Genomic DNA, 144,179 nt, shown 5'->3' with positions numbered 1-144,179 from the left:
TCAGAAAAGGACTTGACCATCCAGATAAGAGACCTAAACGCCAATATCGGAATGGACAACATTAGGTATGAAAATACCATGAGACGACATGGACTGGGAGAATGGTAAGGGATTTGCAGATTTATATGCATTCAACAAGATGTTTGTTCGACACTATGTTCCTCCACGAACAGATGCACAAAGCTACATGTTTCTCATCGGGTCACGCTACAGAGAAACAGATCGATCATATTCGAATTTAAAATTCAGGTCACTTGGAAGATATGAGAACCAAGAGAGGGGCTGACATGGCTTAAGATCACCATCTGATTGTGGCCAAAATGAAACTGAAGCTAATGAGACACTAGACAACTGGAGAAACATTGCAAATGTTTAATACAGCTTTCCTTCAGAATACTGACAAACTCAATAAATTCAAGATAGCTCTCAGCAACAGGTTCCAAGCCTTACAGGATAAACTTAAAAAGAAGAAACTACCATGAAGAACAACTGGGAAGGGATCAAACAAGCACTAACTTCAACATGTCAGAAGGTTCTGGGCCGTAAGAAGTATTATCATAAGGAATGAATCTCGATCGAAACCCTTGATAGGATTCAAGAAAGAAAAAACAAAAAGGCAGCGCTTAACAACAGTCGAACAAAAGCAGAACAAGTCAAGGCACAGGCTGAACATACAGAAGCAAACAAAAGAGTGAAGAGGAAAATTGGAGCTGACGAGCGAAAATACATAAAAAATCTAACAACGCCAACGGAAAAAGCTAAAAGAGGAGGAAATATGATACAATGACGAAACTAGCAGGCGAATATTGTAAACCATAGAGAACAGTCAAGGACAAAGAGGGTAAGTCAATCACTGAGATTCAAGAACAATGGAACAAGTAGGTAGAGGACTTTGAAGGACTCTTGAATAGAGTAGCCCCACTGGTTTCAGCGGAAATCGAAGCAGCACACACAGACTATGGATTTCGCTCCACCAACGATCGAGGAAATTAGGAAGGCCACCAGACAAATAAAGAGTGGGGAAGCAGAACGACCTGACAACATGCCAGATGAAACACTGCAGTCAGACATAGAAGTAACTGCAAGCATGCTCCACGTTCTATTCAGGAAGTTTCAGTGGAGAGAACAATTGCCACCGGCAGACTGGAAAGAAAGATACCTCATAAAGATACCAAAGAAAGGAAATCTAAGCAAGTGTACCATGAAAAGTTTCAAACACAGTGTTGCTTAACCGGATGAAAGATCCAGTAAACGCCAAACTTCGAGATGAACAGGTTGGATTACGCAACGACCAGTTGTGCACAGATCAAATGGCGACACTACAGATCGTTATTGAGAAGTCGGTTGGATGAAATTCGTCACTACACATAAACTTCTTCGACTATGCGAAATTGTGTGACAGTGTGGATAGTATAATCTTATGGAGCCTTCTTCTACACTATGATATGCCTGGGAAAATCATCAACATCAAACGGAATTTACACGACGGACTACACTGAAAAGCCGTGCATGTAAGACAGCTGACAGACGCATTCCAAGTGTGGACTGGAATCAGACAAGGCTGCTTAATCTCCCTCTTTCTCTTATGGTGGTCGACTGGATTATGCAGACCTCTACATCTGAGGGGAAGAACGGAATAAAATGGACAACTCGTATGCGACCAGACGATTTGGACTTTGCAGATGACCTAGCTCTTCTATCTCATACACACGAAAAAATGCAGATGAAGACAACCAGTGTAGCAGAAGCCTCAACATACACAAGGGAAAAAGCAAGATCCTTAAATAGAACACAGAGAACACCAACCAAATCACATTTGCTGGAGAAGCTGTAGAAGAGGTGGAAACTTACACATACCTGGACAGCATCATTGATAAACAAGAAAGACCTGATACAAATGTAAAGACAAGGATTGACAATGCAAGGGTGGCATTCCTACAACTGAAGAACACATGGAACTCAAAACAACTGTCAGCCAACACCAAAGTCAGAATCCTTGATACGAACGTCAAGACAGTTCTACTGTACGGAGCCGAAACTTCGAGAACTACCACAACCACCAACAAAAATGTACAAGTAAATATAAACAATTGTCTACGCAAGGTAATCAATGTCTGTTGACCGAATACCACCAGCAACAGTCTACTGTAGGAGCAAACAAACCAGCTTCGGGGTAAAGAGAAGATTAAGAAAAGACGTTTCTGGTGAACAGGACATACATTACGAAAATCACCAAATGCATCTCGAAGCGAGTGCTAACTTGGAATCCTGAAGGGAAGAGGAAGACTAAGAAACACACTGCTCCGAGAATCGGAAGCAGACATCGAAAGAATCAATATCAATTGGAAACAACTGGAAAGGATTTTCCATGATAGATTTCGATAGAGAACTGCTGTTCGTATGATATTCCATACCTCAGTTTGTTCAGAGACATGTCGAAATAAGAATTTCATTCTTTTATCGTTGAAAATTTCTTTGCAAATGTAAAGGATGTAGAAGGAAGAATTCGGATTCGATAACACTGGTTAATAAGGTGCAGAATAAATGTCACTGCAAAACATCGAATTCGTAGAAGCTACGTAAGTATCTTTTTAACTAAGATAATTAGTACAGTCTGTTTTAAATGTTAAAGGATATTAGAAATGTGATTGTATTTAGTGGTCACTGTTTGTGTTGTCTGGAGTACACATTTCTTTATTGAGAACTATGAGGCTCGATGACTGTTTTTTAATGTTATAACGGATTAAGGTTCAAATTAGACTTAAGTAGTATATCCGATGCTCAGTGTCTTGTCAATTTTTAAGTCATCCTATATAGTATTTCTGAACGTCAAATCACTTTGGTTTACTGCACATGTAAATTATTATACTACAGTTTCAGTGTCAATTATAACTTCTAAAATCTTATTTTACATCACTTATAGGTTTCGTCATGGTGAATTCTTAAAAACTATACCAACGTCATTTGAAAAACTCCAGGAGTTGTATTTTCTTGAAGATAACATGTGGTTTCATTCCATTGATATTCCTTTACAACATCCTGAAATGTTAGAATTTTCTCAATTTGTCACGCGTACAAAACTCATTCCATGGATACCAGAGTCATACGACTGCAATCCAATTTTGTCGAGTTATTTAAAGTATCTTTTTTCTGAAGAGTTACATTCCGTTAACAGTAAACCTGTTAATATCCATGATCAGAGTATTAATGGACTTAATTTACGTGCAGATTATCGACGCAAAAAAATATCAATGATTATGGAAACAGTATATCGGGCATTTTTATCTGTTAGAACAGAATCACTAGTTAACGAGTTATCCACACAAATTGATGAACGTGCTACCATAGAAATATTTTTAAAACGACTAGTCGATCACGAAGTGTTTGAAAACTCCGAGAATGTAAATGAAGATGTTTATGAACCCGTAAACGAGACAATTGTTGACGTCGAACGTTGTGTACATTATCGTATTCGGTCTGAGTTAGCTTGGCAGTTGCGGGGACCATTTCCTTTAAAGCCTGTAAGTAAGCATAATTTCACATGAAACTACTGTTAAAGTGTATTTTGCATGCACTTTAAATAATAAATCTCAATATTTACATACCTAGGAAGTTCGTGGTAAATGTTACAGTAATAATTAAAAACACGAATACAAGCCGACAGTGGGCTCGGTATAAAAATATTATATATATATATATATATATATATATATATATATATATATATATATATATAACTTACGGTAATACAAGAATAGATTTATGTAGATAAATTATCGTGTTCCTGCATAGGTCTAAAACTATCCCTATCTCGCTCTATACTGTTGTGTATGATCAGCCATTATTTTATTTAACAAATTGCCAAATATATCTTACAATATAGAATTCAACTTATGGACTGCATAGTAATTTTTATACGTATAGCCATTTAATTGTGCGATGGTTAGTCAGTTAGATTAAGCATGAATTCGTCACTGAAAATTTAGACTTTTGATCCCTATTTATATTATGTAGTAGGACGGATAATGAGAAAAAAAGATTATATAATTACGGGTAATCTTAGAGCACTTATTATTCTTAGTTATAATAATTTGATGTGTTAACATACGTTTGTGTAATGTGACAGCTAATTTTTATTACCACGGAATGATATTTCAACTGAACTGATCATCTCTGATTATAACAAATATTAGTTAGTGTTTGTGTAGATCTTCATATTTTTAAATTGTATAACACAGATTTTCATACAATTCGGTTATTTCCGTCTTTTTTTTTTAAACAATTAGCATTTTAATTTAGACGATCCAATTTGCTTTCTAGAAAACCCTATTGTATGCAATTATCGCCCAGAAGCATTTGATTTGCAACATATTGAGTGTTATAATTTCAATTGTTTACCATTTGCAAGAACGATCGATTTTTCCGAATTTGCTCGATCTATTGCAGGTGACTCGTGACAATAGATACTATTATTATTGTCACTTTTTTAATTATGATTAGTACTTTGGTATTTCATATTTTCATTTCTTCATTTTAAACTGTCATTGAAGTGAACTTATATTAATCATTACCGTAAGGAGTTGTAAGGATTGTTGATTTTCATAGTTTGCATCACAAACTGACTTTAATTCGACGTCCATTGAGAACCTGAAAGCAGTGGACTGCTATTTTATTCCACTATGAAACTAAGCAGCCCACATCTATGATTACCCCGAGAATCAAACCCAGAACTTCAAGGACTGGCTTCGAGCGCTTATACTACTGAGTCAGCATTCATTGGTTGATAATTTTAATTTCAACCAAGCTGTCATATTGCGTTACTATCCTTCAACTGCCTTACACTTAACATGGTTGGACTTTATTGGTCACATTTCACTAACTAGTTGAAATGTAAAGCATTGCACGCTGATGGCTGAACTCGATTTTTCATAGGATTGGTTTGATCATATAAATTAGTTATCACATCTAGTAATCACTTTGAGATGGTAGAGAAGATTTGTAGCTCAGGTAGATAATTGTGGTGGAATTTCGTTCTATGAGCTGGATGGTAGTAATCACGTTGTTTGTCTTTAAGATTATTGTTCCCATACCTAATTGTATCTAATCATTTCTAATTTGTGTTATGAAAAATACAGGTTATTGGTCTCGCACACCATTCTGGGAAGGAGATCCTTGTGAATTTGGTTTACTTGGAGTTCTTGATTTAAATCGTTCCGAATGTGTACGAAATGAAATTAGTTGTTCTGGTCTTCCAGATAATGTAAAAAATAATATTTTAATACGACATGGAATCGCTGAGGGTGTTCTTACAGCATTTGCATGGGCGTCAGCCCAAGCTTACAATCAAGGTTAGTGTAAACAATTAATTGCGTTTGTTTTCATTTCACTTTCGTTTACACACTCACCTAATCAAAATATAGACAAAATAAATTCACTTGGTATTGTTTACTTGAATCTTTTCATTGATGTTTAGGACTGCAATTGATCAGTCTCATATTGGCATATGTGCATACTGTGCGTATTGCCTCGATAGTGCCTTACTTCACGAGCATTATAAGCAAAGATGGATAGTGGCTAGCAGTAGAATCCAGTTTGGCACGCGTTTCGTCCTACTTGGGTGTACCTGCATCTCAGAGTCGATGTTCACTCAGCGACTCGAATGCATTACCGTTCGCTTCAAACACAATCAACTTTGAGATGCAGGTACATCCGTCTATCAATTAAGGGACGAGTATACTACGCGATAGCTCGTTCTGTTTTACTTTAAGGCTGCGAAACGTGGCCGTTAAGAGTAGAAGATATTCGTAAGCTACTAGTATTTAACCACAGATGCCTTAGAAATATTGCTCTCATCTGCTGGGATCACCGGATAAGTAATAGTGAGGTTGAACTCAGGGTATTACGGCATGATGGTAAATTATTTGATTAGGTTGTGAATCTTCATCGATTGAGATGGTTGGGCCACGTGGTACATATGTATGAAGACCGATCACCACGACGCACAATGCTGACTAGTGTAGGGGATGGTTGGAAGAAAGTTAGGGGCGGCCAAACCAAAACGTGGCATCAGTGCTTAAAGTCACTAACTTCTAGTCTGAGCCATGTTGGCAGATGCAGACTACCTGGTTGGGGTCCACATGACTATTGTGACCAGTGGTTGGAGACTCTGGGTGACATGGTTCAGAATCGATCGCAATAGCGTCAGTGTATACACTCTCTATCTTCCCTTAAACTATGAGATTAAAATTGCTTTATATATTTGTTTCTACGAACTAATTCTTTCTTCCTGTACTATATCCTTATATTCAATCTTTCTTTTATATATTACCACCATTGAAGTGACTACGTCTATGAATTCGGTGTTGTGCTAATGAGGTATGGCAACTTGGACTGATGCACAGATGTGTCTGGTCCTACGTTGTAGCTGACTGACTGACTGAAGTACATCCAGTTGACGAGTCGCAAATGCGACGAAATGCGCGCCAAACTGGACTCCACTGCCAGCCACTATCCATCTTTGCTTAGAATGTAGAAAAAATAGTTTTCAAAAGTATTTTTCATGAGCTGTTAAATATCAGCTGTCTGATTCCATTGTAAAACATTTTAACTGTACTTATCCGTGATCTATAACTTGAACTGAACTCTCAAGCATTTTTCTATCACAGTCAGTTCAGTGTTACTTGTTGTCCTCATCACGGATCCTTTAACTAACTTTGGAATTTATAGCATCGTTTCATTTTATGGTGCCATTTCTTAAACCAGCAACTGATTTGTATTGAAAATTCGTCTAGCATTGTATAAATTTCATAGCGTTTAATTTAGTCGCTTCTTGTAATCCTATTCTGTTTACATTTTTTAAGGTTTTACTTTATATAATGAGTTAACTTATCCACTTTGCGTCCAACTAATTCTAATGGATGGTAACTATATTCAGTTGTTACGCTTTCAATTGAATTCAATAACATCGTTATGGAAAGCTGAGGATTCAATGTTACCATATAATTTAGCTTGGTATTCTCCACGAGTAGAATTGTGTAAATTACAATCTGATTTAGAGTACGTTTTAATTGTTATTGTGTCTTATTGTTGTTACCGTTATTTTATACAATGAAATAATCATTGTTTGTTGGTAACATACTAACAGATATTTGATCAACAGAATTATTTTCACTGGTTTTTATCGACAACTTTAAACCTCAACTGGTTAAGTAGTAATAGTTTGCAAAGTAGATTATCTATACTAACAGCTTAATTTGATTGTTTATAAATGACATGGTTGGAATGTGGTTGCTGCGATAGGTGCAGCCCAGGTGTTATAATATCTCTTTCCTAAAAACGACGAAGTTCTTCGTCAACTGTAGACAGCGGCGCGTAAGATAGTAGTCTTTCCAGACGGGAAAATGATTTAGCTCCATAGTTTTTATGGCTTAGAAGTGACCCAAACCAGGTTAAAAATGATTGCGTTCATTAGGTTCTTTCTCTAGGTTGCATGCAGTATTTAAGATGATATTGGACTACTGTAACCCGCTGAATCAATCAAGTTCGAGTAAGTTTAGATCAGCTTGTGTTAAATAGTACAACCCTGGGAACGTGACTTCTTGGAAGGGCATGGTGCATTGCTGTTACCCCAACAGACATAAATGACTTACACAACATCCGGGAGCTGTCTGAATTGTTTTCTGGATATGGAAGTCATTCGTCATCCTCCAAAACCTCCACGACATCATCATAATATCTGAAGCGCATCTATCTGGGTACGCATTAATATGTACAGTGGGAAACATCATCCCCCCTGAGGTTATAATTTTACACTTTGCTAACCGACTAAAGGAGCTTTTGATAGGTTTGAAATGAGTCCGCTTTCACCTCTAGATCGGGTTGTACTGGGTCGATGACAGTCGAGATGATCGTCTTGATGGCCAAAAGATTTTCACTGACAACCACAATGTTGTTTTAGAGTCCAAGTACGGCGCTTATTGATGGGCTTGGGTGTGGTAGATCAAGTACTATGTAGTTCTAAGGATACCAGATTATGAATGAAAACCTTAGGATGAACAGATAGTGAAGACAAGACCGCCGGATAGAAGAATAGGTTCTTTTAGTGAAATAACATATTTCTGTACAACATAGCACACAGAAATAAACCTGATTAGATGTCATTTAACAAATAAACCAATGGAGAATATGAATTTCTCAATTCTGTCATTCGCTAATGAAATTAGTATCTGGCTGTCATCTCTGATTCTTGGTCGTCAAATCACAGTTCCAATAAGTGCTCTTTAGAGCAGCAGCACTGTGAAGTTATACAAAACTTCAGAATGCCATTCACTTTTAGTATGTCATGTGTAAGTAGAGTGGGTGTAACATTTCTTCAGTGTAGTTACGATGTAAAGGGATATCCGTCCATAACCTTTATCCCAACGAACTATGATCTGCTATTATACTCGTCAGCTTTTTTTGTAAATATTGAAAGAGTAAAAATTAATACTGACATATTTTTATTACTTCACCAGACATAACGAAACATTCACTGTAAATAATGAAGCTATCTCACTTTTAACATCTGCTATGTTACATCCTGTGGATAAAATTACTTCTAGTGAGTCACTTCGTCCTTATCTTGCTGACGGAATGGCACCAAGAAACTATCTTATAGATAAATCATCAGCTAAACATTTAATTCCATCTTCTGAAGAAGATAAATATTATCATGAGAAATTTGGTGATATGACCAAATTGCAACTTAGTGAAACAGAAATGAATGCTTTAAGATCTAGTGGCGAATCAAATAAATCAAAGAAATCAACGCGTTTGTATACTTCAAAACGTCCACATCCAAATGATATATTCTACTTTAAAGTATGTTTCCCTTTTATAGAAAACTATCTTTGTAGTCTACTTATTATACATACTATCCATGTTTATTGGAATCGTGTCTTTCCTAGGCGTTTTAATGCAATGTGAATAGTATTACTCTTCGCAATTAACTAAATGTAATGACCAATTAGACGATTTGGACTTCGCAGATGACCTAGCCCTCCTATCACGCACACACGAACAGATGCAGATAAAGACAGCCAGTGTAGCAGCAGTCTCTGCATCAGTAGGCCTCAGCATACACAAAGGGAAAACTAAGGTCCTCAAATTCAAAGCGGAAAACAGCATTCCAATCACACTTGATGGCGAAACTCTGGAAGATGTAGAGTCCTTCACATACCTGGGAAGCATCATCGATGAACAAGGAGGATCCGATGCAGACGTAAAGGCGAGGATCGGCAAAGCAAGGGTCGCATTCCTACAATTGAAGAACATATGGAACTCAAAACAACTTTCAACCAATATCAAAGTGAGAATCTTCAATACGAACGTCAAGGCAGTTCTACTGTATGGAGCTGAAACTTGGAGAACTACAACAACCACAATCAAGAAAGTACAAGTATTTATAAATAGCTGTCTTCTCAAGATACTCAACATCCATTGGCCGGATACCATCAGCAACAGCCTTCTGTGGGAGAGAACAAACCAGCTTCCAGCTGAAGAAGAAATTAGGAAAAGACGATGGAAATGGATAGGACATACATTACGCAAATCGTCAAACTGCATCACGAAGCAAGCCCTAACTTGGAATCCTGAAGGGAAGCGAAAAAGAGGAAGGCCAAAGAACACATTGCGTCGGATAATAGAAGCAGATATGAAAAGGATGAATTACAACTGGACGGAGCTAGAAAGGATTGCCCAGGACAGGGTTGGATGGAGAATGCTGGTGAGCGACCTATGCTCCTTCACGAGGAGTAACAGGCGTAAGTAAGTAAGTAAGTAAATGTAATGATCAAACTAACTTAAAGATTTAAGTATAAATAGCACAGAAATGGACGACATATATACTGAAGTGTTTCTTAAAATAGAAATTAGTTCTTCAGTGCCGTTCTTTTAACTTAGTCAATCATATTTTTACAAAAGAAACAACCATTTTCCTGTGTTTTTAGTGAATTTATTAAACCGAACAGTCGTATTCATTTGAACTTTCATTTTCCCATTATTAATGTACATTTGCTTCTGATGGTAATCACTATCGTAATGTATCCAAAAGACCATTAGTCATTATATTATTTCGAAGGTGTTTGCTTAATTTTGTGATCCGATTGTTCATTTATTTACAAAATAGAAAAGATTTTGTAAAATAGGGCACTATGTAATTCGTCACTCACTGTGAAGTTACAGTGGTGTGAAAGTTGTTAACGGCGAAATCGTTCCATAAACAAATAAATATGATATTAATTTGGTATGTATCAAACAATATGGTTCAACTCAGCCAAGATAGATTCCTCTCATTTCAAACTACATCATTCTTTTTACAAGAAATGTAGCAGTGAGCTATAACCAGTTGACCCTTGGGTTCTATTCGTATCCACAACTAATTTCCGTAATCTTCAGAATCTAATCATGATTCTAACGGAACATTATTGTTCTTCATTATACCATTCTATATAATAAACTGACCACCTGTTAGATTTATAGATGGGCTATTTAAAGGCTGTGTAGCCAAGTCACACAACCCGATATCCCACTTATTGAATTACCGTCTTCCCAATTTATGCTTTCACTGGATGAGAGGGGTTAGTCCTCCCGAGACAACAATTACTGGACATAACGAGTCGCTAAACATTGTAACACAAATGGTGTATGCTTGACAGTTTTCAACCAGCCGAACATCGTTGTTTTAGACAGTATCGCACTCCAAATACAAATATTTTGTGTGGCGCATACAGTTTTTGGTGTATAGTGGTAACAAACTTTATATGAATTAAACAAATAAACAACCAAGTATTAGAACAAAACTACATCTGGATTGGACATCAATAAACTTTTGATTTATTGTTTTGCCGTTATCTATCATGTTTACTTCACAGAACTATGAAGTGAATGATCATTTCGTACAATTTCTCAATAAATGTTTATAAAGGTAGTATTTCAACAAAACCATTTAAATGGTAGTTAGTTTCAATTTATCATTATTTGCGAAACACTTGATTATAATAACATTCTTCTTAAGCTTATAATTGTTAGCAACCTTATACGTTGCTCCCAAATCATTAAATACAATTTAAGAACTCTAATGAAGTTCGTAAGCTAAATGGTCTGACAAACCTAGAGATTAGACGTCTCAACTCTATGTTTACTCAAAAACTCTTGTCTTGCAAAAACTCTCCAAGTATGTGGAAACTCTTTAAAGAACATATAGGTGACAGACAGTTTAGGAGCGATAACCAGCTGAATGTTTGTGACTTAAATAAGTCTTTTGTACGTCAGTCATCTGATGTGATGCTCCCTTTATCCACAAGTTTAAATAATAGCTGTGTTCCTACTTTCACTGAAACTGATGTACGAAGATGTCTCCAGTCACTTAATTCATCTCGATGTTTGGGACCTGATGGTATTCCAAACATCCTTTTTAAAAAGTGTGCTGACGTCCTATGTTATCCGTTCACAACTATCATTAACAGATCCTTCTCATCCAATCTCATACCGAAAATGTGGAGAAAGATGAAGATAATCCCTGTACCCAAGAAAGCATCTGGTGATAAGCATGTAAAATTTAGACCTATTGCAATAACTTCACTCTTCCTCAAAACAATGGAAAAATGATTAATACTTCCACTTCAGCCTGCGATAAAAGAGCATATTGATCCATATAAGTTTGCTTACAGATGGAAACGAAGCACCTTAGATGCTGTTGCTGTTCTGCATCACAACATAGTGTTCAACTTAGAAAAGGGAAAGAAGTATGTTCTATGTGCTTTTCTGGACTATACTTCAGCTTTTGATTCTATACCAAGACAACGTTTACTTAACAAATTAATCAGCGTCAACACTGACAGCTGGATAATCAACTGGCTATGTTCCTACCTTTCTGGAAGGGAACAGTATACTGTAGTTGGAGGAAAGTGTTCAGAGTCTCTATTGTCTCATGAAGGTGTACCACAAGGAGCTGTTCTTTCACCTCTTCTTTTCTCTTTTTTTTTCTGCATGATCTGCCATCTTCCACAGAAAACACTTGTGAAATATGCGGATGATCTCACTGTATGTATGCCTATCTCTTCTTCTTTACATCCCATAGAAATGAATGAGTTTTTGTCTCGTATTGATTGTTGGTCTGTTGGTAATGGTCTCATACTTAATCCGTCTAAATGTCAAGCTGTTAACTTTAGCATGAGACATGAATGGAATCTAAACAGCATTTTGAGATCCCATAATGCTTGTACCATTGGAGAATGTTTGATAAACACAGTGTCGAAGGTCAATTATCTTGGTGTCACCTTTTCCTCTGATCTCTCTTGGTCTTCCCACGTTTTATTGTTATCGAAGAAGGTTTTCCGTCTGACTTACTACATAAAGAGATTGCATGCTCTTGGGATTACTCGTCATTTACTCTTACAATTTGTCAATTCTTGCATATTACCTATTATTCTTTACTGTTCTCCATTATTCTTTCCCGGGCTTTTGAGAAAAGACTTTGCTGTATTACGGAGAGTGCTGAATGTAGTTAGCAAGGTGTATGGTGAATCTTTCGAGGCCATAATTAATATGGTTGTTGATAGACATCTAAAGTCATGCAAACTCCTGGCAGGTGTTATCTTATCAGATACTAACTTTCCCTTTCACTCTTATCTTTCTCCTTGTATATCTTCTGGTAGGACGAGACGTAATTACATTAAAATCCATTCACGTAAGCAAAAGTATAAAAGTTCTATAATACCTTACCTGGCAAAATATGCTCTGTGATGAACAGGTTGTTAGAGTGAACCTAGTCAATAACCTGCATTCTTAACATGTCCTTAATTTTAAAAGTTGTACAGTTTTTCGGGTTTTCTCTTTTTAAACCATTTTTTTGTATTTTTTTATTGTTTTTTGTTGTTGCGTAACTTGTTGAAATACCCTGTGCTGAGAATTCTATATTGTACCAAAATATAATATTGAATAAAGCCATTAATAATAATAATAATAATAATAATAATAATATGACTCATTCACTAAGTACTTGGATATGAGTCACATTCACTTCGAGGAGTAATGATACTACCTCCAGTTACCCAATCCGAGGTACGTGGAGCGGCGTTCGAATCTACAGTCATTCATCTTATGTTGGTAGCTCATATCGCTACTTGTATTGGTCACTAGTGATCTGAGAAATTTAACAAGGAATATAGACTAAGCATAAAGCTAAACAATTTGCTGGTAAATTCGATGTTGATTTATTTGAGAGGGTAATCAGTATATGTTAAATTTACTGAAGTAACTCACTGGAGGTCGGTTAAATTCAAAACTTTCTTGACCTCTCGGAAATGCCCTGGTACGACCGAGAGTGGGGACAGTCAGCTCTTCCTCTCGAAATGCTCTCAAATGGCCACGTGCATACAACCACTGCCAGGACTTGTTTTCGAAATTGAGAGGACAAAAAGCGAGTGTCCGGCACTTTAATCGGGTTTGTGGATATAGAGGATCCTCCTAGGGGAGTTAGAAAACCATGATTCCAAACCAATAATGCACATGGGCTCTAGAATCCTGAGGGAACAAATGGAGTATGAACTTATTGTTGGTTACCTGCTACCATGGGACTGCATGTCCTAACGCTGCTCCACTGCCTTGTGGATTAGACCTTCAGGTTAAAGGCTCGGGGTGTGGCCTCCTAGGAAGACTACCTGCTTCAGTCTGGGCACCTGGGTGGTATCACAGCCCTCACATAAATCGAATGGATTATGTGGCGCATATCTATTTAGTGCCTCCTTGTACCAATGTTCATATGTTTAAATAAGGAATAGCATAAATAATGAATGGTTCTGCAATAAATAATGATTCGCTCAACTTAAATCTCATTTTCAAATGGATAAACATAACACTCAATCCTCAACACTGATAAGCACAAAAATAACCGATTCAGTATGGTTGCCTTAATAGAACATATGTTAATTGATCAGAGAACAGTTAGCTTAACAATAATTACTTTGACCCGTAAAATAAAAAGGAGTGATTTCTAATTACTCATAAGTAGTATAGTTAGAGTACGCGAATTTCACTCGGTGTCTCTTTTACTGGTTTTTGGTTTAATCAGTGTAAAACTGAGTCTGTCTGTTATCCAAGTATGGTTTTTGCTTGTTTTATGACTGAATTTCTATTTCATTACTAATGAATTACTTTAGTTTAAGGCATATCTTAACAACAAGTTCCATTTAGCCCTGCCTGTTGTGTCCAGAACACCATTATCAGCCTCCAAAATATGAATCATGTATCTCAAACATACTGGGTTTATATACAAGCCAAACAGACCACATTGTATGATAAAATAGAAAACAACATTTGTACAAGATTTAGCCAAAAGTGGTTGTGAATGTGTGAGACTGGACATAACTCAAGGATCGTAAATCATGTAATAATAGTTTCTAAGTCAAAGTAGAGCTTATAATAAGAGAAACATGAATATGCATAGTTTAGCTACTTAATAATTATACAGTAAAAAAATATATATATTGTATTGATCCATAAATATTTCTCAAGAGTTACCATTCATAATTCTCGTCGAGATACAACAAGTGTATTATTGTGTATTTTTCTAAAATAAATTATTTTATTTATCATGTTTTTATCTTGAACACAGTTAACAGACAAAAGTACTCTTATCAATGAAATCAAAGAAAAAATGCCTGATTTCGGTGGACCATTTGGAAAACTTCCAGAGCCTTATAACAGTAAATTAAAAGAATATCAAGTGTTCAAACGTAATTCACAACCACGATTACGTGTTCAGCCTCCTCCACGTCGTTGGCGTTGAATAACTTCAGGCACTTCAACTCAATAATTACTTGTAATAGTTTTTTTGGGATTTGTTCTAAAACAGAATACAACTGTATAGAAATATAAGTTTTATTTACATTTAAATGTTTTTTATATGTTGGTCAGTGTAATAGTTATGAACGGACTAATTGTATTGATTGTCATTTTTTTGAATTCCCTTAGATGAAATTCAACATTTTGCTTTTTATTAGAAAGAAGGGTAACTTTATTGCACCAATTAGTTTGTTCTACTGAACATCATTTCAGTTTTTATTTTACATAATCTTGTTGTGTATAGACTGTTAGCGATAACGTCACGTTTCTAATTCATTTCAAGTAGGGTTTTTATAGATTTCGCTGATTATGTTAATTGTTGTCGCTATTCTGAAGTCACTGATATCATTTAAATTTTCAATATTATGTTCAATAAGAAAGAGTTTATCCTTGAACAGTGAGTAAACTGACTTCTCATATCTGTTGCATCTCAGTGACTCATATTCATAATATCGGATCGACTAATGTGTATGTTTCCCCTTTTATTTCGGAAATATGTTAAGTTTTCGTTTAGTCTTGGTGATACAGTCAGTGCGTCAATCACTTGGATTCCTGTTAATCACTCTATGTTATAAAAGTGAAAAGGTTATGGTTACACTTCTGGTTCTATGTCTAACCTACAACCCAACTGATTGGAGCTGGATAAACTCACAGCCAAGTATGATAATCTAACAGTATGACTCAGACAAACACACTGTAGTGTAAACCTGTGTTTTGTATTTATATGCACAACTTAACAATCACTTGATGCAAGTATTTACAATTTTTCAATAATTCATTCAAGGTCAACAGCAATTAACACAAGCTAAGGACATTTTTGTTCCACTCAAATAACAATAAGTAATACTTCAGTATCCCTGTCTGGTAATCATCAATTCTGTTGAAAAAAGGAGAGAAACTAGTAGCATATTTAGTAATTAATTAAACTAGTCTTCGCATCTCACTTTTACATTGATTTTTGCTTCTTGTAATCAACAAGATTTAACGACTGATGGTTATATTAAAGCAATCATAAAATAAGTGTTTATATTTGAATTTGCGTGTGTAATTGTGTATGAATGTCTTTCTTGTGTTTACGATTTTCTTAGTCTGTCCAATTGATAATTATGGATAACCTTTTTTATTACGTCATGGTTAACTGTGTTCACATTTCCTCACGGAATTAGTACTTTTACAAAAACAAAATTTTCATATATATATGATTGTACAGCTTGATAATAAATTCGTTGAAAAGAGATCCCTTCGCTGAACTTCGTTTTTTAATTATGGATTTGTATGGTCATTTCCGTGTGATTTTAAATATTTTTTAATGGAAAAATAAATGTTAATTTAGCCATAATTATCATCATTTAATCCATCAATTACGTCATAGCAGAGTGATAACTTGTTTGGATATATTATATTCTGAATCAATAATCAAAGTGTTGGGGAGACCCAGAATATTCATTAAAAAAACCTGTGAAAACTCTTGGAAACATTTTGTCCAATCAACATTCAGTAGAAGCTTCTCAGAAACATCTAGAAAGTGGGGAGTCACGTGTCACATTTCTGATTGAAGGATTACTTATCCTGTTACTACGTCTAGTAAGATTTCAAGAACGCAAGGCCATGTGAAACGCTATAGATACCCTAGATTTTCTGTATATATACGAACTTTGGAGTAAAGCGTTCTTTCCATCTTTCGCTCCTTTTCTCTCGTGCTCAAGTTGTCGTGTAGAGTTAGCCTGGGGTTATTAAAATAGCTTAGAAAACCGATTCAAGCGTTCCGTCAGATGATTTATCACGAAGTATTAGTATAATAGTGACATCTACTGGATCGTAAATTATTTTAACTTGAAATCTATCACTAAGTAACCGATACTCACTTGCTTCAACTAGGTTCAAATCTGAAGCGTTTTTAACCATATGAAACCAATACTTTGACTGATTGTACTATTCCCACATGACCTTATCGCATATTTTTGTCTGGTAATGACTGAAATTTGATTTGTTTTATAAGACAGTCTATTCTAGTGAGTTGCATATCCATATACGCATTACATATGATTAATAGAAACAATAAAAATCCGCGCCTTCAACCATATATGTGATAGTTAATAAAGACATATTTAAGGTGAAATATTTATCTGTCATAAATACTCAAACCTACCACTTTGTTCTCATTTAGCAATTGAGAATTACTCGCTTTTCATGGAGTAATACATGAGTTGAATTGAGACCTCCGAGGCAACATTGAATAGTATTTAAAAATTCCATATAGTCAAACTTCCTCAGGTTTTACATTTATCTGGCAGCGCAATGTCTGACTCTGTGTAGTGGGGAATTCTCTGTTCAACATATGTAAAACGGATAACTACATACTTGATATTTAGATCAAATTAAAATTGGATTCGCAATTCTGAATGATAATTGTAAGCATCTTGAAATTGATACTCGATAGGGATTTTTAACTATCCTCATAAAAGCTTACAGTCCTATCGGTAGTTTACGTCAAATGTCATTGTCGTATCTCGTTATTGAGGTTCAGTACAGATCTAAAATACTTCAGAAACTAGAAAAACGATTCGGGTACTTTAATAAGATTAGTTCTTTTTGTAATCTATAACTGAAACTAACATAAAACGCATCAACACTTGATAGCTAACATAAGAAGAAGGTGAATTTGATAGAAAAACTTGGTATTCGAGGTAGTACGAACAATACAGAAAGACTCGAACCCAGGGCCTTCGGTCTCGCGCGCGAACGCTTAACCAACTGGACCACTGAGCCGGCATCCAATGGTGATAGTATCTAGCATCAACCAATCCACGAAATTGCGCGACACAATCACCACTGGATGCCGGCTCAGTGGTCCAGTTGGTTAGGCGTTCGCGCGCGAGACCGAAGGTCCTGGGTTCGAATCCCGCGAGCGGGATCGTGCATGCGCACTACTGAGGAGTCCCACGATAGGAAGGACGAAAAGGCCGTCCAGTACTTCCAGGTTTCCAAAGGTGGTGGTCTAACATCGATCGGTTCATAATCTCAATCAAAAACTTAATAATCTCCACAACCCCCATACTGGTAATACAGAAAGAATTGGTACAAATCCGTAAATACATTGTAACAAAAAACAATAATCATTAAACATACAGAAACTTAGTGAACTAGAAGCAATGACAACTAATCAGAAAAAGACACTTATAGTAAGATTTCAAGATTGTTAAAAAAATTGTGATCACCTTAGGAAAAAAATTACATTACGACCTTAAGTTGAGTAGTTTAATTTTTATAATGAGAAATATAGTCTTTAGAATTCAGTTAATACTACATGGTAGTTACTGGAAAAAATTTTATAGACTAATTCAGTATAAGTACCAATATCATTTACGAGATTATTCAAATTTATGTAAAACAATTTAAGATTTATTTTATTCAAGACATATCTATCATCATTATTTTCTCACTAATATCTCATGGCATTTCTTCCTAAATAAATACAAGGTAATTATTTAGTAATTAATATATAATTATGAATATCTTAATTCAATGCCTTATCTCGTTTCATTCATTTAAGTATCAAGTAGTTTACTGTATTACATTCACTAACTATCATTGTATAATCAAGTTAAATATAAAGAACTATTTACCTTTAAATCATTCGTTTTCCTTTTATCATGAGACTGATAAGTGATATGATAGTGTTTACACAATAATAAATTATTTGATTTTATAAAAAATATAGTTTCTTCTTGTTAATCTCGTTTACAATGTTTCTTTTAGTTGATTATTATGACAAACTAACTTACCTGCTGATTAATATTGAAAAGGGAATAATCCCTAATTTCTTAAAACTGTTGTTAAATTGTTAGGGGCGGCCAAACCAAAACGTGGCATCAGTTCTTGAAGTCACTAACTTCTAGTCTGAGCCATGTTGGCAGATGCAGACTACCTGGTTGGGGTCCACATGACTATTGTGACCAGTGGTTGGAGACTCTGGGTGACATGGTTCAGAATCGATCGCAATAGCGTCAGTGTATACACTCTCTATCTTCCCTTAAACTATGAGATTAAAATTGCTTTATATATTTGTTTCTACGAACTAATTCTTTCTTCCTGTACTATATCCTTATATTCAATCTTTTATATATTACCACCATTGAAGTGACTACGTCTATGAATTCGGTGTTGTGCTAATGAGGTATGGCAACTTGGACTGATGCACAGATGTGTCTGGTCCTACGTTGTAGCTGACTGATTGACTTATTGCTAATTGTTGAGTGAATACATGATTGTATCATAGAAAGCTGTTTGACTTCACCGTATGAGTTTGTATAAACGAAACATAGTTGTTCGATACTATGATCACAAATTTCCTAGGAATAACTGAATTTAACTATAATAATTTGTAGTTCTGACAAATAAGCAAGTTGACAGAGCCAACGTTTCACTATTATTACTCTGATTTGTACTATTATCTGATTAGTTCTGGGCTCTTTTATTTAGCTATTTAGTTGTTCTTTTCATAAGATTAGAATTGTCATCATTATAGGCAAAATTAGTGCATCACATTTATGAATTCTAATGTCAACGAAGGGTCTCGCCAAGAACCACCTTCTATTCACTTTTATAGTGACGTTGGAGAAACTATGGTTAAAATGTTATTCCGCAGCGAAAGAAGCTAGTAGGTGAGAATAAAAGGAGGGAAATTCCTTGCTGATATTAAATTCATGATAGCTGGAATTCAATGAATATCGAAAAGCAGTGATTCTTTTAAACGATATCAAAATAATCGTTCAATATGTCCTTGTGCACATATTTTGTTTTCTGAAAGTATTGCTTAATTAATTTGTTACCATTTCTAGATGAGATCTGTTTAGTTGAATTCACAATGATAAGCATCAAAGAAGTGTAAATTTAAAACCAATAATATTGTACTGTACCTTAAACTAATCACAAATTGAAACAAACAGTAATAAAGTATTTAAAGTGTACTACAATTAAAATATTCATCATTATTACTTATAATTTCCAGTGTTGTTACCAAATAGCTACAAATAAATTACTAAATACTTTAAAAAGTTTGATCTTTGTCAAATCACATTGATTATTTATTTAGGTGAATATGATAGGATCAAACGTTTTAATGATGTAATTCCACAGGTTTATTTCGTAGATGAGAGAGAGAGAGAAAGACGAGTCCTTTCATCTATGATGCATATTCTCTATTAATTACTTTTTATTATTCTATACAATAAAGACTGATAATCAGTGAATAACTTTTAGTTATGTCATACATAATATATGAAATAAATGAGGGCACGCAACTAGAATGAAAAATTGTAAAGGTTTTGCACATAATTTTCCTCTTTTTCATATATCATTACTTAAAAGTAATAACTGTAACAATAATGATATCATTAGTTATGATCGAAGTCATAGTATCACTAATACTACTACTAACGGATATTAATAATGGTAGCGTCAACTGATATATTATCACATAACTTCAACATACGAAATTGATTCCTTCAAAACTGTAACATTTAATATTAATATCTTGGAAGCCTACTAACAGTAAAGTTTTTTTTCATATTTAGCTTGTAATATCCTGTGAATTATTTTAATTACGATTAACTTCCGCATCTATCTATATATAACGCCATTTTCAGACATTTTTACTGTCTTGAAATAAGACACACGGATACTATTTAAACAAATGAAAGCTTATATTGTCCTTTAATTTTTATAGATATATAAAGTGCAAAATTGACGACAACTTTGTTTAGTATATCTTGACTAAAGTTGCTTAATTCCAACATATTATGTTATTGAAATGAAAGAAACTACATTGTACAAAAAAATCATAGAATAAGACTTAGTGGGTTACTGTCAGATCTATAGGCCTTATACCGTGACCCAATGTCAGATGTTGGATACACTCTGCTGAGAAATTCTAAACTTACCTGAATAGGCTACTTAGTGCGTTTTTTTCTTTCTTTGGTTTCGGAGTAGATGCCAGTTTGTGATTAATAATCTCATCGAAATTAATACATTTTCAACTTAACGATATGGAATTCAACTTATAAATATCTTTTTATAGAGAAATATATTAAAAAGAAATATAGGATTCTCATTTTACTGTACTGTTTTCGTCTGAGAAATAACATGAAAGGTTATACTACGTCCTTTGTCAATCAATCGATAAGTAACCACATTTGCCTGATAACATTAATAAGCATTTAAAGATGATTGAATAAAAGATCTTTATTGAAAGAATAGTCTTTGTCAGTAGGACAGATTAGTCACGCTAAGAAAAATGAAATTTATGACGTTAGATTTCAATTTTTAAAAAAGAAATCTTGAAAATAACTACTTACTTTCTTGATTAACTAGATTAGTATAGTTTCTGTACTATACACATTTTATCTTCTATTGACATAGTAAATTATCTTCTCCAATTATTCGAACAACTTTTATAATTTAATGTGGTCTATATTATATAAGAATTTTGAAAATGAAATAAATTCATTTTATTACGCAATTCTTCTACTTTTTATTAAAAATTATCAAGGGGATTCAATGTATGACGACTTGAAAGTTTGTTTGTTTCTTGAATGAATTTTTATTTTATAATTGTTCAACTTTTGTTGTTTTGTTAGCCTAGGAGACAAAAAAAATATATTTTAGTGGTTAAAATTTGTTCAATTATAAACAAAGGCGGTAAAATTTTGGATTTAAATATTTGATATTTTTTAATTAAATAGAACATTAGAATAGAAATGTGTATGTGTTTTTTAAATGACAGTGATTAGAAAAATGAAAGTTATCAGTGTTTACAGACCCTTTTGAATCCATAATATTTACATACTCACTAGTGCCTATTTTCTTTAGATGATTTACGTAGTTCTAGTGAGAAGTTATGACCAATGGAGTCCACCAGCCTTAGGTGTTATTCGCGAAAAAATTTGAAAGACGTTTGCATAATATCTCAAATAGATTAAGTCTGAGAATCCAAACTATTGGATACAAACTTAGTGTTCTAAAGTTTAAGCACTCGTCGCGAGATCTGATAATTCTAGACTCAATCTTCGAAAGGGTCATGGATGCACACCTCTAAGGACAGCCAATACTAGGATAGAACGGCTACCAATGGTTCTAGGCCCCCAGTATTTGGCCAACTAAGGTTATTTTATAGTATAAACTATATATTCTAAAATTTTCACTAACATTTATACTGGTTAAATAATATTAATTTTAAAGCTATTTCCTTACAAAATTACATCAACCAGAGAACCAACTGAAACCAAAAAAACACTATACAACCTTTTTGGGCTAAATTTCTATCCCTATGAATTCCTTACCTAATATTGAACATCGGATAATACTTGAATCAAACGTACCTCTAACTAGATTACAACCTGTACCGTAAATTCATTCAAGAGTGTAGCACTGTTTCACTAACGAAATTGAGTATTGAACTGTATCATAAGTTGACTCAGGTTGTGTGCAGAAATCACAGAATCCCAACTTAAAGACGTCAAGATTACTGTATAATATAATGGTTTGTTTGTTGTATATGATGTGGACTGCTAAGGAGTAGTGGTTGATGTCAGTTAGTGATGAAAATTATCTTTAAATTTTATCCAGACTATATTCAACCATGTAAGTAGTTATCCTGAAGTTACACTTTACATATTTCGAATGTCGGAAAATGCCATTCAGGGAATAGTACTATTATATTAGTCCAGTTGTTAGTACGTGCATAGTAAGTAATAAATGAAGTTTGAAATCAATTGTTAAAGTCTATGGCTACAATAGTCACTATTCCGACTAATGATGCCCTAAAAACTACATTCTTTCGAACCGCTTGATTATATATCCGTTAAAGAGTTTTCTTCCACAAATGTAAAGTTCGACAGCTCATCATTTAAGATAACAATAATGGTGATGTTAAGCGCGTATGCACCTTTATTGTCGTATTAATAGAAATGAATGTGTTAAGATAATCATGTATATGTAACTGTGTAATTGTGTTACAATTCGCTTTAGATCGAACTAGATCAAATAAGTGTTACTTTGTTCCATTGTATCTAATTGTCGCACGTTATTCTGGGAATTGGATTTTAAAACTTCATTTTCAGGGAATTAATTCTCATACTAAGGAAAATTCTAACTCTGATTCCGGTTGACAGAATTCGTCAGGACAAATAGATTATTGTTGGTAAGGGGTTGTGTAGATTGTTGAATTTCATCAAAATCATGAACCAATCTAAGTTAAACCAGTATTTCCAGGTAAACTTAGGTCGATCTGTAATTCCAATGAGATAAATTACTATCACATAAAGCTTATGAGGTCACCTAATTTTTGATATTGAGTATCTACTTGTCATATATAGCAGTGTTATCTGGCTTCATTCATTGAGCAAGACATATCCAATACTTTATATAAATTACCCGTTAACATATTTTATAAGATGAATAATGAAAGTTTGTTTGGATGAAATTTGTTTTGCATTCTCATACTGTGTCTGAAATATTTCAGTATTTGGTAAATTTATTCCACTTGATTGGTATGGAAATATAGATCACCGATTACTGTAGAGCTTTTACCCGATTATTTTAAACAACGTGGAAATACACGTCCAAAAGTTTCTTCTAAATAACTTTTACCAAATTAAACTCATGTTTGCCGTTAATTAATTTTGTTAACAATAGGAATGCTGAAATTTCATTTTCTTTGTCACGGGACATGTATTCAAGTTACTTATTTTCACTAAGTAGTACGATTGATAAATGGTAATTATATGCCAAATTTTAGGTGTATGTTGAATTATACTTTTCAATGTCCAACAAATTAATTAGACTTGTCAAAATCTCACAAATTACTTGTAGCCGTGTGTTAGATCTGAAAAAACTCATGATCACGTTTTATTTCAGTTAGATTCGTTTAGCATAACAGGCGGAACATGGCTAATATTAATTCATTGTTAAATCCTTTCTTATGTTTTCTCTATATCGGTTACCTGATATTCGGTAAAGAATCGTAGAATGACGGTATTCGGTTAAGGTGATCATGCTTACTCTGAAAGGTTTTCAATCAGATTCATGTCTTCTTCCATACACTCTGCCTGTATTTCTGGCCTCTGGTATCAGTTTTCGCGTTTATGACGCCCTTTAAAACCTATGATACATTGACGACTGTGATGATCTGAAGACAAGCATGTATTATGATTATGGTATGTAAAAAGTATTTTTGTACAACCCCTGGATTACTTAACTGAAGTCAAAAGTATACTGTAAAAAATCGGTTTATTGTTTGGAAGTTGATTCCACAACGAAACGTAATTCAGTGCTGAACACAAACTGATCAGTCAGATAACTGTCATCTGTTAACATTGAATTTTATGGTGTAAAGGTAATTAAGAAAACTAAGAAACAATGCTAATGCAGTGTAAAAATCTGATATTTTAAACGACCAACATCAATGTTCCTTTGCTTTTACCATAGGCAAAATGTCGGTCACAAATTTAATTTTTTATACCACTATTAGTAAAAGTCTAAGTTATTCTCTTGTTGATATTCTTGACTGAATTTTGATAAGAACGTTTTTGAGTATATCCATCCTGTGCAAATTGTCTCAATATAGCTATTATATCACATGTTAGAATGAATTAATTGTAGCTAGTAGTTTTATTCAAAACTCATATTGTCACTTATTTTGGACTCTTCAAATTGATTTACATGAACATCAGTGTTGATGTTCATATTGGAAAGTTTTACACGTCATGAAACGCATGTCCTGAATTTCGCTGATAAGCACGTTCCATCTGTTCTACGTATTTGTTCTTTAACTCACACCAATAAGGACTGATTTCTCCCATCCCTTAATTAAATAACTGTTTGAAGAATTATTATTCTACTTATTTATTTATTTACTTACGTCTGTCACTCCTCGTGGAGGAGCATAGGCCGCCCACCAGCATTCTCCATCCAACTCTGTCCTGGGAAATCCTTTCCAGCTCTTTCAAGTTGTTATTTATCCTTTTCATATCTACTTCTATTTCTCGACGTAATGTGTTCTTTGGCTTTCCACTTTTCCGCTTCCCTTCAGGAGTCCAGGTTAGGGCTTGGTGATTTCCGTAATGTACATCCTATCCACTTCCATTGTCTTTTCCTAATTTCCTCTTCATCTGGAACCTGATTTGTTCTCTCCCACAGAAAGCCGTTGCTGATTGTATCCTACCAATGGATGTTTGGTATCTTGCGTAAACCAGTGCTTATAAATACTTAAACCTTTTTGATGATGGTTATATTAGTTCTCCAAGTTTCAGCTCCGTACCGTAGAACTGTCTTGACGTTCGTATTGAAGAGTGTGACTTTGATATTGGCTGAAAGTTGTTTTGAGTTCCATATGTTCTTCAGTTGTAGGAATGCTGTTCTTGCTTTGCCAATCCTCTCTTTTACGTCTGTATCGGATCCTTCTTGTTAATCGATGATGCTTCCTATTATTCTACACTTTGAACTAAAATCTGTTGAAAAGTTGAATTATTAGTATACTTAAAATAAATTAAAGAAGGATTGTGTTTTTTAATTTATCAATAATGGTGTTTTGTAATTTTATTTTCTCGACTTGTTCTATTCTATTTATGAGATAATAATATTATAGCTATTGGTATTGTTTGTCAGTGTTTATTTGTCTGTTTCTAATTAATACGTCTATTTAGGTAGTCAAAATAAATTTATGATGATTACATTCACTTTCTGAGAAAAAATCTAATAGGTTCTTTCATTCGAAAATTAGAAGAAAAAGAACATATACTTGGTACACATAAAATAATAAGACAGTGTTAAAAACTCTACTTGGGAAGTTGGAGGTTTACAAAATCTCTTTAATATCGACTGAGTTTTTTACTGTTACTCATTAGCATTGTATGTGGTGTGTGCTACTTATATCGACACACAATATTCAGAGTTAGAATGTCTGGAAGCAGAAGTTCGAGAAAGAAAGAAGGGGAACAGAAGGCGATTGGTATGAAAATGCAGGAGCAATGAAATCTGAAACGATTGACTGATATTTGCGAAAGGAACAGTCAAGTTTGAGACAATTGATTGATATTTTTCAAATGAAGTATTTCCTGTATAGTTCTTAGATTTTACTAAGAATTTCTGTAATTTTTTATTCGAATACGTTCGCTTTTCCCCACTTATGTTCTCGTTCACTGCAAGTGTATCTGGAATCTTGAAGGAACTGACAGTCTTAATGAGATTCTGATTTATGTCATCCATGGGAGAAATAAATTACAAGTTTGAAATAATACTGTTGGAGAATGAGGAAAAGAGTGAATTTTGGTGTTAAAAGCATCCTAAAAATCAAAGTTTTATGTGATATCAAGTCATTTTAATTAAGGGGCGATTTGAATCATAGGAACTAAGTATCATATTAACTCTACCTTTTAGGTCCCGATAAGCATAATGAATGGTAATTTTTGGGATCCATTTGTGAACCAATAATATGCGTATATTTTTATCGTATAATTGTTAAATAACTAAACTGTTCATATTGATGTCCCTCTTATTATGAGCTTTGTTTTGACTTATGAACTATCATTAAACGATCTACCATTCTTGAGTTATGGCCTGTCTATTAATTACTATCTCCCCCATTCACAGTCACATTTAGCTAATTCTTGTACAAATGTTGTTTCATATTTTATGGTACGATGTGGTCTGTCTGGTTGATATATAAACCCAGTATGCTTGAAATAAATGACTCATGTTGCAGAGGCTGAGATTGGTGTTCTGGACTTAACTGGCTGGGCTAGGCGGAAAGCACGACTAATCAGGACTCCAGACTGTTCGTACGGGTTTTATACGTCATTGGTCCGATCGATAATTCACTACTCTCTAATTGGCGGTATCGTTACGTTATACATTAGCAGGGCGCACAGGCCACAAGTTATAACACTACCTCATGTATGAAAATTCTCAAATTTTAATTATTATTGTTTAAAGGTATTTGGATAAACACGGCTTGTTTTTATCACAATATGTGATATTAGTTAACTCAAATTTACTCATTCTTTTTATGGAATGTACTCATTGATACTGTTTATTTTTTAAAAAAATTTGTTTGGAATTACATGCGAATTGAATTTCCCATAAGACTAAATACCTTTATTCCATGTACTACGATAAGCCTAAAATTAATCAGATATGTAATAATTACCATTTGTGTAATCGGTCTAATTAGGACAGGAATTTTTCCTTTCGATAATGTTGATTGTTATTTTTTTTTACATATTTCTAATTTCCAGAAATGAGGATAGGATTTAGCGATGAGAACCATACACAAATTAAAGAGAAGACAGAAATTTCAAAAGACTTTTTATCTCATAAAAGGACGGTCAGATAAGTAAACATCATGGTATATATGATGTTGCAAAAACCAAAGTAACTAATAGAAATAAGTGTGGAATATGTGGTACTGTTACATTGTAGGGATCACGATAGTGATTGATGTTATGGAAACTCCAACAGCTCATAAAAATTCTGATTTGCATCAACGCCAATATCTCTTTTTCATCATAAAGAACTCGACCAACTACTGGGACATGTGAAATGGAACGGTTTGGTTTTTTCTTGTGCACAGTACGGACTAGAATGAGTCTGGAGGCGTGTTTACTGCGCAGCAGTTCGTCCCGTCCTACTTTACGGCAGTGAAACATGGCGGGTAAGAGTAGAGGATATTCGTGGGTTACTAGTATTCGATCATAGGTGTCTTCGAAACATTGCTCGTATATCATGGGACCATCGAATAAGTAACACAGTTGTTAGGAAACGGGTACTAGGTAAGGATGGCAAATCAATTGATGAAGTAGTGAAACTTCATCAGTTGAGATGGCTGGGACACGTGTTACGTATGCCCAACGACCGACCACCTCGACGTGCTATGTTCAGTGGTATAGGAGTAGGTTGGAAGAAAGCTAGAGGCGGCCAAACCAAAACATGGCACAAGTCTATGGAGTCACTGACAAGTGGACTGAGTCATGTTGGTAGGTGTAGACTACCTGGTTGGGGACCGCGAGATGATAGCAACCGATGGTTAGAGACCCTGAATGACATGGCTCAAAATCGTTTGCAATGGCGCAGGTGCATCCACTCTCTGTGTTCTCCCAAATTCTAATCTTCTGAATTCTTCATGTCCCTTTTTTCCTCTTTCCAAATTTATTTCACTGGATTATACTCTTTAAATAACATCTCCAAACCCTAATCTTCCCGATTACTGCTTATACTCTTATTACCTCTACCACTACGGGATTTGAATCGACAACTGCATCTCTGTGCTAATGTGGTGTGGCCACTCGAACTGATGTACGTACGTACGAAGTTCTACGTTGTTACTGACTGACTGACTGGAGGCAAATTGTTCAAGAATTGGTGATTAAAACACGTATATATCTCCTTTTGTGTGTAGAAAGCCATGTTTAGTTCAATTTGAGCCCCAAACTCACGTTTGCACCTGTATAGCAGTTAAACGACAGCTTATAGGCTAACTGACATCCTGGGATGTGTTTAGCCTTAGAGGGAAAGTGTGGCTACTAACATCAACGTGATCTATTTGCAGGCCTTTGGGTGATAGTAAACCATATGACTTCATTGGTTTCAGTCATCCCAAAAATGGTCAAAATGCAAAATTAAAATGCCACTGTAAGAAGATAAATTGACCTAGGTTTATGGAGTCAGTTGGACTTCTAGTCTACAATATTGCCTTATTTTAGTCAGAAAACCACCAAAAATCAAGTATCATTGAAAATTAGTTTTGTGGTAGGATAGGACTTTTCGGTAGTGTTCACTCACAGTGGTTACAGCGATAAAAATGTTGTGGAGATGAATGTTATCAGAGAGGACTTAGTAGGAATTTATGCTTCATAAAACAAATATACCTAATGAATAAAATCATTTTTACTACTTATTATGAAACGAATTTTGGCGAGATTATAATTTATGAACAACCTTTAATCGACGCTAAAGTGACTTTGGGAGTATCCACCTAATAACCATGACCAAATGAGGGTTATAAGCCGATGTAATGAATTAGAATTATGATTTACAGTTGATGATTTAGGTTAGGAATTAGATTTAAGGTTTTCATCACGAACTGGCATCAGCTGTAATGTTGTAACTCTATTTAGCCAAATGGATGAGTGAATTTTGCGCCGAAAATCCGAGACCTGTTATACCTGTTTAGTTTGTCCATAAATTATAGTCTCACCCATTAAACATTATAAATACAGCTATATCACTTGTATATTAGCTACAATTAATTTAAATATGACAGTGATTATAAATGAATCCCTATCCAGGTTATCATGGATATAGATGTACGATTTTGAATCAAATTTTCAAACTAATTCATAATTTAGTGTCGGCGATAAAAAAATTATTGACTGATGATTTACTGAATGTGATGTGAATTATACCGTCAAACATCATCATCATATCCACTGAAATATATCTTATCTTGATAAATCAATATTTATCAGAGTACAACTGTCTGGATAAAAATACTTTAATCTCAGAATATAATGTAAAGTATGTGATTCTAGTTAATTATTTTAATAGAATGTAAAGAAAATCGAAATTCAAATGGATCAGTTTACTTAACTGCCTCCAAATGCCCTGATACAGCCGAGAGTGGGGAAAGTCCGCTCTACCTCTCGAAATGCTCTAACATGGCTACGCGTATATAGCCTTGGCCAGGGAAGTCCTATTCATTGCCTTCTCGTGGCAGGGGTGTTGTTTACAAAATTGAGATGGCGAAAAGCGAATTTCCTGCGCTTTAACGGTGTTAGTGGACACGGAGAGTCCATCTAGGGGAGTTAAAAACACTGATTCCAAACCAATGTGTCACATGGGCTCCAGCACCCTGAGGGAACAAATGGTGTATGAACCAAATACTGGTCCCCGGGACCATGGGACTGCATCTCCTTACGATGCTCCACTGTCTTGTGGATCAGACCTTTAGGTCGAAGGCTCCGGGTGTGGCCCCCTAAGAAAACCACCCACTTCGGTTTGGGCACCCGTGCAGTATCACAGCCCTCACACAAATCAAATGAGATTTGTGTGGCCCATATGTATTTGATGCTCCCTTGTACCAGTATCTTTGTGTTAAAATAAATAAATAATATAAATAGTCTACTTAATTTGAAATTACTTCATCTTTCAAATGTTTTCTACTTTAAATTTTACTTATGCTATATCAAATTAGTTTATTTTGTCAGTTATGTAATCAATTAGTCAACAGTTCCGGTCATATGTTAAAACTGAATATAACTGGATTATGGGAAATATTTGGCGAAAGAATCTCTAAAATAACTATGATTTCCTATTAGTATTATGGTCTTTATATTTAATAAGTGTTTAGTTTTATTGAAGCAAACAATCATTTATATTATGATGATAAATAGTGTATAAAATGTTAGTATATTTCATGATCTTTTCGTATTCAGTATTATTCCTAAAGAATAATGATAAATCTAAATAGTCGTGAAAAATGTTTATTCTGGATTGTGGTTAGCAGTGAAACCTAAGATGGTATTGTATTCTATTTAAAACTTTTTAGCTTTATGTACTTACATCCTACACTACACTGATAATCACTATGAAAAATATAATTAGCTTATACCTATCAATAATTTATAGATATCAGTTAAAGGAGCCTATATGTCAATAAATGAGTGACTGAAATTACAAACTTGCAAATTATAAAAAGACTAAAAGTCATCTGCAAAATATAAGGTTTTCAATTTTTTATGATAATTAATATAATAGCAATAACCCTTCTGTGTTGTGTTATCATCTGCTTGATCGATTAAAACAATTGTTTTGCTTTAATTAATTGGGGTGTGGCCTTATATCTGACTCCAATTAGATTGTATGAATGACTGTTTTCAAAATATACATCCTGGCTATTCTCGTATATAATCATAGACTTAACTCGCGTTTGTGAATAACGGAATTAAAATAAGTCAAATATGAGGAAGGATTTCGAATACGTGTATTTTGTTCAATCTTTGATCCAGGCAGACGATCAAAGCAACGAAGCAAAACGAAACGATACTCAGTGGAGAAGTCATGTAATCCAACTCGATTTAATCAAGCGTTCATCAATATTTGTAGTCACAAAAAAATAAGCTGCAGACATGTGATGAGTAGGATAAAAAGTGTATATACACATTCACTCAAATAAAAACAGCCAGGGATGATAGTGAATAATTAACAAGGTCAAAACGTGACTCAAGAAGAATGGATAAATTGGCTTATCGAGAAGCTAGAATAAATTATGTAGGCTTATCATAGTAACCGACACTACAGGGGCCTGGACTCATGCAATAATATTAATCTATTATATTACCAACTGGGTAGTTTTACCATCAATCAATAATTCTCAGTTAATTTATTATTTTTTACCAATAATGGTTTTATTATTATATTTTTGGTACAATATAGAATTCTCAGCACAAAGTATTTCAAAAAGTTTCTGCTCCTTATTTCTTGATCGATCCTGACGACAATCATTGAATGGTCGACAGTCAAATGTTAGCAGTTCAAGAATCGACATTGGAATAGTGTTAATTCTTTTCAATACATTTCAAAAAATTTCATAAACGCGCCTGAATAGGTTATGAAACTAATAGGCATAATAATGTGTTAAAACAAATAGAAAACAGATAAGTTGTTGAAATATCTAGATGGCAGGAACAGGAAGCCCAGATATTATTTTATCAGGCCGCCTCAGTCGAAGATGATTGATATGAAGACAAAATGCCCTCACATTCAGAACATTAAGTAAACATTTGTATTTCTGTCCAGTGTAGATCATAATATACTACCATATATTATGAATGGAAATGGAATAAAGAAATTACGCAAAGAGTTGTTCATTCTTTTTAGTTTCTCTCTAATTTTGTTTTTATTTCCTCTTCTTACATTTGAAAGATTAAAAATCTATCAATCATTGCTATATCTGGATGGTTTTTATATTAGCAAAATTACAATTACCTACTTTCAATTTTTTTTCTGTTTTCCAAGTTTCATACGGAAAATTTATAATATTTTTATCTATCAATCTCATTTAAAAGATCAATGGAAAGTTGTCGTCTATTTAAGTAAATGAAAAGTCTATATGATTGATTATAATTTGTAAACGTAACTAGTTTTGGTTTTTTGTTTTTGTTTTTAATATTATGATTATTTTATCTTAAAATCTAACTTTAAACGTAACTCCTGATCATTGTAAATTAGGTGTGTCCTTTTCATCGTTCTTGTTGTTGTTGTCGTTGATGGTGATGATGATGATGTGATGATTTTCAAGTTTAATTTCATCTAGAATATAGAAATCAATTATGTTTGTTTCATAATTTTTAATGTTAAACTAGAATAGTGAAGAGTAATTTTATGATTGTATTTAGAACATTCACTTAACTATTTATCTTTATTTTCTACAATTTGATTTGACATTACATGAATCAATAATATCGCACAGATATACTTTCGAAGATTACATTATTTGTAATAATCTGTTTAAAGAAGGTAATATCAGTGAATGGTTTTTCATCTTAAATTAGGTGCATTTCAATATGTTGTTTTGTTGAATTCTTCTTTCTTGAGACAGTGATGAAATGTCGACTTCTAAATAATCCTTTTACAAGAGAATTTAAATACAATTTATTTTCTTAAACTTTGTCGGTTTTATGACTTTGTTATATAATTAACAATCTTTACCTATTCATCTGATTCCATAGAATTGTAATTGACTGTGTAACATACATAATCTATAGATTTCTTGATATTTATGCAGAAACATAATCAATAAAGATTTTAATGGTTGAATTTATGAGTCGATTTAAGCCAGACCATCATTGTAAACCTGGATGCACTGGACGGCTGTTTCGTTCTAGTATGGGACTCCATAGTAGTGCGCATCCATGATCCCGCATATACGACTCAGACTCAAGACCTTCGTCCTCACCAGCAAATGCTTAACCTCTAGATCACTAAGTCGATATCCAATGGTGTTAATGTCTAACCTCAACCAATTCATGAAATTGCGCCACCGTCCACCATTGATTTATCATTTTTGTCTCTTTTGTATTATTACTTTTGAATAAAATTATTTTCAATCCGCTTTCTATTATACATTATTTGACATCATTTTAGTATAGTCAAATAGTATAAAAAAGTAGACAGATTGAGAAAAAAAGTTCTCTATGAAATGAATTTTTCTTACATGAAAAGAGTATAAAACAAATAATAATAATAATGATAATCTATTATTAACCTGCGTGACTAACTGATGTTCTATTCTTCCACTCTTACCATCATTATTATCATTAAATAAAATAATCATAGTGAAATAAAGTTGAACAGATTTCATTTTATTTGAGGAATTTTCCATTTATTTTAGGAATGTATAAAAATTTTAATAGTTAAGAGAATGGTTAAGGATTTTAATATTTTGTATTTAAGTAGTTACGATCAGTATGCATTTATTATTCTATGTCAATATGATAGGATATATAAAAGTTGCAGAACATCATCTCATTGGGTTTCACTTATTCCTAGAACCATCAGGTTCTATGTTCTGATTTCTGAAGCTATTTAACCGATACTCACAATCTCTCAGTGTCTAGAAATTCCATGTGCTTTGGTTGTTAAAAGGGACATTGACCTTATGATTTCCGAAGAATATCGACTTTCACAATGAAGCATCATAATTCTTCTAAATAAAGAACCTTCAACTTCCAGGTGAGAATTTGAATGGTTTTGTTATAACTTGTGGCCTTTTGTCATATTAATATATGACGCCACTTAGAGAACAGTGATTTTATCGACCGGACCAATGACGCGTAAAACCCGTGCGAGCAGTCTAGAGTCTTTGTCGGTCCTTATTCCTGCCTAGCCCTGCCTCTTGAGTCCAAAACAACATTATCAGCCTCCAAAATATAAATCGTGTATCTCAAACATACTGGGTTTATATACAAGCCAAACAGACCACATTGTATGATAAAATAGAAAACAACATTTGTACAAGATTTAGCCAAAAGTGGTTGTGAATGTGCGAGATTGGACATAACTCAAGAATGGTAAATCATGTAATAATAGTTTCTAAGTCAAAGTAGAGCTTATAATAAGAGAAACATGAATATGCATAGTTTAGCTACTTAATAATTATACAGTAAAAAAATATATATATTGTATTGATCCATAAATATTTCTCAAGAGTTACCATTCATAATTCTCGTCGGGATATAACAGTTTAAATGACTATTTCTAGATGACACGTTTTTAGTAATGTTGTTTTCTATCGGATGGGGTTTCTAATCCCATGCTAAGCCCTTCTTTTTATCCGGGCTCAAGACCGGTAGTAACAAAAGAAGAGCCCTAGGCGGGGTAACAAGTGTAAGTAAATGGGCAATGTCAATCTTCAAAGTATTTTGCGCTATCTTCTCAACAGAGTTAACGTCATTAGTTGGAATGTGACCAACGTTCTATAAGGTCCCTTGGATAAGTTATTTGGCACACACAACCAGTAAAATAACGTTCTGTTGTTTAAATTGTCGTTTAAAAACTTTTAAGTCCCCTACTGTTCATAAGCAAAATATATTTTCTTAAAAATTTCTCAATAAAATAATGACTTACTGAGAAAGCTTAATTTCTTTAAAATTTTGCTTATCTTAGTGTCTTTAGGGAGAGAACTGTTGCTGAACTGTTGAAAAATGTGAACTGCACAGTCAGTATTTCTTTACTATAAAATCGCCATTAGTACCGCATTCACTGTTCCGAAATTTCCTGTTAAATTTCTGACTTAAACTCATTGTCTAATGAAATACTATACTATTACGTTTTTATTTATAAATATTTCTAGTTATATTGAACTTAAGAATGTTGTTTTAATCCATCATTTTATTAAAACGGAATTTGAATTTTTATCATAACTTTTTTTCGCATTATTTCTAATAGACAAGACATTTAATAAATGAGTATCCCTTATATCGTCTGAAATAACAAACCATGTTTGGGAATGAAATAACGGTTGTAATTTTATTCGAATAATTTATCATCATTCTTATTCTAACAAACCAGTAAATAAACGTTGTATATTAACCATATAAATTAAGGAACTTCGTAATAATAATAATTATTACATTTATTAGACTATGGTTTATTTTCAGAAGGGGATTTTGTGGATATTATAATAATTTTAATAGTTGAAACCATTAGTCTTTTGAAGCTAGACCACCATGGAAAGCCTGAAAACAGTGGACGGCCGTTTCGTCCTACTATGGGGCTCCTCAGCAGTGTGCACTCACTATCCCGCCTTGCTAGATTCAAACACAGGACCTATCGGTCTTGCACGCAAACGCCTAACCTCTAGACAATATCAATTAATTAACTGGTAATTTAAACTCAGCATTGTTACAAATGAAAACAAGTTTAACCATTCAAAATTATTATTATTATTATTATTGAAATTATTTGAAAACATTTTTATACTAGATTGTTTTGACTGATAAAATAATAGTGAATGAAGGGTTAAAGTTAAATAATAAATATTTGAATGAAATATTCTCTCAGAGTGTTTATGATACTACATTGTCTTTCAAATACTTTCATTGTATTATTATTATTCTCATTTACATTACACTTCATTTTGTAACTGTAATTATAGAGCTTAATAACAGTTAATTACTGGTTGATGTGATAACTGAATTATTTTATGGTTGGGACTTTTTTGAAAATTCCCTGGATTATGTAGTCATCAGTAGTAAAACATTCACTTTTGTCTAAGAACAACTTGTACTGAACATTTATTACCGAAATGTCATTTGTCGAGTTCCTTAAACCAAACCCGAAAAGTAATAAATTTTTTATCCAAATATGAGTTTTTGTCATTGGCTATATTGTACGAGTAAATATATTAATAACATTTGAAACGTAATGGAATTTTCCTATGGTTTAGTATGATAAACTGTTAAAACAAACTGAATCTGCATAGTTATGAAACAAATGTGTGCTACTAAACATAGTTATTCCATGTAACATGAAAAAAATTTAAGGGAACTTTAGCCTACTGTTTATTTTATTCTGTAATAGATTGATTAATCATATTCAGAGATACTAAATGCTTAATATTTAAAAAAAATGTTGATCCAAAGTACCATAGTTAGTGTACTAAGAATTTAGAATTCAATACTCATTATAATGTGAAGTCATTGAAGTTAGTTATATTGATAAATGATGCTCTAGTGATTTCATGCTATGGCAGTACAGTTCATGGATTTTTGTAGTTCATAGATAAATTTCAAATATTTAATTACAGCTGATGAGAACCTAACGAAATAAAATGAATTCATATTATTCTGCACCAATCTTTGTTCTTGCTTTATTTAAAATTACAGATAATGAGCTTAAGTGATATAAAAATAAAACAGAGAAACATTTGGTACAATTCTCTTATGAATGCATAGTTCCATTCAACAAAAAAATCCAGTTGCATTTGAAAAGAACATTCTTCGGTGAAATTATAATTTATGGGTGACCTTTGAGCAACACTAAAGTGATCTTAAAAGTGTCCACTTAATAACTAGAACCAAACGAAGATTATAAATCTGTATGAGGAATTAGAATCATCATTTACAGTTGATGATTAAGGTTAGATTTATGGGTTTTTTTTTATCATGAACTAACATCAGCTATAATGTTAAAACTCTATTTTTAACCAACTAGATGAATGAATTTCGTATCAATTATCTAAGACCTATTACGTTTTACCTAGTTGTTTCATTTATAAATTATAATCTCGCTATATCCTTCTTTTTAAGATAGAGGAAACCCCTCCCCCTTTTTTCAAATAACTGTTAAAAGTAGATATGTGTCTTTAAGAAAAAAGAAAGAAAAGAAAACTGAAATAAATTTGCACGGTTTTTATATGCATTAAAATTTTTTTTAGTTTTAAAATCATTTTTAAATAAAGATAAACATCTGTTTGTAATCACGAATTTTCCTAAGCTTTTTCTTTTTCTTAAGAAGGGGCGAGGGTTGTTTCTCGTTTCCTTAAAAAAAACTTGTTCTTTTCAAATTCTCCTGTAAATATTCTCTATTTTTTTTCTCTTCCCCAACATTTACACATTTTCATAATATAAACAGTAACTATATAATATATATTAATGTAGAAAAAAAGTGTAGACAGACATTAGAAACTCATAACAATAGCTATAAGAGGAAAAAAATGGTTCACTGTAGTCTTTCTTTTTTCTTTTGAATTGTTAACATAACATTGAATAAAAGAAAAGAAAAGGAAAAATAAACTTTGACTGTAATAAATACCTACGTAAATGAATGTATATAGTTAGTTGATTGGATACATAAAGATTATTTTCTAATTGTGTATGTTTTTCTATGTATACAAAGATATTACAGGATATTTAAATATTTGATGGATTTCATTGAATTATCTTACCTGTCATTTATCATTCTGAATGAAAAGTATATTATTATAGAAGAATAAAGTTATTCTGATTATAAGACAATCATAATAATTTCTATATTGGCAAGTTTATTTGATAGATATTTCATTCTTTAGTCTGGATTATTTTATTATTACGCAATAATACTATCAAATTGTATATGATTAAATCATTCAATGAACAGAATTTAACATTTGTAAAAATCTTCCTTCTATGCTCGATATAATTCTTATAACCTTAATAACTCTGTAGATCTAAATGAATCATTGATAATAATCTATATATGATAGTATAGAGTTATGAAAAGAAAGGGTTATTATTTTTGTCTCATTAATCTAATTTGAACTACTTATATTTTGCTAGTTGACTTTACAAAATCAATAACACTACAAAATTCTCTAGTTCAGATTTGTTATTATTTTAAAACGTTTCAGTAATTAAGTCTTAGATTGAAGAAGAATTAAGTGTAATTTAACAAAGATACTTTTTTTCAACAATGTCATTTATTTAGTACAATTATATTTATAATTTACTCGGTATTTCTTGCTTGTATCTTCCGATTGTTGTTTATGACTACAATTGATCGGTCTCGTGTTGGCATATGTGCATCCTGGGCTGAATAACTCGATATAGCCTTAAGTCACAAACGTTTTTATCAAAGACGGATAGTGGCTAGAAGTGAAATCCAGTTTGACGCGTATTCCGTCATATTTGGGACTCGCCAGCTGTATATATCTGCATCGCAGAGTCGATGCTCACTCCGAGACTGGAGCCCAATATTGTTCGCTTCAAACGCCATCACTTTATTTACTTAGCTACTGAGTCCTGATAGCCACTTGCTTGTGCAATGTGGTGAAGTTTGAATCCACTTGATGTTGTTTTACTTGTCTCTTTAAATTGTTGTTTAAAACTACAATTGATCAGTCTTATTTTGTCATATGTGTATCCTGTGCGAACTGCCTCCATCATGCCTTAAGTCACAAGCTTTATAATAATAGGATGAAACGTGAGTCCTGGATTCCACTGCTAGCCACTATCCATTTTTGCTTATAAATTGTATTTATAGGTAAATTTTACAAATATTAGTCTGAGATATACTAAAACGGCGTTCGCGCGCGAGGCGGATTCGTGGATACACAATGCTGAGGAGTCCCACAATAAAGCGAAACTCAATTATAAAACTTGTGTTAAATCAAAATTATTTTATTTCTAATACATTTTCTTTTTATATATAACAAAAGAAACATGATCTGTTTATATTTTAATTATCTATTCATAAAATGTAGATTGATTTAATGATGATTAGTTAACTAAAACATATTTGTGTAGTATAAACGAAAAATGAAAGAAAAAAGAAAAAAAGAAGAAAGAAACGGAAAAACAAAATATGATAACATTGAAATATCATGTTCAATGATGTTTTCTATACTGCTTATCGATTTCTAAATGAAAACATGTTTTCTTCATGTTCCATTGAAGATAAGACGATTACATTTATGTGTTGTTGTTATTTAGAGTAATCTTGCTGAAATAATAAAGCAGTATTGTTTTTTCTTCCTCATAGCATTCATTTATGTATTTTTATTTTAATAAAGATTGTTCAATCTTAGCCGACAAAATTTGTTTACATAATTGATGACAAAACTATCTTAGTACATAATAAGTGACATGGAAAGAAAATGTGGGAATTTCAATGTTTTGTCATATAATTCTTTTTTTTAAAATAGTTAAAACGTCAAAACTATAGATGAATGTAATTTTTGTCTATTTGTTGGTTTGTTTTGATAACTAACTAACATTACCTATAAAAACATTCAATATGAAGTAGCCTAGAATAGAAAATTATTTCTGGCATAAAAATTCAACATAAGGGTTGTGGAGATTAGTAAGTTTTTTTATTTAGATCATGAACCGATTGATGTTAGATCACCGTTGGAAACCTGGATGCACTGGATGGCCGTTGTTTTTCTATTGTGGGACTCCTTAGCAGTGCGCATCCACGATCCCGCTCACGGGATTCGGACACAGGAGCTATCAGTCTCGCGCGCGAACGCCTAACCAACTGGACCACTGGAAATCCTTCTAAAGACTACGCTTAGTACCTAGATAATACTCGTTGGATACTTTATCTTTAGACTATTGATTTAGATCACATTTTCAAATATTGTTCGTTAAAACAAAGAGTATTTTTTCACTGAAATCAAGGTTTAGCTCTAACGAATACAGATTTTACTACTGATGTGAATTTAATACTAAAGACGTAATGAGCATCAATTTGGTTTATTCCTAATAGAATAAATTTTAAAATTCAGAAAATAATAAGCTCATTACAATCGCGTGTAATAATGACTATATTGTACGTCTTTTTTTCCTCAGTAATTTCAAAAGAACTAATTGACAGAAGGCATGTTTCCAATAAACGTTCATAATGTAGTTTGTTCAAGCGTTTTAAGGTAACTCATTAAGTGTTTTATGAAAAAAGTCATATTATGCAGTTTTTGGAAGGATTTACGATTTCATGATAACGCTTTGTGCTGTCGTTTTATCACCAGGATATTTGAAGTTAACATAAATGTAAGCAATTTTTTTTACGGTCTCATGTTGATTATAACAAGTTTTGTGTATTATTAATTAGTAACTTTCCTAGAATAAAACTCTAAGGAATTAGCAATTCCTGTTTGATTTCCACACGTATATATAAAAATCGGTAACTTATTCTCCAGCAATAGAACGTTATGAAATTTTATGTCAAAATACTGAGTAGTTTTAGCTTTTGTCATTTGGTTACTCAGTGAATGATAAGAATTTTCGTAAGTATTTCGAAAGTTACTTCACATTGAAGAAAAAATCTAACATATGCCTAGTTACATGCATAATTAATCAATAATATTTTTTTCACATATATATATAGAAGCTATCTATTTACAGATACCATTCAATCAACTTAATTCTTATTGTTTACAATAAATTAGACTAATAAATAATATACAATAACATATGCTCAGTATTACGCATGAATGAAAACCTGTTACATTTACATGAATTTTTTTCTCGCATAAAAACAAAACAATAAACCCTTAAACCATATAGAAGATATCAATGGAGTGTAAAATGTTTATATATTGTATATATATATAATATAAAATAACAATAACCATAATAGTCAATAGTAAGAAAACTAATCTCAAATAAATGTAAATAAACGTGTCATTGTAACTATATAAAGATATGGATTGTTGTTTGAATGTATGTACATTTTGATTGAAAGATAATTTAGATAAACAAAGCAATGAAAAAAACAATGGGCAAACGTTAATTTTTTTCTTTTTTTTGCCTTTTTAGGAATATTCTGTTTTGACTTAATTATCTTTACTACATATTATACTGATGATTTTAATATAAAAATAAGAGCACCATAATGATGAACTCCAGTAATAAGTAAGTGCTTATAACATTCTGCGGTCAACTTTTACTTAATAATAATAATAATAATATTCTTATAAAACATAGTTACTAACAAAGATGGGCAAACTACTTAACATAAGCCATGATCGAATAGGATTTTATTCTGATTAAGAGGTCATTCTTACTTATTCAAAGGGCAGTCAGAAGTAAAATAATTTGAATCCGTTTTAGGAAAACATGTCATCTTATATTAAAATCACTGTCAAGTTTTCAATAAATATGTTGTATAGTGTTTTGAAGTAATACTTAATGGCTGGATTATATTTTGTTTAGTTGAATAGCTGCATTTTTAATGCTCTTGTAATGTGGTAATGGAAAACTCAAATCCCAGTTAATAATCGCTCATCTACAGTTAGTAATATACATTGATATAAGTTAATTGATTTCTGTTGTTTGCACAACAGTCCAGAGATATTTCGAATTCCACTCATTTCAGTGATAAAGTTTTACTATCATTGTTGTTGACTATATAAATGAATAATATTCTTAATCATAAGTAATACATATCTATATTTCAGAAACCATATGATTATTAAACTACCTGCATACAAACTCAACTGTTAGCAAATATCTTCCACTTTAATCTCAATTGTCTGAAGTGATAATGTTTTCCTGACAGTTTATCTGTAAATATATCATTTTGGTTAATACAGAAATATAAATAGTTCGACTTTAAATGTTTTATCATTCAGGTAGATAAAAACAGCCATTAATGACTTCTTTTACATTGAATAATTAAAGTTGATCGTCTATTCTGACATTATTTAAAACGTGAGGTATGAAGGCAAACTCATACGTTGATTGGTTTAATAATTTCGTATATGCATATAAATATTACTGTATATTAGAGTACACACATAATTTTGTGGTGTGTACTACTGATGTCGACATATATAAGTAGTATATATCACCACTAGAAAGTGGAATGACCGGCGGCAGAAGGTTGGGGAAATCAGATTTTACCAAAATATTCTGTAGAATTGCATTGACGTTCGTATTGAAGATTCTGACTATGATATTGGTTGACAGTTATTTTGAGTTCCATATGTTCTTCATTTGAAAGAAAGTCGGACTTGCTTCGCCAATTCTCTGTTTTACGTCTGCATCGGATCCTTCTTGTCCATAGATGATGCTTCCCAGATCCGTGGAAGATTTCACTTCATACGCAGCTTCTCCATCAAGTGTGATTGGGTTGGTGTTCTCTGTGTTGTATTTGAAGATCTTGCTTTTTCGCTTGTGTATGTTGAGGCTTCTGCTACACTGGTTGTCTTCATCTTCATTTTTTCATGTATATGAGATAGAAGAGTTAGGTAATCTGCAAAGTCCAAATCGTCTGGTCGCATACGAGTTGTCCATTTTATTCCGTTGTTCCCCTCAGATGTGGATGATAAAATAAATAAAATTCAAAAGAAATTATTTAGGCAAAACTATAATTTATGGATGAATCGATCAGATATAAGAAATAAAGTCTCGGATTTTGGCGCAAAATTCACTAATCCATTTGGCTAAATGGAGTTTTGTCACTAAAGCTGACGCCAGTTCGTGATGAAAATCCTAAATCTAATTTCCTTACCTTGACCATCAACTGTAAATTATAATTACAATTCCTCATAAATTATAGTTTCACCATTCTTTAAATCTAAATGATTCATTTCATATAATGGGATTTCTTTCATCAGACATTTTACAAAGATAGTGAGTATGAAATATAACAATATTATCTATATACAATAAATAGGTTTTTTCAATTTTTAAATTTAAATGTTACTACTAATAATAAAACAGGTCTCGGGTGAATTAATTATGAAATTAAATTAGGTTTCGATAATGCTATTTATTAAGGCGAAGAGAGAGAGATGAGGGTGTTACAAATTACTTACTAGCACAAAGACTTGGATTGTCGGATCGAATTTCTGTAGCTTCTGCTGTGTGTGAGAGACGAGATTGAACTGTGTAAGGAAAACTGGTAGGAATGAAATAAATAACTTTGAATGACTTTTTTCTGTCTACTACATGACCGCTACTGATCAAGTATGATAGAACAGAGCTGTGTATTGTTTTGACGATGCCATTTTCTAACCAGGAGTGGAGGTGTTTACCAACTCTTTTATACGATTATTTGGTTGTACGCATAATATAACTTTGTCCACAGGAGCAGCTGAATTCGTATTTACACATAGAAGTGACATAAACAGGTAACTTATAATTATTGAGGAATCACTGTAGACCGGGTCGAGTTTGATAGACGGAGGTTGGCTGCATTAAACGTTCTTTTCACTGCTCTAGTCAGTCTTTCAAGTAGCACGTCACCGCCTTTATCATCCTTGAATCGCAGCTTCAGGAAGAGAGGTTTCTTACTAGCCGTTGATGTCGCTATTTTCTTGTTTGTTACACGCAAGTGTTTATTTAGGAAACCTTGTGAATAACCCCTTTCAATCAACATACTGTGTATGAGCTCTAATTTCTTGGTAATTGTATCGACTGAGCTTATCTTCGTAGCTCTATTTGCAATACATTTGGCTAGGTTTCTCCTATAATTGAAAGCAATATTGTTCGCTTTTATATGTTGTGCTAAATCACAATATGGGAATTTTTTAAGGACATTTCGAACATTCTGATCACACAAATATTTGTTAAGATATTTTTATGTGAAAAACAAATAGTCAACTAGACAAGTTAAAGGTAAGCCGTAACAAAGAAAAATAAAATGTACAAAAACAATACGATAACCACTTTGGATAATAAATCAGTATTACCGGGGTAGGTTAAGAGTAAGAACAAATTGTTTTAGAACACATAAAGGAAGTTTCAGTTTCCGAATAGTCAAGGCTTCAATAAACCTTAGTATACGTCCTTGAAAGCTTTTGTATAACATTACAAGTGCTAACTTGTTATTAATTTTATAACCAATCTCAACCAAATGTTTCGCAATGAAGGAAGATATCTGTCTATCGTGTGATCTTATTAAATTCAGTGCCTGAATGAACTATCAGATGTTTAATGAAAAATAATTAATAAATCAAACTCAAGAAATTTATGACTGATTATTCAATGAAACTTTTCAATATAGTTTTACATCCTGATCGTTTTTGTAATGTAATCGAAATTTTGTTTAAACGAATGGTAATTGAACATTTCTTTTTCCTTACGAACAATGTATTTGTGTTTATCATTACTTTATTATTCCAAGTTTGTAATGAATTGGGTAGTAACTATGGAAATTTACTTTATTCCTATATTATTGTGTTATGTATCATTCGATAAGTACTAATAGAAAGTAAAAACCATTCACTTTGTAAGAAACAATTATCAGTCTATGATTATCATATAATGGTTTGTTTGAAACCAACTCATTTTTTTATTGTTCAATTATTTTAAACGTACATAATTAGTAATCATTATTTAAAAATTTGTATTGTTTGTCATTTCACCAAAAGGCAGTGTGCTTGAATATCTGGACTAACTGTTCCTGTCTTCTGAATATTTCAACTAGTTATCTTTTTGCTTGCTTGTTTTAACACATCATTATGCCTGTTACTCTCATAACCTATTCAGGTGCGTTGACAACATTTTGCTGTACAATTTACAAAAGAGCCCAATCGGAGGCACCGTGGTTGTAGGTGTCATTGGTCGAAAAGAATATACATTATTCAGATATTGATTCCTGAACTGCTAACAACTAACTGGTGATCACCCAATATTTATCCCAAGGATCGATCAAGAAATAAGAAAAGGAAACTTGTTGAAATACTTTGTGCTGGTATTGTACCATAAATATAATACTGAATAAAGCCAATAATAACAATAATAATAGTAATAATAGAAATAATAACCTTCAACTTGTTTATATATAATATCATGCTTTTGTCTATACAGTTCTTAGTTTCTGATAGCTTTGATTACTAATTCTTTCATTTGCGTAAATACACTGTTCAAACTTAATTGAGAACATAAACAAACAAACGAGGATAATTGAGATTCAATAAATTCTTTAGTATGGCATTTTCTAATTCCGGCTAATATTTTATTTAAAAGTAACAATTACAATGAACAGGCCTAAAAAAATATACAATTTCAAAAATAAGTAATTAAAGAAACCCATTATGTTTTATTCAGCGGGTAGTAATCTTGGATAGTTATAGGTAGTCGTCAGGATGTCCTGCATCCAGTGTTTCCAAACTGGTTTCCACTCATCAGAAAGGGACACCTGTAAGTTCATGAGGATTCGTGTTTCATGTAGAATTCGAATCATTATCACTTAGTTTCATAGTCCAACACACTATCATTGTGTTATCGAGGTAGCGGTGAAGGAGAATCTCCAAGATACAACGGAATTCAGATATTTTACTTGAGTCTTAGTGTTTTCATTTATTTAGATATTTGAATATACTTGATTTCTCCCTGTCACCAATTATTACAATTATAATTCGAAGCGCGTGTTATTTACATACTTACATTTATTACCCCACCTTGAAGAGCATAAGCCGCCCACTACTGTTCTCCACCGAATTCTGTCCTGGACAATCCTTTCCAGTTGTCTCCAGTTGCTATTCATTATTTTGATGTCTGCTTCCAATTTCCTACGCAATGTGTTCTTTGGTCTTCCTATTCTCCGTTTCCCTTCAGGATTTCATGTTAGCGCTTGCATCGTGATGTATTTTGATGATTTCCACAATGTATGTCCTATCCACCACCAGGGTCTTTTCATAATTTCCTCTTCAACTGGAAATTGGTAGATTCTGTAGGCTTAGAATTTGTTATTGAGAGCTATCTTGAATTCATCGAGTTTGTGATCGTCTAGAAGGAAGGCTGTATTAAACAATTGCAAAGTTTCTCCAATTGTCAATTGCTTCTTTAGCTTCAGTTTTGTCTTGACCACAACCATATGGCGATCTGAAGTTATGTCAGCTTCTCTCTTGATTCTCATGACTTTCATTTAGAGGCATCATAATTCTTCAAAACGAGTAACCTTCAACTCCCAAGGGAATCGTTTAAATGATTATTTCTGGATGACGATTTTTAGTAATGTTGTTTTCTATGTGATAGTGTTGCCCAATTCATATTCAACACTCCTCCTTTATCTGAGATCAGGACCGGCAGTCACATAAGAAGTGCTACAGGCGGAGTTCAGAATTCGTATCATTGGTCGTCTAGGAAAATATTCTCTTAAAAAAATTATTTTCACGTAATGTATTGACGATAATGTTTTTAAAAACTTACCATCATATATATTTGATGCTATATTGTTATTGTTTACAAAATTAATGGTTTAATGAATGGAATATTTTTGATAATCATTTTGTTTATTCTTTCACTGAAGCGTGTTGAAATAACGAAATCAGAAAAAATACCAATTCTGAAAGAAGATGGTTTATCAACAGATTACTTGATTAGATAAACCAAAAAGAAGACACTGTTAAACTTATGCACATATATGCAAGTGAATTAATTAAAGACTAATAAAGGTATAAAAAACCTATCCATAAATTCACTGTGTATTGTTTACTTGAATCTTCCCATTGATGTTTAGGACTGCAGTTGATCAGTCTCTTATTGGCATATGGGCACACTGTGCGTATCGCATTGATATTGCCTTAATTCACAAACACTCTAAGCGAAAATAGATAATGACTAGCAGTGGAGTCCAGGATGGAAGTGGCCTTCAGGACTCAGTAGGTAATTGGATAACGCGATGGCGTTTGTGGCGAACGGTATCGGGTTCGAGTCCTAGGGTGAACATCAACTCAGCTGACGAGTCCCGAATAGAATGAAACGCACAGTAGATTGTTGCTGATAATGTCTGGCTAACGGATCGGAAGTATTTTGCGTAGACAGCTGTTAATAAACACATATCTTCTGGATGATGGCTTCAGTAGTTCTCCAAGTTTCTGCCCCGTTCAGTAGAACTGTCTTGACATTTGTATTAAGAATTCTGACTTTGGTGTTGGCTAACAGACAGTTGTTTCGAGTTCCAGATGTTCTTCAATTGTAGATATGTTGCTCTTGCTTTGGATTAGTAAAATATTTTATTTTAACTAAACTATTTAATCAAATTAGATTTAAATAACAGTTAAATCTATTTTATTTATTCAAGTATCTGAAATGAAAACTATTTATGCTAATGAAAACAAAAATCAGCTTAAAATGTACTTAACAATTTTCTAACTTTTCGGTAAGACTATAAGTTATACACGACCTTTGAGTGACGCCAAAGTGACCTTGAGAGTGTTCACTTAATAACCATCACCAAATGAGAGTTGTGAATCTGTGTGCGGAATCAGAATTATAATTTACAGTTGATGATTAAGGTTAGTAATTAGATTTCGGGTCTTCATTACGAACTGACATCAGCTTCAATGCAAAAACTCTATTTAGCCAAATGGATGAGTGAATTTCGCGCCAAAATCCATGACCTGTTATATTTTACCTGTTTGGTTCGTTCATAAAATGTAGTCTCGCCCAATTTTCATATCAGTAAATTCTATTAGAATTAGGTGCAGAGCAGGATTTCACCACTATTCACTTTATAATAGATAAGTTCTTTTTTCTATGAATAATAGGAAGGATAAACAAGAGCCTTATAGTCATTCAACATTAGTTAGGAATATACACATCTCTTAGTATATCATATTTTCTAGTATATCAAGATCACATTTCTAATTATGACTTAAATAATAGTCAGTAAGTTTCGAAAATATTTTAAATGAATTATTTCACTATTAAAATGTTTATTATGATATTGAAATAATGAACAAACTTTCGTCATATAACTATTAAATCCATTTGAATAAGTTTGTTTATTTCATTTTGAATAAAACTGGTTCATGTTGTCGTTACTGTTGTAAATCAAATTGTCTTTTAATCTAAACAATAATTAATCTGTAAATAAGAATTTTCGTCTAAATTTGATTAAATAGTTTCACAGTATTTGGACGCCGAGGTGATATGAGACATTAAAGTGGAAGAATGTATTTGTAAAATCTCAGCGAATGAATTCGTAGTAAATTCAACGTATCACTTGACAATCTAGTCCAAGATTTTTCAAGGAAATGTAATCAAACATTCAAATTATGGAATACAAATAGATAGATGATTCTCCGGTTCATTGTATACTGAATAAGTCATTCAATTACCGTTAACAATGTCTAAAGTAGATATTTACATTAGTATGTAAGAGACATGTGATGTGAAACATAATGTGCTAAGATAACATATTGTGTGTATCTATAAATGAGAAGAAATTTCATTCTGATTTACACTTAACAATTACATCATAATATATTGATTTTCAACAATGTTATATCCCGATAAGAATAATGAATGGTAACTTTTGGGATCCATTTATGGACCAATACTATGAGTATATTTAAGAAAAATTTCGTTAGAAACATTTAACCAAATAACTACTGTAATGGAAGGTTGAAAAAGTACGTATATTGATGTTTAGTTTTCTTTTTTTTCTTCTGTATATAAAAAAATTAGTCTTTGATCACAAAAACAGACATTCTGTTCCCAAGTAATGAATATAAAGTTCCGAACTTAGTTTTCTGAGATAAAATATTAACTTATTTTCTAGTATATCATTTGTTAATCAAGACTAATGTATTAAGTATACCCGAAAGTATTAATGTTTTTTTATTGTATATAATCGTTAAAGAAAAAAATCAAGACCTAATATTGCTACCGGGTTTTTTTTTGAAATATGTACTTCCAATAACTACAATCATATGTATACGTATAGAGCTTAATTACTACTTTTAATCCGATAACTATTTCTCTTCTTCAAAATGATCATTATTTCTCATAACTTATTTATGATGTCACAGATAAGTAGGATATAAAAAATCGATATAATTTTTAATAGACTTTTGTAATTAATAATAATAATAATAATGAAAGTTAATTTGATAGTTCTGTTAGCCATTTATTAACCGAAACAAACAAACAAAGAAATTCTTTTGAATTTTATTTTATAAATAAGTAGTATAAATAATTTACTTAATTTTTTCATATTCATTTTTAGTAGTGTATAAACTTTAAGCGGTATATCAAAAATTACAAAATAAAGAAATCTTTGTTTTATTTTTTGTATCAGGAAAGAATTGAAAATAAAGTAAATGCAAAGAAAATTGGTGTTAATTTGTAAATTAATTCCATATATAGTTATTTTTAGAACTTAGAGGATAAAGTACATCATTGAACAATGGATTCGATGTTTACAGTAACATACATATATTAAGTTTTACATAAACCAATGTACATTTAAACAAAAACGATTATCATCAATAAAGCGACCATGTATCAAAAGTAGGATAAGACAGAACAATCTTATAGATGTTTTTTGAACCGATTCACTAGTTTGAACAACTAATCAAGTCTTTGAGATAGTTACCTTTTCATGTTTATATAAGATTAAATATAACATAGTTGTTTAATAGTTGAGTTCATAAGTCAATTAAAGATAGACCAATATGAAAAACCTGGTAAAACCGGATGGCTGTTTCGTTCTAGTTACTTTTAATAAAAAGCATATATATATGCATTAGTGTTACTTACTTGCATACGCCTGTTACTCCTCGTGGAGGAGGATAGGCCGCCCACCAGCGTTCTCCATTCAATCCTGTCATGGGAAATCCTTTCCAACTCTTTCTAGTTGTTATTCATCTTTTTTATATCCACTTCTATTTCCCAACATAATGTGTTCTTTGGCCTTCCTCTTCTCCGCTTCCCTTCAAGATTCCAAGGTAGGACTTGTCTCATGATGCAGTTTGGTGATTTTCGTAATGTATGTGCAATCCATTTCCATTTCCGCTTTTAGCTCTTCTGGAGTTAATGTTGATCTCAAGCTTAGGTAAAGGAGGAAGGCTGGACATGGGTTAGCGTCCACATCCCGTAGAAAACTAACTAGCTAAAAAAACGCTAACTAGAAAAATAATTCAAACCATTAATGTTAAGCTATGGTGAAAAACTAAGTAAAAAGATATTTTTTTCACTTTGTTAGTCCTTTTTGTTAAATTTTTAGGTGGGAATTTTCAATATTGAAATATGGTTCAAATTGCTATGAAATATGATCATTTTGATTTTTACGCAATTATTTGAATTTATCATGCATTCACGAATACACTTTAAAATGTTTCATTATCAAGTTATCGATGACATTATAACCTAAGATTTGATGCACTTCTAGAGACAATGTTTTTTCAGACTGAAAATTTGAAATTGACAATTTTAAATACAATAACCATGTACATTAAAGAACCATAGTAAATATGTTTATTTATCTATTAGTAAATGAAATCCAAGATCATTGGTTTACGTAAAGATACTACCAGAATATTAATAGACTAGTATTTGAGAGAATGAGGCTACAAACCGCATAATTTATTGTATTCCGTTCATGAGAAAGTTAAATACTCTATCTTTGTTTATGTAGAATGCAAGGCATAAATATACACGCAAAGATCGATGGTAGCTAGCAGTGGAATTCAACTTGACAAGCGTTTCGTCCTATTTGGGACTCGTCAGCTGGATGTACTTGCGTCTCAAAATTGATGTTCACTGTGAGACTTGAACCCACTACCCTTCACTTTAAATACTATCGCGTCCCAAATAGAACGAAACACACACTATGGATTCTACTAGTAGCCGCTATGCATTTTTGCTTAGAATGCTTGTGGCTGTAGGTAATATCGAGTCAATCCACACGGGATGCACATTTGCCAACATGAGACTGATCAATCCTAAACATCAATGTAAAGATTCAGACAATCAATACCAAATGAATTTAAATTTATACTTTTTTTAAATACATCCAGTATTTTTGATAAAATAAAGGTAATAAGTAATTTGGTGCGCTGAAATTACAATAACAAATACATATTTTAATTGTTTGTAATAATCAAGAAATAGATCATACAGAATATATGAATTCCCTTAAATAATTGTCATGTATTAATTTTTAAATCAAAACCCCCTGAATTTTTAATATTGTAATACGGCTTGATGGTGACCAATCTTCTCTTATGCTTACTAATTATTCATGTTTATTTTTGAACACTGAATATTTCAGATGGCAAATGTTTGTTTACGACGGTTCTAGCTTTGTTTACGTCTTGTGCCTTATCATTTATCTGTTTGATTACGTGTTTGTGTTACATAATCTCATGGCGTTTGATTTCTGTTATCATGGAAATGATTTTTCAGTTGACTAGTCAATTAGCCATTTAATTCATAATATATTAGGTAGTAAGGCAGCAAACGTTATACTCAATTTATTTGGTATACTATTAAAAGACAAATTCATTCAACAACATCCATTGTGATGAAATCGGTGACTGAATGAACTAGCAATGGATATTTTTTATATCGAATCAATACTTATCTAAAATTAACGATAAATTGCTGAGGAACCTCATTCCGGGACGAAACGGTCGTTCAATGCTTTCATGTTTTCAACCGTGATCTAACATTGATCAGTTCATGATCTCAAGTAAAACTCAACAATCTCTACAATCCTTTACTGATAATTAACAATAGATGTTTAGAACTTGTTTTCATATTGTCAATATGAAAAGATATTTTATCGTATTACAGCAAGTGTTTGGTAATTTAGTCATTGAAGTAAATTTACTAAGAAAATTTAAGCATTTACATTATCATCAAATGACTACCATATATGTTTGAAGTAAAATGTAAATACACTAAATGTCTAACAGTTTGAAATATACGTAAGTTACTTCTGATGATTATAACATTTTTAAACACATAGAAATTGTCCATTTTAAATAAGATCGATAATGATATCAATAAACTAAGAACTATTATCAGGGGCTAATTGTGTATTTTTCACTTTTTTCTGAATGGATAAATATAATCAGTATTCTGTATCATAATATCTATATTAGAAAGACCGTTCTGTACATAACATACGTATAACATAGGTTTAATCGCATTGTTAACATATAGCGGTATTCATTAATCAATAAGAAACAAAACGGATTCACTGATCAGCCGTTCCGTCCTAGTACGGGACTCTTGAAGAAAGCGTATCCACCGGATTCGAACCCACAAACTTCGCTATTGCGCTCAAACGCATAGCCTCTAGATCACTGAAATCAACTGTGATCAAATCATGAATTTGACTGTTAACTTTACTATAATCTCCACAAATACCCATAAATTGTAGGGAACTGGTATCTAATCAATTATTTTTCCCATATAGGCTTAATGTATTGTGCTGGAAGTAAGAAATCCTAATTATTTTAATGAAAAGTTCTCTCTCTTAGGTACATTTCTACTTTTGCCTACCAAGAATATGTCTCTTGTAATTTAATTCAGTATTATCTCAGTGAAATTTGACGTACTGTTCAGGGATTATTTTTGTTGTACTATGGATGAAATTGATTGTTTTTTATAAACAAAGAATGAATGAAATAATTGTAATGATTTAATCTAAAATTATCCGGCAACTTTCAAAAAGTTGGATTATGATTATATTAGCCAATATTCCATTAAGCGCTGCTAAATATTTACTAGGCACTGGTTCATACTAAGAATTGATACTATGTTTTTAATCATAAATGGGTTTTTGTACTCGCCAATGAGTTATTTTTAGTAGAAACTAGTAATACATACGAATCGTCATACGGAAAATAGAAAATTCTGCAGTTGAATATGTAACTTAATGGTTTAATGCCAAGAGTATATTTAGATCTTCACATTCATATGATAAACATAAAACTGAATACTTTGGTTGACTAATGAATTATTCATTATTTCTAAAGTACAAGGCGTTTTATGTTGATCTTTTTTTCTGGTACAACATTTGTTGCAAACAAAGATTTTGATTTTCTTGAGTTATCTTTTTAAAAAAAGAGCATACTTGCCATTTAAAGACTGTTACTTTTCTCTTATAATTAAAGTAGTTTGTCTATCAGACTGAATATAGATTCATGTAAACTAATTGACGTCAATTAAGAATTATGAATAAATATATTAATAATTAATTTTCAGTAATACATATTTCAAAACTTTATTCTAATGTTCAAAAAAGAAAAGAAAAAAACATTCCAACAAAAGATCTTCTTCAATGAAGTAGATCGCCTACAAAATAACTTTTCATGAAGCATATTACCTATCCCCAAATGCTCTGGTACGGATGAGGGTAAGAGAGTCCACACGTTCGAAATGCTCTCACATGGTCACGCGTATACAACCACTGACAAGAAAGTCCTACTCACTGTCTTCTAGCGCCCGGAGTGTTGTTTACGGAATTGAGTGGACAAAACGAGAGTGTCCGGCGCTTTAACCAGGTTGGTGGATATGGGGGATCTACTTGGGGGAGTTGGAAAACCCTGATTCCAAACCAATGGTGCACATAGGCTCCATGATCCTGAGTGAACAAATAGCGTGTGAACCAATTATTGGTCACCGGCCACCATGGGACCGCACCTCCTAAAGTTGTTCCACTGGCTTTTTGGATTAGACCTTTGGATCAAAGGCTCCAGGAGTGACTGCCTAAAGAAACCACCTGCTTCGATTTGGGCACTCGGACAGTATCAGAGCACATACACAAATCAAGTGACTTGTGTGGTGCATATATCTTTCGGACCTCCTTGTACCAATATTTATGTGTTCAAATAAATAAATAATATAATATAATTAAATATCCATTTAAAAAAATCAACTCAACAATGAACCTCATGTAATAATGTTTCATTTTTCAATAAATTATTACTTATTAAAACAATTTGTGAGTAATAAATTTAACATACAATAAAATCATTGATGTCTTCAAAATTTTTAAATAATAGTCGTCAACCACTGTACAATTTATATTTGTTGGAAGTAATTGTTAGCGGGACGTAGATTGAACTAAAGCATGTTCTGTGCACGATTGTATTAGTGCCTGCTAATTGGATAAGCAATAGCCGATACTTGAAAAGACTCTACAATCTTCTGATGCAAAAACTATAAATATATTAACGTTTTTCTCTTATTGTGCTTCTTACTTTCATCTACCCTTGTTACTAAAAATATAATTTCTTTCCTATTCTGATTTGGGGAATTTTAGAGTGAATTAGTGTCCAAGAATACTAAGCAATAGGAATAGCTGGGTCGAAATAAGAAAAATTATAACAATAATCCTCTTGGGTATTTAATTTTTGATTGAATTTGGTTTTAACTATTACTTGTTTTTTTGGAAAACAAAATGCTCAGCTTTCCAGTATAAGGACAAAAAACCGAATGTCAAATTCTATTAAATTCGTCTTTTTTTATTCGTTTATTTATTTATTTACTAATCAAAACAAATAAACATCCATTGCTAACTAGTGACTAGATAATTGTTTTGATGTTTTTTTGGGGGGGGGAGGAGGTGGGTTCTATATTTCCATAAACTAACGTAAACATTATCATCTTGTCTTTTTATATCTACAGATTATTTTCATCAATAAATGTATACAGTTGAATAAATTTTATTAATTAAAATGTTGCATCTTTTATTCTGTTCTTTTCCTTTTGTTTATTTATTATATCCATTGATTCTATTGAAAGGATACAGTATCATTGTAAGTAAACAGGCAGATATGTTGACAATAATAATAAAATGAATTGAAGAAGATCATTGGAAGCGTGAAAAAAACTTGATTTTTACGTTTTGTAATTTTAAGATTTTCTGTGAGTTTGTTTATTTGATTTCTTTTTACTTTGTGGCTAAAAATCAATGAATATGAAGTGTAAATAAAAGAAATGATTGATGAATATATCACATACTGCAGAAAGAATTTCTTTGAAAATTGAATTATGTCATAGTGTATACTGGTTTTCTTTCGTTTATTGTTATCATAGATATAAATTTAAAAATGTAAACTAGCAGATTATATTTTTAAGCAAAGATGGATAGTGGCTAGTAGTGGAATCCAAGACGCGCGTTTTGTACTATTTAGGACTCGTCAGTTGGATGTACCTGCATCCCACAGTTGATGTTCACTCTGGTACTCGAAAAAAGCTTGTGACTTAAGGCTATATCGAGGCAATCAGCACAGGATACACATATGACAACATGAGACTGATCAATCGCAGTCCTAAATAACAATCGGAAGATACAAGTAAAACTACACCTAGTGAATGTAGTAGATTATTTCGTTATTTCGTTAGATGAAAGTCTTTGAGTCAGTGGTTGGCATGATTAGAAGTTTGTGCTGTTAAACAGTTTGAAATTTCCATTACGAAACAGCTGCTTAATATTCTGTGGTTTAACAATAGAACTCGGAATAATTTCAACATATGACGAATTTTATCTACGAATTTGTAACATGAGTAAACTTCAGATATACCATTTCTGATGTTTGTTAAAAGTTGTATAACTATTTTAAGCTGGAAATTCACTTAGTATTGCTTACTTAAATCTTCTCGTTGATGTTTAGGACTGCAGTTAATCAATCGCTTATTAGCATATGTGCATACTGTGCGTATTGCCTCGTTATTGTCTTCGGTCATAAGTATTGTGAGCAAAGATGGACAGTGGCTAGCAAAGGCATCCAGTTTAACGCGCGTTTCGTCATATTTGGGACACGTCAACCGAATGTATCTGCTTCTCAGAGTTGATGTTCACTTTGGTACTCGAACACAGTACCGTTCGCTTCAAACTCCATCATGTTATCCACTTAAACTAGTTATGTATCATTTTGTAGACTAAAAATATCAAAAAATCACTGCTGTGATAATTTTCTTGTTATTTTTATATAAGAGGTTGAAGTTGGTGAGCGTAATCAAATCACAAAATCTATATACTTGCTTAACTTTTATTTTTCATCTTCTCATTATTGTGAATAAATTCTGAATTGAATAGACGAAATATTTACCTGAAAATCAAGGTTTTTGTTTAATTGTATATTTTTACCATAAACTGATATTTGAGTGTGTGTACAGTTTAAATGTGATGACATTAACTATAAACTGGATAAATTGTTGTCAATTTATAAACTTTGTCGCACGAACAATGATGCTCAGTTACCGGTTAATCAATATAAGAAATTATATCGAATGTTTAATCATAAAAAATAGCAGTATTTTGGATTGTTCAAATAAGTTTTAATAACTTGATTAATAACTAAGATACAAACATTAGATTCCCATATGTAATAGGTGAATTGAAAGTAAAACGGTTGGGTTATGTAATTACGTCAACAAATAATAGTCATATATAACTTCAGTGGTTCAGTTTTTATACAACAATACTTTTAGTATAAAAAGCAACAAACGAATATACATGCGTTTGTATATAGGGTAACATTATTCAAAGCTTGACAAAACAAAATCTATCAATATTAACACCAATATCTTTATAAAATGAACTTCACATAACGAATTATAGATATCTGGATGCAGACAAATTGATGATGACGTTTTGCAAAATGATATAGGAAGCATAAACACCCTCAGGTAATACAGAACAAGGGTACTATTGCATATGATATTTTAAAGTGTTAAAATATTATTTTTCAATTATTGTTATTATTGTTACTAATTTTATTCAATATGATATTTTTGGTACAATATAGAATTCTGAGCACAATCTATTTCAAGAAGTTGCTTTTACCAGAAAAAGACAATAACAACAAGAGAGAAGAGAAAAAGGTGAAGAAAAGATCTGAAACTGTACAACTTTTCAAACTAGAGACACGTTTAATAATATAGATTGTTGACTAGGTTGACTCTCATAACCTGTTCGTCACAGAGTATATTAACTAGGTACGGTATTATAAAAGTTTTATACTTTTGCTTACGTGCATGGATTTTAATGTAATTGCGTTTCGTTCTACCAGAAGATATACAAGGAGAAAGATAAGAGTGAAGGGGATGGTTAGTATCTGATAAGATAACACCCGATAAGAGTTTGCATGACTTTAGATATCTGTCCACAAGCATATTAATTATGACCTCGAAAGATTCACCACACACCTTGTTAACTACCTTCAGCACTCTCTGCGATGAACTTTAAATGAACTTTAAACAAAAGTATGGAAATAATTGTCTAAACAACAAATTTTTGTGAAAGAAACAACCATAATTTTAGATTAATAATAATTAATTACTAAGTCAAATAAACTAACATTTATGAAGCTTTTCAGTTGGTACAAACCATGATTAACTTTTAAACAATAGTAAAATGTTTGTGAAACATTTGACCCTTAAATACACATGTTTGTTTATAAACTTATTTAAGGCTGAATATAGATTATAAGCAAAGATGGATGATGGTTAGTAATGAAATCCAGTTTGACTCGCGTTTCATTCTATTTGGGACTCTTCAACTAGATGTATTTGCATAAGACAAATAATACAAAATAAATTTGAATATGGATTATTCATGTCATCGATAAGTAACTCATACATTCTGAACTAAATATATCAGGATATATTCACTTAAAATAACTATTAAACGCTTTACCACAGTGACACATGTACTAAACACACAACAAAAGTTATGAATGGGTTTATTCTATCAAATCATTTATTTATAAGTTGGTAATGTCTTATATATCCGACTTTTGTAAAAAAAACAAATGTACATCTATTGATGGGAAAAGTATTTCTCATCAGAAATCTTACTTTGCTTTAATTTACTAAACAGTTTATCTGTCAATTTACTTCAACTCCTCTGCATACATATCTATATACATATATTTGCGTACGTGATCTATTCAGGAAACAGTATTCTGTACTCTACTTTTTAGATAAAGTACATGTTTTTTGAATGTTAAAATCCGTCTCAGTTGATGTGTTAGTTACTATTTTTTTTAAAAAAATGTGTTTAGTAACATTTAAGTATTATCCGTGATTAAGTTTTCTAGCATAAAACTAATATAATTTATGTTTAATAGATATTAGACATAATATTTTTCCTGGAAACATTTTTAAAAGTTCAGTTTATGTCATTCTATCATAGATAACGATAGTAACAAATTATTTCATAAATAGTTGATCAGTTATATAATCTAATAATCAATATAATAGTATTCAAAGTTTAATATTTGATAACTTTATCAAATAAATCATAATTTGTCTGATTGATTACATCAGTAGTTAATAAAAAAGTTACTTCTGACGAAATGGTGTTTACTTATAATAGCTAGTAGACGTAGATAGTCCGAGCCCAAACCATTAAAATTATTGTATCTACCTGACAGTATGCTATATTTGGAGCGATTACAAGTTCACCTAATCTGAGTACGGGACAAAGACTGCGTGACCAAAGATCAGTAAGCTAGTAATTCTGATGCGACCCAGCCCGGCTACCTAGAGAGAGAAGTCCAGTTTCGAAACGGAGAAATATACTTCACAAGCAGTCAGAAGTAGGAGCAATAAGAATAGGCACAAATCAAACGTATGTATACAGCATAGAATTGTCCTTTAGAAGGGTTACAAAATAGCATACTAAAAGATACAACGAATCGATAGCGTTTAAGATTCTTCCAGGTAGGAAATACGACATGAAGGTGAAAAGAGAGCTTTCTGCGTGAAAACGAGAAATTCAAATTTTTGAAATAAAATTACAAAAGTAAGGTATTTACCATGTGAGTTCTGGGGATCAAACATCCTCAACACAGTATGATATAAACGTTGAGTTTTCTATTTATGATAGTGTCGTGTATCCATATTTTTAATGAACATAGCATGTTTTTGTAGGTTTACATGTGCGTAGAACGAAGTGATCAAATAATGACCTACACAAACCCTTACAATTAATAAGCTTATTCAACATAACAACATTCTAAAATACAATAAACCTTTTGGTAATCGTAATACATCACTCAGCATAACACTAGCTTAAAATAAGGAGTCAATGACAGAAAATTAGTAAATGAAAACACTTAGCTTTTAGTGACATTCTTTGATTTGAATGAGAACAAATCAATTTTGTTCTGTAATTTCCTATTAATGTTTACCTGAAAGTTAGGTAATGATAATGTTAAATGTAACAGTAGTAATATAATAAAACACCTTGCATAGAATATATCACATTTATGAATACATTAACATGAACAAACCGTTTTCTTCCAACATTTAGTGTTATATTTATTTTACCCTGTGAGAACAATTGCTTGTTTAGGTTATATTTTCACTGATCCAATCAATCAATGATTTCATAATACTTAACAAAGTTACAATAGTCTTATCTAGATAACAGAGGAATGGATAAATACATTTCAACAGTACCTAAAGAATAAAATGAAATGCATATTAAAATTGATCTTGACAATAGGTCTATATGAAAAGAACAAAAAAACTGTAAATAAATGATCAAATAAAATACATAATGAAGAACAGTTTATTTTTTATTACGTCATTCTAGTTATACTGTTTAATTAATTATCATACGATATTGAATGATCTAATCTGTTTGATAAACTGACAATTGTTTTCGTTTGTTTGAATCTAGATTCACTATTTATTATATATTATTGATGGGATAAAGTGATTCTTAAACAGAATTGTTTGGATGACTTCCAAGAACTACGATGGAACCTACAGAGGTTCTAGAAGAAGCGAAAAGTTCCATCCTATCAGAATGAAATGGAGCATGCTACAATTAGTCAGTAGCATTACATGCCTCTTTGAGGATTTATTGAATTATAATGTTGATTTAACAAACGCTAATATCTATAAATACCCATGATTTTATGTACATTTTGATTCTTGCCCAACAAGCACTTTCTTCAGTCTTTTGTCTTCTCGTATGTGACTTGGATTCTAGCAGTTCGGGTACTCAAGTCATCCGAGGTATACTAGGAATCTAAGATTATAAATATAACAAGAATAATAAAAAACTATTACTAGCAATGTAGGCTATCCTTTTATCATTGAAAGAATGAAATTAAAACAAAAGCAATGAAGACTGAAACGTCACTCATGAGTCAAATACACTTTATAATATAGCGCAATGATTAAATCACAGGAATAAATTTAAAGTTTTCTATGCTTTATTCCATTTAATAAACGATTGAAACTTGAATTGAAACCGATTTCACTATAACTTGCTTTTGGAATATATATTGTGTAAAATATTTGCTGTTTAAATAAATAGTTGTGTGAAAATCGAACTAAATACTTCAGTGAAGGAAACACTAACATCTAAGCTATAGACCAGGATTTATGATATATCAATCCATTCAAATTACTGAAGTTTCGTGATCAGATTACTTGGACGGTTGTAGGTATACACTGTTGAGAAGTTCCACGTTAGTGTACATAAATGATTTGTTTTCATTTCTACAAAGAATATCAATAAACGGCGTAAACCTACTTAAAAAGAGACATTTAATTAAAGAATTAGTTAAATTAGACTGATAAATTGTAAAAAAAAGTAAACCGATGACTTAATATCCCCTTGTGACACTAAATCCATGTATCTTTTTAAGGTGATTAATCACAGATGAATTGAGATGTAGTCATCATCCTACTAAAGGCAAACTAGTATAATAAACTATTTAAATGACCGAAATATTACAATATGTGTGACTTGAATTCATTCTCAATTGTTTTGACTTACACAATTATTAAACATCAATGTATATCTATGGGACTAGAGACATAACCATATTTTTTCAGTGTTAATTTTATAGGCAGAGATGGTTGGTGGCTAGCAATGGAATTCAGGACACAATTTTCGTCCTACTTGCACTCATCAGGTGGATGCATATGCATCCCAGAATTGATATTCACTCCGGGACTCGAAGTCATAACTGTTCGCTTCAAACGTCATCACGTTGTCCACTTAGCTACTTAGTCCTAATAGTCACCAGTTTGTGAAATGGGGTGAAGTTTTAATTAATTTTATATTGTTTGTTGGGATCCTCCTATTTATGTTAATGGAATGCAATTGATTTGTCTCTTAGTGCCATACGTGTTAATTTTTTTCAAAATCTCTGTAAGTGAATGTATTGGTCTCATATTTTTGTTGAAGTTTAACGAAGTATTTTAATAACCATAAACTATATAATCGGAAATCACTTATAATATCAATAATACTTATTCACTTAGCAACTAATACTATTTTTAATAAGGTACATGAAGGTTAGTGCTAGTATCTATAAAGTTTAGAAATAGATGTTTTTCGAAACCAATAGTTATAAAATAGTGATTTTGTGTTATATACTACTTACGTTGAATGAGTTAAGTAGTATGTGACACCAAACAGAAGTGGAATGCTTGTCAAAAGAGGACTGAATTGAAGAAAACAGAAAGGAAATGAAATAAAAACAGAATTGGTGGCATCACGAAAGATGCAAAGGACAACTGATGGTAGATGTACAAATGAAGTATTTAATGTATTGTTTTCGCAATTTAGGAAGACATTGTAATTTTGTGCCACAAAATAAATTGGTCTTCCCCATCTGAATGTTTGTTCACTACAGTATGACAGGATAAAAAAAAATAGAAATAACGTTTTTAACTCATTGTGATTTTTGCTCAGCGTTACTTCCATTTTTTAATTCAGTATGATGATTACTCAGTGCAATAGATGTGTTTATTGCCTTTGCTAATGTTATATTCAGTATAATGATGTTTTATTTCAATATGATGCTTATTCAAGATACGATATTCATTGTATACAATGAATATATACTATGCTCAGTACGATATACAGCATGCGATTTGTTATAATTCTTGGTATTTTTCATAAATATTACTTTCTTATGACTAATAGTTAAATAGATATGCAGCTTACATACTTACTTACGCCTGTTACTCCTCGTGAAGGAGCATAGGCCGCTCACCAGCATTCTCCATCCAACCCTGTCCTGGGCAATCCTTTCCAGCTCCTTCCAGTTGTTATTCATCCTTTTCATATCTGCTTCTATTATCCGACGTAATGTGTTCTTAGGCCTTCCTCTTTTCCGCTTCCCTTCAGGATTCCAAGTTAGGGCTTGTCTCGTGATGCAGTTCGACGATTTGCGTAATGTATGTCCTATCTATTTCCATCGTCTCTTCCTAATTTCTTCTTCAGCTGGAAGCTGATTTGTTCTCTCCCACAAAAGGCTGTTGCTGATGGTATCCGGCCAATGGATGTTGAGTATCTTGTGAAGACAACTATTTATAAGTACTTGTACCTTCTTGATGGTGGTTGTTAAATAGATATGCAGAACTGTGTATAAATGAGAGTACTATTGACAAGGTTGTTGTCGTTTTTTAGAGTGAATAAATCTTGACTTGTACCACGACGCGCAATGATGACTAGTGTTGGGGATGGTTGGAAGAAAGTTAGGGGCGGTCAAACCAAAACGTGGCATCAGTGCTTGAAGTCACTAACTTCTAGTCTGAACAATGTTAGTAGATCCAGACCACTTGGTTGCGGTTCGCGTGACTATCATAACCAATGGTTGGAGACTCTGGGTGACATGATTCAGAATCGATAACAATCGCATCAGTGCATACACTCTCTATCTTCCTTTAAACTATGGGGTTAAAATCGCTTCATATCTTTGTTCTTACGATCTAATTGTTTCTTTCTGTACTATATCCTTATATTCAACCTTTCTTTTATATATTACCACCATTGAAGTGACTACGTCTATGAATTCGGTGTTGTGCTAATGAGGTATGGCAACTTGGACCAATACATAAATGTGCCTGGCGCTATATTGTAGCTGACTGTACCAGTCTTTTGTGTTTTTTCTTCACGTTATAGGAATTGTAGTGGTTCCTCGTTTTTAAGTATAAGTAATAGACTGAGTAAATAATAATCAGTCTCAGCTTTCTAACTGTTCAGAAATTTAGATATTTATATTGATATTGTTAATCCTTTAGTTTTATTATTTAGGAAGTGGAAAGATTTATATCAGACTTTGTACAAGTTTTGGAAAATAATTGATAAGATGAATCCCCATGTTATTGTTTTTGTAAACATGCTAAATGGGTAACGATATACAAACTGTTTTACCTCGTAACTTATGTAACTTAATCAAAAAAACCTTTATTGATATGATTGGTTTCTTTAGCTACTCATTTGTCACACTTATTTACACCATGCAACAGTAGAAAATTCAATCTTATTTAGTCACCTATTTTTTTTAGAATTCTGCTTCTGTCATAACTGAATGGTGTCATTTTTTTCTTTCAAATATTGCCTTTTAACATTTCACATACCCAACAAACGTCAAGCAAACATATCGTTATAATGATCTAAACCAATCTTGATCATGTTACTTAGGATTAAGCAATCATACATCATTATCATTGTCATAGTCATGTTTGGAGAACCTAAATAAATGCATTAATTACTTATCATGTTGTAATATTTAGTTGTATATCATCTTTGATTAATTTCATTATGCTTTAATGTTTACATTAATGTTTATTCGATATAGTGGTATATCTGTTTAAAGTAATTTATATTTATATAAATCATTAAATTTTCATCAATGATTGATGTGTTTACTCATACTTAAATGTCATTATATTGTGGCTGTTAAAATTAAATTGGTAGTTTAATGGTACACTAGGGGAGCAAAAATACATAAAAATGAATAAAAACTGGATAAAAACGATTATAATAACCAATAGTTGTATGATTTAAAAAAAATAACTTAGGGATTAATCATTCGGTATCATAATAGAAATAACTGTAAATAATTGTCAAATAAAGATACATAATACAAATATCACTTTATACACATCTGATGAAAATCGTTAGACACGAAACTGTTAGACACAACAGAGATAAGATCTGATCTATGAGTTTTATAATTGAGAAGTTCGTAGTATTTTATAAGTTTTATTTTTGAGATCAAATTCTTAGTAGATTGTTGTATTATATATTTAAGCATAGAATCTTATTACTTATAACTGCACCACGAGGCGAACGCTAACTTGGAATCCTGAAGGGAAACAGAAACATGGAAGGCCGAGGAACACACTACGTCGGGAATTAAAAGGAGACATGAAAAGTATGAATAAAAACTGGAAAGAACCGCAAAGGATTGCCCAGTACACGGTTGGATGGAGAGTGCTGGTGGGCGACTTATGCTCCTCGACTAGGCTAACAGACTTGAGTAAGTATATTCTCACAATGGTAGACACTATAACATTTTACTATTTAAAACTGTATTTCACTCAAATTTCCATATAAAAATATTCATACTATCCAGATATGGTGTCCATAATATTTCTATTTTCAGATAAGTTTACGGTCTGCTTATAGTTAGTTTTAAGCGTTATCTAAAACTTAATTCAAGAAATTTAAATTTCACTTTCTTACCCAATCTTCTAGTCACACTTTCAGAATTTACTTCTTTTAGTTTGTTTCAATGGTTGTGTAAATATCTAGCATCAAATTAACACATTTGTCGCATATATCATTATGAATTATTATTCAATGGTTGTATAGCTAACTCTCTATCGGTTATGAAACATATTTCAAGTTTTTATATATATCAACTGATTATTTAATTGAAATTCTTTTTTCTTTATATTTTAATTTACAGCTTTGAATACGTTTGAATATGATGAAAGCGTTTCGTAAACGGATCAAAATGCTTCATTTCTAAATACGGTTTCGTATGGAACTAGAAAAGAAGGCCCAGGATAGAGTGGGTTGGAGAATGCTGGTCGGCGGCCTATGCTTCATTAGGAGTAACAGGCGTACGTAAGTAAGTTAGTAATATATATCTATATGTTTTCTATTTATTTTTTGAAAATAATTATACATTCACATATTATTTTCACTATATCGATAATGAAGATAAGAAATTACTGTGATAGAAGTATTGTAAATGTGAAAAAAATCGATTTGATTGGTACTTATTTCAGAAAAAAAATGTATCAACGTACAAAGATCTTGTTCAACTAACAAATAGACTCACTTATAACAAGAAATATACAGAAATACTTATGAATTTTCCAGTTGTTTATTGTTAATTTAAAGTTGAAATGTCTCATTAGTTATGTGGTGCGTGCTACTTATATTGATATAAGTAGTATATGACGCGAGTCAGAAATGTAATGTCTGGCAGCAGAAGATGGGGAAGATCAGGAAAGAAAGTGCGGAAATAGAAAGCAATTAGTATGGAAATGCAAGAACAATGAAGTTCGAGACAATTATTGAACGTTTTGCAAATTAATTATTATAGTATGATTTTTCTATTTTACCAAGTAACTCGGTTGTCCTCACCTGTGTTCTCTTTCACTACAGTTATGTTGTTTTAGAGAGTAATTTCAACTGAACTGTATTACTTCTGGATATTTTTTTCCCTTTATATGAACGGAAAATCAATTTGTACATTATTATATGACACAATCAATTACATTCTTTCAAAATTAAATCACCAGGAACTAAAAAACTAAATAAATAAATGAATTCAATAATCTGAATGTAATTCAATTATATAGTACATTTTAAGTAATATTTTTAAGATATTTCTCTTCCAGATATTTAGTTAAAATGTTATTTTATGTTTAACACTTATTTTGATCACATAATTACCATTATGCATAACCTACTAGCTTATAATGGACATTTTTACGAAATGAAAGATCCAATGTCTAAAATAATCAATTCTTCTGAAATCCGGAATATTCATTGATATAACTTGCCTACATATTATATATTTATGAAGAATATAAGTTCCCTTTAACGTACATTTCATACCTGTAGATAATATCAAACAGTATAAGTGTATCTTGTTTCTAGTATTCAAAGTTTAAGTGGATATCAATATAATAAGATTCACTGATTATCATATATGCACCCTTGTAACCGTATAATAAAAATTTCAACGGTATTTGAAATTAGAAGACAATATGAAGAGGCAACTACAATTTATTTGAGGATAATGAATAACACAAAATTATAAACATATCAAACGAATTTGAATTTGAAGCAGAGGGGAATATGTATATGCGAGTAATTACATAGACAAATTTATAGTCAAATCACATGAGGGCATAGCAAAGCAAACCAAAGCAAAAGCTAATAATCAGATTTCAGTACATATATACATGGGGAGGAGGATGAATCATCGAGTGATATCTAAGCAATCACCATTTTATCTAGATTCTGTCATGTAATCTAGTGATCATAACGGTACAAAGAAATATGCAAATTGTTACTGTTCTAATAACATTGTCTGCTAAGTAAGTGAATAACAAAAGGGGTTAACCAAAATTTACCATAGTCTGGATTGTTTGTCCGACAGTTGCCATAACATATATACTCGAAGAACATTAGATCTTTCTGACATACATTTCATGACTGTGGATAATACCAAACATCATAAGTGTTTCTTGATTCTAATATTCAAAGTTTAAGTGAATATCGATTATAATAATAGTTATTGATTATCGTATTACTTACTTACGCCTGTTACTCCCAGTGGAGCATAGGCCACCGACAAGCATTCTCCAACCCACACCAAAATGGGCTTTCTTTTCTAGTTCTATCCAATTCTCGTTCATTCTTCTCATTGTCTGTCTTCACATCTCAGCGTAATGGATTCTTTGGTTTTCCTCTCCTGCCTTGACATTGAGGATTCCATGTGAGAGTTGGCGTTGTGACACAGTTGGGTGCTTTCCTCAATGTGTGTCCTATCCACTTCCAACGCTTCTTCTTGATTTCTTCTTCCACTGAGATCTGGTTTGTTTTCTCCCACAGTAGGTTGTTGTTGCTAATAGTGTCTGGTCAGCGGATCAGAAGTATTTCGCATAGATAACTGTTAATAAACACTTGTATCTTCTGGATGATGGCTTTGTAGTTCTCCAGGTTTCCAACCCATACAGTAGAACTGTCTTGACATTTGTATTGAAAATTCTGACCTTGGTGTTGCTTGACATTTGTTTTAAGTTCCGGATGTTCTTCAGTTGTAGGTATGCTGCTCTTGCTTTGCCGATCCGCGTTTCCACTTCTACATCAGATCCATCGTGTTCATCAATGATGCTGCTCAGATATGTAAGTGTTTTTGCATCTTCCAAGGCTTCTGCGTCAAGTGTGATTTGATTGTTGTATGCTGTGTTGTATCGGAGAATCTTGCTTTTCCCTTTGTGTATATTGAGACCAAATGCTGCTGAGGGTACTGCTACACTGGTCGTGTTCTCATGCATTTGTTGTTGTGTGTGCGATAGAAGAGCCAGATCATCTGCGAAGTCCAAATCGTCCAGCTGTTTCCTATCATATGGGTACATAATAATAATAATCTAACACGATTATCAACAATAAATAACATCAACACCAACTTATACACCTTAATGCATTATTAAAAACTCACATCTAAATATACATACCTTAAAATGAAAATTATGTAAAAGCTATCTTCCATTTTTATCTTAAATTTAACATAAACTACTACTTTTTCTTTCTCACACTTAAAACGTGTTTACTTTGATCAAATAAAAAAAAGAAAAGGGAAAAGAAAAATAAGGCTAAATGATAAATCTTAACAACGACAAAAAAACAAAACAAAAACAACAGGTTGCTCAATTAACATATTTCCTGTTTAAATGATCGGCATTACATTAGATTTAATTATAAAAATGACTTCGATTTTATATATTGCTTACATAAAACAAAAAATGATTATCATTAATTATTACACAATTCTAAGATAAAGCTATTTTCCTTTATTACTATTCTTTCTCTTTCCCTTACTCACTATAATTTACTGTAAAACTAAGAAAAATAAATGTATTGCCATAAAATTAAATAGTTTTTCATTCATTTATTAACATATTTTCATTAAAATAAAACATTTCCTTGTAAAGTAAATGCGAAAAAATAAAATACAAAACAAATAAACTATAAGCTTTGTATATATATTCAATGAGTTTCGCAAAAATCGTTAAAAAAATATCAGTCTAAGTAGGTTCAAAAGGTATTACATGGAGTTCTAGTGAGAAGTAATGACTAATGAAGTTCAACTGGGTTTGTTATAAAATAGTATCTCATTGAAGATATTGGTGGATATAAGGTTCAATTTTGTGGATTAGTTGAAGTCAGATGCTAGCTCAGTGGTCTAGATGTGAAGCGTTCGCGCGTGAGATCGATAGGTTCTAGGTTCGAATCTCGCATTGTAGGATCGTGTATATGCACTGCTGAGGAGTCCAAAGTATACAATATAATTTTAAGGAATTTTATTTGTTGTATTTCGATGTAGATTTTAAAGTTATTTAAAGTGTTTTTTTAATTAATTGACTGAGACAATTTCTAATAAATAATTCATTACATCATGCATTTGATTAACTTGCAGTTGGAACATTGAAAAAATGGACAAAAAATAAAACCTGGTAATCAGTTAGAAACGAACAATATGTAAGTTACTTGAAATTTTTCAGTTCAATGTGTTTTTATGATTGAATTCATGAGTCAACTGAGGCTAAACAACCATGGAAAATCTGAAAGCACTAGACTAATGTTTCATCCTAGTATGCGACTCCTCAGCAGTGCGTATTCACGATGTCGTCCTGTGAGGTTCGAATCTAGGACCTATCAGTCTCAGTGGTCTAGAGGTGAAGTGTTCATACGAAAGACTAATAGGTCCCATTGGGTCGGAAACCTAATCCCGTAGGAAAAAATCATGCTTAAAAAAATGCCATCCAGGTTAAACAATGTACAATAGGTGGCAATCTGAAACTTATAATAAGTTCTTCTCTCCCATATGTCCAACAATACTAATAAATGTATGTATCGTTACCATGGTCTGACTTGATAATTTCGAATAAATTGAGGATTGGGTAGATTGGTATAAATAAATAATATATGTATTATATCCCAATGGTACAACAGAACTCCAAAGAATCTTAAAACAACATAGAATTTAAGTATATTACAAAACGACGAACACACTTCGAAATACTTTAATTCACTTAAAAGAAAAATCCCCTTCATGTCAACACAGAACTGTGTCTACAAATTAGGTTTTCTCGATTGTGATGCCTTCTATATTGGACAGATATCTCGCGAATACTTGATTCGGGCCAAAGAACATATTTGGTACTCAAAGAAACCACCTATTAATCCCGTAGAACTAGATAGACTTCAAATTAAATCGGCAATAGAAGTTCACGCCATTTTCAACGATCACTAAATCGATTTCGAAAATGTTGAAATATTACAAAAAGCTTTTTCCAATTATAAGGAAATGAGAGTAGCTGAAGGTTTTCATATAATGCTTAATCCTACAGTTCTCAACAGAAAAGAAGGCCTTACCATACATCCTACTTAGACTATCTATCCTAGCCACCTAGTCTGGTCCCCAGTTCACACTTATATTACAAATTAAACTCTATCGTTTCTCACCATAAAGGTCACACATTTTTCACCATTAATAGTGCATACGTACACACACACAAATTTACATACATGTCGCTTATGAAACACATTGACCGAAATGATATGACATTGATTTGTTCAGACCTGTTTCTTGATTGATCATATAATATTCTTGTTATTTCGTTGTACTATTTAGACTTGGATTAATTTTAATTTGGTTATTTATTTATTCTCTGAAGAAGTGGCTTACACTAGGTCACGAAACGTCAGAAAATCTAATTTTTCTACTCGTTGGAATATTACAAATATATTATTTATTAATACTAATAAATGTTTTAAATGTTGTTCATGAAAGTATTCATCATGTCTACTAACATTCTGTAGATATTATCTCATCAACCAATAATGGGAACTAGATTAATCAAAAAGTAACATTCCTTTAGATTATATGAAAGTTTGATAACATCCAATTTCAAGTCAACAAATACCTTGCAACAAAACAATATACGTCATTTGTCTCATATAGCGAAATGATATATAAATTATGTTCATTTTGTTTTATCACTTTCAATAAACGCGTTATCTGTCAGCGTTACATTTGAAATCGCCGGCTTTCAAGTTCTTCAAACAATATTTCAATAAATCAGACTGTATTCTGTCTGATAAATAATACCAAAGAAAGAAACAAATATAAAGTTAAACACGCAAATGCTTGTTCACTCTTCATATTTTTTTGTGTCAACTTAAAGGAATAAAAATCTTGCTTTTGGACTCAGTAGGCCTTGAGCATAGGGTTATTGTGAAGATTATCAGACGTTGTTGAGATAAAGAAAGAACGTAAGTTAGACAATTCTTGAAAACTAACTGTCTGTTAAGGCGTAGTTATAATAATAACGTCAGTCGATAACTCAGTAAATCTATAGATAATATTTCTATTTACTAAAAATGAGCATTCACAGATTATCTTAATGTAGCCTGGCATTTGAGACGATTACATGGAAATAAAATTTAATTACCATACATAATGATACGGAAGACTGACATTCGTCAATGATAATGTCAGTTAATATATTTCTGGTGCATAGGAAGGCTGGACAACTGTTTTGGCGCAGTTCGAGGATTTTTAACGCATGCACCGTCGACCAATCCAGTCCTCAAACTCAAGAGTCTCAGTTATCTAAACAGAAAATCTTAGTTATTAGGTTATAAATGAATGGTCTAATAATTCAGTATTAGAAAAGTGGTTATTGCCAAAGTCTTCCCGTTAATATCGATCCCTGACAAAAAATTAGCTTTATCTACATTTTATTAAACTTTCATCTAAACGCGAGAATATTTTTGCAATAATTAGAAAGTTGTATTCTTAGTGAACACTAGATTTGTATTAAAAGTCACGATTGACATGATAATCATGTTAATAGTAACTTCAAGTAGACATATAGAGCATGAAACTGATAAAGCTGTTTTTCAACTGAAATGTACAGTAAATTTAGACTGAAAGATTCAAAATAAAATAATTGAATTTATAAGACACAATTTTTCTAAGTTAGTAGATTTGTAGTGAACAGAACACGGGTTGGGACAATCAGATGTATTCGACACAAAATCACAGCATTTGTTAACAAAATGTAACAGTCATAAAGTAAATGCTTGATTTGCAAAATGTCCATCGATTGTCTTAAAATGACAATCGACTTCATTGTTGTTGCATTGTCATACAAATTGCATTTTGTTTTCATTCTTTACTGTTCGATCTTCTTGTCTCTTTGCTTCCAGACTACTACTACTACTACTTATGTCAATATAAGTAGCACACACCACAGAATAGCTGTGCATAACATTGTGTTGACCAGAAAAGTTAAGATTTGAATTTGAAACAACGCAATATTTTTCATTTGTACATTTAACAGTTAAAACAACTCACTTATACATTGTTCATTTTCATTGGTTTTATTTGTTGAAAAATAATTTAAATTTGTTTGTTATGTTAAGTAATAGTTACCCATGGATACTCATAGGATACACTGATAACTGACGAAATTCACAATGTCGTTGCACCTTAAACTTTTAAAAAAACTTGTGTTTATTGCATCATTGAGCTTTTATTTCAACGATCTTTCAAATTAGTAATTTTATTTTATCAACTGAGCTCTATTCATTTTATTCCTATCAGTGTTTAGTCACTACGTAGTCACCTGTTTCTGGCTGTTTGAACTGTTGCCACAATCAATGTTCTAGAATTTTCTTTTACACAAGGCACATGCATACAATAGTCAGTCTATTAGATTTATTCAAATCCTTGCTATATTATACTAATGTGTCTTTAATATAACTTTCAACCAAACACTTTCATGTAAGTAATTTGATCCCACTATGTAATTATGATTTTTAAATATCACAGGTTTTAAGCAGCTGATGAGAACCAACTATATAAAATGAGTTAATGCTATTCTGCTAGAATCTTTGTTCTTGCTCTTTTCAAAATTGTTTTCCATATAGTTATTAAGGCTAACAGTGTTGCGTTGAATAAAATAGTTTATTATTGCCAATATACCAGAAAAATTTACAAATTAAGCAAGGAAATATTCCTTCGTGGTTGAATTTTATAACAGATCTACAATCATCATCACGACTAAACAAGTGAATATTAAATAAACGTCAATTAAATAATTATCAGAATGAGGATTTATGGAGGTTGTAGTAATTTTATCAGTTGAATTCATGAGTTGATCTAAGCTAGTGACTGGCTCCAAGATGATTTCCTGAAGTTATATTGAGAAACTGAAACCAGTGGAGTTCAATCCGTGTTTAAGTAGAGATGGGTATCCACCTCATACGATAGATAAATGTCTGCGCAGTCGTTCATGGATCGATAGTAGTTAAATATTAAAACCGCTGAATGTCGGCTCAGTGGCTTAGATGTCAAGGATTTGCGCGCGAGACCAAAGGTCCTGGGTGTCCACTGCTGAGAAGCCTCATACTAAGATGAAACGGCCGTCCACTGCTTTCAGTTTTTCAATATTGGTTTAACATCAATCGATTCATGATCCCAATCAGAACACTTTAAATACTCCTAAGCTGACTAAAAAAATTAACATTCGTAGCATTAGTTAGTTACCTTTCATTATATATTTAACTTAAAGTGAAATATTCTATGTTAAGTCTATTATTGTTCAAAATTTAGTTATCTGTAAAGAAATTGTAAACTCGTTATGTTACTATCATTATAACAACTGGATGAAATACATGAAGAATAAAAATTCAATAGTTGAGATCATGAGTTAATTGAAGCTAGACCATCATAGAAAACCTGGAAACACTGGACTCATGATTTCAACCATTGAAATTAATAGAATATTCACAAGCACCCCTTCTGTTGTTATTAAAAATTTAGTTCATTTATTTTTAAAAAAATCAGCATTGAATAGATTGAAAATAAGTTTAAAGGTTAACTGTAGACAAACTTTTTATTGAATATTGAAGTAAATAACCGTTCATAATATGTTCTTAATTGAAACATAGAAAAAATAGTTGAAATATGGAATGGATACCGGCTCAGTGGTCCAGTAGTTTAAGCGTTCGTGCGCGAGACTGAAGATCATGGGTTCGAATCCGGCAAGCGGGATCATGGATGCGCACTGCTGAATAGTCCCACAATAGGACGAAACGGCCGTCCAGTGTTTACAGGTTTCCAACGGTGATCTAACATCAATCGGTTCATGATCTCAATCAAAAATATGGAGTGATTCAGAAAATGAATAGTTGAGTAGAATCGTTACTTTTTATTATCATTATTATCAGATATACGTTTCAACCTGGCTATGAATACATCAGTGTTCATCCAAAGATTATTGAACAGCCTCTTTCAAATATTATGTTGAATATCGTGATCCAATAGTTACAATCAAAATAATTATATTTTTGTGTAAATCTAAAATTGTATCTTTGGTATGGGTGCCTGAAAGAAATCATCAAACCATCCATACAAAATTTATTATATAATTAAACCTATATTTACATAACCGATATCATTTACAATCAGCAAGCAAGAACAGTGTTGTGATTTTTCAGTAATTCAAAGAAAAACCCTGAACTAAACTTATTTGTTTCCAAAACATGTAAGTGAATAATTAAACAGCATCAAGTGAATACACTAATCTACTATGTTAATTATAATCCTTACGCTGAATGAGTGATAGTGTTAACTAATAATTAATTGTACTACGTTTGTTGACAACAAAGGAACAAATAAAAAGTTGATATTCAGCGGGAATTTGGTACCTGTCAATAGTTGATTTACTCAATAAACATACAATTATGCAAATCATGATAAATAACAAACCTTTTTTTTAACTAAATTTATCAATCATTCGTTACTAATAAATACTTCCATATTATAAGGACAAACCAAATGAGTTTTTATCTATTTCATTTGAAACTATTACTGATATACTCATATCTACACGAAAGATACATATTTATATAAGAAGTTACATCAACTTTCTGGTTAGTATCTTATAGGTATAGGTATCGTATTAATAATGGACAATAATTATGAAATAACTTGAAGATACTTTGTATATTGTCTTCACAATCAAATAAGCACTGGAGATAAAACTTAAAATCAAGATTCTCTTTCTAATCATTCAATATAAATTAGGTTTAAATTAGAAATATTGTGACACATTTATTAAATAACGATATACTTTTCCCCATTTTTGGACTATACTTCTTTTAATGAATGCTACCATCAATGGAAAAGTAAATGTAAAATGTTTTAAAAGTGCAATTCAGAGTATAAAAACCAAATACATTAATCATTAAACTACAACTACTTACGTCAGTATACAATATAATAATTTTTCCCTTTGGTTGATGAATACCATTTCTTTTATTCTAATATTAATAAACCAATTATTCAAGTGAATGAAAATAGTCTCTTTCAGTGATTTCCCCTTTCTATACTATCCTTGTTAATACTATTATCACTATGTTTTATTCTACTCCATTTTCTTCATTTCTTTTCTATCTCTCTAAATTTGTTCAGAATATTTATAGATGAATAATTTTCAATTATCTCGGGAAAAAAATGTTTTTTTCTTGTTCTTAACATTCTTCAACTGTTTTTGATTAAAGATACCCTAAGAATGTAACTAGTATCAACATTGGCAAATAAAAACTTACTCCATTTTCTTGAATTATATATATATATATATATATATATGATGGTTGGGTGATTGGTTATGTTGTTCAATAAATGAAAAGTCGTTAAGTGGTATAGTGATCATTGAATACTTTTAATCTTATTCGTTTCTATAAAAATACACTGTACTATTTGCTTTTCTTTCAAAGTGTAAGTTGTTTCTTAACTTAGCTTTTGTTGCACTTAGTTGTGTATGTTTTCAGTTATTGAAGCTTCTTAACTCCCCAGAGAATTGTAATGAATATTTCGTACGATATATGTATCAATATGTCTGCAATCAGTTGAAATAATACCCGAGTGTTATATCTGGTCATATGTAATCATCTGTGTCTACAATGCAAATGATAAGAAAATAACCATACAATTTACACAGGGATTTCGATTAACAATTGTCTATGAAATATTTTAAGAAATTGTACATTCTGTCAACATTATACGACAATGAACTATAGACTTTAGTTGATAGTTTTAAAGTTAGTGTCGCCATAAATTAAAATGGAAGAAAAATGGGTTTTTCTTATCTGCTCAAATGTTTTCTTCTTTTTTTTGGGGGGGGGAGATTGTCAATATTATAAACATAAATGCTGAATATTTGTCATAACAATAACTTAACGATGAAATTGTCCAACGGATTAAAACCGAATAAAGTTTATTTTAAATTTAATCTTTTAGGTAAATATGACAAGTAGTGAATAAGTTTCATACTATAGATGGATTTATCCAGTAAATAAATAAATAACTAAACTAAAATAAACTATCATATATGTTGAAACTAGAAAATGATTATCTTTTAGGAATTCATTTTTATTATTCACATATTCATATAACTTTTCTAAATTCAATCATGGCAAGACTATAATTTATGGATGAATCAATCAAGTATAAAATAATAGGTCTTTGATTTTGACGCGAAAATCATTCATACATTTGTCTAAATAAAGTTCATGATGAAAACCCTAAATCTAATTTTTAACCTTAATCATCAACTATAAATTATAATTCTAATTCCTCACACTGGTTTATAATCCTTATTTGGTTATGGTTATTAGGTGGACCCTTTCAAGGTCACTTCAGCGTTAGCCAAAAGTCGTCCATAAATTATAGTCTCATCTCAGTCATTTGAATTACTCAAATATTTTTATAGTTTATTCAAAAATTCCAAACATTTTAGCATCACAATCTCTGCTTCTATGATGAATTCATAATGGTCAACATTTATCTTTGACAAAAATGACTGATATATCTGAATATAAACATGTATTCAATATATAAGCAAAGATGAATAGTGGCTAGCAATAAAATCCAGTTTGATGCCTATTTCGTCCTATTTGAAACTCATCAGCCGAAACGAAACTGTAAACAGAAAGTTTATCAAACTGAATAGCTATCAGTAATGTAAACATCCACTAGTATATTTTAGAAAATAATTAGTATTACAAATGAACTTTTCTACTTCACAGTATTTTCAGCTTTATAATACCTGTCCAAAATAATTATTATCAATGATTGCAATCAAGCATTACCATTAAATAGTTTATAGAATAATATGGATTGCATAGCTAATGATGTATTCAACAGTTATTTGTTTACTGGTGGTTTATCGCTAAATAAAGAATGAATAATTAGTATATAAAATGGATACCTCTCATTTAAAGTAACCATAATTAATTAATTAAGATCTTTAACATGAAGTATAAAATTTACTAAGGAAAATCATATAAATATCAGTTTATTAAAATGAACATTTAGAAAACAGGAAAGTACACTAGAAATGTCAAATATAATCCTATAAGTCAATATTACTGTTGACTATTAAAAAGTAGTACACTATTTATATATAGTTCAACTGTCGCCAGTGTATTAGTGGTAGAGTATATTTTCACTATGGTAATTCTAGGTTTACAAGGTGACGAGAAAATAACAAATAAATACTTTGAGACAATCCATATATTTATACATTTATTTACAAATTTAATTTTGTTTCAGTTGCCTACCAATTTGTTTCATAATTATGTTCCTTGATATCATTCTATTAGTGAACAAAAAAAAGAAGAAGAAAAAGAAGAAAAACACAACAAAAACAAAACAACAACTGATAAGAAGATTTATTCAAATAAATGCATAAAACCATCAATATAACATTTATTGGTATCCGGTATAAGATTGAAATTAGTTTCTTCATAATTCTATAAATTAAAAAATGTATTGAATCTGATGATAATTCATATTTGAAAGGAAGAAAGAAAGAGAACAAAATCTATACATAAGCATAATACAATATGGTATAGAAAATGTAAAAATACATGAAATAAGTATAAATATGCAAAGGTAATAATCTTGTCTCTAAAGATTTGCCAGTATTATCATTGAAGGTATCATACAGTTCTTTTGGTTCAGTTTTAATGTCTAAAAATTATTTTTTTAAAAACATGATAAAAATGAGTAAATATATGAATTGAAAAATTAAAATTTTATAAAACACCTATTTTATATATTTACAATTGATTGATCATTGGGTAATGATCAATGCTTAGATTAAATTCTATCGACCAAGTTGTGATGTGACCACTAGTCTAGGTGACTCCACATTATGTGCCTTGTGTTGAAATAAGATGATGATTAGAGGTAGTTTACAGGAAACCGTGGACTTAGGTTCCATGTAACTTGACATTCGTCAGTAAAGTGTACCTGTATTATTCCTGAGGGAATTGATGCTCTCTGATGGAGTTGATCCCGCGTCACCTTTCTAAACAGTCACAGACGTTACCACTGGGCTATCCGGGACGTGGATGTCCTCCTGTTAGACTGAGATTTATTCACGATTGATTGATCAGTGGGTGGTGATCAATGACACGTCAGTGGCGATCCGGGATAGCGCAGTGGTAATGTCTCTGACTGTAAAGCTGGATGACACGGGATCAAATTCATCGGGGAGCAACAGTTCCCTTAACATTGCAGGTACACCTTGCTCATGAGTGCCAAATTGCATAACATCTACATCCAGGGTTTCCTGTCGACTACTTCCAATAATCATGTTATCTGTCTTACAAATGAGTTATAGGGATTGTTGTTATTTACCAGCGAGCTATAAAATTTCCACTACACCTAAATAGTTTATATGTATGGTTGTTGTTTTCAATCTCTTGTGGTTCTCGATGTTAAACTTTTAAAAGCGGCAGTATATATCGATTTCAGTCCTTGTTGATTTCAAAAGCAAGTGATACCTGAAGTCCGATTGATACAAATAAATCCATATAAGTCCTTGATTCTACTCAATGGTTCAGTTCTGTTAAAAGCAGTCAAGATATTTGCTTTATTTATTATTAGTTAGTTATGCATGATTATTCTCAGTTGAAAGATTTTAGATGAAATAATTTGTTTAATCTTACCTTATTTTCAGTGATACCACATCAGACAGCTTTTTGTCTTGAAAAACGCTAAAATTGTTAAATATTTAATTAATAATGGATAGAAAAGAATCTTCATATAAATACTTTCAGCTTAAAATTCTGAGACAAATGTAAAACATAAAATAACTAAGCATAATAAACTATATAACAAGAACTTTCTTACTTGTTTTCTGTAAATCCAATGAACTCTCTTCTAATGATTCTAAGTTAGTCCCAGGAACTTTACGACAAGTCCAAATGCCTGAATTATTTTTTGTTAATCGTCCAATTTTCAATCTACTCATTTGGGTTGTTCGATTAATCCATTTGGTTTGTATATCCACGTATAATTCTTTTAATTTTAAATAATTGTCTAAATTTAAATGTTTTTTTATATTAGTAAATAACCTACTTTCTAATTTCGGATATATTCTATATCCATTATAATACCAATGAATAGATGATGTTGTAGTTGGATGATGAAATTGAACAAGACATGTTAAATGATGGTTTTGACCAGGATTATTAAAGATATGAACACCTAAATACCATTAACAATGAAAAACAACAGCATAATAATAATAATGAAAGAAGAAGTTGTGCAAAAATGGACGTATTGGATTTTTCTACTTTTTCTCTTTGCTAGCCGTTATTCAAACGCACTGAAATATGTCTTACCATTTCTTGAAATAATAATAATATCTTTAACGTTGGTATAAATAAAATGCTAAATGTAATGTTCAACCAAATGTTTTTAAGCCATTTACCTAAGAATCTGCTAAATTGTAAGATTTGAATACTTGATTTCTGTGGAATGCAATAACCTTGTAAACAATATGAAATCTCTTGTCGACATTTTTTAAAAAGACTCCATTTTATAAGTTCATGGTAATCATTCTTTCTGAATATTATGGAAGTCAGTTAAATAATTACAGTAATGTTAAGATTCATAATGACGCGGTATTATTAATTAAATTTCTTATCAAAAAAGGTTAATCTGAACGATTTTCATTTTGAACTGTAGATTATTGTGTGATAAACTTCTTCACTAAGAAATCTCCTATCCAAGTATAATAGTGTTAATCTTCTGAAATGACTGAACATATTACCGTTTTCTTAGAAGATATATATGTACACATGGTTCCCTTTATTATCTTAAAGAGAGCAAGAACGATGATTGGTGCAGAATAATATGAATTCATTTTATTTCGTTAGGTTCTCATCAGCTGCATACAACCTGAAATATTTGAAAATCAACGTGATTAACAAACAATCTAACTCCACCCTTTTGAAATTTGCAGAACCAAAAGCAATTAAACGTCTAAAACCAGATCTTTGTATACAAAAATAGACAGTAATAAATTTTTCTTTGCCCTGGTAACATTACCCTTCTTTTTTATTTTTTTATTTTTATTTATTACGTCATTCATTATTTCAACTCTTTCTGAAGTTTAAATTACATCATTGTCATTTTTCTTTATTTCATAACTGACTGATCTCAGTTCACATCTCTCTTTATAACCACTGATATATTTCCAGTTGATTAATTACACAATTTTCTACTGTTTGTTAACTTCAAGAGTTCTAATCACTATTCCAATGTTCTGCAAGTTTCCCTGACAAACTTTATTTATAGGAAACAAAATTTTTATGACCTTATTAACTCTATTGAATTAGCAAAAGCCAACTGTGGGAAAGAACAAACCAGATCTCAGAGGAGGAAGAAATTAGGAAGAAGCGCTGGAAGTGGATAGGACACACATTGAGGAAAGCACCCAACTGCGTCACAAGACAAGCCGTCATATGGAATCCTCAAGACCAAAGGAAAAGAGGAAGACCAAAGAACACATTAATCCGGGAAATGGAGATAGACATGAGAAGAATGAACAAGAATTGGATGGAATTAGAAAAGAAGGATCAGGACAGAGTGGGCTGGAGAATGCTGGTCGGCGGCCTATGCTCCATTAGGAGTAACAGGCGTAAGTAAGTAAGTAACTCTATTGAAGTCTTCGTTACATCATGATACACATATATTGATCTTTCATCACCCTCGTATGTATCAGTATGTCAATATCTGTATTAACGTTGATTTTCAAATATTTTAGGTTGTAAGCAGCTGATGAGAACCTAATGAAATATAATGAATTCATACTATTCTGCACCAATCTTCGTTCTTGCTCTCATTAAGATATATACGTGTAATTAAAAAAAAGTAGCTTTTTTGTGTGAGATTCGTTGATTACTAACAAGGTTTGAATAGGTTCAACTTCACTGTAAATATAATATTTTTTTGATGCTTATTAGAATTATGCTTTTAACAGCTAAAACACGATTTGTTCCGATCATCTTAAACATAGTTTCTTATAATATTGAAATACTACTAGATCTTTTTAAACCATAGGTCAAAACGACAAGTTATTTATGGTTCCTGTCTTTTTATTTCTTTTAAAACGATAGCAGCTATGCTACAAACAATTTGCATGATGGTTAATTTTGGTTAACCCCTTTTGTTATTCACTTACTTAGCAGACAATGTTATTAGAACAGTAACAATTCGCATATTTCTTTGTACCGTTATGATCACTAGATTACATGACAGAATCTAGATAAAATGGTGATTGCTTAGATATCACTCGATGATTCATCCTCCTCCCCATGTATATATGTACTGAAATCTGATTATTAGCTTTTGCTTTGGTTTGCTTTGCTATGCCCTCATGTGATTTGACTATAAATTTGTCTATGTAATTACTCGCATATACATATTCCCCTCTGCTTCAAATTCAAATTCGTTTGATATGTTTATAATTTTGTGTTATTCATTATCCTCAAATAAATTGTAGTTGCCTCTTCATATTGTCTTCTAATTTCAAATACCGTTGAAATTTATATGATAACGATTACAAGAGTGATTGATTAATCAAAGTAAAACCACTACAAAACTTCTGATGAATAAAGCCTATCGTATTTTGCAACAACAAAACAACAACAAAAAAACTGATCGAAACAATTACAACAATTTGTTTACCTACCGATTATGCAAGTAAATTTATAAATTAGATTAGCTTAATGAAGATTAATAACGTTATAATAATACAAATTACATGACTGATTTGTTAGTGTATTTAATAAAATAAATAAAATAACTTTGGTAATAATTTAAGTAGTATAGAAATAAAGAAAAAAACTGGTAAATAATATAAAGTTTTCATTATTGTATAAAGTAAGCATATTTAAAACCTTTAAAGTATAAAGTCTGTGTACAATATTGTGTTGTTTTAATGTTGCAATTTAATTTCAAATTAATTTTATTCACAGAAGGGGTTTTGTGGATATTTTAGTAAGTTCAGTAGTTGAATTTATGAGTCAATTGAAGCTAGACCACCATGGAAAACCTGGAAGCACTGGACGGCCGTTTCTTCCTATTACGGGACTCCTCAGCAATGTGCATCCACGATCTCACCCCCCACAAGTTTCGAACCCAGAACCTATCAGTTTAGTGCGCTTAACCATACTAGAACGAAACGGCCATCCAGTGCTTCCAGGTTTTCCGTGGTGGCTTAGCTTCAATTGAGTCATGGTTTAAACTAATTTTATCCATTTGAATTATAGGTTAATGAATGGATTATGTATGATGAAGTTATCTTTCATAAATGTAATTAGATATTAATATAAAATTTGATATAAGGAAAATACTTAAATCCTCCAAAAAATTTCATAATAGTTACGAATTAGTGAAGCGTAACTAAGTAATAAATAAAATCAAATTGATATGTTAATAATGGGTATGTGAAGATTGTTGAGTTTTTAATTAGGATCATGTTGTACCACTATTGAAAACCTGGAACTACTAAATAAACGTTTTGGGATTTCTTAATAATGCGTATCCATGATCCTATAGGTGAGATTCGAACCTAGAACCTTTGATCTCTTGTACAAACGATTAACTTTTAGACTACTGAGCTGGAATTCAACGGTGCTAATATACTTCCAAATTTTCAACAGTGATCTAATATTGATCAATTCATGATCTCAAACAACTAGATAGTTATCAAACAATACTTAATAATTTACTCTTTAGTGAAGATTTTATTTCTGTCTAAGAATAAACTAAACAAACTTAAACGTGTCCATAATTTCAATCAAGAATAACAATTTTATATAAATCATATCAATCTGGACTTAGTTAACAATATCAAAATGATATAAATCACCTCTGTCTTTATTTACCTTAATTCTGGACAAATCACAATAAATTTACTTAATCATTCATCAAATTATCATTATTATTATCATTATTCTCTTCTACTAATATCATACTGAATGTTTGTCTTGTTATTCAGTAAATCATTTAGATGATATTAGAGAATAATTTGAAGTGTATTCTTGAATGAAATTAATATTGTCTTACAAATTTATCTTTATAGTATCATATTCTCAATCCAATATAAGAGTTTTAATATATATATATATACCTCTATCAATACTACTTATATAATCATTTAAATACTATATTATCTTATAACTTCATAAATTATAATTTCATTTTAATATTATTGGAAGTTTGTAATTGGAAAATGTAAACTAAACAATCTTAACTATTGTCGCTATTCACGTTATATTGTAATTTGATAATAATAATGTTTATATATAACCCTATTCAATAGTCCTTTTGAAGTGTTCTAAAGTTATGATTATTATTGTTATTTTAAAATTACTACTACTAATACTACTTAATTTCTTTTAGTTAAAATAGTTAAATGTTATTTTCTCTATAATTGACACAAGTAAATACCAATCTGTGATAATAATGTAAAGAAGTACATAACTTGTAGTCCCATAATTGTTGTCTAATGATTTATACGTCTATTATTGAAGTATCTAATAGTTTCATATAATGAATGATATCTTGGATTTTCAAAAAATGAATACAAAATTCATTGGATTTGAGTTCAGGTGATTATTTTTCTCCAATCATTTATCTTAATACTAAAGGTTAATAAATTCACTTGATGTTGTTATACTGGTATCTTTTTATTGTTATTTAGGAATACAGTTGATAAGCCATTTGTTGGCGTATGTGCATCCTGTGCTGCTTGTCTCGATAATAGCTTAACTCTGAGATGCAGGTATATCCAGCTGACGAGTCCCAGGTAGGACGAAACGCGTGTCAAACTGGATTCCACTACTAGACACTATCTGTCTCTGCTTAAAAATCTTTTTACCTAAGGCTACATCGAGGCAATCCGCACAGGATGCACATATGCCATCAAGAAACTGAACAATTGCAATCCTAAATAACAATAAGAAGATACAAGTAAAACAACACCAAGTGAACTTAAGCTTCACTACATTGTACAAGCAGGTGGCTATCAGGACTCAGTAGCTAAAGATAATGTGATGGCGTTTGAAGCGAACAGTACTGAGTCCGAGTCTCGGAGTGAACATCAACTCTGGGATGCAGGCATGTCTAGCTGACGAGTCCCAAACTGGACGAAACGCACATCAAACTAGATCCCACTGCTAGATACTACCCATCTTTACTAAAGGTTATTGCTTAGGTAATGTAGCTTACAAATTTTATATGTATCATTTGTGAAGGCTTTATGTTAACCATTATTGAAACACCATTTTTCAATAGAAAACATACTAAAGTTAAGTGATTTTCTATTTATACCTGATAATGGTTTCAATTTAGAAGTAAAATGTGCAATAACACTTTTTTGAAATCTTTATATCTACCTCCTTAGGTAAACATGAATGGTAATAATGCTACAGTGTTCGTTTATAGTATTTTACATGAATCTTAAATCTTAATAAAGATCTGTGACATAATCTGATTTCTAATACATCTCACGTTCGCCTCATTTAATTCACTGTGTAAATTATATTGAAACAAGCATGGCATATCATTAAAAAAAAAAGTGAACAACAAGAAAATTTTCTATAAATTCTATCGTTACTAAACTCTACATTTTAAAGTTTTTAAACAATCACTATTGAAATAAAGCAAGATGGACGAGATTTGCATAACAGTATGAATTTTATATAATTCAAGGCTTCTCATCAGTTAAGAACGGCCTGAATCTACAATAGTAACATTTTCATAACATCATGAACTGATCAATGATAGACAACCATTGGAAACTCGGAAGCATAGGACGGCCGTTAAGTCCCAGTATAAGACTTCTCAGCAGGGCATATCCACAATCTTTTGCGCGATCGCTTAATCTCTAGATAAAAAAAACTGATATTCAAAAGAGTTAATGTCTAACTTAAGTCATTCCTTCCGTTGCTTCCACGTTTTAAATGGAGGTCTTACTTAGATTGGTATATGACTTTAATAAAATTTAACAATCTTAATAATCCCATACTGATAATACTAATATTGGAACATCATAAGAAACGAGAAAAGGGAACAATATATTTACCATAACAGATGAGACTGACTAGTTATTATATCAGAAGTTTTTGTGGACACTATAGTTGAGATCATGAGACAATTGATTCTATATCACTATTGAAAACCTGGAATCACTGAATATTAATCACTGATATTATTCAACATATGCTAACTAGTGACAAGTGGAGTTCAACCGGGTCTATTGTGAGATAGTAAGTTGCTGAAAGCAATGCTGGACGGTGGCTCAATTTGGCGGATTGGTTTAAGTTACACAGTAACATCGTTGGATACCGACTCAATGGTCTAAAGGCTAAGCATCCGCGCGTGAGACCGATAGGTCCTGGTCTCGCATGGCAGGATCATGTATGCACATTTCTAAGGAGTCGTGTACTAGGACGAAACGGCTGTTCGATGGTTCCAGATTTTCCATGGTGATCTAGCTTCAATTGACTCATGATCTCAACTATTGAAATTAATATTTATATATTGAAGATAAAGTCATGCAAAGAAACGATGAGTGAATACTTTATATTTATAACAAAACTATAATCTGTTCATAGTTTCCTTGAAAAAATATCCAAAAGGTAACTTTAAAAACTTCCTTAACTATTTTTGTAACCATTGTATTTAGTATGCCAAGTGTTAAGTGGACATATTATAATGCAGTATTAGAAAACAATCGGTATTTGAACATTTATTCAACATTCAACAGTGTGATCAGAAAAAAACAGAAAAATCAGAAGTTGAAAAAAATAAATCATCTTACTTTTTTGTTTACTTGATGCTCTCCATAATGTATTTTGTACTATTTCATCTTTGACATATTCATCATTTAATTTTGTCATATCCGGTTCATTCTTCTGAGCTAAATTTGTTTGTTTGTTTTTGGTTAAAGATTCATATATAGACAATTGGACCGGTCAGTTTGATTTTCAAGTGTCATAGGTGAACAGAAATAAATCCGATTAGCGTTTGATGCATAAATTGGAAAAAATAATAATAAACAGTATAAATACATAAACTAGGAAAATGTTTTTTATAAATTTCTGATTAGAACCAGTTTAACGTTGGTTCCAATGAGAATATCTTTTTTTCAAAAGTAACAAGATGTAGTCAAATCGAATTGTCTGTTGTATAAATTTAAATATTTGCAAGTTATAAACTTATCTGATTCTTCATTCTTCTTTACAAAGGCCGAACATAACTTAAACATTTACGTTTTTGATTAAGATCACGAACTGACTGATGTTAGACCACCATTGAAAAGCTGGAAGCACTGGACAACCGTTTCGTCATAGTATAGGATTCCTGAAAAGTCCAAATCCACGATCCCACACGCAGGTTTCGAACCCAAGGACTTCGGTCGCACGCGCGAATACATAACCTCTAGGTCACTGAGTCGGCATCCAATAGTGTTGATGTCTAACTTCATTCAACCCACAAAATTGCGCAATCATCTTCCATTGCACTGAGGTAGATACCTATTTCCACCTTATTTGGATTAACTTCACTAGAACTCCGAGAATTCCCTCACGAAGCTAGTCACTAGTGAGCACACTGTGGAGGATTTTCATAATAGGATGAAACGGCCTCTCAGTTCTTCCAAGTTTTCAATGGTGGTCAGACATTCAGAATTCAATATATGTTTACCACCACTTTATTAGTTTTTACTAAGTTGTCTTATAATGATAACTGTTTCCACTTATAATATTATTAAAAAGCTTTAATTTTAAAGGTTTTGGTTATTCTATTTTTAAAGAAAAATTTGTTATAGCTTCATTTAAGTTTCCTTAAAATAACATCAATCTTATCTTGATTATCATAAGGATATGAGTACGTAAGATATTTGTCTTTTGTTTATACTCTCTAATCTCAGTCTTCTTGCACAAAAATTATATATATATACAATACAATACAATATATATATATATATACAACATCACTATGTGCTTATCAAGTGTGTGAACAAAATAAAATAATATAACATGTGATTACGTATATTTTATGCCTACAGTGGCTGTATAGAGTATGAATAAACTAATTTAGCAGCCATAAATATTAGACGTAATACTATGGTAAAATAAATCTTTCAAAAAAGTAGTTGATAGACATGATAACATACCAATAACTTTGAGGTAGAAAAATTTTTCTTTTATGGTGGCTAGATTAATTTGACAAATATATGTTCCACTATCAGTTTCAGTAACATGAAAGATCATCAGTGTCCAAGATCCAGGATCGGTACGATCAATTTCATAACGAGGAAGTGATATTTCATTACCTACTGTTAGTGGTGTCGGCAAATCCTCTTTCCACCATGACATCTATAAAAATATTAACATTTTAATTAAACATCAGTTAGTGGTTAGTGGACACAAACAATAAAAAAGTTTTAAAACATGACATTTACAGTTAAGTAACTTTATGAGTGGTATATGCAAAATTTCATATTGAATTAGTTTAAACAAGATCATATTTTATTTTACTTATGCTGCAACTCAATATTTCTATGCCGGTAATTCATAGTTATCCATATAGAAAACATATAACCAACTTGAATGAATAGAAAAATTAAGTAATAATCTATTTCTAGTATGTAAAATATTTAATATCAAAAGAAATTTAAAGATAAATGAATAGAAGTCCTTTTCGTACAGTTGCTCAAGATATCGCTTTTCAATAGAATGTATCTAAACTCTTGTAAATACTGATATCAATATGACCCTCTATCACAGACATAGATAGTACTGTCTGAGTAGTTTGGCTATAGCTGACCTCTCTAAACCTGAAATGATCATACACATTAAACAATTATCAAAGTAGTAGACTAAATTTGATCACCACTAATGACTTAGAAAACACGATTTAATGGTCACTTAGTGTAAAAGGTTTGTTTTTCTGAAAACGGAGAAACTACAAAATTAATCTTTTTCGAAATTATTTTTTACGAAATCAAATAAAAGATGGATATTCTAGAAAACTCTTATTCTTGTATGAATCTAATACCCCTTGGGAACAATATATTTTCTTAAGAAAACAATAATCATTTGTTTACATTTTGTTTACAACATTGTTAGTACTCATTCCTGGAAATTCCATTGAAGTGAATTTTGGTAATTAACGAATTCGGTTTCAAATGAAATACTGCAATTTATTGCGTTACTTCGGTTTTAGAACTGTTTATATGTAGTCAAACATATTGTTCTCAAAACACTCTATGTATAGGTAATAAACTTAATTATTTAGTTTAAAATATGGTGATGGGTTAAGTTATTTAGTTTTAGCATGAGTTTTTTTTAACAGATTGTTGATTAACAATAATGAATCATTCTTTTACCAAGCAAAGAGGAATAGTGACTAGCGTTTCGTCTTATTTGGGACTCGTCAGCTGGATGTACCTGTATTCTAGAGTTGATGCTCACTGTGGGACACAAACCCAGAAACGTCACAGAACGATACAAGCAAACAATACCAAATGAATTCTTACACTAAGTATATTAAATTACTTAAAATACTGTTTCATCATTAAATAGTTTTTCAAACACCAACAGTTTTAACAATTTTTGTTTGCCAAATTCCACTTATTATCACTTGAATTTGAGAAAAAGTTAACTTGGTGAATAAATATGATTTTTTTCCAAAAAATTAAAAAAACTTTGTACACTTAATGAGGATTAAAAACATTTTGTCATTTGAATCATTTATTAGACAATTCAAAATATGACTAACATTTAAATAAATAAGCGATATTTTGCTTATTAACCTCTTTTCATTTCTAATCAAAATAGGAAAGAGAGTAAGAACAAAGATTAGTGAAGAATAATATGAATTCATATTATTCTGTACCGATATTCAATTTTGCTCTCCATAAGATAATAGAGGGAACTATGTGTACAAAACAACTCTCAACCAACAACAAAGTCGGAATTTTTATTACAAAAGTCAAAACAGTTCTAATGTATGGAGCAGAAACTTTGGGATCTATGAAGATACAAGTGTTTATTAACAGTTGTCTACACAAAATACCTCGGATCCTTTGACCAGACACTATTAGCAACAACAACCTACTGTGGGAGAGAACAAACCAGATCTCAGTGGAAGAAGAAATCAAGAAGAAGCGTTGGAAGTGGACAGGACACACATTGAGGATAGCACCCAACTGTGTCACAAGGCAAGCCCTCACATAGAATCCTCAAAGCCAAAGGAGAAGAGGGAAACCAGAGAACACATTACGCTGAGATGTGAAGACAGACAATGAGAAGAATGAACAAGAATGGGATAGAACTAGAAAAGAAAGCCCACTTTAGTGTGTGTTGGAGAATGCTTGTCGGTGGCCTATGCTCCATTGGGAGTAACAGGCACAAGTAAGTAAGTATGTATGTAAAATATGAAAGAATAAATTTTGAAATGATCTAATAATAAACAAATAAAATTGCAATGGTTGAAATCATGAGTCAATTGAAGCTAAACCACCATGGAAAACCTGGAAGTACTGGAAGACTGCTTCGTCCTAGTATGGGACTCCTCAGCAGTGCGCATCCACGATCCCGCCCTCCGCGAGATTCAGACCCAGGAGATATCAACTCACTGAAGACAATGGTATGCAGTGGTGCAGCTTCGTGTATTGGTTGAAGTTAGACATTAACATAGTTGGATGGAGGCTCAGTGGTCTAATGGTTAGGCGCTCGCGCACGGGACTGATAGTTCTTGGGTTCGAATCATGCGGGGGTGGAATCGTGGGTGAGCACTGCTGAAGAGTCCCATACTAGGACGAAACGGCCGTCCAGTGCTTCCAGGTTTTCCATGGTGGTCTAGCTTCAATCGACTCATGAATTCAACTATTGATATTACTAAAATCTCCACAAAACCCCTTCTGAAAATAAAATTGCATTAGATAGAAAACCAAAATAATCACTAGATCAAAAAACTTTACATTAACATAGCTTTACTATTCTTTATTTATTTTTTCACTAGTTGATAACTAGTTACGTTATATTCAATTTCTATTTTATTTAATCCTATTGAAGTTTTACATCTATTTATATTCTGACTAAAACAACTTAATCCTCTCTTCTACCAAAAAAAACAAACACAAATCTGGCTTATATATGTATAAAAGTATTTCAGTTACTTTATAAAATATCTGCTTATATTTAAGTAAGAACACTTTAATTGTTTAATACAATCAGTTGATATGACACTAACTGGTAATAGACAAAAGAAAAAACAGAATGAAAGAGAATTAAAAGAGGAATTTATTTTAACTAATCTATTAAAAACTGCCTTAATAACTATATATATATATATATATATATATATATATATATATATATATATATATATATATATATATGAATTAAATACAATAACAATTTTAATCATAATATAGAAGGATTTATTTTAGTAAATAAACGAAATCGAAGTATCAGTATGAAGTTGTGGAGATTATTGAGTTTTTGATTAAGATCATGAATTGATTAAAGCTAGAACACTATTGAAAATCTTGAAGCACTGAACAGCCATTTCGTCTTAGACTGGGATTCCTCAGAAGTCCAAATCTACGATCCTACACGCAGGTTTCGAACACATGACTTTCAGTTTTGCGTGCGAATACATAACCTCCAAACCACTGAGCCAGCATCCAATAGTGTCAATGTTTAACTTCATTCTATCCAAAAAATTGTGCCATTATCTTCCACTGTACTGAGGTAAATACCTATTTCTACCTGGATTAACTTCACTGGTCATGACTTCTCACTAGAACTCCGAGAATTCCCTCACGAAGCTAGTCACTAGTGAGCATATGTTAATTATTAGTATGGGATTGTGTAGTGTATTATATGATTTCTGGTATCCTATTTTCTATGCAATGGCTTGATCTATTTAAATTTAATATCATTTTGGAATTCATCAGTTACAAATAATGATTGACACTGACTGACATGAGTTTAAACGAAATTTGATTTTTATTTTATAGGTAATTTCAGGATTGCTTTTTTAGGATTCAGTACAGTATTCAGTGTTTCAACGTATTTAAAATACGTTTTCTTTTTTACATGAAAAATTTTCAAGTTATTTGAACATATCATTAAAAAAATATTTCTCTCTTATATTCACTTAGGAAGCATTACTTTTAACCAGGTCTATATCATGCACTTTTAATCAAACAATGTATACTTGATGAGGTGTTGTATACCATTTCAATAAATAACCAACGTCATGTACAAGTGAATAATCAAACCTCTGACGAAACGTTTCATAGAAGACCAGTTGAACAATCATTACACATTACTTCTCAGTGAGATAGTAACTCAGTGATGACAATGGTGGATGTGTTGCTCAATTTCGTTGACTAGTTGAAGTTAGATTTTAACACCGTTGGATGCCGTCTCAGTGGTCTAGTGGTTAAGCGCTCGCGCGTGAAACTTATAAGTCCTGGGCTCGAATCTCGCGAGGCGGATTGGTGGATGCGTACTGTCGAGGAGTCCCATAATAGGATGAAACGGCCGTTCAGTGCTTGCAGGTTTTCCATGATGGTCTAGCTTCAATTGACTCATTATCTCAACTATTGATATATATGAGATGCTTATTAGCAAATACATTTGGAATAGTAATTTTCTAATTAAACCTGTTTCTTTCAAAAGTAGAACAATTTAGAAGCCACCTATATGAATTTTATATATCATACAATATGAAATATTATAGATATTTCTTTTCATAGAAAATATTATTTAATTATTCTTCATGAGCAAGTAGTATTATGTCATGTGTGAAGCTATCTGAATAATTAAGTTTATTTTGACTAATAAAGATATTAGAATATTCGTCTGTACATGAAATGACCCAGTTTGACCTAAAGAAAAATAATAATATATGCAAGCAGAGCAGATGATTACATCCTTACCTTGTTGATTAATAAGACAATAATGTGTTTTTCACTTCATTTTATTTCTCTATATTAAAAGGGATATGTAATGTTATCATAAACATGATAATATTTAAGTGTTATTATGCAGAAGTGCTACTTATTCTAATTCATGACTTCATGAATATAGACTATCGTTTATATATTTATATCTGTATATATAATGATTATACTTATGTATATATGTATATACACTACAGAGATGTAATTAAGTTATGTTATAGTATGTAAAGACTAATTATCTTATTAAATCAGGTCATTTCATATATATTATCATACTTCCTGTTTGATAATTATTTATCAGAATAATGCTGTTAATTAAATTGTAAGAAAATAATTTCCCTAATATTTCTAAAATAATATTTTTCTTTGTTTTATGTAACACCTTTAAATTAATTTAATTTTAATACTTGAATTCATGAGTCCATTGAAGCTAAACCACCACCGTGGAAAACCTCGAAGCACTGAACGGCCGTTTCATCCTAGTATAGGACTCCTTAGTAGTACGCATTCATGATACCACCTCGCGAGACTCAAACACAGAACCTATCAGTTTTGCGCGTGAACGCTTCATCTCTAGACCACTGAGCCGGCCGGCATCTAACAGCATTAATGTCTAACTTCAACTAATCCACGAAATTGCTTCATGTTCAACATTGTCTTCAGTGAGTTACTATCTCAAAACAGACCCAAATGAATTCCACTGGACACTGCTTCTCACCAGAACTCCAGGAAAAAACTCTTGGAGATAGTCATTAGTGAGCATATAATTATAATCAGAGAGGGACTTTGTGAATATCTCGCGAGGCGGGATCGTGAATGCGCACTGCTGAGCAGTTCCATACTATAACGAAATTACCGTCCAGTGCTTGCAGGTTTTCCATGGTGGTCTGGCTTCATTTGACTCATGAATTCAACTATTAGATTATTATAATACCCGAAAAATCCCTCTCTGATTATAACTTAATATTTTTTTAAAGATTTTATACGACGCAGAGTATAAAGAAGTCAGTAAAAGTGAAAATTATATTTATAATAAGTTCAGTGATTGCAATTTAAAATAATCCCAATGTTCCGTCTAGCAAACTTATCTAGACTTCTTTAGGATAATAATTAAAATTATTAAAGAAATATGTAGCAAACAAGAACAGCCTGAACCAAAAGGATGGTGTTCAACTAGCGACTAATTGGCAAATATTCGTTGAGAAGTAATTAGACCGTTTTGTTTATTCAACCTGTTTGTTTCACTGGCATCGTTATTTTGACTGAAATTAATATGAGGTATTTTGACCAATACAATCATGTATTTGTTGATATTCATTTTACATACACATCACTGATTCAACAACAGTATTCAGTCATTTATTTTCACAACGTGAACTTTTCATATGATTCGCATTTAATTGACTCATATTATCCTATTTACTAAAAATCAACATCCAATTATGATTGGATTAACACAGCATAGATTTGATCTAATTTGATTGTTAAAACACTATATATTTTCCTTTGATGATTTTGATTCTGATTATCGTCCTGAAGAAGTCCAGATAAGTTAGCTGGATGAAACATTGGAATTATTTCAAATTTCAATCGCTGAGATTATTTCAAATATAATTTTCACATATTAAGCCAAACTATTTTTAATGATCAATCTGCAGGATTTTGAAATATCTTTAAATCTTACATGAAGTTGGAACTTTCGTTTTGAATACTGTGTGCTAACAAGATATTGAAACATAATAAAGTTGTGGGCGAAACTCTAATGTATGGACGACCTTTGAACGAATTTTAGTGACCTTGAGAAATATCAAGCAATCAGCAAACAGTCAGTATAGAGTAAAGATATGTTATACAAAACCGAGGAAATAAAGTGGATACACTTCTTATACGTAGTTCAAAAACTTGTCAAAGTTACAAAGAGGTTCAGAGGTTCTAAAATCGTAATGCATTCAGTAAAGGAAATCATCCATACGGTTACAGAATAGTCGGCCTCTGGAGCCATGATAAAGTCTCAAAAACTCTTTCAGCCTCGACCACACAGCTTCAATATTGTTTATGTGCACTCCAGTTGTTGAGTGCTAAAATGCTACTTGTGGACAACGACACGATGCACATAACCAAGCCTATGTAGGAGTCTGTACGCTCTCCAAACATTCGTATATATTGTAGTGCCTGGCTGCAACCAGTGTTACTGGTGCTTTTATTATCCAGTTCGCGATACTTGTCGTAATTTGCCTTAGTTAATTATAAATGGGATTTCCACCACGAACTAACATCAGCTATAATGCCAGAAATTTATTGGCCAAATGAATGAAAGACTTTCGTGCCAAAGTCCGAGATCTGCTATCTTATACCTGATTGATTCGTCCACAAATTATAGTCTCGCCGTTTTATTTTTTATAGCCGCTCAATTATCACGTTTTGTACCAAATTCCCTGTGAACCAATCGTACGTTATCATTAAGCACTGAAGTTGGCGCCGTACCCTTGAAACATCTAAAACGCCTCTGATTGGCTCGTTCATAAATTAGAGTCTCGCCAAGTTGTTTTAGTCAATAAACCATGTAAAATATATAAACATTCATCTCAAAATTGAACATTTTTCTTTTAGTTTTAAGAATGAAACCATCAATAAACATTCATTTACATTTGATTAGCTCAAACAATTGTGAATAAAGTTCATTTGTACTAAATGGATAGAATAAGTAACAAATATTATCCATGTTTTTCTTTCTAAAATATTGATTGCATTTATCTATTAACCAAGTAAAAATATAATAAAAATGTCGTTATATGACATCTATGTACTATTGTTATACGTCATATTCTAAAATATCAATAAAATATACCGTTTTTTCTTTTTGATAAATAAAACAATGTTTTCTGAAAACAATAAATTAAACACTAATTTATTCTCTTTCACAACTGGAAAAAGATTCATTGACACATTAAAATCTACCCAAACGATATAGTTGTCATATACATAGATAATCAATTACAATGGTTTTGATGGAGTTTTATTCTTTGAACTGGATGGTTTGGTTGTGGAGCTTTCATTGTTCTTCTGAACGACATCATCAGCACAAACTTCAGATAAAAGTGATGTATTCGAATTTCGTCATATGCGTTTCACAGCTTGTTCTGTACACCTCGATGTGGATTGGTTCTTATTGACTTTAAATTTGTCATTGTTTACTTTTTTGTTTTGGTCGTGTTTCCCATTGGTTTGACTTTTGTTCGCATATTTGTACATGATTTTCCTGATTGGTTGATAAATTAGATTGATTTCAATATGCTTGTTGATTGCTGATTGACCTGAGTGCCAGGATTCTGAAATTTCTCTGGTGTTTTTGGAATTTCCTCTGTCCAAGATTTCCACATGTTCCCAATCGAATGAAAGTGTTCATCCACCCCAGCTACAAATCTTCTCTACCATCTCAATCCTTGTCGGGTAGAGACAGGTATCTACCTCAGTACAACGGAAGTTGGTCGCGCAATCTCGTGGATTGGTTGATGTTAGAAACTATCACCATTGGATGCCGGCTCAGTGGCCCAGTTGGTTAACCGTTCATGCGCGAGACCGAAGGCCCTGGGTTCAAATCCCGCGAGCCGGATCGTGGATGCACACTGCTGAGGAGTCCCACAATAGGACGAAACGGCCGTTCAGTGCTTCCAGGTTTTCAATTGTGATGGTCTAACATCAATCGGTTCATGATCTCAATCAAAAAACTCAATCATAATGATTATTTATTGTTTTAACATGACTATAAAGTTGGATATCATTCAATCATTTAGTTACCAGATAAAATTTCAACCATTTGTTTCTCAGGTTATTTTTGTTTCATTCATTATTACATATTTTTTTGCGATATTCTAGATAAAAATTCACGTTATGTATTATTGATCCGTTGGTTGATATTGTTGGCCATTATCAATCTTTTCATATTCAAATCTCCTATTAGAATTTATCTAATCACTGAAAAATTTTCATCATATAAAAACATAATTAATACGAATCAAGAATATTCTTTTCAATAATTTCTCATCAGATTCCAAATTTAGAATACGTAAAATTGACCAGACTTGAGACAGAGTATATGATTGAAAATTGTAATATATGAATGAAGAATTGTTGTTTGTTATATAAAATCAAATCGTTAAAGCTTTGTATCCAAAAGAAATATGTTCAGCCGCTCCTTTTATCCTGGCCAAGTAGTTAATAATCAATCTTATAATATAGTGACGTAATTTGACTAATGTTCATTCTTATGTCCCAAACTTATTATTATTATTATTACAGCAACCAACCCTATGTACTACATCTGATCTAATTCATCTTATTCTACATATTATGTAATTTCTGATTGGTGATTACATTGTTCTCTCTCTCTCTCTCTCTCACTCTATGTTGACCATATTTAACCTGGTCATCATCTAATCATTATAATTAATGTTTACTATTACAATATTTTTTTTTTAAAAAAAGAGAATTAAATGTTGTCAAGACAATAAACTTACAACAGTTGAAGAAAAATCAATATTCTTTACTTTACAAGGAATTCTAGCTGTATTATTCATAATTGAAGTGATATATACAGATTGATTTGGATCAAAATATGGTTCATTTATATCATTTTTATTAGGTAATAATGAAGATGATAATTTTTTTGTTATGATAGACTGTGAATTATGAGATTGTTTTAAATGATTCGTAAATATATTTGATAATGATTTTGTTTGTAATGATAGATTAGATTTATATGTACTAATATATGGATTAGAATGTTTTTGTTTTTCTATTTGTTTATTATATAAATGATTATTTTCAATTATGTAATCATTCGACTTTGTTGTAAATAATTGTTTATTACTTATATTCATGTAATCATTTATTGTTTTTATAGAACGTTTTCTATTATTCATTATATTTAATCTAATTGGAATAGATTTATTACGAACAGGTTTATTATTAATAAATTCTAATAAATATTGTTTTTCTGTTAGATATGAATTATTGAATTGTTTCTCAGGTAATATAAATAGCATATAACATGTTATGATTGTTAGAATATAAAGATTTACACCCGTTGAACAGATCGCCATCCATATACAATTATTCGAATATAGAATATCATGAAGAACTGATTGAAGAATACAACCGTCTATAGATAGGTAAAATAATTTTAAAAAGAAATTCATCAGGAAAAAATGATAAATAATAATAATTCAAATGATGTAATTGTACTAATGGGGTGTTTCCTAGTTTAGAGAAGAAAAATCTCAGCCAATATAGGATCTACGGATGAACTCATCACGACACCATCTATTTCTCTATAGATTTCATCATTGAATTTGAAATGTACATTCATAGTATATTTTGGTAGTAATTTTTCGTTTATAATGAGAATTGTTCAGCGAATAATAATTCGTTAAATAGTTATTATCATTATGCCAATTAAATGTGAGTAAATTAGTGGTAATTATATTTTATAGTTAAGTAAAATGTCTAAACTTCACCCAATAGATAGATTCGTAGAATGAAATAAAACATTCTGGCGAAAAAAACGGTATACTGATTTATAACTATCCCTTTTAATACGGCAATCCAATCATACTTGATTGAATTACTGTGGAAGATGTGGAATCCCTCACGTACCTGGGGACCATCATTGATGAACAAAGAGGATCGGATACAGACGTAATGGCAAAGATTGGCATAGCAAGTAGAGCATTTTTTACAATTGAAGAACACATACAACTTAAAACAAATGTATGTCAACCAATATCAAAGTCACAATCTTCAAAACGAACGTCAAGACAGTTCCACTGTACGAAGCTAAAACTTCGAGAACTACTACAACCATCATCAAGAACGTACAAGTATTTATGAATAGTTGTTTGTGCAAGATACTTAATATCCATTGGCCGGATACCATCAACAACAGTCTTCTGTGGAAGAGAACAAAGCAGCTTCCAGCTGAGGAGGAAATTAAGAAAGGATGATGGAAGTGGATATGACATATATTACGGAAATCACCAGACAATCGCTAACTTGGAATCCTGAAGGGAGGCGGAAAAGATGAAGGCTTAGGAAGAGATTACCTTGAGATACAGAAGCAGACATTAAAAGTGTGAATAGCGACTGGAAAAAGTTGCAAAAGATTGCCCAGGACAGGGTCAGATGGAGAGTGCTGGTAGGCGGCCTATGCTCCTCTATGAGGAGTAACAGGAGTAAGTAAATAAGTAATTTTTTAATATGTAAACAACTACTAGTATCAAAGAAATAGATTTCAATCATATTCTGGTTGTTTGAGTAATATCACTATACATATATATTTGCTTTTCCTCGTAAAAATTTAGATTTATAACATAAATTCTTACTTAGTGGATTGAATCAAAATTATTTCCGCAGTTTGGTGCCTAACTAACCTTTCAATAGTAAATAACTGGCAAAAACTTAATGAAAATTAGGCCTATCGTTCGAAGTAAAGACCGGTGTCAGGCAAGGTTGCTTACTCTCACCCTTTCTCATTCTCCTGATGATCGACTGAATTGTAAAGACATTTGGGGGCGAAGCATGGGATACAGTAGACAACTAGGACGCAGCCGCACGATATAGACTTCGCAGATGATCCGTCTATTCTATCTCACACACAACAACAAACTCATGAGAACACGACCAGTGTAGCAGCAGCCTCAGCCGCATTTGGTCTCAACATATACAAAGGGAAAGACAAGATCCTCCGATACAACACAGCATGAACCAATCCAATCACAATTGATGGAGAAGATTTGTAAGATGTAAGTTCTTTACACATTTGGGCAGCATCACTGATGAACACGGTGGATCTGATGTAGAAGTGAAGGCGCTAGTCGGCAAAGCAAGAGCAGCATATCTACAACTGAAGAACATCCGGAACTCAAACAATTGTCAATCAACACCAAGGTCAGAACTTTCAATACAAATGTCAAGACAGTTCTACTGTATGGGGTGAAAACCTGGAGAACTATAAAGCCATCATCCAGAATATGCAGGTGTTTATGAACAGTTGTCTACGCAAAATACCTCGGATCCTTTGACCAGACACTATTAGCAACAACAACCTACTGTGGGAGAGAACAAACCAGATCTCAGTGGAAGAAGAAATCAAGAAGAAGCGTTGGAAGTGGACAGGACACACATTGAGGATAGCACCCAACTGTGTCACAAGGCAAGCCCTCACATAGAATCCTCAAAGCCAAAGGAGAAGAGGGAAACCAGAGAACACATTACGCTGAGATGTGAAGACAGACAATGAGAAGAATGAACAAGAATGGGATAGAACTAGAAAAGAAAGCCCACTTTAGTGTGTGTTGGAGAATGCTTGTCGGTGGCCTATGCTCCATTGGGAGTAAGAGACATATTTAAGTAAGTAAGAAAGTAATCCGATCACATATTATCATATCTATACATGTGCATATATATATATATATAACCAAATGTCCTCTGTATCTCTTCTTAGCCTATTTTAATAATTATATATATTCAGAATCTTTATTTAGATATATTGAAAAGATAATGTCAACCTACTTTTTTACTACTGAGAATACAATTGTTTGTTTGCTTGTTTTTTTTATAAAGAAACTATTATTGATAAAAATTAAATATTTTGTCACGTACTCAAATTCTATTCTGTCGAATAGTTGAAGCATATCAGAAACTTTATCACGTTCTATATTATTCAAGTAGAAAAGTGTCAAAAAGAGAAATTGTAAAAAAAAACAAGGATTGTTTCGCATGATTTATATAACTAATTTACTTTCAGATTTAATTTATAAAAATTAGATAAGAATACATTGGCTAATTCACAATGTATAGAAATGTAGATAAGAAATATATCTAATAGTTATTATGTATTAGTAAAGCAAGCAAACAAACAAACACAGTCTGATAGTAGTTTTATAGTCAAATAAGAACCAATGTTAAATTATATCATGAATTGTCAGAAAGAAGCGATGAATTGAAATGAAGAGAAATATAATTTCAATAGTTGAGATCATGAGTCATTTGAAACTTAACTACAATAGAGAATCTGAAAGCGCTGGACGAACATTTCGTCTTATTATAGGACTCCTCAGCACTGAGCATCCACGATCCCACAAAGCGAGATTCCAGATTTCCCATGGTGGTCTAGCTTTAATTGACTCATAAATTCATCTACTAAATTAATTTAATTTAGTTAAAGATATCTACAACATAGAAGTTATCTCCAAAAGTAAGCATAAAATATAAACTTTTCTATATCAATTTTAATAATTGAAATCATGAGTCAATTGAAGCTAGACCACCATGGAAAACCTGGAAGCACTAGACTACCATCTCTTCCTATTATAGGACCCCTCAGGAGTGCGCATAATTGCAACAAAATTATAGCATTGAGAAATAATTCGATAACAAGATTGTATTTATAGTGATTATGTAGTAGTTACTTCTATGAATATAACTCATCAATAGTATAGTTTGAAGAAGAAAAACAATGACAACAACAACACGATATAATCAGAAAAAAGTTTAACTATTGAAATATCTATTCCAGTATGTAATGTTGGTGAAGATACTTCTTTAAAGTTGGAATATTTGACATAATGCCAAGTAAATAATACTTTGAAGGTTTTATTCTGTTAATTATTTTTAATTTTGATGTTTATTATCTTCAAATAATAGAAATTTCTAGAAATCTTGGTTTGTATCGCTCTCTCAACAAAATATTTTATAACTTCTCAATTTTCAGTAATCTTAGTGTAAGCCACTTCTTCAAAACATAAGTAAATAAATCAAAATTAATCCAAGTTTAAATAGTACAACGGAACAACAAGAGTATTGATCGTATAATATTCTCGTTGTTCCGTGCTATAACTGACAGCAGATTAGAGGACAGCGAATTATCGATCGGACCAAAGACGCGCAAACACGTAAGAACGGCCTAGGGTTCTGATTGGTCCCACTCCCCTGTCTAGCCCAGCCAGTTGAGTCCAGAACACAAGTCTAAGCCTCTGAGATACGAATCATTATATTTCAGACATACTCTGTTTACATACCAACCAAACAGACCACATCGTACCATAAAATAGAAAATAACATTGTACAATATTGACCAGTAGGAAAACGACACGTGAAATAAATAATGACCAATAAGAAAATGACACCATCTCAAGTCCAAGGATAGCGTTTGACTTAACAGAATAATGTTTGGGATATTTTCCTGAATATCCCAACATTCCGTCATAAGTCAATTGAAGCTAGACCACCGTGGAAAACCTGGCAGCACCGGACGGCCGTTTCGTCCTAGTATGGGACTCCTCAGCAGTGCACATCCACGATCCCACACCCCGCGAGATTCGAACCCAGGACCTATCAGTCTCGCGCCAGGCGCTTAACCAACTAGACCACTGAGCCGGCCGGCATCAAACGGTGTTAATGTCTAACCCATTCTGACAAATATATTAATTAATTTATTTATAACAATCTACTCAATGCTGAATTTATTCGAAATTACCAAGTCAAACCTTTGTAATGATACCTATAAAAACTAAAATCGTAAGGTTTTCCATATATATGAACAACACTGCTAGAATATCCACTAAATCAAGTTTTAAACTTAATAGAATGTAAAACGGAATTGTTGTTTCGATCCCTATAAGACTTATGTTTCTTTCCGAAATGTAAATGTAAACTTAACAAAACTTTCTTCAAGTACATTAACGGTTAATTATATTTGTATATAATGATTTATTGAGTAAATCATTTGATTAGAAGGCATGAATTTCTGAGGAAAAGTTTCAATTTCGGTTAGATACTAGTTACAGCAAAATAAGATGTAGTTCCGTAAATATAATTTGTTAGAGAATATAATTCATACTTTGAACAATTAGAAATTGCATTTAGACAGAATTTTTGACATTGTAAGTTTATATTTTAGTCAGAAAAATGTACGTAATATAGATATAAAACATAAAATTAATGAATTACTCTATAGATCCTGGCACTGCTTATTTAGTAATCAATGGATAGAATGTCAGCAGAACACCGCGTTATACAGAGGGAATAGCCATTCGTCTTTTCAACGTCAACTTGTATCAAATAAACTTTTAACTCAATTGTCATATGCTTGGTGATTAACTTCCCGTTATCTTATCTTTTTTTCTTCTGCTTTCTTCCGAAAACTTTTGAAATTTTGTCTTGTTTTTACAGTTTATAACTTTTACAAACTGTTAAATCCCGATGACAATAATGAATGCTAACTTTTGGGACCCATTTATGGACCAATACTATACGTAAATTTTTATCGTATAATTTTTAAGTAACTAAAATACGCATATTCTTGTTCCTCTTATTATGAGCTTTATTTTGACCTATGAATTATTATACGATTTACCACTTTTGAGTTATGACATGTCCATCAATTGCTACCTCCCACATCCACGGCCACTTTTGGCTAGATTTTGTACAAATGTTATTTTCTATTTTCCGGTACGATGTGGTCTATGTGGTTTGTATATAAACCCAGTATGTTTGAAATGCAGGATTCATATTTTGGAGGCTGATATTGGTGTTCTGAACTTAAAAGGTAGGACTAGGCAGGAAGCAGGACCTATAAGGACTTTAGGCTGCTCGTACGGGTTTTACGAGTCACTGGTCCGATCGATAATTCACTGTTCTCTAATTAGTGGTATCATTACGTTATACATTGATAAGAGCACAAACTCACAAGTTATGACAAAAATATACTTCATTTTTCCAACTGACGTCAATTTAATCACAGTAACACCAATATTCATCTTAGTCGAGTTTGTTTTTCTAATCAATGATTTTCATCATTCATCGTGTTACATTCACATGGTTTAATAACATGTTTAAACCTTTAAACATTTGAACACTCATGTAATTGGGTTCTTCACATACAATTTTTTTTAACCATAATCATTATTGTTACACCAATTTTAATATCTACTATTATATCCATAATGATCATACTGATTTACATACATTTCTTGTACTGAATTATATCATGATCTCTCCATCGTTTACCACACTAATCTAAAAACTATACTTGTATGAATAAGGAAAGTACTTCTATTTATATTTTTGTTGCCAGAAAAACGACTGTGTTTCCATGCTACACACAAAATATACGGTTATGAAACATTATATTTATTTAAAATAAATCAGTGTATATATCGAAACATTTAGAGCACATAAAATAAAATGAATTCATTATATTCCACAAAGGATTATTTTTCATGCTTTGCAAATGTTTAATAAAAGGACTAATTGCATGAAGAGAAAAAAAGTATATTGACCGTTTATCCCAACATCAATAATGACAGACTATGTGAAAAACAGAAAAATGTTTGTCCTTGTTTTTTTTGTTTTTGATAAATCCTTGTGGAAACAAATCTTTAACTAGAAAGCTTTCAATGATATTTTTAAATGAATAAGCAAAAAATCAGGTCAAGTCAATATCCAACATTCAAAAGATATTATCCTCAAACATTTTTCTTGTAAACAAAATTCAATGAAGTAATTATTCATTTTATAAGAGAAGTAAATGTTTATTATTTTGTATGTTCATTAAATGCTACATAGTTACAGGTTACACGAATAAACACGTTACTTATTATCACATAATTGTATTATTTCATTGTAGGAAACAAAATGAGCTACATTTTAAAAAAATCACTTGAGCAGGATATGTTTCATGTTATCTTTATTAAACTTATATTAAATTATTTTATGATGATTGATAGTAATTTATCGCCTGAAATTTTTGCTATTATCGGAAGTTTCATCGATCTTTGCTTTTCTGGACAAAAAAACACCCACCTTCAGTTCGTTATTAAATTGATCAATAATAACTATGAGCAACACTGTAATAAGACCTACAAACAAATTAAATTTATTCCCGCTTCACTAGCTAATGGCTACCTGATCTTATCAATTGAGTGAATAACGTTATGATCGTTTAAATTGAAAGCATTACGTTCAGATCTCAGTGGGATCATCAATTTAGGTACAAAAACATTCAGCTAGCAAGTCACAAATACAACAAAACTCTCATCCAGCATTTTATTGCCTATCGCAGTCAAACTTTACTTAAAGATGCTTATGACTTAATGACAGTATTTAGAAAATTTGCTCAGAACTCATATTTATCAAAAAAGAATGGTTAATTGCAAATTGAAACATTATCAGCGGGGAAATTTAAACAACTTTTATAAATAAATTACATACATATATTCCTGATTTATTAGATCCTTTTGTCATTATTAAATATTTTTCACAGAATCTTAGCCTTTCATAATATAGTTAGTCGTTCAAATTGTTATACATTACCACTGCATTGTAACACCGTCTAATATAAGTTACTTGGGAAAATTTGGTTACTCAATATTTGAAAAGAAATTACCATCTCAATTTATAAGTAACATTGAGTTGGGAAATAACAACATGAATTCAGAAGTAACAGCAACTAAATTTACACTGTCTTCTAGTTTAGAGTAAAAATTCAATAATAAAACGAGATAAATTAATTACAATATCACTCAAATAAAATAATCCATAGATAATACAAATTACTTTCTATCATTCATATAATTTGGTATATTTCTGTGGTAACATTCTGCTATGTAGTTAATTTAAGCATATAAAACTTGGATTCTATGTATGATACGAAATCAGTGATTATGAAAGCTGTCCTAACAATTATTGTATAATGAAATAATTTTTTCCTGGTCTCATCGACTAGTCGAAAGAAAAACGATACTAATAAGTATCACAAGGGGTTTTTGTGAATATTATAGTAATTTTAATAGTTGAGATTATGATTCAATTGAAGTTAGACCACCATTGAGAACCTGAAAGCATTGGATGACCGTTTCATCCTAGTATAGGACTCCTTAGTAGTACGCATTCATGATACCACCTCGCGAGACTCAAATACAGAACCTATCAGTTTTGCACGTGAACGCTTCATCTCTAGACCACTGAGTCGGCCGGCATCTAACAGCATTAATGTCTAACTTCAACAAACCCACCGAATTGCTTCATGTTCAACATTGTCTTCAGTGAGTTATTATTTCACGATAGACCTGACTGAACTCCACTGGTCACTGCTTCTCATTAGAACTCTAGGAAATACCTCTTGAAGCCAGTCATTAATGAGCATATGATGATTATCATTAAAAAAGGGTTTTGTGAAGATTGTAGTAATTTAATAATTGAATTCATGAGTCAATTGAATCAAGGTAGATAAAAAAAATATTTTTCATTACCAGTAAATTGATTCCTTTTTTGCAAAATCACTAAGCTAATATTTTTATTGAGTAGATAAATGTTAAATTACATAAATATTATGTCACGTATCGTTTTAACTTGATACTTTTCATTAAAAAGGTTTTGTTATATTGATTTCTTTTTTGTTAGATAAATGATATGAGTAAACTTGTTTATAATGAAGGTTTTGATATGAAATAGACTATAATATATTTGATTATCGTATTTAATAATAATAATAATCTATGCATAAAGTGTTAAGGGAAATATCTCATTAAAAAAACATTACGTTTTTACATTATTATAAACTGAAAACAAAATATATGCAGTTCAGTAAATTTAGTTTCCTGCATTCCATTTTTATTCATATGAATATTCATAATTTAAGCCTAATACTGTAAATTGTAGAACTTGGATAAACTATGTGAGAGTTAAACAAAAGACGAATTATTAAGTAATTAATTATATTACACTTCTTTGTATGGCATCAGTACAACTTCTTGAGTGTGTGGAGCATTTTGTTCTTCATGACCAGAGTACAGTAGTATCTTTCCTAAATCTATTCTTATCTGTTCAACTTAGGTTAAATAGGGTTTGCTGATTCTAAGTATTGCCAATTTGTATCTTCTCATTTACGTAGTTATTTGACTGATCTTTTCGGTCTCTAGTATTGTCCGGATATTCCATTCACCTATATTAACTATTGATCTGGTTGTTAGAAGAGGCATTGGCCTCGTGACTTCCGAAGAATCTCGGTTTTCATCATGAGGTGTCCTAATTCTTCATTCCACTTGGAAGACAGAGTTTAAATGGTTTAGTTTATTTAATCTGGTCAGTTTTTTAACAAGATATTTTTTTACGGGACGAGTTTGTCGACCAAGTGCCCAACCCTCTTCCTTTACCGGGGTTTAGGATCGGCAGTAACTGCAGAAAAGCTACAGGTAGAAAAGAGGAAGGCCAAAGAACACACTAAGTTGGTAGTCAGAAGCAAAGATCGAAAGGATGAATATCAACTGGAACGAAGTGAAAGGGTTTGTCCAGGACAGTGTTGAGCGGAGAATGCTACTAGGTGGCCTATGCTCCCCTAAGAGGGGTAACAGACATAAGATTATTTTACGCTTATCAGAAAAACCTTATTAGTCATCCTCTAATATACGATTTGTATGAATTTAGTTCGTAATGAAATTTGATACGGTTATTGTACCTTGTTTCACTGGAGCAGACGAAGTGACCGGGTTAATAATAAAAATTAACCTTTTTACCGATAACAAAATCCATGAAATGAGAAAAATTTTAATGTACCTTATTAAGTATGCACTGCTTAAGGAATAAACAATAAGGTAATTTTCTATGGCTAGCAACATGTGTGCAACCATCATGTTTAATTTGAATTTTGTTTTAAATCATTTAATGTCCAACGATACAGAAATTATACTGCAGTTAAATTCTGTTCCTTCTCTTTTTCATATATTATGTAACGTAGCAACTTCTTGATTTTCGAATAATTACTTTGATTATTATTAATCCTCTTTCTTCCAATTACTCAATGTTAATGTATAATCAAAATGTCATTATGGAATTATTACGTGACGTATCCAGTAGACGAGTATTATTTCTTTTTGTTTGAGATCATGAACCGATTGATGTTAGACCATCATTGAAAACCTGGAAGCACTGAAAGGCTGTTTCGTTCTATTGTGGGACTCTTCAGCAGTGCGCATCCACAATCCCGCTCGCGGGATCCGAGCCCAGGGCATTCAGTCTAGTGCGCGAACGCTTAAACTGCTGGACCACTGAGCCGGAATTTAATGGTATTAATGTCTAACCTCAACCCATCCACGGAATTGCGAGATTGCGTTCACGCGCGAGACTGAAGGCCCTGAGTTTGAATCCCACAAGCCGGATTATGCATGCGAACTGCTGAAGAGCCCCACGATAGGACAAAACGGCCGTTCAGTGCTTCCAGATTTTCAATGATGGTCTAATATCAATCGGTTCATGATCTCAGCCAAAAACTTAATCTCCACAACCCCTATACTGAGTGTTATTTCATCATTGTAAATCATATATATATATATATATATATATATATATATATATATATATATTAGTGTAGAGCCATGATGAGAAACTAATTGAAAAGAAATTTCTTCACTCGATTCGTTCGTTCTTTATTTACCGAATGTCAAAATAGGAATTTTCACCATATTGAAATTGTGATTTACATTCGTCCTGAAAAATGTAGATATCTTCTATATATTCTTCCACAGAACATGATTCAGTTTGCTAGATCTTTTGATGATCTAAAAAAGTAATAGTTTAAAGTGATTTTTAATATCATCACAAATATGTGATAAAGCTCTTCATTGAAAAATAGCTCCATCATAGTATGTTATAACCCCTTAGAGTATAGATGTTGCATGTTTACTGATTATATCTAATTTACATTCAAAGTGTAGCTTCACTCATAAAAGTGACGCTATAGTTAATTTTGATGTTGACAGTCGACAACCATTAAAAAAACGAGATTAATATTATATAATACTAATTATGTTTTTTATCTTTTTTTTAATTAACAACAAATCATGAAGCACTAAGCATGGATACATGAATAAGTTTTCAATTATTCTCAAATCAATGATACCCCTAATAGAAAAATAGAAATGTAATCAATTTCTTTTATAGAGTTTCTTTTTCGAGATTTTCTTCTATCATGTTGTATATTGTATGTTACATTTTTAAATCATTCAAGTAATTTATATAATATAACAAATAAATGTAAATGATAAACGGTGTTTATGATGAGAAAAAAAATGATTACCGTCTTATTATTGTAATTGCCAAATGTATTTTTTACTATTTGAATGTAATATTATATAAATTTGTATGAAACAAAATATTGTTCATTAGCCGGTTACTTGTACTTATGATCAAATAGAACACTTAATAGAAACTAAAGACAAATAGGAAGGAAGTATTAGGTAACAAGGCTTATTCACAACATATAAAGAGCTTTTTTGATAATGACCTTAACATGAGAGTATATATATTTTTTTTATAAAAAAGGTGTTTATACATGTTGAATGAATGGTACAAATAAATAATATTTGTTTAACTGAAGAGATATATATATATGTTTAATAATCTCTGTCCTACGTGATATCATACATTGGGGAAAGCGCCGAACTGTGTCACAACGCAAGCTCTCACATGGACTCCTCGAGGCCAAAGGAGAAGAGGAAAACAAAAGAACACATTATACCGAGAAATAGAGACAGATATGAGAAGAATGAGCAACAGCTGAATCGAACTAGAAAGGAAGGCCAATGACAGAGTGGGACGGAGAATAGTGGTTGGCGGCCTACGCTCTATTGAGAGTAATAGGCGTAAGTAAGTAAGTAAGTAAGTACATCCTAGGTGTTATAATGACAATAATAATTTAATGGTTGGATTCATGAGTCAATTAAAGATAAATCACCAAAGAAAACCTGGAAGAACTGGATGGCTGTTCCGTTCTAGTATAAGACTTCTCAACAGTGCGTATCCACGGTCCCGCCTCACGAGATTTGAACCAAGGACCTGTCGGTCTTGCACGTGGACGCTTCATCTCTAGATCACTGAGTTGACATCCAGTGGTGTTAATGTTTAAATTCAACCAATCCACGAGGTTGTACGATCATACACCATTGTCATCAGTGAGTTACTATCTCACAACAGACCCAGTTGAAATTCACTGGTCACAGTTTCTCACTAGAACTCCAGGAAATAACTCCTAAAGACAGTCACTAATGAGTATATTATGATTATAATTAAAGAGGGATTTTGTGAATGTCTCACGGGGCTGGATCGTGGTCGTGCACTGTTGAGCGATTCCATACTAGGACGAAATTGCCGTCCAGTGCTTCCAGGTTTCCATGGTGACCTAGCTTCAATTGACTCATGAATTCAACCATCAAATTACTAAAATTTCCACGAAACCTTCTGATAATAAATATTCATATTTTTATTTAATTTATTGTTTTACCTTTCTTATTGTTTTTAACTGTTGTCTTTATTTTTTATTGTCATAATTTGTAATTCTGTGTAAATATTGCTATAGTTAAGTGATTTTTATTGCTATGTTACTTTGTTTGCACATAGTTTTTGTTTAAAGATATTCTCTTCATGATTACCTCATGTATGATATATTCATATGACACTATCACATAATAGAATATGTAGTTAAATAAATAGTATATACAACTAATTTATGTATAAATAATTTCAACTTTCGGAGAAATAATAATGAAAATAGAAAAGTATCATGGATAGATGAATGTAAGATCACTATCAAAAACCTGAAAGCACTGGATGGCCGTTTCGTCCTAGTATGAGACTCCTCAGAAATAAGCATCCACGATCCCGCCTCGCGAGATTCCAACCCACGACCTATTAGTCTTGCACACAAACGCTTAACCTCTAAACCACTGAGCTGGCATCAAACGATGTTAATGTCTAACTTCAACCGATTCACGATATTGCGAAACCGTCCACTATTGTCTTCAGTGAGTCACTGCCTCACAAGAGATATACTTTTTAGTCTATTCAAATATTCATTTTCTTCTTTTATTGAACGTGAAACAGGTTTACAGCTGTTGCCTCATTAAATTAAGGATAAGAATCAAAATAATAGTACATTATTATTAATTAATATATTTATATACATTAATCATAAATACATTAAAACATTTAACGGACAGAGGCTAGAATTAGATATTTTGAATTATAAATGTGTTATATATAATAGTCAGTGATTATAAGGTGAGAAAAGAACTACATATGAGAAATGAATATGTATATTACTTTATTCTTCGAATCTGGTATGATAAATATTAGATACTTTTATAATACCTTAATTATTTGCTGCGATATGTTAACACTAGAGTCCATAATTTACCAATGTGCATCTGACGAGTTCCTAATAGGACGAAACGCGCGTCCTGGATTTTATTGCTAGCCATTATTATTATTTAATTTAAATAAATCAATCGAACAAACAACAAACAATGACAATTTAACAGAAAACTGTCTGCACTGTAGTAACTACATAGGTGTAAAGAGATTTTACAACAAAGATTTCATGTCAACTGAAAGGCAAGAAATGTAAGCAATTATTGGCATATGTTAGGTACACAACACTGATTTGCCTTTAAGGCTGAAAAGGTAACACTGAACTGTTTATATATAGACATTGTTAGACTATTAAATCCCACAATTTATGTTTCTTCTCAACAAACTTTCTACTAATCATAATGAAACATTTATGAATTACTTGTATCCCATATATCCTTGTTATATATATATAATTGTAAATATGCCAAAAAATATTGATCTCAATCGGAAATAGTTTTTGATCCAATTCTACTCTTGATCAAAACAATCTTTTTGTATATCCACTAGTGTGATTGTTCAAAAGATATACAATTCTTCTTTCTGCATATACATATATATATTTGAATCTGTTGCAAAAAATACTTTCATTTTGAAGATATTCAATATGAAATTATATTAGTATTAAGAGCTCAAAGAGAGTTGACAGAGATGAACTAATGAAACACTTAAATTCATAAGGAAAAAATTTGTAAAGTTTTCCAAGTAACTAATTTTCTTTAAAGTATGTTAAATGCTTGAATTCTTAAAATGTATTTATATCAAACAAATTGCTTACATTCATTTACTAAAAACTAAAATAACAAATTCGAAAGAAAGTTTACATTTACTCACTGTATACTTACAGTGTATAAAAATGTAAATACATTACACTATGTAGATATAATGAGTTTTATTTTTGTGACATTCTACTATCCAATTATCTTCCATAATCCTATATTAGGAGGAAACGTCCATCCAATATTCCCAGGTTTTCCATGGTGATCTAGCTCTAATTGACGTATGAATTCAACTATTAACTTATCTATAATAATTAAATCTTTAACAAAGTTAACAGAATGCATGATAGATCAATGTTTTTCTTTTTCATTTCTGAAATGTCTATTTATTTTATTCACTGAAAAAAACACAAAGTACTTGGTGAATTTTAACAAAGATTTAAATTGATCTCATATGTTTAGAAATTAATCTTAACCAATTTTTCGCCGTATGGCTTGTTGTTGTTGTTTTTTTTTCTTTTTCATTAGACTTAGCTCAATGAAAAGAAAAAAGAAACAAACAAAAATACTGTAGTTTTAAACTTATGCATGAAATAATTTGGCCTCCTATAACTGATTTAAATTAATTTTCTTAGTATTAATTTAAGTTTATTTTAAAAAGGAAAAAGAAAAAAAGAATGAAAGAAAACGAAGAAATAGTCTGTAAAATTTAGTCAGGCGTTTCATCTTTGACTAACATAATATGGCTCATTGAAATGTCTGTTGAATGAAAGTTATATAATTGTGTTGAACAAAATTGATATATGTACACATTGTATTTAACTTGAGTTTATTTGGTTAGTGTAATAATTAAGTAAAATCAAAATGAACTAATATGGTTTCATTGAAAAATGAATGCAGAAGTAGTCCATTGGCTAAATGTTACTTAGATAATTTGAAATGATAGTTATTTTCAGAAGGGGATTTTGTGAAGATATTAGATCAACCGGGTCAGTTGTGAGATGGTAATTCACTGATGATAATGGTGGATGTGCCGCTCAATTTCGTGGATTGGTTGAAATTAGACGTTAACACCGTTGCATGAGGGCCCAGTGGTTTAGTGGTCGAGTGCTCGCGTGCGAGACTGATAGGTCCCAGGTCCGAATCCTGCGAGGAGGGATCTTGGATGCGTACTGCTGAAGAGTCCCACAATAGGAGGAACAACTGTCCAATGCTTTCAGGTTTTCCATGGTTGTCTAGCCTCAGTTGACTCATGATCTCAACAATGGAAATGATAGTTATCCTAATTTGTAAATACACTTGAAGTTAATTAAATGTTTGTGGATTAAAGTATAAGAACGTAGACATGATAGCAAACCAAAGAACGTTAACAAAAATAAACCCATCCCAAGTACGCTCTATTTTAAAGTATTTTAAAAGTATAGACTATATATTTTTAATGTACAAAAGTTTCAATAATTTAACTCCTCCCATACTTAAACTATAGCCTTAAATTTCAATTTGACTTTGTTTATAAACCCAAAGATTTTTCATGGAACAACGCTAACATTCTTTCTATTTTCATTCATTTTGACGCCTTCAGAATCAAGGACAAAATACTAGTATTGGTAGTCAACCATATATAATCAATAATAAAGTTTTAGTCAATAAATTTCTCTTAATGTCTGAAAAGAATGTCAAAACTCTCTTATTAATAAAATGAAGTGTAAATCTTCATCTATATAAAGTATAGCACGAGAACAACCTAGGCTCAAACACTTTTCTTAGTTTATATGTGTTACTCTACAAATGAATTTAACAACAAATACTCTACATAAGAAAAACGATAAAACATTTAGTATGAAATCAACAAAACCATACTTATAATAAATTTTACAATAGAACTATATAGATAATTAGGTGTATGATATTAATTAATAAATTGTATATTGAAAGTCTGAATTTATTCATTCATGAAGTAATTGATGAGTTGTACAGTGGTTTTTAAGTTTATTTACAACTAACCAATTGTCATTTATAACCTTATACACGACTTATTAACCATGTTATATAAAGTTTAAGACTTAAAAAAAAACACAATTAGAATATTATATCGTAAAGTACTTCTCAAAAACAATTGCATAATAATTAGGGTATATCTAAAGCCACTATCAAACGAATTCATATGGCCCTGATTAATTGAATTACAATAATTTTTAAGTTCATTTAACAATCATTTTATAAATCAATATCAATGGCAGGAAAACTGTTACTTTGTTTATCTGCACTAGTAACTGATAACATTACTACCATTTTTACTTAATTTTATTAATATCATTTTGTAAAATTCGTGGTAGACAGACATTCTATTAATATAATACGTATGATACCTTTACAGTGTATATCAAAGGTGTCTTTGAAGCATTGCTCGTATATCCTGGGACCACCAAGTAAGTAATGCAGCTTTTAGAAAACGGGTACTAGGTAAGGATGGCGAATCAATTGATGAAGTAGTGAAACTTCATCAGTTGAGATGACTGGGACACGTGTTACGTATGCCCGATCACCAACTGCCCCGGTAAGTTGGAAGAAAGCTAGGGGCGGCCAGACCAAAACATGGCACAAATCCATGAAGTCACTGACAAGTGGACTGAGTCATGTTGATAGATGTAAACTACCTGGTTGGGGTCTGCGAGACGATAGCAACCGATGGTTAGAGACCTTGAATGAAATGGCTCAAAATCGTTTGCAGTGGCGCAGGTGCATACATTCATTGTGTTCTCCCAAATTCTAATCTTCCGAATTCTTCATGTCTCTTTTTTTCTCTTTTGAAATTTATTTCACCGAATTATACTCCTTGAATAACATCTTCAAACCCTAATCTTTCCGATTACTGTTTATATTTTTGCTACCTCTACCACTACGGGATTTGAATCGACAATTGCATCTTTGTGCTGATGTGGTATGGCAACTCGAACAGATTTACGTACGTACGAAGTTCTACGTTGTTTCTAACTGACTGACTGACGTAAAGTGTATATTACAGGGATAAAGACTTGGTAACTAATTACTGATAAAAAATGTAAAACATTTTTAAGTTTTAGTTTTGCCGATTATGAATACAAATATTTCTCTTCATATCAATGCTAGTTTAAATAAAGTTTCAGACTAAACGTACTCATTGATGATTATTTTGTCTAAAGGTAAATTAAAAATAGTTAATGATGGAAATGATAAACTACGAACAAATGGGTTTAGTATAGTTTTATGTCCGTTACGATTTAATTTATTGTACACACATTTCCTGTAAAATACCAAAAAAAATTTGTGAATTCAGTATAGGATTGTGGAGATTGTTAAGTTATTGATTGGGATCTATTTTAGACCACCATCGAAAACCTGAAAGCACTGGACATCTATTTCGTTCTAGTATGGGACTCATCAATAGCACAGGATCCTGGATATGAACGTCGATCGATTCATGATCTTAATCAAAAATGTTTGAAGTGCTTTACAATATTTAGAGAATATTAATAGGATAGTATACTACTAAGAGTAAACAAATATTATAAAAATGCAGTATATTAGGTACTTTTAATTCATATATTTAATATTACCTATATAATTAGCTAATAGTAAATTTATAAAGTATACAGACTTCATTCAAGAGACATTTAACGACACACATTTGAATCTACAGCACTTAATACAACACTATGTAATTCCCAGAATAACTCTTTGTACCTTCAGCAAATTCTCTGCAATGAATAACGTTTGTTGTATTCAAATGTATTTTTCGTTATAAGCTTATCACCATTTGAGCTATTTTGTTCAATAAAAGTTATCAAACAAAATTACTAACAAATATTCCCATTTTAGAAGTTCTAAACAAGGTAACTAGTTTATGGTAATGTAATTTCTACAGTACTACCTAAAATCACTCCTATAATGTTTACCAACACTATACATCTATTTTTTGCGCAGTGTTATTCTTCTAAGAATCAAATTCATAAAAATCAAGGTTTTCAAGTATACCGTATGAATATTTAGTTAATACTGATGAATTATTGGATAAAACTATCAGAATAAATGTATAAACTTTGCACATATAGTCACTCATTTTTAATAATGTTATGCATATCAACGCTTGTGTCATTTGATATGTGCTAGAATTTTAAGAAGCTAAACTATTTCATTGAAATATTCATTTGTCATTATCATTAATAAAGTATCTCAGTTAGTAGGATGAAAGATTTCAGTCGATTCTACGGAGAAAAAAACATATTATTATTCAGTTTCTGACAGTCCTTTCCCACCCCCCTTTCAATTTAATTTATATGAATAGATGTAATTCACAAAAAGATACTACGTATATGTAAACATTAAAAAAACACGGAATTTATCTCCGACTTCTAGTAAAAATATTTTTGAAAAGAAAATTATATTGAAAAATGACATATTAAATACGAAAACAAAAACAGATTGTGACTTGTCATTCAATTGTTAATAATTAATAATCCCGAGAGCGGGATCATGGATGCGCACTGATGAGGAGTTCCACAATATAAAGAAACAGCCGTACAGTTCTTTCAAGTTTTCAATGGTGGCCTAACATCACTCAGTTCGTGATCTCAATCAAGAACAAAATAATCTCCACAACCCTAGACTGATATGTTTTAAAAGTTATACTACTTTACCAACCAGACAGATATGGGCAATAAATTTATACTTTTTAAAATATAAAGTAGAATATATCTAACAAGTCCAATTAGCGGTTGACTTAAGTGTAGAAGTATATAAAAATCTATCATCTAACTCCTTTTACTTTCTATTTAAAAAGGTCTCAATAGTGTAGAGACTAACATATAAAAAAACATGGATAGTGGCTAGCAGAGGAATCCAGTTTGATGCGCGTTTCGTCCTATGTGGGACTCATCAGCTGGATAGATCTGCATCTCAGAGTTGATGTTTACTCTGAGACTTGAATCCAGTACCGTTCGCTTCAAACGCCATCACGTTATCCATTTAGCTACTGAGTCCTGATAGCCACCTGCTTGTGCAATGGGGTGAAGTTTAATCCACTTGATATTGTTTTTACTTGAATCTTACCATTGACGTTTAGGACTGCAATTGATCAGTCTCTCATTTACATATGATCAATTGCCGTCCTAAACAACAATGGGAAGATTCAAGTAAAAACAATACCAAGTGAATTAACATATAAAGTTTTAAATGAACCTAATAGATACTTGTATTCATTACTTTACTAGTGACCTCATATAATGTTATTATACTTTTAAACCAATCAATATAAATTAATTTATATCTTACAATGAATATGGTTGTTTAGTAGTTTTTTTCAATCAAACAATCTCATATTTTAAATTCACTTAATATCGTTTAGTTGAATCTTCCCATTGATGTTCAAGACTGAAATTGATCAGTTTTTTCATTGGTATATGTGCATACTATATGTACTACCTGTAATTCTAAGCAAAAATGAATGAAACACTCATCCTAGACTCTACCACTAGCCACTATTCATCTTATATTTCCATTTTCTGTTACTTAGCAAACAAATAAAAGAAAAAAATCAAATTTTTCGACAAAAGAGACAAAAACATGGAAAAAATCCTATTTTAGTATTATTTTTTTGTACAACTATCCTTAATAAATGATAAATGAGAAATTGAAAGTAGATTTTAATAAAGCAGAAGAAAAAAGAAGAGAAAGAAAAGACGGAAGAAAAAAAGAAAAAAAGGAACAATATACAAAAACAAAAATGAAATACAATTTACAGGATGTAATTTTATCCTTTAATTTAATGATGTTAATATTAATGTCATTCCATTTCATTTATTAATGTCTAAACTACATTTTTACACAAACTATACATTTTTCTATAAAGATAAAATTACAATTTTATTTTTAGATATAATACAAGTTATATATTTAAATTACAATAAGTGATTAATCATTTTAAGTCTTCTCTCTCTCTCTCTCTCTCTTTGAACTGGCTACAATTATGACATAATATATGTTAGACTTAATGATAAAGACTAACATAAGTATCAAGAGAAGTTCATGTGGAGATTATAGTCATTTCAATAAATTTACTAAACTAAACATTTTAACATTGTCTTGTTTGGTAATTCGAAAATACCAATGTAATTTACAAAAATGGTTTTTCCATTTTTATGTAAGAAAGAAAAACGAATCCAAATTTTATTGTTTTACTCTTTGATATTATTATTGTGTTAACCGAATATTAATTATGTATTTAGAAATTTCATTAAGTCATTTAAGAACTACTGAAAAAGAAAACTACACTTAAAGAAATCATACCATTTTGATCAGTCTGTTATATTATTAAAATAACTTTTTGATGATTAGAATATTGTTTTAGATCAAAGATGGATAGTGGCTAGCAGAGGAATCCAGTTTAATGTGCGGTTCGTTCTATTTGGGATTAGTCAGCTGGATAGATCTGCATCTCAGAGTTGATGTTCAACTCCGGTACTCGAACTTAGCACTGGTCACTTCAAACGCCATCATGTTACCCATTTAGCTACTGAGTCCTGATAGCCACTTGCTTGTGCAATGGTTTGAAGTTTAAATTCACTTGATGTTGTTTTATTTGGATCTTCCCATTTGAAGAAAATGGTACTGGGTTTGAGTCTTGAAGTGAACATGAACTCTGCGGTGCAGTTACATCAACCTGACGAGTCAAGAATAGGACGAAACGTGCGTCAAACTGGATTCCACTACTGGCTACTATCCATCTTTGTTTAAAAAGCTTGTGACTTAAGGCTATATCGAGTCAATCCACACAGGATGCATATATGCCAACAAGAGACTGATCAATGGCAGTCCTAAATAACAATGGGAATGATTTTAGATGTTATCGTGACAGCAATTGATGCCGACTTTATAGTTTGATTTTTTATGAAGTACAATTTACAGTAGCTTAAACAAACTGATTAAAATTCTGGTTTATTTGGTGATATGTTTTTAAGCTCTACATATAATGAGTATGCTGATACTAAAACATTCATAGTTAAATATCCCAGTGAAGTATAGAGAATACAAATGAATACACTTACATCATCTAAAGCAAATTTTTAACGATTTAGTTTTCTTGTTCTTGTTTGTATGATAAAGTCACATACCGATCAATGCGAACTCCGTATTCAATGACAAGGTGGTCCTATTTAAGTTAACAATCATTACTCCCTTAACATATTTTAACTCTTTCGAGTTATCAAAGGTTAGTCAACCCTGTTGTTCTAGTATGGGACTGACCAGATGTGCGCACCACGATCCCGTCTAGCAAGATTCGAACTTAGAACCTATCACTTTCGTGCGTGGGCGCTCAACCACTATACCACTGAACCGACATCCAACAGTGTTAATGTCTAACTTCAACCAATCCATCAAATTCAGCAACTATTGTCTTCAGTGCGTTACTATCTCACAACAAACACGGTTAGGCTCCACTGGTCATGGCTTCTCACTGGAACTCCAGGAAATACCTCTTGAAGTCAGTCACTAGTTTAAAAACTGAGTATATAATTCATACATATTGTTGATGAATTGTAAAACATTTCTGTTTATTACTTCATAATCCATTTATTTAAATGTTCCCATTTTCTTTTAAACAAGAAAAACATTCACATAGTTATGCTAGAATTTATAAGCTTCTTCATATATTATCATAATTTCATTGAAAGCATAAAGAATAGAAAATTCCTTGAGTAATTATTCCACATTATAGAATAGGTAATAAATTATAACAAAAATCAATACAATTAGTTTATATGTTAATTTACTTGTTTATCTTAAAGAATCCTTAATATAATGTTATAAATTATACTGATCTAATTATTTCTATGGTTATATGATTGTTTATGAAAATCTGATAAAAATTGTTAAATTGATTTATATTTGATAAAACTGATTGTGTTTAGTTTATTGATAATCAACATATTATGGAGATTGAGAATTGGCAGTATTTCTTTATGCATTATTTAGTACCCATGTTCGCTTAAACAATTAAGAGGAATACAGTAATATTTTTAAAATATTTGCATTTATACCTTTTAAAGAAGATGAGATTTAAAGCAATTAGACTCTTTGATAAACAGAAGATTATCAGAATTATGTGATATATTAGCGCAATACATTTCGAACAATCTGATCACACATATACTTGTTAAGAACATTTATATATGAAAAATTAAAATGTCAACTAGACAGGTAAAGGGTAAGTCATAACAAAGGAAACATATTAAAGTACACAAAAACAAATGTGATTACCACTCTGAATAGTAAATCAGTACTACCAGGGTAGGTTTAGTGTAAGTACAAATTGTTTTTGAACACATAAAGGGGGTTTCGATTTTCGTATAACCAAGGCTTCAATAAACCTTAGTATACGTCCTTGAAGGCTTTTGTACAACACAACAAATGTTGATTTGATATCAACCTTATGACCCATCTCAATCAAATGTTTCGCAATGGATGATGATGTCTGTCTATCCTGTGATCTTATTTCACCATTTATATATAAAAATAAAAGGTCAACTCGACTGGAAATGGGGTGAGAGGAGATAAGGGTAATAATAAGTGTATTAATAATATTGTGAACACAGTTTGAAACCTAATCACTCTGGATAATAAGCCACTGGTACCAGGGTAGGTTTAAGGTAAGAACAATCTGTTTTTGAATTTTTGTATGACTAAGGTTTCAATAAACTTTAGTATACTCTCTTTTACACTTATAAACAACACCACAAAAGCCGAGTTAAGATCAATCTTATGGCCTGTTTCGATTATATGTTTAGCAATAGAGGATGATGGGTGTTTATCCTCTACTCTTATTGGGTCACTTGATTGTATTTGTTAACAAGTACGTTATGTGTGATCAGATTGTTCGAAATGTATTGCGCTAATATATCACATAGTTCTGAAAATCTCCGTCTTCTAATATCATTGTCGAAATTTATCAAAGGGACTAATTGTTTTAAATTTCTTAAAAGAAGACTGTAGATATTGTTCACAAAACACTGATAATGTTTAATCTTTAATGTTTACAGAATGAAGTCTTAGTCATAGTGTTTCTTTTACAAACCTGGCAAACAGTCAGATTTTCAGGGATATTGAAATAGTTATTGATTTTTTCCATAAGTAAAAATCATTTTATAAGTCTTAATCACTTCAGATGACTAGGTTAAATGAATAATCATTGAAATGAACAATAACCAATAAAATTTTATGTCACAATCTGTTAGATAATTTCTGGTTTAACAGTTTACTTAATCTCGCCTTATTGTTTTAGTCATGTAAATAGAAACGCATCTAAATTCATGAAGAATGATTTAGAAAATAGCTTCCAGTCTTAATGAAACGAATACGTTCTTCTTGATTAAATATATTCTTTACTTAAATAAAAGGTTAGACATTAACATCGTTGGATACCGACTCAGTGGTTTAGAGTTTAAGCATTCACGTGCTAGATCGATAGGTCCTGGCATTGAATCCCACGAGCGGGATCATGGATGAGCACTGCTGAGGAGTCCCATACTAAAACGAAATGGTTGTCTAGTGCTTCCAAGTTTTCTATGATGGTCTAGCTTCAACTGACTCATGAATCGAACAATGAAATTACTATAATATCCACAGAACCCCTTTCTGAATAAATAAAACAAACTAATGATTCGATTTTATTTATTTATTTATTTAAACACATAAACAGTGGTACAAGAAGGCTCCTAATAGAGGTGCGTCAGATAAATCATTCGACTTGTGTGAAGGCTGGAATATTGTCCGGCTGCTCAAACCGAAGTAGGTGGTTTTTCTAGAGGGCCATACATGGAGCCTTTGACATGAAAGTCTAATCCACAAGACAATGAAGAAACGTAATGAGATGCTGTCCCATAGTATCCGGTGGCCAACGATTGGTTCATACGCCATTTGTTCTTTTAGGATACTAGAACCCATGTTCACTATTGATTTGGAATCAAGGTTTTTCAACTTCCCTGGGTAGACTCAATATGTCCATAAACCCAGTTAAAGCACCGAACTTTCGCTTTTTGTACTCTCAATTTCGTAAATAACAACCCCGCGGCGAGAAGACAATGAGTAGAACTTCTCTGGCAGTGACTGTATACGCGTGGCCATGTGATAGTATTTCGAGAAGAAAAGCTGATTCTCCACACTCTCGGCCGTGCCGGGGCATTTGAGCACAATAATAATTAAATCATGTAATGTTATTTGTCAGACATATTTTATGAGAGAATCTTCAAAAACTAGAGGTTAGTCAACAAAAATTTATTTATTTACTTGAAGTTTCAAAGCAAAAAACGTATAGCTATTTAATTGTCTAGAATATTTTTCTATTTTTTCAGTTATTACTTTAATTTATTCCAATATGATACTTATATCATTATGGATGAGTGTTAAGGTACAATGAATTAATATGTTAAGACATTTTCTTTAATACCATATTGAAAAAAATATGAACTCAATATCCAACTGATATTAACGTCGAAATATCACATCACTGTCTAAATATCATTTAAGCATCATTAATAAATAGATACAGAACAATTAGACAGATTAAAATATCTTCCCTTTTCTTAATAAGTTGAAATGACAATAAAATATTCTATGCATTGGATATTGCTAATCATTAAATCTAATTGGGATAGATTGAAATTACCATTTACTATAATCATGTATTGTCAATATTCAATCAGAGTTTATAGATGCATTCATAAGATAATGAACTATATTCCTTATATTGTTTTTGTTTTGTTGTTGTTGATGTTGCTTTTAACAATATTTCATTTGTCATCATTTCAAAATAAATAAAATTTTGTAATTTATTACTCAAAGTTGAATTGTCAAGTTTGATTTAGATTATTGAGAAGAATAAAACAAACTATTAAATGTTTGTATAGTGTAAAATGTTTTTTCTCCTTGATATGCACTAGTTTACAAAAGGGTTCTATCTGTAAAATCATATTAAAGTATTGATCTTATGAATTAGTACTCAACCTGTGAAATGTTTACCTTTACATTGGATTATATTATCTGTACTCAAACGGATAAACAAAATATACCTTTCTTCATAGATCAATTTTTATCATATTTTAAGTATTCAACTATAAAATCTATTTTAAATAAGTTGACAAATTTCATGAAAAATTACTTTAAATATATGTTATTGGTATACGTGTGCTACTTATATTGACATAAGTAGTATATAACGATAGTCCGGATTAAAATGTCTGGCAGCAGAAGATCGAGAAGGAAAAAAAACTAGAACAGAAAACAATTGGTATGAAAATGCAGGAACAATCATTAGTTCGCTTAAATGATTTATTTAGATCACCATTTCGTAATTCCAATCAAATTATATACATCTCGACGAATCAAACAATGTAAGTAGGTATCACTACCAAGGTTTGATTTGATAATTTCGAATAAATTGAGCATTGAGTTGACTGTTATAAATAAAAATAATATATTTGTAATATCCCAATGAGTAGAAAATTAGATTTTCTGACGTTTCGTGACTTAGTGTAAGTCACTTCTTCAGAGAATAAATAACCAAATTAAAATTAATCCAAGTTTAAATAGTACAACGGATTGTTGAAAACAATATTTAAGGTTTTAATAAATGAAACAAACTTCGTTTTATGCGCCTAAATATATAAACTGTTCTAATGAATATAGCCTCATAATGAGTGTTTCTAAGTTCTTTTACATCATGTTACGATAAATGCTTTGATAAACATCCAATATAAGAAAATAAATGAAAATTTCATTTGACAGGGGAAAAATTGTATTTATTTCACATATTAGATCTGGCCTTACTAATAATATGGTGTGTGCTACTGATGTCGATAGATACAAGTAGTATGTATCATCAATCGGAAATGAAATAACTGACAGCAGATGATTAAGAAGATCGAAGAAAAGAGAACGAGAATAGTGAATGATTGCTGTAAAAATGAAGGAACAGTGAAGTTTGAGACAATTAATTTACATTTTGCAAATGAAGTATTTACTGTATAGTTCCCAGATTTCACTAAGATGTTCTGTAATTTTGTGTTAAATTACATTCAATTGTCTCCACTTATGTTTTCGTCCACTACATACGATAACACTTACCATGTTTAATATCACACTACAACTTACAGTTTCAAGTCACTTTTTTCTCAAATATCTGATTTGAATCATACCTGTTATTTTCTATTATAATCATATCGCCTACGATCAATTCACAGCTCCAATTTAACGCATTTAATTCAGACGGGACATACAGCCAACACTCAGCAATCTTTCGAAATAATATATCATGTTAACAGCAGTCTACCTAATTCCGTCAGACTGAGAATCTTGCAGAGGGCCGAACCAACTGCTATTCGGATCAAAAAGTCAGAACTTTGCTTCCAAAAGAAATATGTCCAACCGCTCCTTTTACCCTGGCCAACTTCGGGGCCAAATAATTAATAATTTATTCTGACCATTTATCTCACAATTTCATCTCGCTTATAAACTGCTTTAAGTGAATACTTCATATTATTCAACCCCAACATTAACGATTTGATTTGATTTTATATGACAAACAACAATTCTTGATTCATACATTGCAATTTTAAAGGATGTACTCTGCCTTAAATCTGGCCAGTTTTATGGATTATTAATTTGGATATGAGATAATTGTTGAACCTCATGAGATTATTATTGAAAAGAATATTCTTCATTCGGATAATTATGTTTTATAAAATTATTAATAATAATAATTCAAATGATGTAATTGTACTAGTGGGGTGTTTCCTAGTTTAGATAGGAAAACTGTCAGCCAATATAGGGTCTAGAGATGAACTCATCACGACATCATCTATTTGTCTATAGATTTCATCATTGAATTTGAAATATACATTCATAGTATATTTTAATAGTAATTTTTCGTTTATAATAGGAATTTTTCAGAGAAATTTTATATAAACTTGAATTTTAATGTTCCCCCCCCCCAAATAACATCATTTTCTACTAAACAAATAAATAAATCACTGATGATAGTAAAAGAACTCATTATCGATTTTATCGTTTGTTTGCTGTTATACATAAAAAAGTTAATCTCCAAGTTACCATCATAAACTGATTACGTAATTATCTAATAAACTTTTCTATTATCATATTTTAACCTAATAAATCCCCATCTGTTTTTTTTCGAACCAAATTTTTGAACCAAAATTAAACATTTAAATGTATCATTCCATAAAATATGATTCATTCTGTTACAATTTATTTAAATTTCATAATTTGTTTTGTTAATAATAATAGTTTTATACAATTTTAAATTTATTTTAACTGGATAAAACAAATTTTAAAAACCAAATAAAAATAAAAAAAACTTTTCGATTAAAGTACCGAAAATGTAACAATCAATCAAGTAATTGAATTGATTTAGATTTAAAAAAAATGTATCTAAAAATAGTATACTTTTATTTATTTGTAAAATTGATACGAGTATAGATGATTGTTTCTATGAAAAGGTTTATTTTAAAATATAATCCAATTTTTAATAGTTGAGATCATGAGTTAATTGAAGTTAGATCACCGTGAGAAATCTTGGAAGTACTGAATGATCGTTTCGTCCTGTGATGAGACTTTTCAGCAGTGTGTATTCATTAAATAGCCTCGAGAGATTCAAATCCAGGGCTTATCGGTCAAATGCGTGAATGCTTAAATTCTTGATCATTAAGTTGCCATTCAAAAGTGTTAATGTCTAACTTCAACTGATCTATGAAAGTGAGCGACATATCCATCATTGTCTCCATTGAGTTATTATCTCACAACATAATTTAATGTATAATAAATAAATATTTTATTAAAATTTTTATTGACTCAAATACCTGGTTTATTTGTTGAATAAAAAAACAGATATAAATAAATAAAATGAAACATTCTGAATGAGAAGCGCAATTACTGACTTCAATTTCCATATTCATATTTTAGTTTGTATTGATGGATGTTTACTTTATTTCATTTAAATAACTTTATATAAAACTTCATAAACTATTCAGATATAAATAATAGAATATTAATTGGTTTTTTATGATTAAGCATAACAAAAGATGGTTTAATACTCACATCTTAACTAATCTAAGTAAACTGTTTCTCCAATAGATAAAGATGAGCAAAGTGTTATGTTAGTTTAAGAAAATCCGCCTTGACATTACTGACTTTTCGATAGGTTGTATATAATAACTGACAAATAATTACATTCCGAGAAATATTTATGCAAATAAATAATAGGAGAAAAAAATGCAATAGTTGGATTCATGAGTCGACCGAAGCTAGATCACTATGGAAAACCTCAAAGCACTGGACGGCCGTTTCATTCTAGTATAGAACTTCTCAGCAATGATCATTCACGATCCCGCCTATGGGATTTAAATGCAGGAACTATCGGTTTCGCGCGTGAATGATTAAACTCCAGACCACTGAGCCGACATCCAACGGTGTTAGTGTCTAACGTCAACCAATTACTCATGAATTTAACTATTAAACCAATAAAATGTCCACAAAACCTTTTGAGAAAAAAGTGTGTCAGTTATATCTTTTGTGAAGAATATTTCCATTTTGTAAGTAATAAACAAATTAAAATAAATCTTTCCATAGATTTCGTAATGGAATGATGTTTGATAGTTTTCTTCAAAATAGAATAGACCATATGAAATTTATCTTGAAGAAATGAAAGTAGAAGGTTTGTTTATTAATAATAACAACAATATATTTCATGTGGAATAACCTAAAATAGTCCTTTATTGTTCTAAAATGAAATATGGTTACTCAATTATAACCTGACAGTATCAGCTCTGTTTCATATAAAATACATAGTGATTTGGCTTTTAAATCAATCTCTCTTTCGTATTATCTATCAGTTTGATCATTGATATTAACTATTATATTGATTTCTTACACTGTGAGCTATTTATTTACTATAAATTGCCTAAAAATAAGCCAACGCCTTAAATTGTAATCTTTTTTTTAATTTCATATTATAATTCATAAACATATTTATGTGATTAATAGGAAGTTCAGTTAGGAAATGTAGGTCATTGTAATTGACCTGTTACTTTAACATAATTTGAAATCTGTTAATATACGTTAAAATAATCAGCTTCTTTAACGATACATATCTATGCTGAAGTACAAACAAACATAATAATCGTATTATGATATAAATGAATATCGTTAAGAAAGAAACAAATATATCATTCAATGAGTATTCAGATTTCTCAATTAAAGTAATTAATTTTATTGATATTATAAACGGTACAGATATGATAATATTTAATACATCCGGTTCGATGTATTTCAATTTATCTATTGACCAAACATTTAAAACAATATATATCTCATTGTCATTCATAATATAGCTTTGATCAGTTGTAGTTGAATGATTGGTTGATAAGTAAATTTTTATCTGTAATTTTACTCTTTTCTTTAAATCGAACGATATCAGTCTTTGTAATGTTGTGCCAAGTGTTTAATTACTCCTGGCACCCCTCATGGAGGAGTATAAGCCGCTGACTTTCATTATCTATCCAACTCTATCCTAGGTTATCCTTTCCAGTTTTTTCGAATTAATATTCATTCTTTTGAAGTGTTCCTTAAATTCCTGACGTAATGTGTTGTTTGGAATTCCACTTTTCCGCTTCTATTCAGCATTACAGGTTAGCGATTTCATCCTGATGCAAGTTTATGATTTCCTCAATGCATGTCCTATCCACTTCCAATGTCTTGTCCTAATTTCCTACTAAGCTGCAAGCTTGTTTGTTCTCTCTCACAGTTGGCTGTTGTTCATGGTATCCAGTCAACGGATATTAAATATTTTGCGTAGACAACTATTTATAAATACTTGTACGTTCTTGATGATGGTTGTAGTATTTCTCGAAGTTTCAACTCCATACAGTAGAACTGTTGTGACATTCGTATTGAAGATTGTGACTTTGATATTGGTTGACAGATAATTGTTTTGAGTTCCATATGTTCTTCAATTGTAGGAATGCCGCCCTTCCTTTACCAATCTTTAACTTTACGTCTGTATCCGACCCTCCTTGTTTATTGATAATGCTACGCAGATATGTAAACATTTCCGCCTCTTCCAGAGCATCTCCATCAAGTCTATCATATTTGACAATGTTTGGGTAAAGAACTTTTTACACTTGTCTTCTATCTTCTAACTAGTAACTTGGAGAGTTCAAGCGGTCGAGTGCGGTATAGCAAAAATCCAACTTCTGGATATAACAGAAGCCTAATGATACAGAGACTGTTACTACGCTGGTAATCTTCATCTGCCTTTGTTAGTGTGTAAGAGATAGAAGAGCTAGATCATCAGCGAATTCCATATCCTCTAATTGCATGCAAACTGTCCACTGTATACCGTGCCTTCCCTGAGATATGAACGTTTTCATAATCCAGTCAACTACCAGAAGAAAGTGAGAGAGAGTAATCAGTTTTGTTTGACACTGATCTTCACTCGAAATGAATCTGTCAGTTGTTCTTCATGCACCACTTTTCAGTATAGTCCGTAGTAACAAGCAGTAAGTATCTTATTGGGTTCGATGTCATAAAAATTACCAGTGCTAGTATTTTTCTTGGTCACTATTTATATAATAAGAATTTTAACTACAAGATTATTTTTATTATTATTTACAAATAAAAAGTTGAGGATGAAATTTAAATAAACAACTATTAGTGTATTCCGTTATTTTAATGATTCCACATTTATTTGACTGACAGTAACCAACTTACTGTAGGATTGTGATAAAAAGGGAAAGATATATCAGTTATTTAGATCTATCTATGTTAGTTTGTATATTTCGTGCAATTAATTCATATATTAAAATATATAAATCTAACAATGAAAAATAATTTACTAGTCATCGATTATAATACTCAATTGTAATTGGTGTAAAACTATTAGATATTTGATACCTATACGGTTTTTTATATACAAATTACTGATTAAATGTTGAAATATTCCAAAATTGGCAATGTTTAACTTTTCAGAATGATCAAATCTCATTGATTGATAAATGTGAAATAATAATTATTTTGTACATAGTAAAGAAAAATAATTATGTTATAATAGAATAGAATAAAATGGTGGTGAAATTTTGTAGCTACCTGAAGTTTGTACTGATAATGTCATTCAGAAGAACAATGATAGTTCCATGACTAAACCATCTAGCTCAAAGAACAAAATTCCATTAGAATATAATAAAATAAGTCGATGATGATATTAAATAGAACTCTTTGAAACAAAATGAAACCTGTATTTTTTTCTACGTATCTAAAGTTAAATGAAGTGATATATCATTATTCATAGAATAATTAGTTAGATAAACATGTTTCTAACCATTTCTATTTCTTTTTAAAAAGATGAGATCTACCAATTATGTTTTTGCATACATAATTCTTGTCAAACATTCTAATGAATTAACGATTATATTCTGGAAAATGTTTAAAAACAAAGAGATACTCTTGTATATCATATAGAAGATATTTAAATCAATAATAGTGGACTAAGTTTATTAATCATGTTAAAATGAAGAATTTAACTGATACACTCGAATTGAATAAATGAGCGATATTAAATAACAACTAATAAGAGGGAAAAAATAAACTTTGAATTTAATATATAAAATCGTTTGTTCTACTTTCGATTGTCAGCAATAGGCTTTCTATATATATAAGACCAATAAATAGTACGTTTTGGATATTAATGATCGTCATGAATTGTTTATACCATACAACTGTCTCAAAAATATGAAATAATAAGTTCATTTTTAAATGTCATATAAAACATTATTTCATTTATTTGACTGATTGGTATTTATTTCCATACGTTTTGTAACTGTAAGCACTTATCTAAAGTAGAATCGTCAACTTTAATGATATTCAATTCCCATAAACTAATGTATTTAGAATGTAAGTCATTATCTAAAGCTGCCTGCTTGAATATTTGGGCTACCTGTTCCTGCTATCAAGATATTTTAATAAGTCATCAGTTTCCTTATTTGTCTTAACAGATCACTATATCAATTAATTGCATAATCTATTCAGATGCGTTTGTGAAATGTTTAATACCTTTCGCTGTACAATTTGCAAAAACATACAATCATATACATCATGATGGATGGCAATATTATCCAGATGTCGACTTTTGAAATGCTAATACCTTATTGCCAATCACTGAATATTTATCATCAAAATCGATCAAGAAATAAGAAATAGAAACTAGCTGAAATACTTTGTGCTGAGAATTCTATAATGCACCGAAAATATAATATTGAGTGAAGCTAATAATAATAAACTTCTAATAATGATGTTATTAAAATAGTTGGGATCATGAGTCAATTGAAGCTAGACAACCATGAAAAACGCTGAAGCATTGGACGGTCGTTTCGTCCCAGTATGAAACTCCTCAGCAGTGCACATCCACGAGATTCGAACCCAGGACCTATCAGTCTCGAGTGTGAGTGCTTAACCACTAAACCACTGAGCCGGTATCCAACTGTGTCAAGTTCTAATTTTAACCAATCCAAAAGATCAAGCGACATATCCATCATGTTATTAGTCAATAACGAATGAATCACATATATTCTTATTGTATATTTAGCTAAAAATATAAAGTAAATATTGAAAACAATAATAAAGATTCAAATCATTTTTCGTTAATCAAATACCAATATACTTGAAGCAATTCTTCTTTTCTCATAATTATTGTTAGCCAGTTACTATGGAATTCAATTATTTATATATAGTAAATATCAAGCTGTAATTATGTAGTAGTATACTAAATTCGTATAGTACTTAATATTTCATTTAAAAAGAATGAACTATCACAGAATCATTGAAACACTCAATTACCTAAGTAATAATAAGCATTTCACAATCAATTTAAAAAATGTAAAATCCTTATTTACATTCATTCAATTTACAATACTAATAAATCTATCGAACAGTGTATTTGACAAAAAAAATTAAATGACAAATGTGCATATTATCTTTCCTTTAACTAGGATATAATGGATTAAGTAAATAATTAAAAGCTTTTTAAACTAATTAAAGTTATTTCATTCGATAAAATCTAGTTATTTCAGAAACGCCCATTAATATTACCAGAAAATAAATATGTAATACTTCACTATTGTTTGACAACTGAAGATCATATGGAAATCAAAACGACTATCTGTCAACTAATATCAAAGTCACAATCTTCAATACGAATGTCACAACAGTTCTACTGTATGGAGTTGAAACTTCGAGAAATACTACAACCATCATCAAGAACGTACAAGTATTTATAAATAGTTGTCTACGCAAAATATTTAATATCCGTTGACTGGATACCATGAACAACAGCCAACTGTGAGAGAGAACAAACAAGCTTGCAGCTTAGTAGGAAATTAGGACAAGACATTGGAAGTGGATAGAACATACATTGTAGAGATCACCAAACTGCATCACTAGGCATTCGCTGAATTGTAATGCTGGAGAGAAGCGGAAAAGTGGAATGCCAAAGAACACACTACGTCGAGAAATCGAAGCAGATATGAAAAAGATGAATAACAAGCTGAAAGATCTGGGGAGGATTTTAACGGACAGGGTTGGATGGAGAGTGCTAGTGAGCGGTTTATGCTCCTCCACGAGTAGTAACCGGCGTAAGTAAGTAATTGTTTGTTAAGTTCTATATGCCTAAATGACAAAATACTATATGGGACAAATTATTGAATATGTAGACTTGAAAATATTTCTTAAATGTTAATGGATCACTAACAAATATAACAAATAAACCTTATTTAGATCAATTGTTTTTTAGTTTTTATTATCAGGAATTAAAATGATTGACATTTATACCAATAACCTTAATATATATAAACTAATTAAATGAAGGTTAGTCATTAAACGATCACTTTCTTCTTTGATGTGGTTGTATGAATACAGAGAGAAAACGCTACATCAAATGTTTAACATAATATCTCCTATATAAACTGATTCAAAGAATTTATGATTGGTAATCGTAAACACTAAATTAAGATATTCACTAGCAGAATTGATCGATTACCGATAGCTTTCTAAATTTGAATATAAAAACTAGTTTTCAATAATTTTCAGTGTGTTTTGTTTCTACATTCGGATCTCATGGTATGTGACATACAGATATGATCCAATGAGAGACTAAATACTCATAATAATTTCTCATTTAAATAGATAGTATATCAGACACCATCAATCTTTCCTAAAATATCTCTACGCAAATATAATTGCTTATCTTACTATGATCTTAATTTCTCAATATATAATTTACATCTCTTTTACATCTCTTTCATTTTCAGAAAAGCGTTTCGTGGAGATTTTCATAAATTTCAATAGCTGAAATCATGAGTCGATTCATGCTAGACCACTATGGAAAACCTGGAAGCACTGGACGGCCGTTTCGTCCCAGTATGAGACTCCTCAGAAGTGCGCATCCACGATCCCTCCCCTCGAAAGATTCGAACCCGGGACCTATCAATCCTGTGGAGTGGTTGCAGTTAGACAATAACATCGCTGGATGCCAGCTCAATAGTCTAGTGGTTAAGTGCTCGTGCGCGAGACTAATAGGCTCTAGGTTCAAATCTCGCGATGTGTGATCGTGGATGCGCACTGATAAGGAGTCCCATACTGGGATGAAACGGCCATCCAATTCCTTCAATTTTTCCATGGTAGTCCAGCTTTATTTGACTCATGATTTCAAATACTGACATTTTCATTTTCTTGTAATAAAAAAAGTATATGATTCAACGTATTGTCCCTAAAATAAAACTTTCAAGATAATAAATATTTAATTTACAAATGAAAGCTTGCCTAATAATTTAATTTATAGAATTAACTGAAAGATCATTTTGTTGATTAACAACAAATATAACACTTCAATAGAATTAATAATTACCAACAAACTGTAAACAATTAAATATAATATCAATCGATTAGTAACTGTGTGTATATAAATTAACTTAGTAAAATGATTTTATTGGGTTCATTTTTGTAATCTTTAGAATATTGATAATATTACTGTCAACTGAATATAGTATCTACAATCAACTAAACATCACATGATCTTGTTGGAGGGTTAGATTAATTCCTTAATTCATTTCAAATAGTTCTATTTTGATTTGTTTTTGTTGTTGTCATTGTTGTTGATAAAACAAACAAACTGGTTCAAACATCAATTGCTGGTAAAAATAGATTAACATAATTATGTAAGAAAAAAATTTCAGAAATTATCGTATAAAAGTTCATTCTTAGATAAGATTTTAATGAGATCAATATAATTTTCACTTACGCCAATAAATACATTTGGAACCCGAGTACAAAATCCACATATTGCATTATTCCAAAACCACATGTTCATTTAATGATAAATGTAATAATGTTATCAATAAATTTACTATTGAAATTTCATGTTTTTCATGAAATACGTATTACATTATTATTATTATTATTATTATTATTATTATTATTATTATTACTAGAATAATACTTATCCATATTAAATAAAATATCCTTTAAGTAAAATCACTTTTTGTCTTTCTGAATCAGTTTTTTTTAATATTTAAAATTTTTTGATAAATTTTTAACCATTTGAAATAATCTCATTGGATCAAACAAACTGATCAATCATAAACGAATCAAAATATAATTTGTGAAAAAAATTTTTCTTTCATACTTAACAAATTCATTTGTTTATTTCAGAAAAATTAGTCCTATTTTAAATTACAAGCACAAATGATTTTAATTGGTTGTTTCATTAGAAATAATTAAAGTGAAAATAATCTGGAGTTTATATTTAAATGTATTCAGTACTTTATTCTTTTGTATGTTGTCGTCAATTGACTTACGTACTTACTTACGTATGTTAGCCTCGTCGAGGAGCACAGGCCGCCCACCAACACTCTCCATCCAATTCTGTCATGGAAAATCCTTTCCAACTATTTCCATTTATTATTCATTCTTTTCATATCTGCTTCGATTTCTCGACGTAGTGTGTTCTTTGGCATTCCACTTTTCCGCTTCTCTCCAGCATTACAATTCAGCGAATGCCTAGTGATGCAGTTTGGTGATCTCTACAATGTATGTTCTATCCACTTCCAATGTCTTGTCCTAATTTCCTACTAAGCTGCAAGCTTGTTTGTTCTCTCTCACAGTTGGCTGTTGTTCATGGTATCCAGTCAACGGATATTAAATATTTTGCGTAGACAACTATTTATAAATACTTGTACGTTCTTGATGATGGTTGTAGTATTTCTCGAAGTTTCAACTCCATACAGTAGAACTGTTGTGACATTCGTATTGAAGATTGTGACTTTGATATTGGTTGAAAGGTTTCGTGAGTGTCATTTGACAATTTACTGATTATATACAATAGTGAATTCTACTAGATTTTTTACTGGTGCTCAAGTAATAAGTATTCGTTCGTAAATGTGTACCTATGTTTAATATGTTCTACTTACTTTTGCTAATGTAAAAAACTTCAAAAACATCAAGAAGATATTTTCGTCATATTATCCATCTATATATCACTAATAAAGTCATAACATATATTGTGTGTACAATTTAAAGTATCTATTAGTTACGAACGTAGTTTTGTATTGCATCTTACTACATTATAAAACTTGAGTATAAGGATGATTACTGATTCTTGACTTCATCTAATCACTGCTAACATACTGTGGAGCCTTTGCTGAATAATTCGAAAATTATATGTATGTTACTCTTTAAAAACAATAAGTTGATCATTACGGGTTTGCGCGTTGTGTTCAGCGGAGAATCAGAATGGAAGAAGGCTAGGTGAAGAAAAATGAATATATAGTGTAAATTCATGACTGTTAGATTCCATTTTGTGATGAATTTCAAAACTTCTGGCGTCCCACCATCGAACATTTCAGATGTAAGTGCCAATTAGATAACTAACAATCAGTTAGAATCTTGATCTACTCATTTCATATTTTATAACTGCAGTGAAGGTGATATCTTATCTATAAAACCCTTATGACATTTTCGTCAATTCAGAAAGCATTAGTGGCGTATTTTTATCAATCAAAAGAATTTTAAAGGTAGTTTTATTCTCATACAGAATTCAGCTGATGATAATTTCTAATTTCTCTGGCACTAAACCGTTCATTCGTCATACATTAAGACTACTCAGTGATAAACATGTTAGTTTTCATGGTTTGTGAAATATATCTAGGTTAATAAATTATTATTCAGTCTTACACACTCTGTGGCCTGCTTTAATATCTGGGCTACCTGTCCGTGCCATCAAAATATTTCAATAAGTTATCAGTTTCCCTGTTTGTTTTAACAGATCACTATGTCAGTTAATTGCATAATCTATTCAGATGCGTTTGTGAAATGTTTACAACCATTCGCTGTACAAGTTACAAAAATTTGTAATTGTAGACATCGTGATAGCTTACAATGTGCGCTGATAAGAATTAATATTATTCAGATGTCGACTTCTGAAATGCTTATATCTAATTGGCGATCACTCAGTATTTATCGTCAGGATCGATCAAGAAATAAGAAACAGAAACTAGCTGAAATACTTTGTGCTGAGAATTCAATAAGTACCAAAACTATAATATTAGATGAAGCTAATAATAATAAACTCAGTAAGCTTGAGATAATGCCAGCGACATTCACAGATATTAACAAAAAACGTTCGCCCTCCCAATAGTGCTGATACTACAGGTTATGGCTTTTCACAAGAGAATACGTAAATTCGTCTCAAACCCACTCAACAGTTAATACAATGCATTTATATACTTCATTTTTACAAGATGACATGAAATTAAAAACCATTGTTAATAAGATAACATCAAAACCTATTTCATGTTGTTAGAATCCAATTACACAAAAAGGATTAAAATTAATAATTTCAAACCCCTGCGTTGTGCTGTGCACACCTTCAAGTTAAATAAATTCCCGTGACCCTTCTTACTAAAAGAGGCATGCCCTAACTTCGAATCCTGAAGGGAAGCGAAAAAGAAGAAGGTCAAATAACACATTACGTCAGGAAATAGAGGCCAATATAAAGAAGATAAATAACAACTGCAAAAAGCTGCAAAGGACTGTCCAGTACAGGATTGGATGGAGAATGGTGGTAGGCGGCCTATGCTCCTCCACGAGGAGTAACAAGCGTAAGTGAGTAAGTTCTTACTAAAATAGAGGTAATAAATTTCAAGAATACGTCAAAAGTCTTCATCTCTTTAAAATTACTAGGCTTAAATTCATTACAATTTACAGGTAGTAATAAACGAATCACAAATAATCGACTGACTGTAACACAAATAAGAGTGACCCATTAGTTACATGAAGGTTAGCCACCAAGAGTAAAAAGTCAACAAGATCACGCGAAGAAAGTAATTTGGAAGAATTCAAAACAAAATCCAAATGTTAACTTTATAAACTAGTGAATTAATGAAGTCATCCATGCTACAGCTAATGAAAACTCTTTACGATTAATTAAATGCACATGTAAAATGACTATTAGCCTTTACTTTAATGGTATATGGTATATCATGGTCGTTATGAGAATTACCAGCCTTAAACTAATCCTTGTTTAAATCTAAAACATTATTTGATGAGTAGTTTCAATTGTAGACATGTTCCTCAATTACTAGCAGGTTTTTAGTTAATAACCAGTTTGATATGAAAATTCATTTGATCTTATTCATTGAGGTAAATGTAAATATTTCATGAACGCTACCAGTCGTTGAAAATCATAACGAACAAGTAACTAACTCAGCCCAATCACATGATTTAAACTAAACATATAAACAACAGATGACAGACGTCGTTTAACCACTGGCCAACAACAGAAATTAATTTGTTACTTATAATCTAATTTAATAGTAATAACTCAACCTCCCCCTTAAAAAAAATGAAATAAAGGAATTTCTACACTCAAACACATTCAAAGCACTTTCATCATAAACCTTACTGATACTTTTCTTTGAAACAAACTGTTAGTGATTAATGTCATTCAAACTATCAATATTAACTAAACTATATATATATATATCACAAAATCACGTATTTCGCTACACTTCACAACTACAAAGAGCGAGTATCCAGTTTGTTTATTTGTGACTGTTTTTTTTTTGGATTCACCTAGCCTTTTGTCTTATCAATAGTTTACCTAATTCTATAGTGCTTATATAAGTATGTCTGAATGAACAAATAGATAAATATATCACATAATAGTGTTCCATTAATTGTTTATCATCTATAAAAGTAAACAGAAAAAAAAATAGTAACTAAAAATGACTATAATACTAATAATAGTGATATTTCTCTCATGAATTTATCAATTATTCTAACGAAAGACAAACATCAAATCATAAATGAAGTTATATTAACGAACTTCAGATAGAAGTTTGTGCCGATGATGTCGTTCAGAAGAACGATGAAAGCTCCACGACCAAACCATCCAGCTCAGAGAACAAAACCCCATCAAGATACTACACTTCTTATTCACTTAGAATTGTGTTGGAAATTAGAATTATTTCATGTAGTTTATTTGTATGTTTGTTTTTTCAGCACAATTTCGATATAAATGTATTTTAGTTCTGCACGTTATTATGTGGTGTGTGCTACTGATCATGACAGATATAAGTAGTATGTAACAGCAATCCAAAGTAAAATACCTGGAGGCAAAACATTAAGAAGATCAAAGAAAAGATCATGAGAACAAAGAATAATTGTTGTGGAAACAAAAGAACAATGAAGTCTGAAACAATACATTGCCATTTGCAGAAGAAACAGTCACGTTTGACACAACTGACTGATATTTTGTAAACGAAGTATTTACTATATGATTCTCAGATTTTACTAAAATGCTTAAGTACATTTGATTGTTCCTACTTGTGTTCTTGTTCATTACAGTGATAATTTTTTTTAAAAACTTCCAGTTGGTAAATGCGAACGATTTAATGTACATGTAGTCGTATTACTGATAACAAGACATTTACGTCACACATTTTATAACATATTTTAAGTGCTGAAGTATGATATATTCACTGATCTGTACGAAATGTCTAATTAATAGTCAAAATAAATACTCAACACATTGATTAAAAGTTTGATTTACATCTATCAAATCTATATTTTGCATGATTATCATTTTCCTAAAACCCAAATATTCTGTATATTAAATAAAAAAGACATACAGATTAACATGTTTTTTTAAAAACGTTTAATTACAACTGTATGAAGTATAAATAATGATTCCATTGTCAAACTTTTCTCAATTTCATGGTTATCATTACATCAAAGACAGGTACAAATATGTGATATATAAGTGATACATTTAGATTAATAATGAAACAGGTTTACCATTGATTTATCTAACTTAGTTTATAACAAATGAATTAAAATCTGTTATATCTTAGTGATGATTAAATTACGGATAACTTCTGACAACTATTACTTAGTTACTTACGCCTAATACTCTTCGTGGAGGAGCACAGGCCGCCCACCAACACTCTCCATCCAATTCTGTCATGGAAAATCCTTTCCAACTATTTCCATTTATTATTCATTCTTTTCATATCTGCTTCGATTTCTCGACGTAGTGTGTTCTTTGGCATTCCACTTTTCCGCTTCTCTCCAGCATTACAATTCAGCGAATGCCTAGTGATGCAGTTTGGTGATCTCTACAATGTATGTTCTATCCACTTCCAATGTCTTGTCCTAATTTCCTACTAAGCTGCAAGCTTGTTTGTTCTCTCTCACAGTTGGCTATTGTTCATGGTATCCAGTCAACGGATATTAAATATTTTGCGTAGACAATTATTCATAAATACTTGTACGTTCTTGATGATGGTTGTAGTATTTCTCGAAGTTTCAACTTCATACATTAGAACTATCTTGATGTTCGTATTGAAGATTGTGACTTTGATATTAGTTGACAGATAGTTGTTTTGAGTTTCATATGTTCCTCAATTGTAGGAATGCGGCCCTTGCATTATTTATCCTCGCCTTTACGTCTGCATCTAAACCTCCTTGTTCATCGATGATGCCTCCCAGGTACGCAAAAGATTCTAAATCTTCCAGAGTTTCTCCATCAAGAGTGTTTGGTTTGGTGTTCTCCGTGTTGTATTTGAGGCCTTTGGTTTTCCCCTTTTGTATGTTGAGGCCTACTGATGCCTGATAACTCTTAATGGACTAATATTATATATATATATATATATATATTCTTATTGTATAACTATTCAGTAATCAGATTATAAATATTTGTATTCCTCTTATTATAGGCTACATTCTGACGTATAATTTATTATTATACAATTTACTGTTCTTAAGTTATGTTCGCTTTATTGATTACAGTCTCCCATGTTCACTGCCACTTTTGACTTGATCTTATATAAATGTTATTTCCTATTTTGTGGTATGACGTGGTCTGGCTGGCTTGTTTAGAAACCAAGTATGTTTGAAGTAAATGATTCGCATAATGGGAGCTGTTATTGGCGTTCTCGGCTCAACTGGATGGGCTAGGCGAATAAATGACCAATAAGGACGCTAGGCTACTCATACTGGTCGAATATCATTGGTTCGCAACAGTACCAAGATTAAATCAGTCGTATTTCGATTGGCGAATAAATCACGTGATTACTAGCGAGACTTAAACACTTAAACAATATTGATAAATATTATCACCTAAATACACCATTTAGATAAATTACTTAACTTTTATTCTTGAATAACTACGATGGTTTTTTTCCAAAAATAATGGTGAATGTTAGTTCAACTTATCTCATTCATTTCTATATGGTTGTATTAAATCTATGTTTAAGAAATATCTCGGAAATGTTAAGATATTTTGTAAAGATCTTGACAAAATGATGAATATTCTATTTTTCTACAATTAAAAAAACAAACAACATCTATGCTGTTTATGTGTTTGTTTTTCTTTTTATCATTTTGTTTCATCATATACTCTCGTCAATTTAAGTAAGTCTGAAGTACACTTGTACCAATGATAACAATAATAAATAATTAAACTATTCTATGATCAATATAATAAATAAAAACTTTTATTAATAAACTTCATCATTATAAAGTATAGTAATAGCTGTTTCAATATGTTTCACCGGTTATCAAATGATTGATTTACTTCATTTGTTTAAACCGCTAAATTGTAGACATTCATTCTAAATAATTGTAGTTGCTTTTTTTGTATTTCTCAAACTAACTTTCTGCGGTAGATTCCACTTGACATACTTACATACATATATACATACACAGTCCTTTGATATGATGACAACAAATGTTAGAAGTAAGAATTTAGTAATAATTTACCTCCAGTCCAGGCGGAAGCATATGACATCCATAGTAGAATACTTGATGTATATCAAAATATAGAGGTATTTTTCTTCCTTTCTCTTTTTTTCTTTTTTGTTTCTCATAGTTCCGTACAGTATATTATTATGTTTCAGATTACTAATTTATCAAATAGTTAAAAATTATAATGTAAAATGAACATATAACTAAATTGTACATTGTGTTAAGTATCAAAATTTTCATGAGTCCATCATTATACATAGTTAAATATAATTTTTTTTAGTCAATTACAATTTATGCAAAATGTGAATAGAATATGATGTACAATATAAAGTTTTATATTTCCTACATTATAATCTAAAGTTAAAACGAATAGTTTAGATTGACAAAGATCAATTCATGAAAAAGTGAAATAAAGTCTACAAAAAAAAAACAAAATATGAAATGTAACTTTGAACATTGTTGTTAGAATTAATGCATAGTACTATATGGAATATCTGATTCATATGAATGAAGGATGATGTTATCATTAGTAAGAGTAAATATGATATGATATGGGTATACTCCACTCAATAGGTATGATATTATTAACATAAAGTTGTGTGAATATATGAAACTTTTAATACTAACTACTTTTGTAGTAAAAAAGAACACGAGTGGGAACAATCGAATGTATTTGAGCACACAATTACAGAGCATATCACTAAAATCTGAGAACCATATAGTAAATAGTTAATTTACGAAATAGCAACCCATCGTCTCAAACTTGGCTGCTCCTTTTGCAAATATCAGTCCATTGTCTCAGATTTCGTTGATCATGTATTTTCATGCCAATTGCGTTCCGTTCCCGTTATTTCCTTATCGATCTACTGAAATACATTCTATGCCTAATCACCGTTATATACTACTTATGTGAATATAAGAAACCTATGCCACACTTTAACTGAAGCATGTGATACTTATCACTCATTATTCAAGATAGGCATGGTTTTTGTGAAATGCAGTACATGAGGTGTTTTTGTTTTTCAAGTGTTTTGGATAAACATGTAAAGCATTTATTGTATACTTAGTGCCCAGGAACTTTAAATGGAAATATTTTTACAAGGAATTATGCACTAACCTTGTTTAGTAAACACTATAGAAAGGAGTTATGAAAATTAAAAAGACGTCAAAAACATAATTCAAAATGACCTTTACTGTAATAGACTTCAAAAAAAACAACCAATAAACTAAATTTTATGAAATCAGTATATATATAATTCTAAACTAACTGAATGTATCTAGTGTAATGTTCTGACTACTAGTTCTGACACTGTGTCTCTTTTTTCAAAACATCAGATTAGATGGTGAACAAATGTCAAAAACAGTCATGTTGAAGATGAAAATACTTGTCTTGTTTCTCATTGTCTTCAAGTATCATTATCAAATACTGTATTATATTACATAACTATTCGAGAACCAATTCACTTCCACATAAAAACCTTGGTTTCAAACATTTAAAATGAACAGTGTTTTCCGACAAAAAAAAATTCAGAATAACATATGTACTTCATTTACAAACAATTGACACAAAAGTATAAACGTCATCAAATTTATTTTACTGCAATCAATTAATATTTAAACATAGAAGAAATACGCTTTAGTAATGATTCGTACATTAGCATATGGTATATTCAACATAAACGAACTAGAACCTAAACAGTCTGACTCTTATGTTTTGTGATGTATCCATAAATGTGTAACCATATCATCATATAAAATGTTTAGGGGACGAATTAAAAAACACTTTCTGTTCAACAATTTTTATAAAAAATAAACGTGAAAAGTGTCAGTCAAATCCGTAATTTATTACAATAAAATGCCTGAATAATACTTTGACTGTAATCATATAAGTATGATAATTTACAAAAGTACATGAACAATTTAGTGCCATGAAACGCTTGAGAACCAATGATTATGATACTTCTAGTTTGTAAATGAATAACGTGATAAAATAAATTTGTCTCTTAATGCATAACTTAATTGAAAAAAATTTCGTTAAATACAATCGATATGTTATATTTGCAGAATGATTGTAACAGTTACTGCAGAAATCTATTTATGAATATCATAACTTCATACATGTGTAGAAATAATCTTTCCATATAAAGCCATGGAACAGTGTGAAACACCAAGATTAAATATAAGTGAACTTAGTAAACATCTGCATCAATTGTCACAACCGGGTCAGTTGTAAGATAGTAACTCACTGGTGATAATGGTGGATGTGTCGCTTGATTTCGTGGATTAGTTAAAGTTAAACACTAACATCGTTGGATGTTGGCTCAGTGGTCTGGTGGTTAAGCTCTCACGTGCGAGACTGGCAGGTCCTCGGTTCGAGTCCCACGAGGTGAGATCGTGGATGCACACTGCTGTGGAGTCCCACAATAGGACGAAACGGCCGTCTAACGCTTCCAGGTTTTCCATGATGGTTTAGATTTAATTGACTCATAATCTCAACTATTGAAAGATTAATATTGTCAACATCATTTAAAATAACTATGTATCTATTTAATCATTATTAGCTTCATTGAAAATTGTAACGAACTCATAGATGGAATTAAATCCTACATAATTTAATCCCGTTACCGGAAATACATTTGTAATAACTAAACAAGTATCACTGAATAAGAAAAAGAGAATTCACTGAAGAGAATTTTCTTTTCTGTACATTCGTATATAGTTATATGGAAAATATATGTCTATAGGAGGATAGAAAAGATTGCATCATAAATTGATTCGAGACTTACTAACAAATGACGTTACGTACTAATCAAAAGGTAAGGAAGAAAATAATTTATGGGTCAGATGATAGTCCAATTGGCAGATATGTAGAAAAACGACAAACATAAAGGTCAAATAATGAAAACTGAATAATAAAAGAAAACTTGTATAAGGTAACAATAATAACTGACTACAGTTTAAAATTGCAACACAATAATTTGAAAAATCATTAATAATCGAATAAAAATGAAGAAAAAAACACCTGGAAACATACTAATAAAGGGAATTATGGCCAAGGAAGGATGAGAGGTTAGACGAATCGTTTCTGCAAGCAAAGTTTGGGCTTGAGTTCGCGAATTGCCAGTGCCTCAGTGGTGCATAAAATATTGATTCCATACCCCTTTGATCCAATTCCTCTGACTGTGTAGATTACTTTAAAAAAGAATCCTTTGGAGCGGTGTGTCCACAGTTGATTGAATGTTCCTGTATAGAACTAGTAATTTTTTATATTCTCCTTTTAAAAACCAAGCCGGATAGTGTTCTGAGGTGCGTTTGGAAAGTGATCGCTTTGTGTGGCCTATGTAACGTGCCCAACATGAGCAAGCAAATTTATAGATACACAATGATATGGCCTAAAGTGGAAGTTTATCCTTAACATATTCATGAATGGTAGGCCGGTTTGAGAAAAGAATTAGGTGTATAACCACGTGGAACGTTTTATTCAACGATTTTGAAATCCTTTTTTTTAAGATTTCAGCAGCCGTGTCTCCTTTAAATTTCAAATTAATAAACAGGATTTTCTTTTGTATTGTCCGTGTTTTTTCATGATGAAGTCTAAGTGTTAAGTTACTATCGACGAATCTACGTGAATAACCATTTCTCATGAGAGTCTATAGAAGTTGAAATAGTTTCTCCTATTGACATATATTTTCCATATAACTATATATGAATGTACAGATTAAGTAAATGAATTCATAGAAAAGAAAACCTTCACTGAATTCTCTTTTTCTTATTCAATGAAACTATGCGTTATTTCAATCAAGTGATGATTTAATGTATTTTTTTCTATACTGTTCATTCTAATTTCAATTAAGAAGAAAATTATTATTGTTTCTGATGTGTTTTCTTTTTCTCTTTCGATTCAAAAGTAACCTTATCGTAAAGTATAGTTAGTTGAATGTAATAAATAAACAAAATCAAAAAAGGTGCGCAGTCGTTCATGGAGAGTTTAAGTCGATAATGTAAATTTTTTAGTTAAATATTCGATAAATAAGTCGTTAAATGAAAGTAGTATAATTATACTACTATTCAATACCTTGCATACATAAGCTGTTTGGAATTGAGTACAATTATAATTTGAGATGAATTCGAAAACTACTAAGCAACCGTCATGTTTTTAATAGCTATTTTATTCTCATATAGTACTATTTATTTAGACTTAGAAACTAACTTAATCCCTAGAGTGACATTCTAGGGCATATATAGTATCATCTAACAACTTAATGAATACTTCTTGACTTACGCAAAGTATGTCTATTGAACTATTGAGTTACATTTACTATCAAAACATAAATAAAAGAAAGATTTTCATCGAAAAAAGAAAAAAAAGAATTATTTTTGAGGTAATTTCATTTTCAATAGCTACAGTAGTGAATCGATGTGAAAGATACAATGTGATAATAAGTATGTTTGTAAGTGAATATGTTTATGTCTTGTATTCATAAAATATACACTATTAAAGAACATAGTTCAATTTCCATTAGATCGATTGGAAAATACTAACTATAAGGTAACTGATATTGAATACGAATAAAATTTACTTAAAGTCAGTGGAATAATTAAAACAAAAGATTGGAATTTACAAATGAGTATGAACGTTCCAATGTTATGAATGAAAGAATAAAATTACAAATTATGCAGTCAGAAGAAAAGAAGAAGAATCGAAATAGTTGAAAATGGGATCAGCACTCATAAATCTGTCACTAGGACAAAGTTAAATCTCCAGAGTCATATTTAAACAAGTGTTAACTCTAAACGTTATTTTCACATGTTTTAATTACACTGATAAATCAACGGAAGGTAATAAGCGTTAAGACTACAAAATGATTATTCAATTGCATAAATTAACGATGTAGCACTTTGGTTCATTTTTATTTTTTAAAAATGGTAGAAAACTCTAAATCTGGAGGCCACCTGTGAACCATATCTTCAACCTAGAAAAAACTAATGTTGTTAGATGATGTCATAGTCTGAGATACAGCAGCCGGACCAAAATGGATCGACTTGTTCACAAACGATATTCATGGATCACAAAACAAATTATCATATTTTACACATTGGAATGGTTGGTCAAAATAAATAGTTATTCAGGCGAAATCACACATAAAACCGTTTCGCATAAAAAATACTTATTATTCTACCCTGCTTATTCATCACAATAACATTGAGTATCTTTTTACGAACATTAGCAATAGCATTTTTCAATTCTGAATCTGCACGTATATTCAACTTGAATACACTGATAATTGTTATTCATTACCACTTATACTGAAGCTGAACGTATATTTAATCCCTCTAGAAGTTACTTCTTAGAAATGAAGATCTTCGGTCCCGTTTTTTAGGCACAAACTTTTCGAACTTTTGGGAAGTTCCTTTTTGTCTTGAAAGAATTGATTCTCTCACACATCCACCATTTGTTGCAATGTGTAGGACAAAAAGGTAAGGTTTCATATTTTTTTTTATTAGAAAGCAGTAATTGGTAGCCTCACACATGATTTCAATGTCAGAAGTTTTATCAACTGTACTCAATCACTTTCGGAAGTTCACCATCCAAACATACATTTTTTATCAACATCACTTACGCTTGAGTTTGTATGCGTTTAGATTTACTAAAACCTTTAATTTATTTATTTAACATACAAAGTCATTCCGCCAGTTATAATATAAGTCTATACTATAATTATCATAATTATCAGTATAGGGTCATGAAGATTATTACGTTTTTGATTGAGATCACGAA

The 144,179-nt window shown here is 31.4% G+C and overlaps 3 protein-coding genes across 4 annotated transcripts in view; 1 reads left to right on the top strand and 2 right to left on the bottom strand.

Moving 5' to 3' along the window:
* MRPS30 (mitochondrial ribosomal protein, S30) overlaps window positions 1–17,570 on the top strand; it is a 19,783-nt gene extending 2,213 nt beyond the window's left edge. Inside the window, exons 3-8 of the mRNA XM_051211645.1 lie at window positions 2,924–3,521; window positions 4,287–4,446; window positions 5,136–5,348; window positions 6,861–7,056; window positions 8,514–8,859; window positions 14,654–17,570. Coding sequence (XP_051071729.1) covers window positions 2,924–3,521; window positions 4,287–4,446; window positions 5,136–5,348; window positions 6,861–7,056; window positions 8,514–8,859; window positions 14,654–14,827 — 1,687 coding nt within the window. The 3' untranslated portion in view covers window positions 14,828–17,570. The remainder of the gene's footprint in view (window positions 1–2,923; window positions 3,522–4,286; window positions 4,447–5,135; window positions 5,349–6,860; window positions 7,057–8,513; window positions 8,860–14,653) is intronic.
* A 47,746-nt stretch (window positions 17,571–65,316) lies between these two features.
* Window positions 65,317–67,226, bottom strand: LAMC1_22 (Laminin subunit gamma-1). Its single transcript, XM_051208674.1, has one exon. The coding sequence runs from the start codon at window positions 67,035–67,037 to the stop codon at window positions 66,546–66,548; it is 492 nt and encodes a 163-aa protein (XP_051071728.1). The 5' UTR covers window positions 67,038–67,226; the 3' UTR covers window positions 65,317–66,545.
* Window positions 67,227–74,525: 7,299 nt separating this feature from the next.
* MS3_00003778 (uncharacterized protein) lies at window positions 74,526–131,539 on the bottom strand (the record flags this gene model as incomplete). Of its 2 annotated transcripts, XM_051211641.1 has the most annotated exons (8): window positions 74,526–74,653; window positions 76,318–76,729; window positions 77,897–78,085; window positions 78,125–78,253; window positions 84,882–84,980; window positions 86,238–86,439; window positions 95,561–96,204; window positions 131,397–131,539. In XM_051211641.1, 7 exons carry the CDS (start codon window positions 131,434–131,436, stop codon window positions 76,581–76,583), a joined length of 1,452 nt encoding a protein of 483 aa, XP_051071726.1. In that variant the 3' UTR covers window positions 74,526–74,653; window positions 76,318–76,580. The 2 variants fall into 2 exon arrangements, with proteins under 2 accessions (XP_051071726.1, XP_051071727.1); XM_051211642.1 differs by lacking the exons at window positions 74,526–74,653; window positions 131,397–131,539 and having other exon boundaries at window positions 76,051–76,352; window positions 77,713–78,085; window positions 95,561–96,088.
* Window positions 131,540–144,179: the final 12,640 nt, after the last annotated feature.

Source organism: Schistosoma haematobium, chromosome ZW, assembly GCF_000699445.3.
Source record: "Schistosoma haematobium chromosome ZW, whole genome shotgun sequence".
NCBI lineage: Eukaryota > Metazoa > Platyhelminthes > Trematoda > Strigeidida > Schistosomatidae > Schistosoma > Schistosoma haematobium.
Note: the sequence above shows the minus strand (reverse complement) of the source record. Positions and strands in the feature narration are given on the sequence as shown.

Coding starts and splice junctions, on each gene's coding strand:
- LAMC1_22 (XM_051208674.1), bottom strand. CDS start 67,037: ATGTACCCATATGATAGGAAACAGCTGGACGATTTGGACTTCGCAGAT.